The following is a 126,415-nucleotide window of genomic DNA, read 5'->3' on the forward strand; positions in this document are numbered from 1 at the left end:
TTAGATATCTTATGATACCTGGTGGCTTGATACTGGTGCTACAATTCATGTAACAAACTTATTGCAAGGGTTCATTAGTAAGAGGGTGCCAAACAAGGATGAGGTGTCAGTGTTCGTGGGTAATGGAGCTAGAGTTGCAATGGAGTTCATTGGAGTAGTTAGGCTTGAATTATTTTCTGGTTTTTTGCTAGATTTGGTTGACCTTCCATGAGAAGGAACTTAGTCTCAGTTAGTAAGCTTGTTAAATCAAAGTTTAAGTTTGATATTAATGAGATTGATTTTTCAATATTTCGAAGTTCCAACCTAATTGGTGATGGAGTATTGACTGGTGACATATTCAAACTTAACTGCAATATACCAATAAGTGTGGTGAACATAATTGGGCATAAATGAACACTGACAAATAACACCTCATCCAAGTTATGGCACAAGAGATTAGGGTATATTTCAAAAGGGAGAATGCAAAGATTAACTAGAGAACAAATTCTACCATCACTGAACTATGGTGATTTCAAAATTTGTGCCAGCTGCATTAAGGGAAAATTGACAAACAAGAAGAAAAAGGGTTCAACTAGAAGTACAAAGCTGTTAGAACTAATCCACAAAGACATTTGTGGACCTTTTCCAACACAAACACACGATGGCTACAAGTATTTCATTACATTCACAGATGACTTTTCTAGGTTTGGGTATGTATACTTGTTGACAGAGAAGTCTAGTGTCTTTGCTGCTTTCAAAATTTATAAGGCAGAAGTATAGAATCAATTAGATTGCAAGTCAAGGTATTAAGGTTTGATAGAGGTGGAGAGTATTATGGAAAGTTCAGTGAATCTGGAAAACAGCCTGGTCCTTTTGCATTGTTTCTACAAGAGCATGGAATTGTTGCTCAATACACCAATCCATGCACCCCTGAGCAAAATGGAGTTAGTGAAAGAAGAAATAGAACCTTGATCGAGATGGTGATAAGCATGATAAGTTATTCGAAACTGCCTACCTTTCTTTGGGGTGAAGCAATCAAAACTACAAACTACTTGCTAAATAGAGTCCCTAGCAAGTATGTCCCCAAGACACCATTCGAGTTATGGACTAATAAAAAACCAGTGCTAAATCATTTGAGAATTTGGGGATGCGCTGCAAAAGCAAGAACATATAGTCCAGTGGAGAAGAAACCGGACCCTAGAACAATCACATGCTTCTTTGTAGGATATCCAGAAAGAACCAAAGGTTACGGGCTTTATTGCCCCAATCATACTTCAAGATTCATTGAAACTGGGAGAGCCAAGTTCATTAAAGAAGCTAATGATGATGAGTGGGAGGAAAAATCTTGACTGGAATGAAGAGACCACATCAATGAAAGAAGAAAATCTAGGTGATGTTGTGACAGATGAAGTTGTTGTATCAATTCCAGTGCAAAGTGATCAAGTTATAAAACCAACAAAAGCTGTTCAACAAATGAAGTGATTGTAGAAGAACCTGTGTAGTTAAACACCACACCAGCTATTTAAAAAGAGAACCTTGAGCATGTGAGCATGAAAACCAAAAGATCTATCCGCACAAGAAAGCCTAAAATCTCAAATGATTTGCTTGTGTATTTGCAAGAAATTGAGTTCAGTAGCCAAGAAGAAGATCCATTAAGCTTCAAGAAGGCAGTTGAGAGTCCCAGTAATGCACATTGGCAAGAAACTATGCAATCAGAACTGGATTCCATGAATAAGAACAAAGTGTGGGAGTTAGTTGAGCTACCACAAAGAAGCAAACTAATAGACTGCAATTGGGTTTACAAGACTAAGAGACACTCCAACGGTGATATCAAAAGATACAAAGCTAGGCTTGTAGCTAAGGGATACACTCAGCAAGTAGGAGTTGATTACAATGAAACATTTTCTCTAGTCTCTACAAAAGACTCTTTTAGAGTGATCATGGCATAGTGGCTCATTTTGATCTACTCCTACATCAAATGGACTACATGAAGCAACCAGAGAACTTCATTCAAGAAGGGAGAGAGAATTTGGTTTGTAAATTTAACAAGTCTATTTATGGATTGAAACAGGCCTCGAGACAGTGGTATTTGAAGTTTGATGAGGTTGTTTCATCACATGGTTTCAAAGATAGCCCTAGTGATGAGTGTGTTTACATGAAAAGAAATGGCAACTGTTTTATTTTTCTCATTCTTTACATAGATGACATATTACTAGTATGTAATAATGCATCATTGCTAAGTGACACCATGACATTTCTGTCCAAGCGTTTTGAGATGAAGGATATGGGAGAGGCAACTTTTGTTCTTGGTATTCAGATCACAAGAGATCAAAGTGGATGACTGCTTAGTTTATCACAGATAGCATATATTGAAAATGTACTTAAGAGGTTCAATATGGAAGACTCGAATGGCCGTGATGTTCCCATGACAAAAGGAGAAAAGCTCAGTAAGGATCAGTGCCCTAAGACAAATTTTGAGAAGAAAGAAATGGCTAGCAAGCCTTATGCTTCTCTCGTTGAGAGTCTCATGTATGCACAGGTATGTACTAGACCTAATATTGCATATGCTATTAGCATATTAGGAAGGTTTCAGTCTAATCATGACATTGCACATTGGTTAGCTGCCAAGAAAGTTTTGAGGTACTTTTAGAGAACAAAGGAGTACCAACTAGTGTCTAAGAGGGATTTAAAACTCGAACTAGTAGGCTATAGTGACTCAAACTTTGTAAGCTGCCTTGATTCACTTAAGTTAACTTCAGGTTATATATTCACGTTGGCAAATAGGGCAGTGTCAGGGAAGAGTGTGAAACAAGATACTGTTGCCATTTCTACCATGCAAGCTGAGTTTGTAGCTTGTTATGAAGCTACATCACAAGCTATATGGCTGAGAAACTTCATCAGTAGCCTCAAGATCATGAATTCCATAGCAAAGCCTGTTCAAATTTGGTGTGATAACAAGGCTGATGTCTTCTATTCTAAGAATAATAAAAGGTCTCCTAGAACTAAGCACTTGAACACCACATATGCGTTGACAAGGAAGAAAGTAAAATCTGAAGAGATCAAGGTTGATTACATTAGCACTCATGAAATGCTTGTTGATCTACTCACTAAGGTATTATCAAATGCGGTTTTTTCACAAGCATACAGTCAATATAGGAGTGACTGCAACCCTAGATTTGTTGAACTAGTAGGAGTAGTGATAGTATGTAGTATAATTATGCATGCTAGTTATTATTGTGACTATGAGTAGTAAGTTTGGTTTTGTGTTTAGCTAGTTGCTGCTTTTGGTTGAATTGAATGTTTAATAAAATGATGTTGCTTCAGCAATTCATACATTGTTTAAATATAGTTCTAGTTCTTATTTTCTATTAGAAATAAAGGCTGTTGAAAGATCATAAGCAACTGATATGTATTACAGTGACACAATGTAGCAGCAAAAGGTTATTAGCTGCAATTAGTAGTGCCGAGAGATTGATTAGCATATGTACTGAGTTTTTCACGAAAATATATGCGAGCTATTCTCATAGCTTGAAAGCTTCATAGGAAACATTAAGCAGTCATAAATAAGGCTGATTAAGTGGACCTGGAAATGACGGAGTTGGTGCTTTCGACTCATGGTTATGTGGCTCACTTCTGTACCAAGTCTATGATTGATTACTTCATGTAAGTGAGGGTCTTATTCAGTGATTATAAGAGCACATGAACACTTATGTAAGTTCATAGTCTCTGATAGTTCTGAATAAGTAATCTTTACTTGACTAAAGTATGCAAGAAGCTTATTAGCTTAACTGAATCCATTGGCCAATAAAGAATCATACTTACAAATTCATTAAAGGTCTTTTTTGAATTAACTAATTGACCTAGTGGGAGAATGTTGGATGTTAGATTCTAATTCAATGGCTAATAGGTCAATATAGTTAATAAGGATTGATGTGGAATGTAAGTGTGATTAGGGTTTAGTTATAAGCTATAACTTGGACTCCAAGTTAAGGAATATAACCTGGTTATAATTGGAGAATAAAGGCTCTTGATACTATCCTATTTGGATTCATATTTGGTAGATTATATACTTGTACAATAAGGAATCCTAGTGTATGATTATGGGAATGTATGTTACGGTTGTAATAGTATAAATACCAAGGGAAAGTCCCTGCATACACCACCGATACATATACTTGGAGAACTCCCCATAGGTTTGAGTAATACAGTGGTGGTGAGTGTGCTAAAGACCAACCTTCGAAGTCCAAAGTGTTTGAGGAGAGCTTGCTGCAATTGTAGTCCTTGTTATGCTAGGAAGATGTCTTCTCAAGGTTAGTTCAATGGTGTTTTATTATACATGAATGTGTTAGGTTTAACACATTGCTCAAGACTTCTCTACACCCTCGCAAGTAGACAAGGAAATGCCATAATTGATGCTCTTTTAAACAAATGTTAATTTTACAACACAAAATACTTCAGTTCTCGCACTATGTTCTCAAACTATTTGTGATGCTCGTAAAAAAGTATACAAGTTTTAGATCCAATAACATTTGAATAAGTTTGTTCAAAAAAATAATATTTAAATAAATATTAAACATCTACTTAATACATACGACTTCTGTTGGTTTGGTTTGCTTATTATGCTGCATATAGAATAGCGTTGAAAGAAACTATCGCAATTCATTGTATTCAATTAGGAGTTTAAAAGATTTTAAATAAGTTTATAAATTCAAGGGTATTAAATCAAGATTTTAAATGAATCCATCTAGGAGATCATAAAACTCTAAAGAAATTTAGATGGATTCAATCAGGATTTTATAGTAGTGCATAAAACTCTATGTGTATTCAATTAGGAATTGATTTTAAAGTTTTTTAAAAAAAATTAAGAATTTTGATGGATTTAGAACGATATTATAGTGTATTTTAGGCTTTAAGAAATCAAGCCTCTCCTCCTAATATTTTGAATGAATTCCCATGGAGTCTATGAAACTCCATAGAACTCCGTTAAACTTCAAATATTTATAACTCTTTCAAAAACCTTTACACTCTCAATTCAATGCAAATTAAAAACATAACATAAATTCACAACAAAACAAATAAAGTAGCATTCTTTTGGTCATAACATGAAATCAAAGACTTATAAAGAATGACCTTCTATTATTTGAATGTGATAGCAAATAATCAATATCACTATCTTTACTTATTTACTACTTGGATCACTTGAATGTAAATTACTAAATAGTCCATATCACTAGCTTTACTTATTTACTACTTGGGTCACTTGAATATAAACTATAAATGGATAACATAAATCATACATATACTAAAACTCAGTTTTTCAGCACTGTTCATTAATAGTGAAAGGGCAAAAATGCCTTCGGCTCTGCTTTGTTAGCTCCACTGTTTGTTTGTTTGTTTTCTACAGTTATTTGTCCGTTTTGTCCATCAATGCCACGTGCTGGCCATCATTTATCTAGATGGTTCGATTTCGTCTCCTTCACTTTTACCTTTCAACTTTGTTTTCTTCATCTTGAATTTGTGGTCTCTTTCTTTTCATTTTGTTGTCGTCCTGTCAAATCCTTTGTTGTTTTGGTTACATAATAGTTGTGATTAAATTGGGATTTGGTTTGTTGAGGGATTTGGATCCAGCTCTCTATTTTCAGTCTTCGTTCAGAATTTGTGAACGTTTTGTCGAAACTGACGAAAACATTTGGTCCAAATTTATAGAGTTCGTGTTCAACATTTTATTCTCATCTTGTAATCGCTGGGACAAGAAGTTTAAGGTGAGTTTTTTTTCAATATATTTATCCTCATCTTGCAATTGCTGGGACAAGAAATTTAAGGTCTTCGTTTCTATTTTTCCTACCGATTTCCAAGTTGGACAAATTTTTTGTCAAATTGTTGGCCGATTTCCATGGACAACTTATCTCCTAACGCCCCTCTATAGGCTATTCATCAAGGACAGTTCACACCATTCTTTCATAGAACTACACCCATGGTTTGATTCTCCTTCCTGGAGATATGCAAGCAGTCTTTCCCTGATTCAACTACACCCTCCAATGTACCCCATTCTCACTTCATCCGAGATCATGGGCTAGTCCGACTGGATTTTGCCTCCATCCACGGATGTGTGCGAATTTTGTTCAAACAATTGGTGCTTTCATTAAGAGTGAATTCATATTCCCCCATCCAAATCACTTTATTGACATACGAATCTACTTCGGACAAAAAGTGATCAAACGAAGGAATTTTGGAGCAATTTTAATTTGAGTGGATTTGCAAGTCCTTCAAGATTGTGTTAAAATTCCAGAATTTAATACCAAGCCATTTGATCATGACAAAGAAAAGAAGGCCAACGCGCAACTTTTCCAAATTGACATTTATGGGCGTTTAACGTATTTTGGAGATCAATATTTAAAAAGAGACATTTTTTTTACCAAATCGAAGTTGATTTGATGGTAAAAGTCATATTCGTGAGTGACAATAAAACCAATGACAGCAGTCACAATTACTTCATGACGGATTGAAGAATCACGAACCCCAACTCCATATAATGTGAAGAAGAGTTTTATCGCAAGGCCCGGATTTTCGTAGAGGAACAAAAAAAAAGGGTTTCTAATACCTTTATTTATTTTACTCTCATATCTTATTATTTTAAAAAGTTTAAATTGCTTTACCATAAAATAGATAGCTCAACTTAACTATTTGTTATCGTTATTTCGAAGGGGATATGTGTTGATTGCACATCCTTTCTTCCTTTTAGATCTTATGGCATTGGACTAACTTAGTCCAACACTATTCAAGTGGAGCCAGTAATTCCAACGACACAACCTTTCTAAAATATTGTAATCTCAACACGAGGAGAAGTACACCGGGGGCAAGTCACCCCTACAACGCAACATAGCGATCATTCTACAACACAAAGAATTACAAAAATGACTTAGAGAAAAGCATGTCAACGCAAGGAAGCGAAGGTAAGTTTGGCCCCGTGTGAACTAACACCTCATCATAAGTTCGACTCATAGATCCTTCATCTAAAGTCTAAAGACAACTCAATTCAAGTCTATCAACACTCTGATTGGGGCAAGTGCTCTCACAAAAGCTATGGGGGGGGTAATAATTGTGCCTAAAACTCATTCTATATACTTGAATGATTTTCAACGAAAAACTGACTTCTTGGATGAAATTTGACACAAGGCTAATTAGAGACAAAAGCTAAGGTGCCTAAGATTGTTGTGTCAAAGTTTCAGAATTTTCTACAAAGCAAATATTTCCAGTTTTACAAAGTCAAGTCTAAAAATTCAAAGTGGTCAGTAGCTTGAGAGCCTCAAGCTATAATAAGCGCGGTATAATTTGCAAGTTACAGGCACACACATATGGTGCCCTGACCTAGAAGTTCAGTGCACTATCCGGCCTCCGAAAAGATTATACAATTGTGAGTTATAACATTCAAACCTGGGCTCTATGCCATTCGAGGGAATAGTCGAAAAGGCAATCTAGAAAACATCTGAGGGTGGCTTTGAACTCCGACCTTGAGTATAACTACTTCTGCCCCATACCAGCTTACTAAGCCAAGCACATTATGCAATATCATGTGTTAAACAGGTCCGAATGAGGCACCCAGACTAGAAAATCCTCAAGAGGAATTTTATTCCAAATGAACTCTGATATGAGGAGATGCCTTAGCCAAGCCAGCTAAGTGTAGTCTGATAAAAAACGCTCAGGTCCGACACATAGGGCCTGACAAAAGGATTCAAAAAGTGGTTCCGACCAACATGCAAACGACCAAGTCCTTAACAAACTTTCATTTAAGATTCACGAGGGATGGATCAGCAATTTAAACTGAGAAGGAAATTCATTTTTGGTTACATGTTACACTATTAAAGATTTCTGACCTAGAATTGGGGCAAGCTGAAAGAACAAACATAATCAATAAACAAGATAGCTCAAATATGTCAAACTGGCATTAAAATCTAGAGTCCATTTCGAGTAAGTTTGGATACTTTCTCATCCTTAATCTAATCAATGCATTACCGCAAGTTTGGGGCAAAAGGTTTTCCATGGGTTTACTATTTAATTACTGGTACCGGAGTAAGGTGGTACTCCAGAAATCGCGATGGAAATCTTTATAAACACCAAGTTTAGGAGGTGATTTTTTTTTTTCTAATCAACTTCACCAAGGATGGTTTTGATGAACTATGTCCTTGGCCCACAAGCTTACTTGTGTTTCGCCTTAGTACACTATACTTCAAAGTTAGCTTACTTTGGAAAGATTGATAAATTAAATTATATTCCACGATTAGGAAGCAAAGGATGAAAAGTTTCAAGTGTTTTACTCTAACAAGCTTAATGAATTGAGTAAAATAAACTTAGAAGAATATTCCCAAGGCATTTAAGTCTTTCAAGGAATATATACGCGCAATCCGCCTTGCATCTAGCATTTCAGCTATGCATCTGGAACTCTGACCAAGGGTTTACAATATGGTTTGAAACTCTGAAAGATTAAACCATTAGAAAGCAAGCGAGCAAGACTAGCTAGACTTGGCAGGCTTCGAATCAACAAGAAGTTCGAAAGTCATTCCAACGAAAATTCTGAAGAATATATTCTAGGATGATTCACTCATTGTCCTTGGTAACGCAGAGCACATTCTCAAAAGCATAGTTAAGGGCAATAGTGAGACCATAATTTTAGGGATTAGGCAATGAATGGTGCGAAGTTTCAAAGTTCTTCATTATTCTTGAATTTAGGGTATTCTATGTACCACAATGAATGATGTAAGACAGAACAAACAATGGCATGCGAGGATCTGAAACGATCATCCCCAGTTTTGGGTTTTCTATCCTGGACATGCATTTAATCATGTATATAATAAAAAAAGTACTTATCTCTTGGAGCGATACAATGGTTTAGACTAAGGTTGTTTACCCGTCGAATGGACCTTCAAGTTGTTTTCCACATTTGTCTTTGATGATGCCCTTGAGAGTTCTAGAGAATATCTAGGAATAGATACTGCATCCTCTTAGAAATGTGATTACTTATGAGGCATGCCAATTCTTAGATTGTAGGAACTCCAAGATTTATAGGAAACATGTTGATTCCTTACTGGATTAGGTTTCCATGTCTTGTGGGACAAGCATAGTTATTCTAGTAAAGGTGCTCGAACTTCACCTACTGCCCCAGAACAGGAAGATGGTGGCATTGTTGCTCTGTTTGGTCCTCTCCGCTCGTACCTGTTGAGTCCATGATCGGACTGCAAAGGTACTTCTTACTTGGATCCACCTTACTCCGAATGGTTTCAGAGTGAAGCAAAGTAATTCACAATTCAGAATCCTTCAAGTGTGGAAATCTGGATTCATAACTCCCAAGTGGTGTAGGAATCGTTCAAATTCATGAAATCTTTCTTCTACTCCATATGGTATGCCCCCTATCTTTTTCCATTACAAGCTAGCAGTGGAGGAGGATAAATGTGGAGTTATCGTGCAATTCTTTGCTGGTGACCATTGGTTTTAGCTCATCAAAGCAAACTTGAATTGGTTGAAACTCTTAGGTTAACCGTTGACTTAATCATGACTATGTGCATCTTGAACTCGTAGTGTGACATCCTACATCGCCTAGGGGAGTGATCCTTAAATGTATATTCCCATCCTTACATAGCATGAGGCCTTTTGGGAGCTCACTGGCTTCGGGTTCCGTAGGAACTCCGAAGTTAAGCGAGAATGAGGCTAGAGTAATCCCATGATGGGTGACCCACTGGGAAGTTACTCGTGAGTTCCCAAAAACAAAACCGTGAGGGAATGGTAAGCCCAAAGTGGACAATATCGATTGGTATCAGAGCCGAACCCTGGTCGTGGTGTGCCGACGAGGACATCGGGCCCCTAAGGGGGGTGGATTGTGACATCCTACATTGCCCAGGGGAGTAATCCTTAAATGTATATTCCCATCCCTACCTAGCGCGAGGCCTTTTGGGAGCTCACTGGCTTCGAGTTCCGTAGGAACTCTGAAGTTAAGCGAGCAGGGGGCTAGAGCAATCCCATGATGGGTGACCCACTGGGAAGTTGCTCGTGAGTTCCCATAAACAAAACCGTGAGGGAATGGTAAGCCCAAAGCGGACAATATCATGCTACGGTGGTGGAGTGGGCCCGGGATGTGACACGTAGGTCGTTGCGGCACATTGTACGTTGTTTGATATAAGATCAGAGGAAGAACTTTAGGAATCCCGCATAAAATTTAAGCATGCGCTATGAGTAGTAAAACGAAAATAACATCTTCACGTTACTCAAAACTGAGTTCTGAAAAATTCTACAAATAGCTGACTTTCATAACTTGGCGATAATGTATGGTATGAAACGAAACCCAATTTACTCTGAGAAAGTATAGTTTAATCAAGGAAGTTGTTTGTGTTGTTGCTTATGTTGTTTGTGTTGGCTTATTGTTCAGCTACTTTGTGTGCCAAAGTTGAACATGTTCTTTCTTCTAGAAAATTATGTAAAAATAAGATTATTGTAGCTTGACTTCTTATCTTTCCAGGAATAGGTGGCATGTCATGGAAAAAAATCGGGAAGGCCTTGAAATCTTCGTTTTCCAATAAATGCGAAGTTCTAACAGCAATACAGCTTAAACTAACTTCATACGTAAAATTGGAAAGATTGGCTTTGTAGAAAATTCTAAAACTTTGATACAATGATCTTGGGCACCTTAGCTTTTGTCTCCAACTTTCCTCATATCGAATTTTGCCTAGGACGTCAACTTTTCGTTGAAAATCATTCGAGTGCGCAAAAGAATTTTAGGCATGATTACATTGTCCCTAGAGCTTTGCGCAAACACTTTCCTCTGTCGGAGTGTTGATGGACTCAAACTTAGTTGCATATACACTTCAGACAAGAGATCTATATGTCAAACTTGCGATGAGGTGCTGGTCTGCACAGGGCCAAACCTGCCTTCGCTCCCTTGCATAGACACATTTCTCTCTTAGTTTTTTTTTTTGTAATTCTTTGTGTTGTAGTATGATCTCTATGTTGCGTTGTCAACCCGTCATGATTCATATTTGAGTTTGGAACCCTGATGGAACTCAAGACTTAGTTCCAAAGTTGAACTTTTTACACCTTGACTAGAAATGATTTGCCCTAAGTGTACTTATCCTCGTCCTAAGACTCTACCATTCTCGTAAGAGAGGTTGTGTCATTGTTGGGGTTACTAGCTCCACCAAAATAATGTTGGACTGAGTTTTGCTCACACCACATGATCTGAGAGGAAGAAGGGATGTGCAATTAGCATATATCCCTTCGAAAAAACGATAACAAATAGTTAGGTCGAGCTCTTTGTTTCATGGTAAAGTGATTTAACTTTTTGAGGTAATAAGATACTCGAACAAAATAGATAAAGGTGTTAGAAACCCTCCATTTTTGTGTTCCTCTGGGAAAATTCAGGCCTTGCAATAGAACTCTTCTTCACATCATATGGAGTTGGGGTTCGTGCTTCTTCAATTCATCATCACTGATAGGATTTTTACCATCAAATTAACTCTGATTTCATCCAAAAGTATCTCTTTTTAAAGCTTAAGATGTACTGAACAAATCCTCAGAAGGAATCTTCCTCGAAATATGCCATCTTGACATTCAAAATACTCAAAATCCCCAAAAAATCAATCTGGAAAAGCTAAGCGCTAGGCCTTTTTTTCTTTGCCACGGTCAAACGGCTTGCAAGTAAATTCTATAATTTTGATAAAATTTTCTTGAAAGACTAAAAAATCCACTCCAATTGAAATGACTCCAAAATTCCTTCGGTTGATCACTGTTTGGCCAAAGTAGAATCGCATGTTGATAGAATGATTTGACTGGGGGAACATGAATTCACTCTCAATGAAAACACCAATTGTTGGAACCAAATTCATGTGGCATCCATGGGCAGAGGCGAAATCCAGTTAGACTAGCCCATGATCTCCGATGAGGGGTGAATGGGGTTGATAGGAGGTATGGTTGAATTTGGAAAGGGTTGTCTACATATCTCCAGGAAGGAGAATGAAACTATGGATGTAATTCTATAAAAGAATAGCATGAACCTTCACACATTTTTTGCTAATTTTTATCTATTGATTATAGTCAATTTATTCAATTCGATGATCGAAAATTGAGAGAATATGTGAACAGCATCACCCGATTTCAACAAGAAGTGGCTTTGGCGACTTGTTAGTTCTCGAAATGGCATATATAGAAATTTAAGCAACATGGAGGGCAAAGATATAGTACTGGTTTAGTACTGAGGTGCTTTTATAAAAAGTGGGTATCAAAAAAAGCTAAACTTAAAAAATGTTTGGTAAACACTTAAAAACATCTTATATCACAGTTTTGGATGAAAAAAACTAAAAACGGGAAGCAGTAAAAATGAGCTTATTCTCACAGCACAGCAGAAATAATTTTTTTTTCAAAGCACAGCAATACCAAACCAGTCCATAGTTCTGTCATATTCTCTCTCTACCCATAGAGAGATTTTTCAGTATGATCGTCACACTAGATGGTACACCACGTGTCCCTATATAAATAGTGGGTTATGTGTGTTAAAAGGTTAATAACTTAAAAATTAAAATTTTCCATCACTTGCATAAAAACATGTGGTGTACTATCTGTGTTTCCATCACAACTAAACATTTGTCTCTGCCCATGAGCCTGTTCCCGCCTTTTTCTTTTCCCTCAAACCTAGAGTTTGTATTTTCTTCACGCTTGGGTTTTGACCGTTACTTTTTCTCCAACGTCTCTGTCTCTCTCCCTCATCAGTGATCAAACCTCCTGCTCTTATTCAATACCCAGGTAAGGCATTTCCACTGCAATCCAATCTACTGCTTAATTTTTTTATTGTTTACTTTATTTCTGTTTATTGCAGATTATTTCTTAAAAATCAGCCCAATTTATCTGGTTTTTTTCCTGAGTTTAATTTCTTCTTTGATATGGGAAGCTCTTTTCTTTTTTTTTTTTGCTCTTTTCTTTTTTTTTTTTCAGCACTAGATTTAAATATATATATATATATATATATATATATATATAACAATATGTAATGGGTTTTTCATTTTGCATTTGTATGCTCAATTCGCCTTGAATCTTCATCTTGTACAAATAAAAAATGTGAACTTTTCAGTTTTCCGGTTATTGAAATGGGTGCTCTGGTTTTCAGTCCATATGAGATTTAGGTGAGTATTTAATTTATTTATTCACTTTACTTGAAGCAGAAAAAAGAGTGATTGGGTTTCTCAGGTTTATGCAAGTATTAGCTATTTAATTTTCTATTTTGAAAATTTGAAATTTCTGTTCGTTCTTTTATTGAGCCAACAAAATCTAGCCTAAAAAATTCATAGGGTGAAAGAAGAAGGTAAAAAGGAAACGAGAAATGGGATGTTCTGCATCAAACCTAGATGATGAAGCAGCAGTTCAGCTTTGTAAAAATCGAAAGCGATTTATTAAACAGGCTCTTGAGCAAAGAGGGTGATTTGCCTCCGGACACAGCTTATATTCAGTCCTTAAAAAGAGTTTCAGCTGCTCTTCGTGATTATATCGAAGGAGATGAGCCTCGTGAGTTCTTATTAGATTCATTCATAACCCCACCTTTCACACCCGTTAAGAAAGCAAGTCCTGGTTTAATCTCAATTTCACCAAAATCCTTCTCGCCTGCACCAAATATCCAAACCGAACCCTGTCCATGCGTGAAAATATGTTATCTACGATCAGGAGGGAACCCAGCAGTTTCAGTAGAAGAGAGACCTGAATCGCCCGAAACAGGCAGAGTTGAAGCTTACTCTCCAATGCACCATTATGGGATGGACGGGCTTTTTGGAATGCAATCTTCACCGATGAATTCTTCGTCATTCTTCTCTTTTTCTCCTAACAATAGGCCAAACATCCCTCCACCTCAGCCTCAAAATTCTCAGTGGGATTTTTTCTGGAACCCATTTTCATCACTGGATTACTACGGTTATCCCACTCAAAATAGTCTTGATCAGAGAACCATGGATGATGAAGTTAGAGGACTAGGGCAGGTCAGAGAAGAAGAAGGGATCCCTGACTTGGAAGAAGTTGAAACCGAACAGGAGGAATGTGATCATGAGGAAAATGTACCACAAGAAAGGGATAAAGTTGATGTAAACTGCACAGAGAAAAAGTTAATGTTGAAGATGTTGATGAGGAGGAGGAGACAGATAGCGGAATTGAGATTGACCACGAAGCACAAATTCCATCACATAGTAGTGTGAGTATAGAGGTTTCACAATCTCAGACTGCTTGACAAGTTAAAACTAATAGCCAAGAAAGAGCTGTTGAGCTCCGGGAAGCTAAGGAAGAAACACCAGGCTTTACTGTATACATGAACAGAAGGCCAATGAGTATGGCAGAGGTTATCAAGGAATTAGATACTCAGTTCACAATTGTTTGCAATGCTGCCAATGAACTCTCAGATTTGCTTACTTGGTTTATGAATGCTTGTTAAGCAGTAGAAAATATTTTGGTTTTCGTATTTTCTTTGAACTTTCAGGTTATTATACAGTAAGTAATTTTTTGTTGCAGCCATGAAAATGTTGAAACCAGTAGCATTATTTCGCTCAGCTTCTTCTCGTTCAGCATTGTCCAGATTTTTAATGAATTCTTCACGCGCTAAAGATGAAGGTTATGGAAGCAGTAGTGATGTCTCAGAGGATCCCTGCATGTTTTGTGGTAGCCACCAATCAACATTGGACAGATTATATGCTTGGGGGAAGAAACTCTACGAGGAAGTCAAGGTATTACTTCTAAATAGCACCTACTTCTACTCAAAAATACTTTATCCGTCGAAGAGACTAATAAACAAAAAATCATGAAGAACTGATATGCACATGGTACGGATTGCATATGAAAAGAAACTGATGCAACTACGGAACCAAGATGTAAAAGGCGATGATCATTCCGCTGTAGAAAAAACAAGGGTAGCAATTAGAGATATGCATACTCGGATGAAGGTTTCAATACACACGGTTGAAGCTATTTCGAAGAGGATTGAAACCTTGAGGGATGAAGAATTGCAACCTCAACTCTCGGAATTGGTACAAGGGTATGCCATGGAGCTTTTATAAATAGTTTGCTCAAATATGTACCCCATGTTTCATGTAATTATTCTTCTGTATTAATCAATTGATTAAGTAAACCAGGTTAGCAAGGATTTGGAAAGTAATGGCACACTGTCATCGGTTGCAGAAATGAAGCCTAGATGAAGCCAAGCTTTTACTAGCAGGCACGCCGTCAAAATTGGAAGCTAAACGACAGTCTTCCATTTCAGCCGCTGATCCAAACTGGCTAGCACGTTCAGCAGCCAATCTTGAGAAAGATCTGAGGAACTGGAGAGCCTTGTTCCAGTCATGGATCACTTCTCAACGATACTATGTGCAAGCAATAACAGATTGGCTCCTCCGTTGCATGAGGGCCGATCCCGACACATCAAATTTTCCTTTGTCTGGCTCCAGTGGGACACCAGTGTTAGATGGACTAGATTTTTTTGCAGCTGGTATGGGGTCCCCCTACACTCAACAGCTTAGAGAGGATTCGCGCCGAGTTAGGGTAGGTTCAAGGAGATTCGGAGGTGGAACAGCAGAGGAGTTCAGCGGGGATATGGAAATTGTGGAGGCTGGTGAAGTTGAATAAGTAATGACTGCAGACAAGATGGCAGAAGTCGCGGTAAGAGTACTTTGTGCCGGAATGTCAGTTACAATGAGCTCACTGACAGTTTGCTTTCACGTCGGCTGAGGGATATGCTGAGCTTGTGAATCAATGGGACAGGGACAAGGCCAAGCCTGGAGCTGCTGCAATATTATGACTTTGTGATGTTCATATTTATGGGGTAGTTTAGTGACCGGTGTCAATATAATTATAAGAAATAATCTATAATATTTTGTCGCCGAAAAACAATACGAGGTCTTATTTTCGATTCTCTCCTCTACTATAAATCAATCATAAAAAGAAAATAATCAACAAAGGCTGTCAAACCTACTCAAACTCGGTCGCCCGTTGCTAGGGTTCAGCGAGGCACCAAAAGTTTAAAACCCTAATACGGGTGCTCGAACACCGACTAGAAGTCAAACAAATGCATCCTAGCAGCGCAATGGCCTGTGTCAAAATACGGGTTCCAGAATCCAGTGTATATGTAACTTCCACAGAATAAAAACGAAGCGCACGAGGGCGAAAAACCTGTAAGTATGAAATTGCATCACGGTTAAACCCTTCTCACCAATTCACATTGAATGAAATTTACAAAATTGTCAACAATGCTTCAAAAATCAAAATTCTAGGTTTCTAACTTGAACTTTCCAACAAATTATATCATGTATTTATAAAGGTGCTTATTTTTCCAAATTTCTCCACATCATACTACAAAATCGAAAGAACGGGATTACAGAAAATATCTCTTCGTCATCAGGCTGCTAATCCTGGCTGGTTTTTGTGTAAAAAATGCTGGTCATAAGAACACACCTATTCATAACCATCATCATCATCAACCTCGGCATCAGCCTCATCAACTCGGCTTAGAAGAGTGACGAAAAGTACAACTGAAACTAGCTGTGCTATTATAAAATATCTGGCCCTACTCTTAAAACTTTTCTCCTCCTTTGTCTTCTCCCTTTTGGGTTTGCTCTTGGGCTTAGAACCTGATAACAAAATAAAAGCATAAGAAATATTGCATTCGAGGAGCATTGCAAGCTAGGTGACCCTGATATAAACATCATAGATAGAACCAAAATGATTAAATAAAATTTCATTCGCATAAATGTCGTATATACAAAATGGTCAACATATATAACTTAACCTTTACCTCATACAACTGGAAAACTTACACATTGAACTTCACATGCAAAGAACTCTTGAAAAAAACTACAAACTACTCTTTACGATGATTTATATCACCCATGTCCCTATTAGTCAGCTCGTGTTAGTTATGTCAGAAAGCCGGAAGTATCACTTGATCTCAAATTACGAGCTGCAAAATGCAGCTTCCACTTCAACACAGGCCTAACATACAAATTGCACATATTCTAACTGTTAAAACACTCAAGTAAAATACTAAGTTTTCTAAAGCAAAATAAGGTGTCAGAAACTGCATGTGTGCAAGCCAAATCTACTCTCGAGTTTTAAGGATAACAACAGATTTCACTAAAGAACCAAAAATAGAGGAAACCGAACTGGTTTAATGAAGGCAATGAATCCCATTAAACTATAGAACTAAAAAGAATAAGATGCAGATATACAAGTCTTGAGTATAAAAGTATCTCACTCGAATTTGAAGGACCTCTTCTAGGAGCTGCTGATGAAGAGTTTGCATGAAAATTTGGAACTGAAGATGAAGAATCTGCTTCCATGAACTCCACCTTAAGCCTATCAGCATACTTAACAAGGTTTTCATGTTCTAAAAGCTTGCTCCGCAGTACCGATGTTTCCTAAAAACACAAAGTGTCAGTAATCTACTGTACTAGGGGCATAGATCATTTTCTGGCCAAAAATACAAGAAACTATATAATGCCACAAGGAAATCTGAAGGGCAAAGGGGAGATCAAGCATAATTCCAGTTGAGTGATGAACACAAAGGTACAAAATGGGAAGCTAATAAGAAAATCTGCGAAAGTGGTTCCTATACTTCACTAACTCAAAAGTTAAATCACGGGGTCAAATTTTGTGCAACAAACACTGGCATCTGAGAGAGTTCAGAACAAGTATCGTTCTTTAGTTGTTCAAATTTTTAACTTTGATAGAAATGTAGTCTTATGCCAACTGAAACTGGGTTTTGTGCACAAATCACTGACATCTCAGTGTAAGTTCAGATCAGTATCACTTCTTTTTGTTTTAATTTATCACTTTGGTGGAAACAGTAGTCTTCTGCAACTGGAACTGTCATTTATAACTGCAGCACCTCTTCCTAAGCACAAATTAAGTCAGAGTTCAAACCAGATGCAAAAGGGTATGTATCAAGCCAATTTTGATTGCTGAGAGCGCAAGTTGAAATCCAAGCTGCTCAGACCAAAATTTTAATCTCACTGGCCCATAAAAGAGCAATATTTTGTTGAAAAAGCTTTAAACATGCTTCTAAACAAAACTTCACCAAATAAAAAACAGGATTCTTTTTTCAAGAAGAAAAGGAGAAGAGAGTAGAAGAATTCTGCTTCCTATCGGAGTATGTTTATTCTTTGTACAGTCGATTACAATCCAGAAACCACCACGAAAAAGAGAAGTTCATAGAAGAAGTGACGGTGGAAGCTAGAAGCATAATCACTTCTATGGAAGTATAATGCTCTTAGAATTAACGCTAATAAGTTGAGCATTAGGATTTACACAAGGTTCTGTAAGCTCAGAGAAGTTTTAATGCTAAAAGTGGTTAATAAACTCGCAAAGAAAATGGTGCAGTCTTAATTTTCTAGGTCGGAGTACCATATTATAATTGGCAAGCACCTTCTATCTCTTTCATCTCTCATTCAAGCAAATAATTTTCTCTGAGTTCACGCAGAATAATAGTCTACAAGATAAGATCAAGATTCAAGTTGGAATCTCAACTTCTTAGTAGCTTCAAACTATGTAGTTGAGCTAATTCAACGTAAATGGTGTTTAATTGCTAATATAAACTTTTCTAATCTGTCTGCCTACAAATACAATGACTTACTGGTAATGCTTGAAGAATGATAAGTGCCTGCCCAAGAAAGACTGCATCCAAACTTGACGGCCTGCACAAAAGGAACAACACATGTAGATACACAATCAGCACGATAGTATCAGTTTGCCACTTTGCATGTAACAAAATATTAGTACTAAAGAAAGCAAGTTAAATAAAATCAAGCACCCCAGGATTTCAATGTAAAAGTAAAAAGGTACCTAGAATAGGATAGAAAATCACCTGTCTTCAAATAAAAATTTATGTTCCTCCAACCGACTTGACAGAGCTCCAAATGCAAGGCTAGCTCTCCTGTATGTCTGTCCATCAACTTTCCATATCAATAAAAGCCGCATAATTTATATAATAGTCAAGCAAGACAGCACTTGTTACTAAACACAAAGTAATATGATCAGTGAGAAGAAAGGAAGAACCTGTTCTTCTATTTTCTCAGCATTGTCATTAGTAATCCCAAGTTGCTGCTTTACAGTGTAAGATTTCTTATAATATAGAATCTTTCCAATTGGCCATGGGAGATCAGAATAATATATCTCTTTGGCAGAATTACCATCAGTTCCAACCCAAAGTTCATACGTAAGAGCATCAGAAACACAGGAGCTAATCATTGCCTTTGTAGATATCCATTCTGGTATTGAGTGAAATTCAGTGTCCAAATCAGCAATACGGTCTTCCATTAGTCTTTCGATAATGCCACCCTTCTCATTATTATAGGCCACATACTCGCCAGATTCAATATAAGGGATTTTATCTACACAAAAGCCACAAACAATACCATGGTTTTCATCTACTTCAAAGACATGCACACACTTACACGCCTACTCAAATGTAAATGTGAAACAATAGACCAACAGAAATGCGACCATAGTAACTAAAGCCATTATTATATCAATTCAAATATAATTAGCAGATGAAAAAACACACAGTTGTCTGTGCTAATAAAGGCACAAACACGGAGGCGGAGCTGTGGCACGATTGTCCAGTCAAACTAGATACACCTAACTATACAAAGAAGACCATTTAAATAGATACCAAACCCACAAATCCTATTTGTCTTTAGTAACATATCCCAACTGTACCGTTATAAATTTATACATAACAGAAACCATTCACAGAACCAACGATATATCCACAGTTCGAGAGGGACTTGCATGGCATGGGTACATAAATGCCATAGCAACCATGCCAATGATAGAATGTATGTGTAAGATTCTCTCCACATGTCATTGTATTATGGGCATAGAATGTTACGGTGGCGGTGTACTCATACCATGTAAGGTCTTCTTCCTTGACAATATATTACAAAACTAATTTGTATCATAAACTCTAAATTAGTAGCAGTTGGGAATTAAGAACACATTCAAGTAACAAATCCAAAACCAATATTCTATGAAACAGTCAACTCAATGCATATAAAATAAACCAAAATAATACCCAATCCAAAAATTTAGCAGCAAAGAAATTTCGGACCTCCTATACTGCCAAACCCTCATAAACCAACAATAAAATTCTGAAAAAAAAAATGAAAAATAAATTAAATATATACAGAGATGGAGAAAGATTTGATACCAGAGTCAGGGTAGGTGAGGTTGAAATCTAATCGGAAGGGAACGTTGGCAAGTTTGAGGTAGAAGTAGACGGGCAAGCATGAAGGGCAAGCAGTGGGCAAGCCGAAACAAGACTTCCTCGCGACGAGAGTGTAATCTTCCATAAAACTTGTAAAACCCAATTGGGGTTTTGCGTTTCCGAACTGAAATCCACAAGTAATTTAGGGTTTTTCTCAATGGCGGGTGTTGCAGTAGCTGAATAACTGCGAGAGAGAAAGAGTGAGGGTTTTGCCTGGGGTTTTGGAGGCAAATGGGTCCTGCAGCAAGAATGGGCCGTGTATCCGAGTCGAGGTCCAATTACCTAATGCCTGCCTAGGGCATTCAATATTTCTTTTAAGAATATATTTGTTGGTGTTGTAAAACTAACTATTTGTGGGAGACAGACGACTGGTTTGGGGTTGCTGGGTTTTTTTCAAAATTGTTTTCGCTGTGTTGTAAAAATAAACTGTAGATGTGTTTGGTATACTATAATGCAAAAAGTGCTTTTAGCAAAAAAAAAAAAAAAAAAGGGGATAGGATTGTTAATATGAAAGTTTTATTAATTGGTATTGTTCACTTACCTCCAATGAAAAAAAGGGCTTTTTTAAGAAGCATATGCAAAGCTGCTTCTACTTTCTACTATTTTGGACCCATGATTTAAAATAAATAAAAACACTTTTTTTCATTTACCAACATAATTAAGGCCCAAATTTTTTAAGAACCCGCTTTTAAAAAATTTTAAGCAACCCCAAACCAGCCTAGAGAGAATGAGATAAGGGTTTGAGAAATTAGTGTGTAATTTTTCATGTCTAATGCTTTATTTGTATTAATCATGATGGTTTTTTTCCTTACAAGAAATTCATATAGATGGATAAAAATAAATTAGAGATTTGCAGAGATGGAGAAAGATTTGATATCAGAGTCAAGTTAGCTGAGATTGAAATCTACTCGTAAGGAAACGTTGGAAAACTTGAAGTAAGATAGACAAGCAAGAAGGGGAAGTAGTGGGCAAGCTGAAACAAGACTTTATCGCGACGAGAGTGTAATCTTCCATAAAACCTGTAAAACCCACGTAAACAAGGAAATTCCTATGACCAATGATTACAAGAACACCTGTATAAAGTAAAGTTTGTATTCATGAAAATTTAGGGTTGCATTCTCTGAAATTCGTTCCTTATATTCGATCTCCGATGAGGTCTGTGTGTGGCTGGTCCAAGGGTCATAGAGACTTGATCTTGGTCAATGAACACCGCAAGAATTTGGATTGTGACGTGGGAGGAACCAGCACGTGTAGGCGATGCTTGGTGGTTCATAACAAAATTGGTGAAGGACTTTATAGTTTCTTCAAAGGTTTGGACTTGCTTTTTTCTCTCAAGTCATAGAGTTTGATTCAAGGGCGATGAACACTTGATCTTGAATTGGGTTAGAAGTTTCCTCAAGGGTAATCGAGGCTTGATTTTGAATAAATCAGGACCACAAGGAGTCACATTGTGACGTGGGAAGAACAGGCACGTGTAGACGGTGCTTGGTGGTTCATAACAAAATTGGTGAAGGACTTTATAGTTTCTTCAAAGGTTTGGACTTGCTTCTTTCTCTCAAGTCATAGAATTTGATTCAAAGGCGATGAACGCTTGACCTTGAATCGGGCTAGAAGTTTCTTCAAGGGTAATCGAGGCTTGATTTTGAACAAATCAGGACCACAAGGAGTTTGACGAGTAGTAGGGATCAACATGTGTTTGTTGTGCTTATTATCCTCCACGAGCTTAAAGAAGAACACGAGTATTTGGATGTTTGTGCATCTAAGAGATTTCTAGATGTTCGGGAGGGCTTTGGACTTGCTTCGTTTGTCTAAAGTCTCTGCTTATGAATGAGTGCCTAGTATTTATAGGCAAAGAATTGGGCTTGGTTTGGAAGACCAAATTTCAATCCCGTAATTTGTGGGATCAAATTTAAAATTTTGATTTAATTTAGACTAATTGATTTAATTTAGTCCTTAATTGAATCATAATCTTGGATTTAGGAAATTAAGGCCTCATTGATATAATTTGATCAAATTAGAGCTAATTTGTCCTTTTTGGACTTGATTTCATATGTTCGACGGAAGTCTCATATGTGGACATGTGTCTTTTTTTATTGCTCGATTTGTCATGTGCCACATGTATTTTGTAGGACCCATGAATTGGAATAGTCGTTTTTGACTAGTCAAGTGGTCAAACTTTGAATTATTAGCCGTTGAAGTTTTGATGTCTACAAATGCTCCCACTTTAAAGCGGGGTATAAACATGTGCGTGTCACAAGTAAAAAGTGTGGCTTGAAGTCACTTTTGTAATAGGTTGTCTTGCGCACATGCATGTTGCAATTGACATTTTCTTGGACATACTTGACCTTGGCAGAAGAAATTTCCTTTAATTGACATGTTGTTTCATGTATGATTTTAAGTGGACCCCACTTTTTTTTTTTGGTTGGGAACATTAACACGTGCCCTTTAAAGATTTGCACCAAATTAAGCTTCACAATGTTGGCTTTGATACAACCGGACTATCTCCCAATCATATATATTCACATGGTATAATCGCACATGGGAATGCATCTGTCAATCAAATCATAAAGTTGGACAAATTTGGTAATCTTATATGGTAAATGAGTTTGATATTCCATGCACATATTAGTAACTGATTTCTTAATTATGTAGCACTTCACATGCAAGCAATTGTTTTTGTTGCATTGGGTCAAAGAATTTTTACAATCAACTTAATTATTTTATACAATCTTTCCTCCAAGCCAAATGGGTAAAAGTATCCCATAATTGAGTTGATTATAAATTATTTTTCCGCATCCTTTATAAAGAGAGATTATGGTGAATTCTCCTTATGCACAAGCAATACTATTCATCTGAATGGCAATTAGTGTAGCCACTATTGCCTTGCATTTGCAAAGACAGTGAGAGATTTTAGCTTCTTGATTTTCTGCATCTCGTCCGCGAGTCTCATCACCACCTTCCAAACACATATTTGATGCCATAGATATACTTTGGTGTTAGCTTCATCAATGTTTACAAAGTTTCTATGAGCGTCGTTGATGTCTTCCTCTATGACCCTCATCAACGTTTACCGAACTCATGCTGTCATCATGGATTTCCTTCTTCCATAAGCGTCAACACTACTCACCGAGCACAATTCTATCAATGTCACATATGTTTGTCCCTTATAAGTTTCATCAACTATCAACAAATCATCCTTCCACTGATAATGTCATTTCCTCTATATGGTGTGCAAAGGCTAGTAAATACCAACATATCAATCAATAGAGATATCTTGCCTAATGCAGATGTGGAACTTCAGGTTTCAAAATTTCTACAAAGGTCTTATTTGCATCTAGTATATCGATGATTGTAAGTGTACTCAGAAACAACACTTTTTGGGTGTATTTCGACTAATGGACCAAAATACTGTCAGAACAATGCTCGATAGGTCATGAAATGGATGAGTTTTCCCAAGATCCATCATCTCATATTTCGTCTTCAGGTGTTAGGCAGTTTTCTCAAATTTTTCGAGAATCTTACTGAGATTCATGTCATCAACATGCACTGCAACTCTAGCAATTTCAGAATACTTCTTAGTTAACACGCAAAGGGCATAATTTACTCATATATCCCTGATTGATCAAGTAATCACTTAGAAGGGTGTACAACATGTACTCAGATTGTTTCAATCCGTAAAGTGACTCATATAAGTTGAGAAGGTGTTTTGGTCTAGAACTATTTGGATCAGTCCATGTAATTCTTTGAGAAATTACATGTAAACCTCTGTATCATGATCTTCATGGAAATATGCTATTACCACATTCATAAGCTGTAATGAATCATTAAGCGTTTGAGAGAAGTCTTGCAACATAAAATGTGCATTGCATCGCACTATTTCATTCATTCCATTACGCTTCTTTTCTCACTTCAAACACGAGAAGGTTACCTTGGCCGATGTAGGTACGATAGGTCCCAAACATACTTTGATAAGGAATCTAATTCAACATTAGTTGTCCCTTGACCAATCATTACTACTTTGTCACTATTACTGAACACAATTCCATAATGTTGTTTTTCATTTATGTTGGTAGCAACCATGTAAGTGAAATATCATCGATGATAATCTCATTCCAATTTTATCTCACCCAAACTAGTATATTGAACCAAGAACTTTAAGTCTCAAGATAATCTAGATTAATCTCATAAGATGAAATGGTTGAGACAATGATCGAGTAATGATTCATTTGTGACATTTTTTTTCTTCTAGGGAAGTGAATCCTATGAACTGTTTGATTAGTCAATTCTAGCCAAAGACAGATGATTGGCTAGCCGCCTTTTGTACCATATTGTCCATACAGGTGCGTCATGCGTTATCAGGGACGACAAACCATCCTTTAAAGGCGTACATCCATTCAGGGTGTGGCCCATTGGCTCCAAAATACGTATTGATCCATATTTATTAGGAGGGGATGCAAAGATGTTCCACTCTAGTAGCTTCATTCTTGACCATTGTGCTATCAGATATTCTTAAAACTCAACGACGTTCTTCCGCAATAGGGAGAATATAAGGCCTCTTTAATGGTAGTTTAGTACCATATATACAACAAAGAACAGTGTTAATACCCTTAATCAGGCTGGATAGACTTGAATTCGTTGTCAGAAGGGTGATTAGGTATAAAGTTAGTGTGCGTAGTAGCCTTTCATCCAGACAACCAACTTTCTCACATTTATACCTAATGACATGATAATTGAATTCGGTCACAAGTATATAAAAACATGATTCAATCAACTCATATTTGAGGACAATATCCATAACATTATCCAAAACTAAAACAATTCACCATACTTATATCCGGGAACTTAAGGAATTATTCACAAAGTTAACCAAATTTTGCTAGGGAGATTCAGCCATCATGGCCATTCCATGTCAAAATTTTTCTCTACCAAATGTGTTAGATAGAGCAAAATTAGTCTCACAAGTTGATTTCGGGAATGGTACTCCTCAACAACATTGGTAGGGACACAAATAGGTGCACGACCAATAATCTCTTCTATCAAATGGAAGTAGATTTTGCAGGGTTAAGGCTTGAGAATGTCTTTTATTTTTGAAGTTTTGGGTCTTAAGCGCCAAGCGATCACGCTTTACGAGCTTGATTCTACCATTATTTATGGGCTTGGATTTCTCACCCATGCCTCCACCCCTATGTGAATATCGGCTAATTGGGCTTCATGAAGCACTTAACATTTGCTTCCAGCTAGTGGGCACGCGCTTGATAAGATGTCATTAGGAAACTGTTGTGCTTTTAGTGAGTAATCAAATACGAGAATGATTTTGCATTAGTTTCAGGCAAAAGGTAAATTTCAGTAAGTCTTTTCTCAACTTTCCAAATAATACAAGTAATCAAGTTGGAAATGATGTGGTCAATCTCTTACAAACCAACATAAAACCACTATTGAAAAATACATGGGGATTCATAACATCATTTTATGTAAAAGACCCTGCAAATAAAAAAAGCTTATGCTTGGAATGAAAAAGTGCTTATGCTCAGAATGAAAAAGAAGCCAGTAAGTTGGAAAGCAAATACTATGTCCAAGGTAGATAGATTGACTTTGATTAAATCCAACCTCATGGGCATGCTAAATCACATTATGGCTCACCTTAAATGCCTCGAGATCCTTATCAAGACTATTAATAAAGAAAAAAGATTATTCCGCTCTCTCTCGAAAAAAAAAAAAAAAACAAACAAATTGAGTCCAGTAGATTTGGACAAAGTTTGTCAACCAAAGAGTGTTGGGTTTTGGGTATTAGGAAAAGTGAACACTTTAATAATGCTTTTCCCGCAAAGCTTGGTTGGAAAGTTCTTACTGATGATCATAACAGGTGGGTGCAAATTGCAAGGCAAAAATACTCAAGACAAGAAACCTTTTTTGAAACAAAGATTAAACAAAACACTTGTCTGCCCAAACTTGGTTGGAAAGCTCTTACTGATGATCATAGCTGGTTGGTGCAAATTGTAAGGAAAAAAAAATACTAAAGACAATGGAAACAAAAGTTAAACAAAACCATTCTACTGCATGAAAAGAAGTCCTCAACAATGCGAGAAGGGTTATTGAGGGTATGTGATGGACGGTGGGAAATGGTCAAAGTATATCTTTCTAGACCATAACTGGCTTTTTCCTTTTCCATCTTGTATAGGAAGACCAATTGAATAGTTTAGATTGAAATTTGAAAGTGAGTCATTTTATTTCTAATAAATGTTGGAACATGACTTTATTTTTACATTTTATGTGTGGATATTGTTAACAAAATTTGTAGTATCCCTCTGCTTATGATTGATAAGGATAACTCTATTTGCTAGGGTCTTAATGTTAGTGGGGTTTTCATAGTTAAGCCAACAACGTGGATACAAAATAGTATGACAAATAGTAACCCAAGGACGTCGCTTTTAAAGAAAATGTGGAAATTGAATATTCCGCACAAGGTTAAAGTTTTTAGCTGGCCTTTGATTCTTAATTGATTACAAATTGGAGAAAGATTACATAAACATATCAATACTATTTGTGCTAATTGCCCCATGTGTAATGTTGATGTTGAGAATCAGAATCATCTTTTCATTAATTGTTCTTTTGCTAAACAGGTTTAGAGCACTATTCCTGGATTAAATCCTACCGAAGCTAATAATCCCCCTGGTCTATTAGACTGGTTTAATACCCTTGGTAGCATTGATAATGATAATTTGTCCAATTTGAGTTTGGCTCTTCTAGTTTGCTAGCAAGTTTTGAGAGAAAGGAATCAAATAGTTTTACAAATGGAAAAGCAATGCCCAATAAGGTGTTTATGTTAGCTCCAAGCATGGGTGAAGATTATCTTAAAGCAAATAGTACTAGCAAGAAATCTGGGAAATTACAAAGAAACATTAAATGGAACCCTCCAGAAATGGGGATCCTCAAGATTAACTTTGATGGCTTTTTTGTGAACTCCAAGGCGACTGCTGTCTTTATCGACAAGGATGAAGAAGGTTCTCCAATTGTTGTTGGTGCTCGGTGCTTGGGGGCTTGGGGGGAATACAATTTTTATGGCTGAAGGAGTAGCTTTGAGAGTTGCATTTTGGATGGCTAAAAGCAGTGGCGGAGCCACATGGAGGCCAGGTTAGGCCTAGGCCTATCCTGAAATTTTACTAAGCCTTCTATTTTACCATACAAAAATTAATTCTTTTTTTGTTCTGTTTATATCAAACAAGGTCTATAAACCTTATAGGGTGAAGTGCTATTTAGTCCCTAACTATCACTTCAGTGAAAATTAGGTCCTTGAATTATTTTTTCGGTAAAATAAGTCCCTAAATTCATTTAAAAAAATGCTAATTTCATCCTTATTATTATGTTCAAAGCTATTTTATCCACTTTTTCATCAACTTGAGTGACTTGACATACTTTAGAGTGTAATACTGTTCTTTTCTCGCCTACAACCCTTAACATTTCATATAGGTTGCGAATCTAACATTTCATTTACCCTCCAAAGCTAACTCCATACACTATTCTTTATGTAAAATTATCAATATACCCTCCAATGTGTATCACATGCAACTAACGTGACTTAAATTGACGGAAATTTGAATATAGTAGCTTTGAATATAGTATCAGGGATGTAATTGGTAGATTTTTATAATTCAATGACTGATTTTTCTGAAAAAATAGTTTAAGGACCTAATTTTCACTTAGGTGATAATTTAGGAACTAAATTGGCAGTTCACCCAACCTTATAATTAGTCTTCTGTTTTACCATATAAAACATAATTTTAGTTTTGTTCAGTTCATATAACACAAAGTCTATGTAATTTAAAGGAAGATTCAATTATGTTGAAAGGAAAATCTCATGGTAATAGTTGAGTTATGAACTTAAAGCTCGTAAACAAGTTGTGTTCCTATGATATATTCATCTTAATACTAAATTTTAAAAAATCTAAAGCCCCATCACTCTTGTTTGATAAATTTTTCATGCCAATAAAAAAAACCCTTAAATATTTCTTCAATTGATTATATTGCTATATTTAGTTTAATTTCTTTTATATGTCTTAAAGGCCCATCCTGAGAGCGATTTCTGACTCAACCACTATCTAAAAGTAGAGTATTTAAGAGGGTTTGTAAGGGTGGATACTCAAAATTAGTGATTGATGCAGTCACGGGTACATGCAACGTTCTATGGCATTTAAAAACCGTTATTGACAGCATCAAATGGTTGGCAGCTTCCGTTGATGTCATTTATGGACTTATGGTTTTAGAGAGACAAATTTCCTAGCAAATACGATTACTAGTACGTGATTCCAGTTTAATATTTTTCATGTATGGGATAGATCGTTGCTTTCTTTAGCTAAAAAGCCTTCTTATTTGATTGTATGGGAATTAGATGTTGTTAGGACCCATCCCTGATTTTACAATATTTTAGTTCTAAAATAGTGAATTGATGAAAATGCCCCTAGAGGTGAGATTGTTGACTTTCGTTGACTGTTATGTTGTGACGCGTATGGGCTACTATTTTACCATATTCGTGTAGTACTTGCTACTACAAATGCGTGGGCGCAATCGGAATCGAAATTGGAGTTATGGTTAAAATCTTACGAAACACCGAATACCGAAGACAAATTGGTAATTTCATTTTGGAGAGATATTTTGTTTTGTGAGCCACGTGGGGCCCATACCCTACTTCTGCCTTGTCGCGTGTCCCCTCCCTCCAGAAATTTTGGATTCTCTCTCTATCTCTCTATCTCTCTATCCTCCCTCTTTAACCCTTTCATCTCTCTCATCTTTCTCCCTCTCTTCCCTTAAACTTTCTCTCATACTTCCTTCTCAATTTCCTTCGTAACCGAGCCTCAAGAGGTTGACTAATCACCAGATCACCACCTCAAGTTCCTTTCACCCTTCCCTGTCAACCCTGTAGCAACGCAGACGAGGCGGAGCCGCCATTTTCTTCGTGAGTTAACTTGGAACCTAATGAAACCGAGGTGAGCTTGACTTGAATAGGATTTATCTCTGTTTCTAGTGACATTTCTCATTATCTGGGTGGTTTTTTAGCTGAAAATCGAGGGTTTTAACCCTACTTGTGTCTGTCTTTCTTCTCCCCAGTTTTCAGGCGAAGGACCTGCGAGTTACAAGCATTTTTCGACCATTTTCCGACCATGGTGGGGAACCAAAATGGTATAATTCGAATCCTTACTCACCTAGCTTCATTTTGGTATGTAAGTGGCGAGTTTTGGTTGAGATTCGAAGCTAAATGGAGTCGACGAAGTTCCAAAATTCTCAAAAATCGATCATCTCTTCGTTGCGTCTAGTGGGTGCAACTCGCGAGCCCAAACGAGTTGACTTGACCTAGATAAAAAAAAAATCCAAAACTTGGATTTAAACGCAGGATTCGACTTGGCCCAATTCCAAAATGGATCTAGAATATTCCTAAAATATTCCTGGTGTTGACTTTTTCAAAATTTTCTCGAAAATCCTTATAAGCTAATTTCGATGGCTCGAGTTCCTTTTTGACATTCATTTAATGAAATTCTGAAGTTTTAACGTAGTTGACCGGCTTGATGTCTCAATTGACTTTTTGGTTGATTGTTGATTTTTCGTGGACTTTTTATGAAAATTGCTCGGGACCATTCTTAGCGTATTTCGACGTCCTGATTCCAAATCTGTACTTTGTTTCCTAAATTTAATTGTTTTAGTTAAGTTTTACTAATGGGTCCCGATATTATACTTAGGTGGGATTATTATCAGACTCTGGCTTTCCTAGCTCGAACGAATGTGACATCGCAAGTAATTGTGAGTGGGTCTTTGCTTTTAAATATTATATATTTATTTGGTTCCCACTTATATATTTGATAAAGAATTTTCTACATTCCGCCTAGATTAGATTAACGTTTATAAGAATTAGTACATAGACGTAATTTATGAAATTATGCTATGTCATACAGGACGCACATGTATGCATATTATTATGGATGCTTTAATTGTATTTATGGTCATGAATAGTATTTCATTGATTAGAATTATCAAATTATCGATCTACCGTTACATGATTATATTTACGTTATCTGTTCATCATGTGCTGCACTGGTGTTAGTACTCGCCGGGGCCAGGGCTAGTCTTCATGTGTATGTTCACATCACACCGTACGCTCACTTTGGATCCATTGTAGATGCCAGTCTTGTCCTAGATTGCTATAGGCAATTATGACTCGTATGTGACACGCTTAGCGCCAGTCTTCAAGTGATTGTAGTACTAAAGCGTAAATCATTATTCCACCAAGTCCTGTTCATTTCAGAATATATCTGCATGAGCTCGTGTGTCAGCATATGTTGATGAGCACCCGATATTATATGTTCGTTTACGCAAGATAGTGTGATTATTGGATGTTATATGTTTTATATGTGAAATATTGTAACTTACCGTATTTCTGCAAGAGCTTGTGTTAGAATATGTTTTATATGTTTTACATGTTTTATTGGATGTTCATGTCAGAATATCTCTGCATGAGCTTGTGTGTCAACATATGTTGTTGAACACTCGATATTATATGTTCATTTACGCGAGATAGTGTGATTATCGGATGTTATATATTTTATATGTGAAATACTGTGACTTACCATATTTCTGAAGTTTTACAATTTAAAGTAAGTGTTTTCACGCTATATGTAGAATATATATTTGGAAACTATACTCGTTTTATGATGAGGGGTTATAAGTTTTTGAAAAAGGTGTTACAAAGCTTTCTTTTTAGGCCCACTCACCCTTATTTTTCGTCCCTCCAGGTTTTAGTGGCAGAGTTTTTGTGTTGACGAGGATTCTTGGCAAATATTGGAATAGGAGATTACATTCGATAGTATAATTCTCATTCTACTTTTATTGTACTTTACTTATGCTCTAACATCACGTGTTAAATGGGTTCATTCTCGCTCACATGCACACTCTTGCACTTAGGCACTTTTAGGTTTAAATTTATTCACATTTTCCACCTCACTACACTTTATGGCTTCGTCAAGTTTCGAGTGTCGACCAACACGGCTCGATTCAGAGTCGAGGTGTACATTCCGGATCGAGGTGTGTCATTTGTGATCACGGTCATTATATTTAATGAATTGTCTTTTTCGATGAAAAAGTACATATATTCTTAATAATCTTTTTTAGTAAAGAGATACCATTAGGCCATCTCCAACCGAAGGTGCTATGCGTAGCCCTCGTCCAGATTATAATTATTTTTCAATAAACAGTGCCAGACCATATTTATATACTATCTCCAATCGAAGGGGCTATTTTTAGCCCCCTCAATAATTTATTATTTTAATTTTGTTCTTTAATTTTATTGGTTAATTGAATTAAACTACTATATTAAAATAAGGTTTTTGAACATATTTTGAGTGTCACTTGTCGCTAAATGAATAACCCTCTAGATTTCTTATCTTTATATAATCTCGATAATATTTTGGATGGGATTTTGAGTGACATGTGTCGCTAAAGTGCCACGTCAAGATGTAATTGGTTATGCAAATTTCAGATAGGATTCTTATCTACGTGACACTCCTTATCTTCAGCTTCCTATGACACACCCCGAACAAAATCAAGGCGTGCTGGCCGTCACGTGAAGGTGACGTAGCCATGTGCACGGTGCGGAAGCAATAATAATATAAGAAATGCGAATAATTAAAAACCAAACTAACTAGCGCACTAGATAAGTTAAGGTGCAAAACGAAATAAGTGTGAATTCACAATCAGGGCATAAGTAGCCTAAGTGCAGTCCAGCAGCACAAATACTAATTATACAACACCAAAGGTAATCCTACAATGGTGATAATCTGTCAGAGTTGCCATGGATTCTTTGCAAGCCACCAAAGGCACTTCTAACTAGAACCTGGAGGGGCGCAAAACAGAAAGTGTGAGTGGGAAAAAACAAAGTTTTTCAAAACCATTTCATTTATCAAAGATTGTAACCCCTCGCCGTAAAACCTGTATAATTTCCCAGAAAATAGAATACATATCTATACCACAACCATGCTCAGAATAGCAAAATTCACAAATATGCCATGTCGAATACCTCAGCAATAAAATATGTAAGTCAAGTGATATAAATCAATGCAAATGATCTGTCAGCCGAAGTCACCTAACGCGACCTCTACGACTGAATCTAGAGCTCATCCATCTAGCCAGAGTCACCTAACATGACCTGTATGGCTCAAATCCACATCTCAACAAATATACCTGCACATGAGTAGGAAACCTAAAGTGGTCTGTACGACAGGACTGGGTGTAAATAAATACGCTCAAGTGTTACAATCACGTGAAGACTGTGCGAATAATCGTGGGTCACCTATGAGTCGGAACCACCTATAGTGGTCTGTACGATAGGACTGTGCGCCTAACTTGGATCCAAGGTGAGCGTATGGTGCGGGAGGTGAACATCACATGAATGACTGTGCCCTAACTGTGGGCGGGAGCACTAACACCGGGGTGCAGGTTTATGAGCTTTCAACACATCTCACATAATCATCAATTCACATAAAGTCTACAACTCACCTGGTACTTACCTGAGCGTCCACCGTGTCAAATCACAATATGCACATATCATACAAATTTATAGTCTAAGCATAAATCAATAGGCATGGCATTTCAATTATAATTTCAGTTAAATCAATTTTCTGGGAAAAATCTCAAGTATGTAGGTATATACGAAAAACCAAAGCCCCACTCACTGGTATGTGGAAGGGTCGTAGCCCCCAAGCCTCGATTGACTGCGCTCGTCCTGAGGATATGTCTCACCTATATGCGAAACAACTATATAAACGTTAATTTAAAGCACATAAACGAAACTAGCTAATAACTTCTCATACAATGCTCAAATGGGGTGTTTGAATATACCACTATGATTTACACAACCTTAGGAACATCCCCATAATTTTAGAAAAAATTTTCGATCCCCCACGCCCCCCCACACGCGGCCACGTGCGTGGCACGCCTAACGGAAAAGTTAACGCCGTAAGGAATATTCCGTTAAAACTAACCTGATGTCGTTAGCTGCCATTAGGAATATTCCGTCAACTTTGACGGAATATTCTCTTTTCTTCTTCGCTGAACCACCGGCCGCCATCGCCGTCACTGGAAAGTGGAAAAATATTCAAAGATTCATATCTCACTCGATTTTCAACCAACATTCATGAAATTTTCACCAAAATGAAGCTTAGGATGAGAAGAACACATTCCTACCAATTTCAACCCCTAAAATCCTCGGAAACTTGCTAGAGAAACCTCGATAATCCAGCCAAAATTTCAAACTCGCCAACTCGACTTCTCAACGTCCAAAACACCTCGTTTTTCTTTTCCGAGCTTCGTGAGATGTTCTAAAGCTTCCTATAAGCTTAGAATCTTCCAAAAACTTCATATTTATGTGTGCATGAACAGTACCTCAAATCGGAGGTTATGGTTCTCAGGTTTTCCGACGGCTTCACGTCCTAAAAATGGTATAGATGAGATCGTATGGTTACAAGGAATACAAACATGACATCAAAAACCTCGATCCGTGAAGAAAAATGGTTGATGTGGGTGATGTCCGTACGACTTGTATAGAAATGCAAAAAAATTCGAGAGGGAGGAGAGAGAGTCAACATGAGTGAAAGAAAGGGTGTGAGTGTGTGGTCCAAATTTGGGCATCCAATCACAACAAACAAAACCACACAACCACACAAAACGTCCAAGGGCAATTTCATCTTTTCACACTTGCAATAAAAATAACTACCCCTTTAAGAAAATTTCGTCCCCGAAATTATACAACAACAACAAACAAACCACTAGTAATCATAAAATAGGCGTGGATACAAATCTCTCATCTGGTCCTCCCTAAGTAGCCTCTTCCACTGAGTGATTCCTCCACAAAACTTTCACTAAACGCACTGTCTTATTTCTTAGATTCTTATCTTTAGTCACTGGCTCCTCATCATAAGTCAAATCTGGATTAATTTCCAAAGGTTGAGGAGGTATCGCATGCGATGGATTTGAAACATAATGATGAAGCATGGAAACATGGAACACATCATGCACTTTAGACAACTTTGGAGGCAACTCAAGCCTGTAAGCAAGTTCACCGACTTTCTCGGTGATCATATATAGTCTGATGTACCTAGGACTTAGCTTACCTTTCCTTCCAAACCATACCACACCTCTCCACGATGAAAGCTTTAAAAATACCCAATCACCCACTTTATACACTCTGTCAGTGGCATGTTTATCTGCTAAGCTCTTCTATCTATCCAGGGCCGCTTTCAGGTTAGACTTAATCACCTGAATATTCTGAGTAGTCTCCTCCACTATCTCAAGGCCCTCTAAAACTCTCGCCTACCTCTGACCAACACAAAAGTGTACGACAAAACCTGCCATAAAGTGCTTCAAATGGTGTCATACCAATACTTGAATGAAAACTATTGTTATAGGCAAATTCCATCAAATCCAACCACTTATGCCAAGCGTCACCAAACTATAAAGCTGAAGATCTCAACATATCCTCTAATGTCTGAATAGTCCTATCTGATTGTCTATTTGTCTGAGGATGATATGTCGTACTGTAAAGTAATCTCAAACCAAGAGCTTCCTGGAATGCTACCCAGAACTTAGAAGTAAATCTAAGATCACGATATGCGACAATACTAACTGGAACTCCATGATACTTCACAATCTTCGATATAAATAATTCAGCTAATGAGCTTAAAGAATACTTTTCCCTTATTGGAATAAAATGTGTTGACTTAGTAAGCCGATCAACTATCACCCAAATGCTGTCATAACCATTATGTGTACGAGGAAGCTTGTACAAAAAGTCCATAGTAATGTTTTCCCATTTCCACTGTGGAATGGGAAGTGGCTGCATCAATCCAAATGGCTTTTATCTTTCAACTTTAACCTGCTGACAAATGGCATACCTACTCACATACTCAGCAATTTCTCTTTTCATACCTGGCCAATAATAAAATGATCGAATGGTATGATACATTTTAGTACCTCCAGGATGCATTACATAAGCCGAACAGTGTGCTTCATCCAAATTTTCTTTCTTTAATTCTTCATTATTTGGCATGTACATTCTGTTCTCCTGCATAAGCATGCCATCAGTCTCTCGAACTCTAAGATCTTTCTTTTTCCCCTCACTTCTTACTTCAATTAACTCCTAGATTTCTTCATCAATCAGCTGAGCCTCGAGCACACGATCAATTAAAATTGGTCTAACTTGGAAATTAGCAAGTAAAGCTTCTTCTCGAGCTTCCACCCCTAACTTCACTCCAATGGACCTCAAATCAGCGAGAAGAGGAATATGACAAGCATATAAAGCGTTAAGTCTAACTGGAGTCTTCCTACTAAGTGCATCAGCTACCACATTTGCACGACCAGGGTAATACTCAATCGTGCAATCATAATCACTTAGCAACTCAATCCACCTCCATTGCCAAAGATTAAGATCCTTTTGAGTAAAAAGATATTGAAGACTTTTATGATCCGTATAAATCTTACATTTTTCACCATAAAGATAATGTCTCCAAATCTTCAAAGCAAAGATAATGGCTGCTAATTCCAGATCATGAGTAGGGTAATTGATCTCATGAGGCTTTAATTGTCGTGAAGCATAAGCAATCACTCTACCATGCTGCATCAACACACATCCCAAACCATTCAAGGAAGCGTCACTATAGATCTCGAAATTACCGCTATCATCTGGAAGCACCAAAACAAGTGCATGAGTGACACAATACTTTAATTGATGGAAGCTCCGCTCACAATTATTATCCCACTCAAATTTAACATCCTTCCTAGTTAGCCTCGTCAGCTATAAAGCAATAACTGAAAAATCTTTAACAAACCGTCGATAATAACCTGCTAGACCACGGAAACTCTGTACCTCCATGACGGTTCGTGGTTGCTCCCAATTCTTAACGGCTGCTACCTTTTGAGGATCCACTAAAATACCTTGGGCGGATATAACATGTCCCAAAAATGCCACTTGATCTAACCAAAATTGGCATTTGCTAAACTTAGAATACGATTGGTGTTCCCTCAATCTCTTTAACACCAAAGTGAGATGTCAAACATACTCTGATTTAGACATAGAGTATACCAGAATATCGTCAATAAAGACAATGACAAACTTGTCTAAATATGGTTGGATACTTGATTCATTAAATCCATAAAAGCTGCAGGTGCATTAGTTGACCCGAATGGCATCACAAGAAACTCATAATGACCATATCGAGTCCTAAAAGCCGTTTTAGGAACATCCTCACTTTTGATCTTCAACTGGTAAAAACTAGACCTCAAATCAATCTTAGAAAATAAGCAGGCGCTTCGAAGCTGATCAAATAAATCATTTATACGCAGCAATGGATAACGATTTTTAATTGTTACCCGATTCAATTCCCTATAATCAATGCATAGCCTTAAAGTCCCGTCTTTTTTCCTCACAAATAACACTGGAGCTCCCCAGGGTGAAGTACTAGGCTGAATAAAACCTTTATCAACTAATTCCTGCAGTAGGAGCCATTCGATAAGGAGTCAAAGATATAGGATCCATACCTGGAAGCAAATCAATAGTGAATTCCACATCTCGGTCTGGCGGTAATCCAGTAAATCATTAGGGAATACTTCAGGAAAATGCCTGACTAGTTTCACATCCTCCACACTACTAGGAGCAACATCATTCAACACCACATGAGCTAAATATCCCTGACAACCTTTTGATAATAACCTTTTGCTCTCACAGCGGAAATAACGACATGCCTCACCCAACTATGCTCACCCACAAAAGTAACCACAGGTAATCCAGGACGATGGAAAGTAATTGTTTTTTTGTAGCAATCTATATTGGCACGATTATAATGCAACCAATCTGTGCCCAATATCACATCAAAATCAACAATATTTAACGGGATAAGGTTAGCTGGCATAACTATATCCTCCACCATCATTGGACATCTTGGATATATACAATCAACATAACATCTCTCCCCTCTAGGCATAGCAAACTCTAAATCATACCCTAGAGGTGTAGGATGAGGTTGCGTCACTTGAGAAAATGTATGAGAAATGACAGAATGTGTAGCACCATAATCAATTAATACTCTAGCAAAGTGACTAAGAATTTTTAACGTACCTATGATCAAGTCTGGATAATTCTACGCATCCTGCAGAGAGATATTGTTAACACGTCCCTGGGCTTATTGTCGTCCCCCACGACCTCTATTAGCTTGATTATTTCGCCCATGTACACCACTGCCCTAACTTGGCTGACCAGGTCGCCTCGAAGATCCTGCACCACTGGAAGCAATCTCTTATTGTTGGGGCTGTCCTCCCTGATACCACTGAGATCCACTAGCTGGAATAGGAGGATACGGCGTATAACCTCCTATTTACTGAGGATACCCACTCTGATTATAAGGATCTTGGGAATACGGATACTGCCTTGAAGCATAAAGAACGGCGTCACCCTGATAATGGTAAGCACCACTACGACCCATTTGACCATAACTACCAGACCTTGGAACTTGCTGGATCGGCGCTGGTGGTGGTAAGGAAGGCTGCTAAGGCCTCTGCTGATTCTGAGGACAATTTATAGCTCTATGTCCCATCTGCCCACAAGTAAAACATATTGCTGCCTTACCTACACTCTCCAAAATGTCTATTGTTACATCTGCGGCACAACAGAGCCCTTCCTTACTAGCATCTCTCAGTCTTTGGAATCTAGGACCCCCAGAAAATCTACCACCTCTTCCCTGACCAGTGGCACTAAAACCCTCACTCGAAGAACTGGAACTAGCTTCACTTCGCTTAAAGCTCAAAGTATTGCGAGGTCCTTGAGATGATTGACCTTTACCTTTATCATCTTTCTTTTGATTGCCGTCATTTTCTTCTTCCTCACTCTCACAAGGCATATTTTCTTAATCCTCAATCCTCAACAAAATCTCATAGAACTCCTGGTAAGAAGCACAAGGAGTAGTGGTTGCCATAAAACGCCACTTATTCTTAGTACCTAATCTGAAATGACGGAGCATCTCAACCGAATTAGCAGCGACATCCGGATGATAACAAGACAAGTCAGTGAATCTCCTATAATACTCATTCGCTATCATCTTCCTCTGTCTCAATTGAGTAAATTCTTGCTTCTTGCAATCAATATACTCAGGGGAAAAAACCTTTTCTGAAACAACTGTTTAAACATTTCCCAGTCAGCAATTTCCTCTGGGGTCAAATTATAAGCCTTATGTTCCCACCAGGATGCTGGTTCTTGACCTAAGAACCATGTAGTTGTCTCAACCCACCTTTCAAAAGGAAGATTCCTTTGGCTTTGCATCATTTGGAAAGTCTTTTCAAGATGCTCGAGCCACCGCTCTGGCCCTTCATGTCCTTCATGACCCCAAACTTATCCAACTTTAAGTTATACATAGTCTCTAAGGGAGTCTTCTGAGGAGGGCAAAGCGAAGACTGAATAGCATGAGCTATGGCTTCCCCCAACTTAGCTACATTGGGGAAACTAGGTTCAGCTGAACTATGTGGCTCTCTACGAGGCGGTATAGTTCTGATAGAAGACACCAAAATAATTAGAATATTCACCAAATATGCAGGACTGCCAAACCTAGGCTTTAATACCAAACTAACATACCCAGACTGAAATCAAGGCATGCTAGCCGTCACGTGAAGGTGACGTAGCCATGTGCACGGTGTGGAAGCAATAATAATATAAGAAATGCGAATAATTAAAAACCAAACTAACTAAAGCACAAGATAAGTTAAGGTGCAAGATGAAATAAGTGTGAATTCATAATAAGAGCATAAGTAGCCTAAGTGTAGTCCAGCAGGACGAATACTAATTATACAACACCAAAGGTAATCCTACAATGGTGATAATTTGTCAGAGTTGTCGTGGATTCCTCGCAAGCCACTAAAAGCACTCCTAACTAGAACATGGAAGGGCGCAAAACAAAAAGTGTGAGTGGGCAAAAACAAAGCTTTTCAAAACCATTTCATTTATCAAAGATTGTATAATTTCCCAGAAAATAGAATACATATATATACCACAACCATGCTTAGAATAGCAAAATTCATAAATATGCCACGAATATCTCAGCAATAAAATATGTAAGTCAGGTGATATAAATCAATGCAAATGATCTATCAGCCAGAGTCACCTAACGTGACCTGTACGGCTCAAATCCACATCTCAACAAATATACCTGCACATGAGTCGAAACTACCTAAAGTGGTTTGTACGACAAGACTGGGTGTAAATAAATACGCTTCAGTGTTACAATCACGTGAAGACGGTGCGAATAATCGCAGGTCACCTATGAGTCGGAACCACCTATAGTGGTCTGTACGATAGGATTGTGCACCTAACTTGGATCCAAGGTGAGCGTATGGTGCGGGAGGTGAACATCACATAAAGGACTGTGCCCTAACTGTGGGCGGGAGCACTAACACCGGGGTGCAGGTTTATGAGCTTTCAACACATCTCACATAATCATCAATTCACATAAAATCTACAACTCACCTGGTACTTACCTGAGCGTCCACCGTGTCAAATCACAATATGCACATATCATACAAATTTATAGTCTAAGCATAAATCAATAGGCATGGCATTTCAATTATAATTTCAGTTAAATCAATTTTCTGGGAAAAATCTCAAGTATGTAGGTATATACGGAAAACCAAAAGCCCACTCACTGGTATATGGAAGGGTTGTAGCCCCCAAGCCTCGATTGACTGCGCTCGCCCTGAGGATATGTCTCACCTATATGCGAAATAAGTTTATAAACGTTAATTTAAAGCATATAAACGAAACTAGCTAATAAATTCTCATACAATGCTCAAATGGGGTGTTTGAATATACCACTATGATCTACATAACCTTAGGAACATCCCCATAATTTTATAAAAATTTTCCGATCACCCACGTGCCGGCCAAGGCACGACCAGACACTCCCCCACACGCGACCACGTGCGTGGCACGCCTAATGGAAAAGTTAACGCCGTAAGGAATATTCTGTTAAAACTAAAGTGATGCCGTTAGCTGCCGTTAGGAATATTTCATCAACTTTGACGGAATATTCTCTTTTCTTCTCCTGTGAACCATCGACCGCCATCGCCGTCATTGGAAACTGGAAAAATATTCAAAGCTTCATATCTCACTCGATTTTCAACCAACATTCATGAAATTTTCACCAAAATGAAGCTTAGGATGAGAAGAACACATTCTTACAAATTTCAAGCCCTAAAATCCCTGGAAACTCGCCGGAGAACCCTTGATAATCCGACCAAAATTTCAAACTCGCCAACTTGACTTCCCGACGTCCAAAACACCTCGTTTTTCTTCTTCGAGCTTCGTGAGAGTGTTCTAAAGCTTCCTATAAGCTTAGAATCTTCCAAAAACTTCACATTTACGTGCGCATGAACAATACCTCAAATCGGAGGTTATGGTTCTCGAGTTTTCCGACAGCTTCACGTCCTAAAAATAGTATAGATGAGATCGTATGGTTACAAGGAATATGAATATGACATCAAAAACCTGGATCCGTGAAGAAAAATGGCTGATTTAGGTGATGTCCATATGACTTGTATGGAAATGCAGAAAAATCCGAAAGGGAGGAGAGAGAGAGTTAACGGGAGTGAAAGAGAGGGTGTGAGTGTGTGGTCCAAATTTGGGCATCCAATCACAACAAACAAAACCACACAACAACACAAAACGTCCAAGGGCAATTTCATCTTTTCACACCTGCGACAAAAATAATTCGGGACGGGTTGTCACATCCTATGTTAATAAGTTGGGTGAAGTGCTGATTTAATCACTGAACTATCACCTTAGTGAAAATTAGGTCCCTTAATTATTTTTTCGGTAAAATAAGTCTCTACATCATTAAAAATTGCTAATTTCATCCCTATTATTATTTTCAAAGCTCTTTTATCCAATTTTTCGTCAACTTAAGTCACTTGACACACTTTAGAGTATAATATTGTCATTTTTTGCGTATAAGCCTTTAACATTTCATATAAGTTGCGAATCTAATGTCTAATTTATCCTCCAAACACTTCTTTTTATGAAAAATTACCAATCTACCCTCCAATCTGTATCACCTGCATGTTCTAAAAGACGCTAGGTGCTAGTCGAGCGGTGGGCTAGGGCCTAACGCCTAGGCTGAGTCTAGGCAGACTAGGACGTTTAAGGTAATTTATTATATATAAAATAAATAAGTGCACACTTATAATTAGAAAATAATATATTTCGTATAAGAGTGAGGTTATAACATTATACTAAAAACCATATATAACTCATCTAAGAAATATAGAACTAAAAAGAATATATGTTACATGTGACATCCCACATCGCCTAGGGGAGTGATCCTTAAATGTATATTCTTATCCCTACCTAGCACGAGGCCTTTTGGGAGCTCACTGGCTTCGGGTTCCATTGGAACTCCGAAGTTAAGCGAGTAGTGCGCGAGAGCACTCCCATGATGGGTGACCCACTGGGAAGTTGCTCGTGAGTTCCCAAAAACAAAACCGTGAGGGAATGGTAAGCCCAAAGTGGACAATATCGTGCTATGGTGGTGGAGCGGGCCCGGGAAGTGATTCGTCCCGGGCCGAGATGTGACAAATTGGTATCAGAGCTTAACCCTGGTCGCGTGTGTGCCGACAAAGACGTCGGGCCCCTAAGGGGGGTGGATTGTGACATCCCACATCGCCCAGGGGAGTGATCCTAAAATGTATATTCTCATCCCTACCTAGTACGAGGCCTTTTGGGATCTCACTGGCTTCGGGTTCCGTTGGAACTCCGAAGTTAAGCGAGTAGCGCGCGAGAGCACTCCCATGATGGGTGACCCACTGGGAAGTTGCTTGTGAGTTCCCAAAAACAAAACCGTGAGGGAATGGTAAGCCCAAAGCAGACAATATCGTGCTACGGTGGTGGAGCGGGCCTAGTAAGTGATCCGCCCCGGGTCAGGATGTGACAAATTGGTATTAGAGTCTAACCCTGGTCGCGTACGTGCCGGCGAGGACGTCGGGCCCCTAAGGGGGGGTGGATTGTAACATCCCACATCGCCCAGGGGAGTGATCCTTAAATGTATATTCTCATCCCTACCTAGCACGAGGCCTTTTGGGAGCTCATTGGCTTCGGGTTCCATCGGAACTCCGAAGTTAAGCGAGTAGCAGGCGAGAGCACTCCCATGATGGGTGACCCACTGGGAAGTTGCTCGTGAGTTCCCAAAAATAAAACCGTGAGGAAATGGTAAGCCTAAAACGGACAATATCGTGCTACGGTGGTGGAGCGGGCCCGGGAAGTAAATATTATGACATTACATATATTTAATTACAAAATATAGTACGTACTAAATATTATGAGTTTTTGAATAATTTTTATTAACAGTTCTGTTTTATGTGGATTTTGTGGTATTAGGATTATAGGAATAATTTTATTTTTTAATTTTTTCTTGTAATTATAAAATAATAGGATTCTAGGAATTAAGGAATGCCACATAAACACCAAACAGGCTTATCGTTTGGTGTTTTTCCCCAAACATGCTTCACTTTACTAACTACCCAAACGACGTCGTCTCTTAGAAAAAAAATGAAGGAGTTCAGAGGCTTCTTCTTCCTCGCGAAGGTCTGTAACTCAGCCTGTTAATAGCGGTTTAGCTTTGATTTTTCTATTGTTGCAAAATTTAAACTAACTAAAATTAGTCCAACTTAGTTCCAAATGTTATGCTCGCAAGCGTACCAATCATTCGATAGTATAGAAAGCAAGCACTTAATATTGTCCCACAAAAATTAATCTAATTCTAAACAACTAACTTAAATCCAATTGCAACGTAGTGAAATTTAATAAAGATTAATAAACAATGATGGTTTTGAGAGTTGATACTAAAAGTAAAACAAAACAAATGAAAACAAGAACGTGTGATCACAATGTAAAAAGTGGTAGCCAAGAAAACAAGTTGTAATTCAATCGAGTAAAACACTAGAGCGTCTAACTCACCATAACCAATCCTACTTATTTCCTACAACAAATTATTAACAAGTACTCAATCTCATTGATAGTCAAATTTTCCTCATTCATGTAAAATCTATGGCATCTAAACTATTACGTATATTCTACTATGCAACCATCCATGGCATCTGGATTAGTTTAACATAGTGAAACTCATTACGATCAATGGAAATTTATATAAAGACTACACAAATCCTAGAGTATGGCATCTACTACTAGCTAATTTATGGTATCTATTTGCAAGAAGCTATCACTCAAGTTGAAAACATGGCATCTACACAACTTGCATCACATTTACTAAGTAAAAGTCAAGATGGTAGCTAATCACCAAGACTAAAACCAAGCATATAAGCACAGCAAACGATACTCAATGAAAATTGAAAACTTGAAAATAATTCAATTCAGAATTTAAGCATTCATAGTCATGGCTACATCGTAACCCTAGCTAAGGAAAATTAGTTCAGAAACATAATCGAAAATATTATTGAATTCATAAAATTAAAAGAAAACTAAGTTTTTTATTTTTTATTTTTTTTATTTCCTATTGGAAACAATTGAAAATACCGTAAGTGAATTCAAGGTTGATTATCTTTACTGCAGTTGAGGAAGATTAGACTTGTAGTTATTGGTATTGGAAAACAATATTATACTAGTTTTACTTTTGCATACATTTTTTTTAGTATTTTTTTTAGTTTTGCAGGAGGTGGAATGTAATATGGTGGTATGGGGATTGGAAGAGGTGCAGCAGGTGCTTGAACTTCACCTACCTCTTTAATCCTTAACATTTTTGGCCTTCCAGGTTACTTCTTGTACAGAGGGGACTAATTGCAAGCAAACCATTCTTCTTCCATTGATCCATGGATGGAACTGGATGAACAATGGGATCATATGATTTCAAGTAAGTCTCCTGCTTATAGCAATCATGGCATAGTAATACACATTTTCATCCATGTAAAAAATGCAGGAAATAATGTGAGCTCATGGGATTCGAGGTCCAACTTGATGTTTCCAATGCCTAGCTGCATTCTTCTAATAGTCATCCTTAGCATGACATACACCATAAATCCAAAATAAACTATGCTTTAAACCATGGAATAAATTATGCTCCAATTTTTTGGAGGCCTTCTCTGAACCCATTCCCAAGCTTTTTTATTTTGTTATTTCATCTTTTCCAAAATAAGCTCTACTTCAAACCGTGAAATACTAGTGGATGTAGCTAAGGCTCACAGTGTATTCTTTAATGCAAGTCCCGAGTGTGTGATGCCTTAAAGTTGTTGTATAGATATCTCCAACACATTATATGCTCAGTTGTTGGAAAGACACTCTGAATGGCAGAAATTCGTCCTTTATGTGTGTCACTGAATGGCCTGAAGGTTGATTAGTGTCGTCACCGAAGAGAAATATGATGGATGTGTTTGTTTTCCTATTGAGAAAGTTCAATTTTATTCTTCTTTGTGTTGTACAAAATGCTTATCTATGTTGTGTGTAAATTGTTGAAGAATTGAAATTTTCTACTCTAAAATTATGTACCTTAATGTTGCTTTTTGACTAGGTATTGCTATTGCATTAGTCTTGCAATTCCTAAAGACTAGCTCATCTTTTGTGAAACTTGAACCTATAGGTTAAGTCCTCCTACCTCTGTCATTCTAGTATACATACTCTCTTCATATGTTTTATTGATTATTCATCCTCAATTGAATATGTTTTCACTATCTTTCTACCTCTGTCATTGTAGTATACATACTCTCTCCATATGGTTTATTGATCATTCATCCTCAATTGAATATGTTTTCACTATCTTTCTTCCACTTATCCATCACTTGATGCATGAGATGTTTCAAAACCAATTGGACAGCTATTTGACTAACTTTTCTTTTGTATGTCATGCACGACTTGTGCAAAAGAAGAATGGAGAGTTGAGAGCTCAATGGGTTTGCAAAAGGAGAATGAAGATGTTATCCGTAATTGAAGGTTTTTTAGCTGCAAGTCAGGAGTAGACAAAATGCACAAGGTAGACTTTTTGGTTAGCACCGCAATATATCTAGAGGTGTCCAATTGCTGTTAAGTTGAGATGAGACACCATAAAGGTATTCGACTTGTTAGCGTCTAGGATGTTTATGTTATTTTTGAGACTTCACTTGGTGTATGTATTCAACTTATAAGATTAAATTCTTGACTAGTGAAAATGTGATTAACTGAAGTATTACATTACATTTTGTTATGAATTCTAATTCCAAATTATAAACAAGGATTATGTGGTAGTTGGTTCATCACATACTAGAAGCAAATAGGTATTGGATTTTGACATATGTGATGTACGCTACACCACATATCAAAGGAATAAGTGACGATTTCAGCGTCACTCACATATATGATATGTGACGAATTTATAGGTCACTGAATTTAGTGTTTTGTGATGCTTACTTCGTCACATATCTCCTTGAACCCGGTACTTTAATCAATTATAGGTGGCGAAGGCAGCGTTACATATACATAAAATAAGTGACAAGTGTGAAATTCATCACATATACTTTCGATGACACCTCATAGGTGACGCTGGTAGTGACGCTGGTAGTGACGCTGGAAATTCGTCACATATTATCAAATGTGATGCATTTTCACTTTATGTGACGAACTTTTGTCGTCACATAAGCCATGTTTTCTTGTAGTGAAAAGCTTGAGAACTTCATGAACAACTTCCTTCATAAGCGGGTTGAGTCTCCTTTAAGCCTCAATGGTAGGCTTTCTGTTTTCTTCAAGCAAAATTCTATGCATGCAAACTGTTGGGCTGATTCCTTTTATATCAGCTATAGTCCATCCCAGCACCATTTTATACTTTCTGAGTACCCGAAGTAATTTTTCCTCTCCAATTTGACTTAAACTTGCAGCAATTATGACAGGTAGGGTCTCGACAACCCCTAAATAAGCGTACTTCAGATTTTCTGGCAATTGCTTCAACTCTAACTTGGGTGGAACTTCAATAGATGGTTGAATTTTCTTCGAAGCTAGTCCCAAAGCCTAAAAAAACTATCTCCAATGCTGATTGTGTATAGGGGCAGAATGCAAAATTGCTAAAATAGCAACTACATCTTCGTTCGTTCCACCGTTCAATTCAAAATGCACCAAGCATACCTTCAAAGGATTATCCGGATGTTGCTCTATGGATGTTGCTCTATATATTTCATATTCACTAGCTCTTCCAATGCTTCGACTCGAAAGCATCTTTCAAAATCACTTGGATATTTCATAGCCTCAAAGACCTTGAACACCACTTCCTTGCCTTGAACTCTCAAAGTGAGAAGACCGTTTTGGACGTCGATAAGAGTTCCAGCGGTAGCCATAAATGGACGACCCAAAATGATTGGAATTTCTCGATCTTCCTCCATGTTAAGTACTAAGAAATCAGCTGGTAGAATGAATTGATCAACTTGAACGAGAACATCTGGATATGTAACCGAACAATCAGCGAGTTGTAATGATATTGAAGTTGACTTCATTTCACCAAGACCAAGCTGTTTAAAAATAGTAAATGGCATCAAATTAACACTGGCTCCTAAATCAAACAAAACTTTTTTAAAAGGAAAATTTACCAATTGTACAAGGAATAGTAAAACTCGCTGGATCGTTTAACTTCAGGGGCAACTTTTGTTGCAAAACAGCACTACACTCTTTTGACAACATCACTTTTTCGTGTTCCACAAACCTCTTCTTCTTGGTGAATACGTCCTTCAAGAATTTTGCATAACTCAGAATTTGTTTCACTGCATCAAGTAAAGGAATGTTAATATGTACCTTTTTAAATAAATCTAAAATTTCATATAAGTTCTTGTCTTTCTAAGCCATTTGCAAACACTAAGGATATGGAACTGGTGGCGAATAAACCTTTTCTTGTGCTAGCTTCTCATTTGCCAATGTGAGTGAATCATTCTCAAGTTCTTCAGGCTTCTTTTCTTTCTTTGCACCCTCAGTTTCTACGGTCTTGCAACTCCTTAATATGATAGCCTTAATGTGCTCTTGGTTCTTCGAATTCACTTCCAACTGGCTTGGAAATTTCTCGATCTCTCTTTCATTCAATGCACTAGCAATCTGACCAACTTGAACTTCCAGCTTGCCAATGGAAGCTTGCTGATTTTGGAGTGTTGTCTAAGTTGCTTGAATGAAGTTATTTGTGTTTATAGCAAGTTGAGTTATCAAGTCTTTCACTGGTGTCTTCTTTTCTTGTGGCTAGAAATTCATAGGAGGCGGCTTAGCTAGAGGATTCATAACATTCATATTGTTATTCCATTGAAGATTTGGATGAAAACGCTAACCTGAATTGTAAGTGTTCGAATATGGGTTATTCTGCTGATGAGACAAATTGTTCACTTGATTTGCTTGCTCTTGTATATACTTTGGAAATGAACCAATGTTCGGGCACTCAATACTTGCATGTATACCTGCACATATGTCACAAACCACATCAAAAGACTTCACAGATTTAACGGTCATCAAATTATCAAACTTTTTGTTTAAGTTAGAAATCTGTGTAGCCATGGTGTCAATGGATGGTCCTCTTTCCACTCCCCACTATTGAGAATGAGTAGTTAATGTCTTGAAGAGTGCAGATGCCTTGGCAACTGTCTTTGTCATTAGAGCTCCTCCACTAGCGGCATTAATCATTCTTTTGTTTTCGGGAGTCAATCCTTCATAAAATGATTGTAGCTGCAACCATTCTGGTAAGCCATGATGCACTTCATCAATAATTCTCGGAACCTTTCCCAACTGTCATAAAAAGCTTCATAATCAAATTGGGCAAAAGTCATGATTTCATTCCACAACTTAGAAGTCTTCGAAGGAGGAAAGAATCTTTGAAGGAATTGATTTGCCAACTCATCCCAAGTTGTTATAGAATTTAGCAGGCAGAGAGTTAAACCAAGACTTTCCCTTGTTCTTGAGTGAAAAAGGAAACAACTGCAATCTGATAGCATCGTTAGTTGCCTCATGGATCTTCAAAGTTTCACATATCTCGACAAAGTCACTAATATGGAAATTTGGATCTTCAGTAGTAAGACCATAAAATGATGGCAACATCTGGATGAACGACGGCTTCAACTTAAATTGATTAGTCGTAATTTCTAGGCGCACAATACAAGACAATGTGGCTCCAACAGTAGCAGCCGAATAATCCATAAGGGCACGATTTTCATTTGGGTCTTGAAGTGCCATTCTTTCAATTGGTTCTTGCTTCTTTTGCTTCCTTAGTAGGTGTCGAAACATTCAATCAATTTCGGGATTGTATGGCACAACCTCAAGACTTCGAGAACGACAACCATGCATGAACTTTCACAAGAACACCTGAAAACGAAAGAAAACAAAAATTAAAATAAAACAAAAACACGTAGTAATCAAAATAAGAAAGAGATAGAAATAAATTTCAATCTTGGGTTACAGCGCCAAAAACTTGTTGTGAAATTTAAACTAACCGAAATTAGTCTAACTTAGTTCCAAATTCTATACTCACGAGCTTACGAATCGTTCGATAGTTAGAAAGCAAGCACTTAATATCGTCCCACAAAAATTAATCTAATTCTAAACAACTAACTTAAATCCAATTGCAACATAGTGAAATTTAACAAAGATTAATAAATAATGATGGTTTTGAGAGTTGATACTAAAAGTAAAACAAAACAAATGAAAACAAGAACGTGTGATCACAATGTAAAAAGTGGCAGCCAAGAAAACAAGTTGTAATTCAATCGAGTAAAACACTAGAGCGTCCGACTCACCATAACCAATCCTAGTTATTTCCTGCAACGAATTATTAACAAGTACTCAATCTCATTGATAGTAAAATTTCCCTAAATCATGTAATATCTATGGCATCTAGACTATTACGTATATTCCACTATGCAACCATCCATGGCATCTGGATTAGTTTAACATAGTGAAACTCATTACGATCAGTGGAAATTTATATAAAAACTACATAAATCCTAGAGTATGGCATCTGCTACTAGGTAATTTATGGTATCTATTTGCAAGAAGCTATCACTCCAGTTGAAAACATGGCATCTGCACAACTTGCATCACATTTACTAAGTAAAAGTCAAGATATTAGCTAATCACCAAGACTAAAACAAGCATATAAGCACAACAAATGATACTCAATGAAAATTGAAAACTTGAAAATAATTCAATTCAGAATTTAAGCATTCATAGTCATGGCTACATTGTAGCCCTAGCTGAGGAAAATTAGATCCAAAACATAATAAAAAATATTATTGAATTCATAAAATTAAAAGAAAACTAAGGTTTGAAAAAATCTCTTTCTTTTCCACTGCCTTCTTTCATCTGTCTCTGCTTCCAGAAAATTGATCAGTTTTCTTTCGTTTTGTTTTTGCTCTTCTGTTTTCATTTCCCTTTTTAGTAACCAACGACGGCTTAAAAGCCCATTTATTGAAAACATTAGAAGATAAGAAACGAAAGAAACCTTTTAACTCCTTGCCAGACACTTCGTGCGTTTAGACACCCTTATCAAAGCTTGAAAGAATGGAATGCCTAAATCACACTTATGCTAATCTACTTGCTGCAACGAGGCCTCCATATTGTCCTTTTCTACCCTACTAGATTCCAGCTAGAAATTTCATCTCTAAAGTGATATATCAACCAAATTTGAAAGTACCCAAATATCCATTGCAATTGATGAAAATTAAGATAAAAATGTCTAATTCATGCTTCCAACGCAAACCAACAAATTGGAGAGTGGAATAGAAATATGGATTTTAATCCTTCTTCAATTTTGATAAGCTGTGCGCCTGCTTGCTCCTGGAAATTGGAGGAGAGAAGCAATCCTTTCTTTTATGTCGATGCAAATATAAGGATAAGGGCATCCTTTGTTTTGTTGAAGCGGTCACGTGATGGTCATCCCTTAGTGTGCAATAGGCAACCTGCATAAAAATTAATATAGGAAATGAGTTTACACGGGAACCCAACTAGGATCAAGTCAAAGTTGACAAACAAATGGTAAATACAAATAGTTGTCTAAACACCATTTTCCCAAACATGATTAGACACCACCAGACTAATATGAAAACCACAGAAAAATAGCATAATTTTCCATATCATTAATCTAATCTTAAAAACAACAAAACATGTCATTTCTTTCATTTAAGTCCAAAATTGCATCTAAGAAATTGTAGTTTTCGGAGTACAATAAGTGATAAAATATGTGCTCAACATCTACTTTTGGTTGATTTTGACTTTCATTAAGCTTGAAATCCGACCCTATTAGTCGATATCTAAACCACTGGTGTACATCATTTCGAGAGTTACAGTAAGCAAAGCAAGCCGTTGCAGGTTGTTCGATGGCAAGTTGATGCTTCTGCTAAATGTCTATGCCGTTCACACTGCCTAAACTGCCGCCTAGAGCCACCCATAGTCGCCTAAAGCGCCTAGCAACTACCTAAATCCTCCTCAATTTTCTGAATGTTTTGGCCTAAATCGGATCAGAACAGCACAGCCGAGCGCCTAGGTCAATTTTTAGAAAACTGATCACATGCAAGTAACGTGACTTAAATTGACGGAAAATTGAATATAGTAGCTTTGAATCTAATAGTAGGGATGTAATTGGCAGATTTTTATGATTCAAGGATTGATTTTTCTGAAAAAAAAAATAGTTTATGGACCTAATTTTCACTCAAATGATAATTCAGGGACTAAATTGGCACTTCACCATAATAAATAGGCTGGATATTGGGGTAAGATTTGTTCACCTTCATCTTTTCCCTCATCACTATGTCTTGTCATTGTCTAAAATTTGTCGTTTCAATTTAAGTTTGCAATGAATTTCAACTTTGGATCCTCTTCACATTCCAACTAGGCGTCTTCATCCAATTATGAATTGTGAGAAATGTTGTAGAAATGGCTTAGGTATTTATAGGAAAAAAATTAGAATTTTTTTTTAATTTTGTCTTTAAAAAAAAAATCCAACGGCTAATGACGTCATGTTATCATTGATGTGCCGGCTGGGCCCAACTGAACGAGCTGGCTGGCTGGCTATGCTTGCCCAACCCGCTAGCCATATGGCTAGATTTTGGCAGGTGGGTCCCCAGGCTTTTTGGCCCAGACCTCCATTAGAGATGCGTTTTGTGTCAAAAAAGGCTATCCTTTAGCTTATGGCCTTATGGCTGGCTCGGTTGGAGATGGTCTTAGTGCGCTAAGGTCATCTCCAACCGAAAGGGTTATGTTTAGCCCTTGTTCAGATTATAGCCTTGCAAGAAATTATTTTTAAATGAACAGTGTGGGCCATATTTATGTACCATCTCCAACCGAATGGGGCTATTTTTTAGCCCCCTTAATAATTTATTATTTTAAGTTTGTTCTTTAATTTTATTAGTTAATTGACTTAAATTACCATATTAAAATAAAGTTTTCGGACATATTTTGAGAGCCACTTGAAGATGTGGCCATTTGAAAATTATTAAAAAAAAAATTAAAGGAAAGATTGTTGGAAGAGGTAAGAGAGAGATCTGTATGAAAAAAGTGTATGAGATGAATAGAATGTGAAGAATTGAAATAAAATAAGGAAATGTGAAAATGATGTGAGAAATGATGTAGAAATGTCTTAAGTATTTATAGGAAAAAAATTAAAATTTTTAATTTTTTTTTAATTTCGTCTTAGAAAAAAAAATTACAGCTGGGCCCACTGAATGGGCTGGCCATAGGCTAGATTTTGGCCCAACCCTCCATTGGAGATGAGTTTTGTGTCAAAAATGGCCATGTTTTGGCCTATAGCCTTTTGGCTGGCCTGGTTGGCAATGGCTTAAATAGTTAGCTATTAGGGGGGGAGAAGTATGTATGGATCGAACCCATACTAGGGAAGTACATAGACATAATTACTTTCCCATTGCTGTAAAGTGCCATCTGCTCTTCTCTATAATCTTTAGATCATATCCGAAAGTGAGTGACTGTTTATTATTTGGTTAGAAAACATTTATAAATGGCATGAGCCGGAAAATGAAACTATCCCATAAGAAATATAAAGTGGGAAGAAATGTGATCATTTCTATTCATGTATCTATACCTAAAAATAAAGAGATCTCCTTAAAACCTTTTTCAACTCTTGGGTTAAAATCTAAATTTTTTAAGAAATAGAAAATTTAGGTTTTAATCCAGAAACAAATTTTATCCTCTAACCCTTTTGGGTTAAATTTTTAGCCTGAGATTATGAAAGAATGAATTTAGATTTTTTTTTTCTTAAAGTAACTTTAAAAAAAAAAAATTATGTAGACTATCCCAATTTAATTTTATGAACATTTTATCCTAAAAATATTTAGATTCCAATAAATATTGAAAAATCACTAAACGACACTATGAAACTCATGAAACACTACAAAAGAATATGAAACACATAAAACATTTTTTTTAATTACTTTAGCATTGGATTTATGTGACAGCCCGTCCCGGACTTTTCGTACCGTAGGGGTGAAATGACAGTTTTGCCCCTAATGGATAATTGTTGTTTGTGTGGTTGTTTTGGATTTTTGGTTGGTTGCATCCCAGCCACACATCCATCATCATCCTCATCCCTCTCTCCTATTCTCCCTATCTGTCCCAAGCTCTCTCTCTTTCTCTCTCCCATTTCTATTTTCTTGTACGGACGACAACCAAAACCCTTGAAACCTTCACTGATCAAGGAAACAAATTACATATTCGTGCTCGTGAGGTCCTTAGGAGTTCAACCATACTCATTTCAGGTAAGGATACCTTCGTTTTCATGTCGAACTCGAGATCTCCGATTTTGGTCACTGTTCATACACACGTTAATTCTTGTGTTTTTTGGAATTTCAAGCTTGTAGGAAGCTTGGTAAGGTCCTTAGGAGGCTTGGGGTGGTTCGTTTGAAGGTTTTGGACGTCGGGATCGTGAGTTACAAGTTTGGCCGGAGTTGGTGGTGTTTTCCCGGCGAGATTCCGTGGGTTTTAGTGCTTGAAAGTGGTATGGATTTGTTCCTCTTGTTGTAAGCTTCATTTTGTACCAATTTTGTGAAATTTGGTTGAAAAACGAAGAAGATAAAAAGTTTTGAAAATTTCCTAGTTTTCCGGCGCCGGCGACGGCGCCAAAGTTTGGCCAGAGAAGATGACGGAATATTCCATCAGTTTGGACTGAATATTCCTAACGGCGTTAACGGCATCTATTAGATTTAACGGAATATTCTTGACGGCGTTAACTGACGCCGTCAGTGTGCCAGGCACGTGCCTGCACATGGGCGGTGCGTGCGGCGTCGAAAAATTATTTTAAAAGTATGGGGATGTTCCTGAGGTTGAGTAGATCACATTGGTGTATTCATACACCCCATTTGAGCATTGTATGAGAAGTTATTTCGTAATGTTGGTTATGTGCTTTAAAATTAACGTTTTTATAGTTGTTTCGCATATAGGTGAGACCTATCCCGAGGATGAGCGCGGTCACTCGAGGCAAGGGGGTTACGACCCTTCTACATACCAGTGAGTGGGCTTTTGGTTTTCCGTATATACCTATATACTTATGTTTTTCCCAGAAAGTGAAATGAAACATTTATACGTTATATGCCATGCATTATGTTTGCCGTTTGTGTATGCATTATTAGTTGCATATATATATATATATATATATATGTGTGTGTGTGTGTTGATGTTGTGGACACACAGGTAAGTGCCAGGTAAGTTATGGTTTATGCTTATGTTCAGTAGTGATTTGAGATACATTGAGAGCTCATAACCTGCACCCTCAGTGTTAGTGCTCCCGCCCAGAGTTGGGCACAGTCCTTCACGTGATGTTGACCTCTCGCACCACACGCTCATCTTGGATCCAAGTTAGGTGCACAGTCCTGTTGTACAGACCACTTTAGGTGGTTCCGACTCGTAGTTGACCCGCGATTATTCGCCCAGCCTTCACGTGATCGTAGCACTTGAGCGTACTTATTATACACCCAGTCCTGTCATACAGACCACTTTAGGTGGTTCCGACTTGTGTGCAGGTATAGTTAGTGAGATGGAGATTTGAGCTCTAGATTCAGCCATACAGGTCACGTTAGGTGACTCCGGCTGACAGATTACATGGCATTGTTTGGCATTACCTGAGTACTCGCATTTTATTTCGAGGCATTTGACATGGTATATTTCCGAGCATGATTTATATATATGTATATATTCTATTTTTCTAGGAAATATACAGGTTTTACGGCGAGGGGTTAGAACTTTGTTAATGAAATGGTTTTTGAAAAGCTTTGTTTTTGCCCACTCATGTTTTCTGTTTTGCGCCCCTCCAGATTCTAGTTTGGCTAGCGCTTTTGGTGGCTCCCCAGAGAATTTTCCCAGCATATCTGATAGATTATCACCAGTGCAGGACCACCTTTGGGTGTGTTTATGTAGTGTTGTTTCTCCCAGACTGCATTAGATCTTCTGTGCTTTGAACTTTGTTTTTCACAATTTCGCTTGCACATGTATGTTATTACTTTGTGTATAGCTGATTTTTATTTATTCGTACTTTTATTATTATTATTTTATTAGCTTCCGCACTGTGCACATGGTTACGTCACTTCCACGTGACGCCCAACATGCCTTGATCTCGGTCGAGGTGTGTCAATTTAAATTTGAACTATTAAATCTTTCTCTTTTTTTTTTTTTACCGTTGGATCTGATTATATTAAATTTTAACCTTTGAATTAAATGAATTTATAAATATAAAACTAAAATGATACACATATATGTGGCCCAACCCCATTAACCCAGGGGAAATTTTGGCCTAAATTTGCTCGAGAAATGAGTTTTGGGTTAAAACTCATATTTGTCTCAAGGATTGGAACTAGTTGGAGTAAGTTTATAAAGTAAAATTTGAGTTTTACTCCGAGGGTTAGAGTAGGTCTAATAGAGAAAGTTGTTTATTTTGTACTTGTTCGTGTATTTGTACACATAAAAAATATTTAAACAAGAATTAGTAGCTCATCTTTTGAATTTTCTATGAAAATACGTTAGCTAAATGTAATAGTTATAATAATAATAATCTAGACTTAACTTGTACATATTCGATTATGCAAGACGTTACTTCATTAGAAAACGCAAAGACTATTATTTTTCCCCTTTTTCCCGCTGAGATACGTAAGGTAGCATATACAAAACAAGACGCTACGTAATCAGAATACATCTTTGTTTGTCCCATTTACCAAGTCAGCCAAAAACTCTAACGCTTATAGGCCCACCAATACTTGTAGTGTTTTCTCTTTCTTTTTAGGTTTTTTGTCTTTAAAATTAGCATAATTCTTCCCGTTGGTTTCTTTGAAATCAATATAAATGGTCACTAAAATTGTTCACCGTTAATCATTTTGATTATTCTATGAAAAATTTCCGTTCAAATTGAAGAGACCTTCAAGTGGAAGGGCTGATTTGACAATAATACCCTCAATTTAATGGAGATTTTTTTACAGAATGACTAAAATGATTTAGATGGACAATCCCAGAACCACTTTTATTGAATTTAAATCACAGAGAATAAAGTGAGGAGTTACGTTAATTTCAAAAACTATTTTAGTTAAAAAATCTTCTTTTTTGTTTATTGCTTTAAAGTTTGCTTCAATGAAATCATATTTGAAAGAAATTTTAGGGAAATACTATGCAAGGTCTTGAATGTCCTTAACAAAGAGTTTATAATCTCCGAGGACTTGGTAGTTTCACTTTAGTTACCTCTATACTGCACAATAGGAGATATATATATATATATATATATCTCCTATATTACGTAATAAAAATACTAAATTGAAATACAAAATAAAAAAATCTTGGATAACTATAAATTTTATACAAAAACATTTTAATGGAAAAAAAATCTTCATTTGTCGACTTTTCATACTATATTGCTAGTTTTTTTAGATGAAAATAAAAATATTGCTAGTTTTTTAAGATGAAAAATAAAAGATTACAAGGAAAAGCTCCTAGGGCAATTAAGACTAACAAAGTACTATATCGATAATGATCTTGCCTCTTTTGGTTGGAAACAATACCAAACGACAGTAACACCGGAAAAATGACCCTTAATAGCATTTATGAGGATTGTGACATTCCTTTATGGTATTCGAGTGAGGACTTTAAAATTCCAAGACATTAAGGCAAAATTGAAAACGAAATGGATCACATAAAGTTAGATAAGTTGTTAAACTAACCATTGAGAGAGAGATAGAGTGGCTGGCTAAAGAGGAGAGAAAGAAAGAAGGGCGGGAGGAATTATATATGTAATTTCTCATGCCTAGTGTCTTTATTTATACTAATTATGATGAGTTTTACTTGTCCTACAAGTAATACAAAATGTACAAGAAAAATCTTTTTAATGCTGTAGAATTCGATCTTTTTAATGCTGTAGAATTCATACTTCTAGCTTACACAATCACACAAGTTACCAACCACTATTTACAACAAAATAAGAGGAATTGAAAAATACACCCTATGTTTATTACAAAGTTATGTAATAGCGATTTATAAATGACTCATTCCAAGTAGTCATTTGTAAATCTCTCTATCATGTTATTTGTACTTTTATCAACCTTTTTGTGATCAATTGTTCACCACTGAAAGAGTAATGCTATGTACACCAACATTTTAGACCAAATTTACAAATCATGTTATCAATACTTAAATGATAATCTAATCATCAGCAACTATACCATATTTTTATTACAAAATGCAGATACGAGAAAAATGGAAAAAATTAGCACTCGAAAAAGAAACAAAAATAAAAATGTTTTGAAATGGGAATTAGCAAAAGCTTATCTGTTATTTCTATTGGCTTTAAAGCAAGGGAACTTTAATAAAAAAAAAACTCCTAATAGTATTCATTTTAGTTTTTATTTTGTTATTATCATTAGAATTCAAAGTTCTCAAACGTAACATTAAACAAAGAGGGCTTTAAATAGGAAATACCCGCTGAAACGAGCCAAAACCACCGTCATTTTTCAGTAGACCCATCAGATAGGAATAGTAGGGGGCCAATCCATATCCCTCTTTCTCTTTCCACCCCCCGAAGAGAATCTAGGGTTTGTCTGCAACAGTGAATCTTTTCCTTTCCCGTCTGCTGCTGGTATATCTGGTAAGGGAATCTCTAACGTTTCACTCAAAACTTTCCTGTCACAGAGAACGTCCACCTAGGGTTTTCAAAACTCTCTCTCTCTCTCTCTCTTCCTACTGAAGTCTCCAATTCTCTGGTATTGTTTTCTGACCATTTTTCTGAATTTGAATGCTTGGATTCTACTGGGTTTTTTCTACTCTTCCGTTTCTCTGTGTTTGAATGGTTGCTGCTGTAAAGTTTGTGTTTTTATGGTTTTGGCTGGGTAATTTGCTGCTGGGACTTTGATCTTTTGATGATATTAATAGGAGTTTTGCTTTTGATCATGTATGTTTTGTTTTGGATTAGTATGATAAGTAATTGACTTTTGCTTTTGGTTGGATAGAAATTTGGGGGAAAATAAGAGAGTTTTGAGTTTTGTGATATAGGTTGTTTTGGGTTCTTCTGAAAACTTAGGAACTTCATTAGTTGGTTGAGTTCAAATCTTTGTTTTGAGGTTTCAAAATTGACTGTTTTTGCTTTTCGTAACTTTTCATTGGCAAAGGGTTGAACTTTCATGTTATCTACTGGTCTAAGCACTCACTTGCAATGAAGTTTCAGAATTATTATTGTTTAGATGATAATTGGAAGTGAAAAATAAAAAATATAAAGGGTGTACTACTTTTGAGCATATAGTCTATTTGTCTAGCACAATTTGAGCAAAGGTGGATATAAAGACCGATGAGCCGTTGATACTATTGAGAATTTGTTAGCACCTCTGCTTCTGTAGTACAACATATTTTCTTGGACATTTTAGTTCACGTATTCCAGAAATAGTTATTAGTTTATAAAAAAGTAATTTACTTCCTGGCATGAAGTTATTAACTATTTAAGGAGGTAAATAATAAATATTAGTGATTTCTTTTTCACTAAACATATGCTGATCAAGGACTAGGGTCTCCTTGTCACATTTATAGTTCTTTCCATTGGGGATTTGTATCGTCTATTGCAATATTCCCCCATATTCTGACTTAAGTGCCATTATATCTTGGTTTTCCAGAGGAGTATGTGAGGTTGCTTATACTATCATATTACAGAGGGGCTTATATTTTCTGATAGCATGGCGACTGAAAGTCCAATAAGAATGTCAGAAACTAGTGGAAAATGGGCTCCTCGCAAGAAGACTGCAAAACTTGCACCTTCATCTGCTAATATGGCAGCAGAGGAGTTGAAATTGCTTCTTAGGGGCCATAAGTTTCAAAGCAGCGGACAGGATGTTTCCCCCAATCGAAGTGGGAGTGCACCCCCAAGTATGGAGGGTTCGTTTTTGGCCATCGATAACCTGTTATCCCAGCAGGACTCTAGCATGAATGGAAGCTTGGCGACTCTAGGTAGTGTTATTGAAAGGTGTGAGACTGAGGAACAATTACGGGCTGATCCAGCTTATTTGGCATATTACTGTGCCAATGTCAATTTGAATCCTAGACTTCCTCGTCCACTCATTTCATGGGAGAATCGACGTCTGGCACACAATATTGGTAGTTTCAGCCAGAGTCGGGGACCTGTAGATGGGAGTGGCAATTTTCTGTTGCATATGTCTCAAGGATCACTTCCTACACACAAGGAAGAATCTGAGGATGATCAGTCTACCCAACTCTTTTCTAATGATTGGGTAGATCGGACAAGTGAAGCTTGGTTGGGAGAGGGTGCTGCGTCATTGGTAGGCCAACACCAAAATGCGGGTGATTTAATACAGGTTCATACTCGATACCTTGACATTTTACTCAACAAGGTGTATATAATCCTATCTATGATACCTTTGGAATTTCATTCTTGTTTATTTGTCGTTGGGTTTTAATGTTTGAAATTTCTCTCTTAAAATAGCTTCTATTGGTCAAATGAAATAATTTTTTTTTACCGATATTTTGAATCCCAGAAAAAATTACTGTTGGAAAAACTCAGGAGGAGTTGCCGATAAAGTAGTCACCAGTTGTTTTTAGCTTTTGCTTTCCTTACAATATCGTAGTTGTAAATGTAAATCATCTTTTTATTTCCAGGAAGATTTTGGTGGCTCTTTGCCACCTGTCCCTAATCACTCTCATACATTAGGCAAGGAAGTACCTGAGGAATTCAATGATCACAGTACCGATTCCAGTTCCATTCATGACCCTGCTATTAATGTGACAACTACCATTAAGCCCAGTGTGGATGCAGAAACTGCTGATGCTCCAGCGCTTTCACTAAATGACGAATCCTCGCCCGCCTCTGAAATTTCCAGGAGCACAACTGTTAATGATGCAAGTGTTGCGGTCATTGAATCTGAAATGAAGGCTCTTAACATATCGGACTTGATAGAGAATCAAAAGAAACAAGAACAATGGGAGCGCAGTTGCCAGAATCATTTCTTGCAGCAGCATCAGCAACAAAACAATTTTTTTCAAGTTCAAAGTGGCAAGTCACAAATAACCTCTCAAGGAACTGACAGTACATATGTTAGCATGGATCAGTATCTTCATAATACATCCAAGTATGCAGCGGATGTACAACCAGTTCATCAGACATCTGGGTTCACACCTCCACTATATGCAACTGCAGCCTACATGAATTCAGCTAATCCATATTACTCAAATATTCAAGGACCGGGCTTTCTCCCTCCACCATATCTTAGTGGATATACTTTGAATCCCACTGCTTTTTCTCCATATATTGGTGGATACCATCCTCCGGGTGCTGTTCCTGTGGTTGTTGATGGAACTGTGGGTCCAAGCTTTAATGCTCGAACATCTGGGGTTGCAACTGGGGGCATCCTCTCACCTGGTGCTGATATGCAACATTCAAGCAAGTTCTATGGTCAACTTGGATATCCGCTTCAAACTTCTATTTCTGAACCTATGTACATGCAATACCACCAGCAGCCTTTTGTGGACTTGTATGGTGTTCCAAGACAATTTGATCCATTGGCATCAAGAGGTGGTGTTGACTCAAAGAAAGTGTCCAGTCACGGTTCTTATTTGGATGAACAAAAAAGCCAACATCAGAGAATTGGAAACATGGGGAATTTGAACCCACAAAGAGGAGGGTCAATGACTCCTAACTATCTTGGAAGTGCACCAAATGTTGGTATTTTGATGCAGTATCCAACCCCTCCCCTTACTAGTCCAGTTTCGCCAGTACCCCTCATAGGTTCAGGTATAAATACTGGCTTGTATCCTGCATGGCCAAGGCACAGGGGTTTTGAGAGTTATGACGACCCCAAGATTTATAATTTCCTTGAAGAGTTGAAATCTGGCAAAGGCCGCAGATTTGAGCTATCTGATATCACAGGACATATTGTTGAATTCAGGTACTTTCTTTGTGCTTAGTTGGTTATTTCATTATTAATTGTTAGCAATGAGTAAGTCATCATGAATTTTTCAACTCCAGTGCTGATCAACATGGGAGTCGATTTATTCAGCAGAAGTTGGAAAACTGTAGTGTTGAAGAGAAGGCTTCTGTATTCAAAGAAGTTCTCTCACATGCTTCTAAACTAATGACTGATGTTTTTGGTAACTATGTGATTCAGAAGGTATGTTTCTAAGTTTTTTCTTTTCTCTCTATATATATCCTTCTAAAGAAATGTCAGGGTTCATGCCATTTTATTAATTTCCACTTCCTTTGTTATTTCAGTTTTTTGAGTATGGAACCCCTCAGCAGAGAAAGGAACTTGCCAATCAACTTTCAGGTCAAATTTTGCCTTTAAGTTTGCAGATGTATGGCTGTCGTGTAATCCAAAAGGTATGAAAGTGTGATAAGTTGTTGCTGAATTGTGTGCTAATCAACTTCATGTGGCACATTCATGTTTGATGATTTGCAATTTTATAATACAACTCATCTTTTCCTTTATTTATTTTAGTGGGTTCAGGCAGTCTAGAACAGTTTTAAAAGTGTCTAAATGGATTGAATTGACTGGTAGCTTATCTTGACTTGTCTGGAAGTTATGCTAAATTTTAGCTCCATATTCATATAGACGTATTTGAAGGTGCTGAATAGGTTTTTGATATCAAGTGCTATTACCAGTGGTGATTAAAATTACAAAACTGATTGCAGATATTTGGGGGTGTAATTGCTTATCTTTCTGATATTTTTAGTTTATATTGTTTTTTTATCTTTTCCAACATCAAATATTTATTTATCAATATTGCTATTTTGCAACTGCAGTATTATGGCATTTGCCTTCATTGTATTGTATTGTGTTTTATAGGAACTTTTTATTGTAATTATTGGCGCATGAGAGAGTTGCTGCACTTTGTTCTTGTCTCTGACTTGTAATTCTTTCTCCTTGCATCTTTTTTAATTTTTCTGAGACGGGGTTGAGGACTGTAGATGCTTTTATTCTTTTTAGAATAGTTTACCCATTGACCAGCTGCTAACAATATATTCATAATGAAATGGTCTGTATCTTTTTTTTTTTTTTTTTTTTTTTCGTTTAAAAGCAATTGGTATTGGCCGAACAAAAATGTGTAATTGCAACTGGAAGCTGTGTGTAGTACATAATTGCCCCAGCTTAGTGTTCTTTGGTCCAATAATGTTATGCCTATGTCATTTATTGTTTATGGCCGGTGCAGGCACTTGAGGTTATTGAACTTGAACAGAAAGTGCAGCTTGTACATGAGCTGGATGGGCATGTTATGAGATGTGTTCGTGATCAAAATGGAAACCATGTCATACAAAAGTGCATTGAGAGCATTCCAACAGAAAAAATTAGGTTTATAATCTCTGCTTTCCGTGGTCAAGTTACAACACTTTCTGTCCATCCTTATGGCTGTCGTGTTATACAGGTATCAATAAACTTATGGGGTTGGAACACTTTTCTTCCCTCTTTGCCACTCTTCCTTCAGTTATCATACAAAGAATTCACCTGTTTCCTTGTTTTTGGTTTGTTGTAGAGAGTTCTGGAACATTGTACAGATGAGCTGCAATGCCAGTTCATAGTTGATGAGATCTTGGAGTCTGTTGCTGGTCTTGCCCAGGACCAGTATGGCAACTATGTCACACAGGTTTGTATTGGACTCTGTAGTTTAAGTATTAATTACTATCTATTATGACAGTTGGTCTCACATTGAAGAACTAATATGCCTCGCTAAAGATTTAATTAATGCATAATGTAAACTCAATCTATGTCTTAGTGGTTATACTTAATACAGAGGTATCACGTATAGGGAGCACAGGAACATGTATTTCATGATAAGATTTGCCCTCCTATAGGAAGAGGATGGCCATAGGTTACTAGCACTTCAAGTTCTCTTCAGTGTTTGGCTCAAGCAGTAAACGGTGTGGCTAATTGATGACGGAAATTTCTTTGACAGAGGTGGAGAAACAGGCATCCAGTAGTGAGAATAACTCATATGGCATAATTTTTTTTAGAAGGGCATGACTCCAGAAGTTGACTAGCTAGTGTTTTGTAACAGAAGAGGGCTTGTAGTTCAGTGTGTCACTGTGTCTACACCAGAAATTGCCTTCCACACACATACTTACACTGTTTGACGCACACATGTTTCACGGTAGAATGACACGAGAAAGGTGTTTTAAAAACCCCCTCTCTGATGCCTATTTGGTTCTCCTACCCTCATGATTCTGTAGGTCTACAATGTACATGTTTAGCTTTTTTTCCTTCTTAATAGTTGAAAGCTGACACGTATATTCCGTGTTCTATAAGTGCAACACTTTTTGCCAACTAAATTTCTGGATGTACTTTATGCTTCCTAGTTACAACTACATATTTCATTGTCTGTATACTACATGTGATTGATCTGCATCATTTGTTTTGCTAATGAATTTTGATGCTTGACAGCATGTATTGGAGAGGGGAAAACCTAATGAAAGAAGGAAAATTATTAACAAGTTGTCGGGTCATTTCGTACCTCTGAGCCAGCACAAGTTTGCTTCAAATGTTGTTGAGAAATGTTTGGAATATGGTGGTGCTGCAGAACGAGAACTATTAATTAGGGAGATCGTTGGGCATAATGAAGGAAATGATAATTTGTTGGTATGGAGAATTCTTCATTGGCCCTCTAGTCCTAGTGGAAAAATACATTACTTGTGTTCTTTATGTTTATATGCACACACGTACACGAACACACACATATGCCAATTTTTATTTTACAAAGCAGTACAAGTGCATTTGAAGCTCGTATTTGTCTTGCTTAATCTCCATTTTTTTTTTTTTTTTGTCTTAGGTAATGATGAAGGACCAATATGCAAATTATGTGGTGCAGAAGACCCTTGAAATCTGTAATGATAGTCAACGGGTGTTATTAATTAATCGTATAAGGGCTCATACAAACGCATTGAAGAAGTACACTTATGGGAAGCACATCGTAGCACGGTTTGAGCAGCTATTTGGAGAAGGTGTGTACTCTTAAACTTTGTATCACTCTTGGTATACCGTATAATGTTTACTGCTTCATCGATTAAATGTGGAGTATGCATGCTGAACCTCATATTAACACGGGGAGGTGGAAATGACCAAAATGTGGTTGAAGTAGCCTCTACTTCATTTGAAATCTCGCTTTTATGTTCTAATTTGTTATAAAATGGAAAATTCGTTTGGCGCCCTTCGTCCATTGCAAATTGAGAAGGGTATTTTATGAAGTATTGGGTTTTTGAACTGTTTAATTGATCATGTGGTAAAGAAATGGATAATCGGAAGAGGAAATGACAGGGTAATACATTTTTAGTGCCTCCTAGTGGCATACAGTTTCGAACATTGCAAAGACAATCTCACAAGTATATTTGTCATTTGACCATACTCCTTGTTTTTCTTTGGCCTGCAGAAAATCTATCAGGATCGTGATGGGAACGAAGGCAAAATATCGAAGAAAGTACCTTCAGTGAATCTGTGGTTTGTCAATGCATACAGGGAATGTGTATCCCATGGAAATTGAAGAGAATAGCATGAGATTGGTGTACTGTGGCACCCTGTTCATGGGAGCTGTGGCTTGGCCGTGCAGCCAAGTTGTCATGTGGCTTCATGTGCAATTCGACCATCAGTAAGAGAGGGTTGATGTTTCGTTGGTAGGTAAGTCGGTTGGGTTGGTAGTTGCTAGTAAATATATGTTTTATGGTGAAGAAGTATATACTTACGTACTCGTAGGACGATTTGATTGCCGTACAAGTCAGTGATTGTAGTTATTGGTAGGAAAAACCTTGATGCTGTAAATCTATTTAGCACATTATTTGTTGCAAATGTGTGGTTTTTGTGATAAATTGTAGGCGTGTGTGTGTATTTTTTTTTTTTTTTTTTTTTTTTATGACCGTAGAAAAATTGCAACACAGTCCCCTCTAAATAAACGTCTCGCTGGTTCAAACTACATGTTTAAGGCTCAATCTGCCGAGCCTTGTAGCATGAGTTTGTAAATAAGCAGGTATTAAAGTGGTAGGTTGTATGGAGATGTAACTCAAGGAGGAGAAATTCTTTATCACCTTATGCCGAGGTCACATTAAGCACGCCCCTAGTCTTTGGGTTAGTAGGGCGTATGCTCACCTCTCTCCCTCTTGAGCTAACTCGATGTCTGATGGCTTTCAAATGTGAGGTTTTAAGATGATATTCATGCCTAGTTGTGAAGGCTAATGTTGAGGAGATTAAATTTCTAAATTAAATTTTATTAGCCGAATGATAAAGATGTTGATGATTGGATTATTAACTTGCTTATTTTCTGTTGGTAACATCATTTGATTTGTCAATTTGGTTTAAAGTTTTGGTGTTCCTAGCATTATCCAATTGTGAATATGTGACACCGCTGGTTTGAGGGGTCTATGCTTGCCATCCAAAGGCGAAAGTAATAATCTTATGCCACCTTGACATGTGATACTAGATTTACTTAAGCCTTTAAGTAGGATGTAGTTAATCCAATCTTATGTTTGGACTCAAAATTAAAGGATTGATAAGAGAACTGACACACTCTGCTCGGGTGGCCTCCCAGCTAAGGGTGGAAATGTGCTGATCGACACTAAATTGACAATAACAAGATACTATCAACCTAATAACGAAGTTATAACTAAGGAAATTGATAGTATTTCGTCACCTTTACGATGGGGTTTTATTGTCAATTTACCCTTAGCTGGAAAGTTATTTCGGTCATGGTGTGTCATTTTGAAGCTTATTAGATACTGGTCATGTGCATTTTTATGAGAGAACTAATCCTTAAAAAGAGGGATAGTTTTTCTTTCTAATATAATGATTATTTGCACTAATGGGCAGACAATTTGGGTTTAAGCCACACAAGATGTCAGGGGTGGATCCATTCATGGATGCGGAAGAGTCCTCCAACGACGGCTTAACAATTTGGGCAGGTGGTGGAAGAGAGAAGATCATCATAGCTGTGCAAATGTTGTGCAACAGAAGCTTTGAACCAAGAAGAAATATTTAATTTCAAACGAAAAGGAACATGGGGAAGACCATTATGATTATGTTATTCTTAGACCTTGATTCCAACGAAGAAGAAAGACTTTCTCTCTTCATTTTCCATGTAACCAACCTCTTTTTTTTTTTTTTTTTTTTTTGTTCTTTTTTCTTTTTTCATTTTAATTGTTGGCCAATTATTTTGTCACTTGGCATTTTAATTAAAAAAGTATAGTGTATTAATTAATAAATACTATTTAGAATATATGTTTGACATCGTCATTTTCTTTGTTTTTTCAAATTCACTATAAATTCATACGATCCCTGAAAAATATTTTGTAAAGTACTGAAAACACGTAATCACTTGAACCTTCATCTCATATAATCAAATCCACTAAAATACTAAAGCAAAAATTCTGATATTTTTCTATGTTATTGTATATGTTAAATAATAAACCTATTTGAAATAATAAACCCAACTTCTTAATAGAAGTATAGTTTTTTTTTTTTTTTTTCAAGAGTAAATAGATACATATTTATATAATATATAATGAATTTACTTAACTTAAACCCGCCTAGTCCACCTAGGCCTGGTCTATGCACATAGGTGCTAGATCCCAACCCACCGTCTGACTAACACTTAGCATACCATGGTTAGGATCACCAATATTAAAATTCTGCATTTGCCATTGCGAGATGCCATCAATAATTTGCGCTAAACTTGCCTTTCTCAGAAGTCAAACCTAAACCTGCCTAGAAAGTTTGGAGTATAGAATAAGATTTTTGGAGTGCCAATAACAATTCCCTTTTATTTTTGTTGTCAAATGATAGATTTTGATAGAGTGAGTGTTAGATTAGTTATCGACGAGGTTTGAACCCACGTCGTTATGCAAAAGCTTGACACCTCTCCACTACTATAGTAAAAGACCACTTGCATGTAACCTTATTTTATTATGACATATCTTTCTTGTCATGATTGAATACATCATTGAAACAATCATGCGAGAGGTCTACTAAGTCAATTGCGTAACGAGTTGGGGAGAGAGACGTAAGAGCAGAGCAGCATGTGAGATTCTCATCCACCTTGTCACTCAGTTAGACCTGACATTCGTGTCGTGTTTCTCGTGTTCGTGTCGTTTTCGTGTCATACCCGATAGCTTAACGGGTCGTGTCATGTAATACCTGTTAAAGTAAACGAGTAATATGACCCGACCCGAAATCAACCCATTAATATTATCAGGTAATATGACCCGACCCGTTACCCGTTAAGAAAATTATATTTTAAATCAATAAAAATGACAAGAAAAACATAATTTGACCCAAAAAAATGTAAAACATAATACTAAATTAGTATATACATACTAAATTTCGGAGTTGACCCCTTAATGAAAGTTGTAAAGCTTTTCATTACGTGTGATTACATTTTTCACACTTATTATTATTAATTTTTCACTCAAATAAATAACATTGTTCATGAGATTTTTAAAAATCTACACTTATTTATACTTTCATCAAATATAACATAAGATTTTATGGTATCCACTAGTGTAAATATTTTAAATTGAAGATCGAATTCATTCATTGTATTCATATAGGGTCAATGAGTGTAGCTGTAAAAAATCATCAAAATCGGAGTTAAAATAACCGTTAAATCGTAATTTTTCGTTTATAACCGTCGAAAAGTTTTGTCGCATTACTTGATCTCTGAATGTTTGTTTTTTTGCAATTTTTGGCGTATGCGATCTCGAAGCATATATAAACAAGTTTGACGGTTGGATCGTTGAAATTAGTTTCGTATGATGCGTATCCCATCAAAACGATAGATTCACTAACACTTAAGAGTTTATTTATACTTTCATCGAGTATAACATAAGATTTTGTGGTATCCACTAGTGTAAATATTTTAAATTGAAGATCGAATTCATTCATTGTATTCATTTAGGGTCAAGGAGTGTAGCTGTAAAAAATCATCAAAATCGGAGTTACAATAACCGTTAAATCGTGATTTTTCGTTTATAACCATCGAAAAGTTTTGTCTCATTACTTGATCTCTGAATGTTTGTTTTTTTCAATTTTTGGCGTATGCAATATCGAAGCATATATAAACAAGTTTGACGGTTGGATCATTAAAATTAGTTTCGTAGGATGCGTATCACATCAAAACGATAGATTCACTAACACTTAAGAGTTTATTTATACTTTCATCAAGTATAACATAAGATTTTGTGGTATCTACTAGTGTAAATATTTTAAATTAAAGATCAAATTCATTCATTGTATTTGTTTAGGGTCAAAGAGTGTAGCTGTAAAAAAATCATCAAAATTGGAGTTAAAATAACCGTTAAATCGTGATTTTTCATGTATAACCGTCGAAAAGTTTTGTTTTATTAATTGATTTCTGAATTTTTTTTTTTTGCAATTTTTGGCGTATGCGATGTTGAAGCATATATAAACAAGTTTGATGGTTGGATCGTTGAAATTAGTTTCGTAGGATGCGTATCACATCAAAATGATAGATTCACTAACACTTAAGAGTTTATTTATACTTTCATTAAGTATAACATAAGATTTTGTGGTATCCACTAGTGTAAATATTTTAAATTGAAGATCGAATTCATTCATTGTATTTATTTAGGGTCAAGGAGTGTAGCTATAAAAAATCATCAAAATCGGAGTTATAATAACCGTTAAATCGTGATTTTTTGTTTATAATCGTCGAAAAGTTTTATCTCATTACTTGATCTGTGAATATTTGTTTTTTGCAATTTTTGGCGTATGCGATCTCGAAGCATATATAAACAAGTTTGACGGTTGGATCATTGAAATTAGTTTCGTAGGATGCGTATTACATCAAAATGATAGATTCACTAACACTTAAGAATTTATTTATACTTTCATCAAGTATAACATAAGATTTTGTGGTATCCACTAGTGTAAATATTTTAAATTGAAGATCGAATTCATTCATTGTATTTGTTTAGGTTCAAGGAGTGTAGCTGTAAAAAATCATCAAAATCGGAGTTAAATTAACCGTTAAATCGTGATTTTTTGTTTATAACCATTGAAAAGTATTGTCTTATTACTTGAACTCTGAATGTTTGTTTTTTGCAATTTTTGGCGTATGCGATCTTGAAGCATATATAAACAAGTTTGACGGTTGGATCGTTGAAATTAGTTTCTAAGATGCGTATCCCATCAAAATAATAGATTTACTAACACTTAAGAGTTTATTTATACTTTCATCAAGTATAACATAAGATTTGTGGTATCCACTAGTGTAAATATTTTAAATTGAAGATCGAATTCATTCATTGTATTTATATAAGGTCAAGGAGTGTAGCTGTAAAAAATCATCAAAATCAAAGTTAAAATAACCGTTAAATCGTGATTTTTCGTTTATAACCGTCGAAAAGTTTTGTCTCGTTACTCGATCTCTGAATGTTTGTTTTTTGCAATTTTTGGTGTATACGATCTCGAAGCATGTATAAACAAATTTGACGGTTGGATCATTGAAATTAGTTTCATAGGATGCGTATCCTATCAAAACGATACATTAACTAACACTTAAGAGTTTATTTATACTTTCATTAAGTATAACATAAGATTTGTGGTATCCACTAGTGTAAATATTTTAAATTGAAGATCAAATTCATTCATTGTATTCATATAAGATCAAGGAGTGTAGCTGTAAAAAGTTATCAAAATCAGAGTTAAAATAACCGTTAAATTGTGATTTTCGTTTATAACCGTTGAAAAGTTTTGTCTCATTACTTGATCTCTGAATGTTTGTTTTTTGCAATTTTTGGAGTATGCGATCTCGAAGCATGTATAAACAAGTTTGACGATTGGATTGTTGAAATTAGTTTTGTAGGATACTGTAGACATCGAAATTTCAGTAAAAAAAAAATATGTTCACCAATGCATTAAAGTTTTGACGTGTCAAGGCATACATGGCATACGCCACGTGTTGTACAAATTGTACACATGGCGTGTGACTCAACAAAATAGGAAGAAATACCCTTGAAGGATTAAACAAGTTTTTCTTCTCATTTTGGGGAATGACAAGGCAAGTACATTTCAATCCATTGAGGATCAAAACAAGTTTTTCTTCTCATGTTGGGCAATGACAAGGCAAGCACACTTCAATCCATTACGGATTAAAGCAAGTTTTTCTCATTTGGGCAATGACAAAGCATACACATTTCAAGTTTAAAATGGTGTTAAGTGGGAAATTAGGCCATAAGTTACACCACTTCAAGTTTAAAATGGTATTAAGTGGGAAATTAGGCCATAAGTTACACCACTTCAATTTCAATATTGCATTAAGTGGGAAAATTAGGCAATGGTGCTTGGAAATGAAAAAAATATTTTGTGGTGGTGATTCATTCTCAAAGCCTATAAATAGGCTTCTCCATCAAGGTACATCAACCAATTCACAAATACATTTCTCCACACATCAAAACCTTGAAGCCTTAGAGTTCTAAAGCTCTCAAGAAAATCCCGAAGGATCAAGAAAGCACTCTTCGTTCTTCGTCAAATCCTCCTTCAAGATCAAGCCCCAACGGCCCTTGAAGAACTTCCACCAACTCAAGATCAAGCCCCGACGGCCCTTGAAGAAAGTGTTCATCCGTTCATCCTAAGCTCAAGCCCCAACGGCCCTTTGGATCAACAACCTCAACAAATCCACACATTCAATCGTTCTTCAAGATTAAGCCCAAAAGCCCTTGAAGATCCGCTTATCCATCAACCTTCAAGATCAAGCCCAAAAGCCCTTGAAGAAATCCACACAACCATTATTCAAGATCAAGCCCCGACGGCCCTTGAAGAAAGTGTTCATCCGTTCATCAACTGTTCATCCTTAGATCAAGCCCCGACGGCCCTTTGGATCAACAACTCATCCACAAACCTACACCCTACGAAGATAGAATCAGAGGACCAAATTTGAGAGAGATCGTAACCCCAAAATCATCAAACAAAAAAATATTATTTTGTACACGTTATTCTTGTTTCTTGTTTCAAGGAACTTTCGTGTTCACAAATTTGGCACGCCCAGTGGGACCTCTCTACCTCTCATCTCTATCCTCAAATCATCGAAAAAACGCAAATGGCATCAAGAAAGGATCAAGTTGTTCCTGCAATCAAAGCAAAGAACAAGAACATCATCGCCGCAAGTGGTGGTATTTCGGGCATCACAACCCGAAGTAAAACAAGAGCTCTTTTTGCCGCGGCTTCCGCCCCTGCATTAACTCTGTCAAAGGAACAAGAGCACCTGAGGTACGAGCCTGTGATCACCCTAGCCTCGCTAAGGGCATCAAGGGGAGAAAGCCCGAGGAAATACTCAGAGTCCCTACTCTCCGACGCTGATTCGAGCGGCAGTACAACCATGCAAGTCATGACCACTGGAGCAACTTCAATCGAGGAGCAGCTAACTCAGATGAATGAAGCAATCGCAAAGCTCACATGGACTGTGGAAGAGAAGGACTTGCAGATTGCCGCACTTGTCAGCCAACTAGATGCGCTGCCCGACGTGAAAGTCGACCCAAATGTTGGCCTATTAAAGAAAGAAGTCGACGAAGAAGAGGAGCCACCAGCGGAGAAAGTTGAAGAGAAGCCAAAGCTAGACCAAGCAACGGCATTCATGGGATCTCTCTCTATCCAGCAGCTACAGGAGTTGATCGCAAGCACTATCAAGACACAGTACGAAGGAAGCTCGCATGACTCCGTACTGTACTCAAAGCCTTACTCCAAGAAGATTAATGCTTTGAAAATGCCAAGGGGTTATTAGCCCCCAAAGTTCATGCAGTTCGATGGAAAAGGCAACCCGAAGCAACATGTCCCCCATTTCATTGAAACTTGCAACAATGCTGTGACAGAGGGAGACTACCTCGTCAAACAGTTCGTGCGTTCGCTGAAAAGTAACGCTTTTGACTGGTACACTGACCTCGAACCTGAGTCTATCAACAGTTGGGACCAGCTAGAAAGGGAATTCCTCAACCGTTTCTACAGCACTCGTCGTACTGTAAGCATGCTAGAGCTGACCAGTACGAAACAGTGGAGAGATGAACCTGTCATCGACTACATAAATAGATGGCGCTCCTTAAGTCTGGATTGCAAAGATCGGCTTTCTGAAACCTCTGCCATTGAGATGTGCGTTCAAGGCATGCACTGGGGGTTACATTACATCCTCCAAGGCATAAAACCAAGAACATTCGAAGAGCTAGCAACTCGTTCCCACGACATGGAGCTGAGTATCGCTAATCACGGGAAAAATGAGCCGATTACTAACTTCAATAAGGATAAAGTATTCGCCCCAAATATAGACAAGACTGGGAAGAAACCCGCTAAGGAAGCTTTCACCGTCAACACTACCCCCATCAAGACCTCCTCAGCACCCATCAAGACCTCCTCAGCGCCCATCAAGATCTCCTCCAAGAAGAAAGGGAAGGAGATAAAGACAAGTGAGCCTTATCGCACCCAAGACAGATACAAGAGCACTTTGAGAGAGTTGGAACAGAAAATGTACCCTTTTCCTGACTCTGACATGGCTGCCGTGTTAGATGACTTGCTGGAAAAAAAGGTGATTGAGCTACCCAAATGCAAGCGTCATGAAGAAATGAATCGCACAAACAATCCTAGGTACTGCAAGTACCATCGTATCGTGAGCCATCCTGTTGGCAAGTGCTTTGTTCTTAAAGAACTCATCATGAAGCTAGCACAACAAGGGCAAATTGAGCTCGACCTTGAGGACACGGCCGCAACGCATACCACTACAATTGCGTTTGGATCGTTTAATCCTGTGCCTCTCCAAACGACACCTGACCGTTCCCGTGAATGCTCAAGTTGCACGGCACCTCCTACACAACCATCACTGGAGAGAAGCGACCAAGATGCACATGCTGATGATGAAGAATGATGGATATTGGTAACCTACAAAAAGACAAGGAAACCAAGACCACGAGTCATACAGCCAAAGGTGGAACAAAGAAGAAATCACCACGGCCGCAACAATGCGAAGCCTAAAAGAAACATAAAGCATGATAAGACAACATATGCTGGGGAACCTATGGAGCAGGAGCCACGCATTCCCGTTTCCTTGCGTGAATACTTCCCGAATGACTTTTTCCAACAGTGCACTACTGTGGCCTGTCACATGGTTGAAGTAGAAATAGAAAAGCCCTCAAAAGGCAAAGCTATCGCCACTGAGGTAGAAAAGACCCTCACACCCGAAGAAGGTCTACCAACACACTTTAGCATCGAGGAAGCGCTACCATTGCCAAAAAAGATACGAAGAGCACTAGCAGCAGTCCTGGCAGGTCCCGGCGACCACGAAGTACGAGAAAGTAACGACGATGGCTCGAAGCTTCAGCCACATGAATGTGCCACATGTTGTGCCACCCATGACACAATTAACTTCACTGACGAAGACCTACTGCTGGGACCAAAGCCTCACAACCGTCCTCTCTTCGTCTCAGGGTACGTAAGGGAATACAAAGTCAACCGCATGCTTGTGGATGGTGGGTCGGCCATAAACATCATGCCAAAATCAACAATGACCATAATCGGCATCAAGGTGAATGAACTATCCCTGAGCCGTCTGCTGATCCAGGGTTTTAACCAAGGAGGACAAAGAGCGATGGGCACGATCCGAGTAGAGATGACCATTGGTGAGCTCAAATCAAGCACGATATTCCACGTGATTGATGCAAGAACTTCCTACAGCTTGCTCTTAGGAAGACCTTGGATCCACGCAAATGGGGTAGTGCCGTCCACCCTTCACCAATGCCTAAAATTTTACCGAGAATGAGTGAAGGTGATCCAAGGTGACACTAAGCCATTCACCGAAGCCGAATCACACTTTGCAGACGCCAAGTTCTACATGGACGAAGACATGGTACCCGAAGCTCTTCTGGAAGAGATCAAATCCACGGGCAAAGCAGCACCTAAAAAGCAGGAGTGGCAAGCCATGCCTAAAAAGCAAAAAGAGCAGGCCGTGCCATCTTCAAGCAAAGACGGTGACGAGTTTGCTAAACCTGCAACAACCAAAGGGAGTAGGATGCCGTCAGAAGGACCGAACGCACCCATATTCCGGTATATCCCGATGTCAAGAAGAAAGAATGGTCAATCTCCATTCGAAACTGGAACAAGAAAAGCCGACACACAGTGGCACACGGATAATGTGAAGTTGCTCAAGATGAATGCAGTTTTGCCTCTGACACAGCTAGGGGGTGCTAAGGCCGCAAGACTACCACAAGGCTTCATAAAAACTCTACCAAAGAAGGTGGAATCAAGCTTTCTTCCAACCAAGATGACCGAGGAAGGTTTCGACCCAAACGCCTACAAACTCATGTCAAAGGCCGGGTACGACTTCGCTTCTTCTGAGGCGGCTGGAAAGAAGGTTTCAAACACTGTCAATGACAAAGAACGTAACCTCACCAAAACTCAAAAGAAGTTGAAGGAGCATGGTTACGGAGTTGACAACAACAAAGCCGGACTTGGCTTCACACCAAATGCACCCGTGAAAATTTCAAGCAAAGTGAAGAAAGCTAGCGCTCAACACATCAGCGTGAGCATTGAACAAGACCAAAAAGAGCCTAAACCCGCCCCTCGGACGTCGATCTTCGATAAGATGAGCCATTCAAGCTCCAGAATTTCAGTGCTTAATCGCATTGGTAATCAAGACCGAACCTCTGTCTTCAAGAGGCTTAACGCGCCAACATCCCAAAGCTCTGTTTTTAAAAGGTTGTTAAAGCCTAAGAAACAAAGCAACACAACTATCTATCCTCTGCGACGATCAGCTTCGGAAAGATTTGAAAATAATGAGAAGCCTTTTGGAAAGAGGAAGACAACACCAAAGGAAGAAAGGTTCGATGGGTTAGCAGAAAAAGGCGACGTTCGAAGCTTGATTCCTTCAAGGATGAAGCGCCAAGCAATCCTAGAGGTCGACACAAAAGGACCACTGAAGGTAAGGAGGCGCATCATCATCCACACTGGCAAATCTTCATGCCAACAAACCCAAGAGAACGGCACTGAAGATGAAATCCCTAAGAAAGATGTCACTTCTGACTTTTTCGACTCAAAGTCTTCACCTCGACTGTTGGGGGCATGCTCCAAGTCAAGTGAAATTGAAGGATGGACTCATGTCACTCCGAAGAAACTGCACGAGAAACATATGTCTTCTCTATAAGTGCACCAATCGGAAAGGGGGCAAAACAGCTACCGTCAACCTTCAAAGCTACATGAAAATGTTGAGGATGATGAAATTACAACACAAAGATCGCTCATGCGGGATCTTTTCTTCCTCGAAGACGTCTTCAATTACTCGATCAAGGCTCCTTGCTATGAAGATTGTGAGGAATGCAGTTCGAAGATCGCTTCGACGAAATTGGACAAGCAGCAACCATCTTGTCCACAAGTTTACCAGTCGAAAATAGGGCAAAACAGCTCTTGTCAACCTCCAGAACAATGTGAAAGTGTTGGAGATAATGAAATTTCGACACAAAGATCGTCCATCCCCATCACAATGTGCGACCTCTTCCCAGAAGACTTCTTCAATTACTCGGTCAAGGCTCATTCCTATGAAGATTGCGAGGAACGCCTCTCCCAGAACACCAGACAATCCTTATGCCGACAAGCTCGAGAAGACAGCACTGAAGAGGAGATCCAAGATGTTTTCCACATCACGGTTCAAGAAGGTGAAGAAGACGAAATCCCCGAGGAAGATGTCACTGCTGCACCACCACAGCTCGAAGATGGGGGCCAAGCCACGGTCGATGATCTCAAGGAACTCAACTTAGGTACAGGCAAGGAACCAAAACCTATCTTCGTAAGTGCATTATTAAGTACAGATGAGATAGAGGAGTATTATCAGCTGTTGTTAGAGTACAAAGACGTCTTTGCCTGGACCTACAAAGAAATGCCCGGCCTGGACCCTATCATTGCTGTTCATCATCTTGCGGTCAGGCCTGGAACACGACCGATAAAGCAAACTCAAAGACGCTATCGATCTGAGCTTATCCCACAAATCGAGGTCGAGATCGACAAGCTAATGAAGCAGGCTTTATTCGAGAAGTGCAATACCCCAAATGGATCTCCAACATCGTCATTGTCCTTAAGAAATCAGGACAAATACGTGTTTGCGTAGACTTCCGGGACCTCAACGATGCTTGCCCAAAGGACGACTTCCCCTTGCCAATCATTGAAATCATGGTAGATGCAACCACTGGCCATGAGGCATTATCATTCATGGATGGCTCTTCTGGGTACAATCAAATTCGCATGGCCCTCGAAGATGAGGAACTAACAGCCTTTCGTACTCCAAAAGGTATCTACTGCTACAAGGTGATGCCCTTTGGTCTAAAGAACGCTGGAGCTACGTATCAACGCGCAATGCAGAAAATCTTCAATGACATGCTACACAAAAACGTAGAATGTTACGTAGATGATGTGGTGGTTAAGACGAAGAAAAGATCAGACCACTTGAAGGATCTGCGAATAGTGTTCGAAAGGTTGCGAAAATACAACCTCAAGATGAACCCGTTAAAATGTGCGTTTGGCGTCACCTCTGGAAAATTCCTCGGCTTCATCGTCAAGCACCGTGGTATTGAAGTAGACCAATCAAAGATCAAGGCCATTCAAAGCATGCCCGAGCCAAGAAACCTGCACGAGCTGAAAAGTCTACAAGGACGGCTAGCCTTCATCAGACGCTTCATCTCCAACCTCGCAGGGCGTTGTCAACCGTTTAGTCGCCTTATGAAGAAAGATGTTCCATTCGTATGGGACAAAGCATGCCATAATGCTTTTGAAAGCATAAAGAAATATTTGTCAAGTCCACCTGTCCTGGGGGCACCTGTGCCCGGGAAACCACTCATATTGTATATTGCTGCTCAGGAAAGTTCAATCGGAGCACTCTTGGCGCAAAAGAATGAATCCCAAAAAGAATGAGCACTTTACTACCTCAGTCGAACTCTCACCGGCGCTGAGTTGAACTATTCCCCAATAGAAAAGATGTGCCTCGCTTTGGTGTTTGCCATTCAGAAACTCAGACATTACATGCATGCTTACACCATCCACTTGGTTGCTAAAGCCGACCCTGTCAAATACGTTATGACTAAGCCAGTCTTGACAGGGCGACTCGCTAAATGGGCTTTGCTTCTTAATCAATATGAGATCATCTACGTCCCAGCTAAAGCCGTCAAGGGACAAGCGCTAGCAGACTTCCTTGCCGATCATCCAATCCCGGCTGATTGGAAAATCTCAGACGACTTGCCTGACGAGGAGGTGTTCTACATCGACATCTTCCCAACATGGATGATGTTCTTCGACGGATCCGCACGAGCAGACGGAGCGGGGGCAGGAGTAGTATTCATGTCGCCACAAAGGCAAATACTACCTTACTCCTTCCAACTGAATGAGCTATGCTCCAACAATGTTGCTGAGTACCAAGCATTGATCATCGGGCTCTAAATGGCGATCAACATGGAAATCACAGCTCTTGAGGTATATGGCGATTCCAAGCTCATAATCAATCAACTCTTAACTGAATATGAGGTGAGGAAAGATGATCTCGTCCCATACTTCCGGCTAGCGACCCAACTGCTACAAAAGTTCGAAGCTGTGACACTGGAACATGTGCCAAGAAAGGAAAATCAAATGGCAGACGCTCTCGCCAATCTAGCCTCGAGTATGACACTAGGAAAAGATGAAGTTGCAGACGTACCAGTTTGCCAAAGATGGGTGATTCCGCTCGTTAATGAAATGTCACTAGATGATACAAATGTCATCTCAGTACTTCCAGTTGATGCTGAAGAGTGGAGACAGCCGCTGATCGACTACTTAGAGCACGGAAAGCTTCCAGATGATCTCAGACACCGTTCCGAAATACGTCGACGAGCACCTCGCTTCCTTTACTACAAAGGAACACTCTATCGACGCTCTTTTGAAGGAGTGCTCCTGAGATGCCTAGGTGAGGAAGAAGTTAATCTAGCCATGGAAGAAGCACATTCAGGTGTGTGTGGGGCACATCAGTCTGGACCAAAGCTACATTTCCGGCTTAAAAGAATGGGTTACTACTGGCCGAGCATGGTGAAGGACTGCCTGGAACACGCCAAAAGGTGCCAAGCCTGCCAATTCCACGCCAACTTCATACATCAACCGCCTGAACCATTACACCCTACAGTTGCTTCATGGCCGTTCGACGCATGGGGATTGGACGTTGTAGGACCAATTACGCCAAAGTCATCTGCAGGGGAAGCTTACATCCTAGCTGCAACAGATTACTTCTCCAAGTGGGCTGAAGCCATCCCTTTAAGGGAAGTAAAAAAGGAAACTGTTGTTCGTTTCATCAAGGAGCATATCATCCACCGATATGGGGTGCCTCGCTACATTATCACTGACAACGGAAAGCAGTTCTCCAACCGACTCGTGGACGAGCTTTGCGACAAATACAAGTTCAAGCAACACAAGTCTTCCATGTATCATGCTCCGGCCAACGGCCTCGCGGAAGCATTCAACAAGACGCTGTGCAACCTCCTGAAAAAGGTAATCGGCCGAACAAAGAGAGATTGGCATGAAAGAATAAGTGAAGCACTTTGGGCATATAGGACTACACATGGGACTCCTACCCAAGCTACACCTTATTCTCTCGTATATGGCGTAGAAGCTGTTCTACCGCTCGAAAGTCAAATTCCCTCACTAAGGATGGCTATACAAGAAGGCTTGACTGATGAAGAAAATGCAAAGTTGCGCCTTCAGGAGTTGGAAGCGCTGGATGAGAGAAGGCTCGAAGCTCAACAACACTTGGAATGCTACCAAGCACGGTTATCCAAGGCATTCAACAAGAAAGTCCGCCCAAGGTCTTTCCAAGCCGGAGATCTCGTGCTGGCATTGCGTAGGCCTATCATTACAACTCATAAGACAAAAAGCAAGTTCACATCAAAGTGGGATGGACCCTACGTAATACAAGAGATCTACACCAATGGCGCCTACTTAATCATGGCAGAAGACGGGTTGAAGATCGGCCCCATCAACGGCAGATTTTTGAAGCGCTACTACCCCTAAAGCAAACGGCACCAAACGCTCCTGGCCCGCAAGAGCATAAACTGTGTACGGCAAAATCATCAAAAAAAAAACCATCACTCATTTGAACTACGTCATGACTTGATCTCTCCTCAACCAAGGGTACGTAGGCAACTTGAAACTTCAAAACTTCAAGTACATCATCAAAATAAAAAAAAAAATAAAAAAAAAGGGAAAAAACACATCTTGGTGATGTATATGTTTTATCTGTATTTAGCACAATACACTGAATAAAATAAAGCATGTACATTGATCTCCGAGAAATTACAAGTGTGTACAAAAAAAAAAAAAAAAAAAAAAAAGATGAAGCTTTCACAAAGGATGTGTACGTAAAGCCCCACTACGTGGCAACACTCTCGGAGCAGGAGGCATCGGAGCAGAAGGCATTGGAGCAAGAGGCATCGGAGATAGAGCATTCGAGGCCTCAATACTTGGCGGAAAGTTGGATGACCCAGGAAAAAGGTGCCTCTGGAAGAAAGACGCAAGCCTTTGACGGTCACTTTGCATTCGACCTTGAGATTCTTGCATCTCATCAAGCTTCCTCTTCATGCCCGACGAATAGTTATTTGCAAGCACATGCAAACTTTTATTCTCGTACTTAAGCTGTTTAATCTCCTGCTTAAGATCTTCCACCTCTGCCATCAATGATTCCACTTGACGAGACCAAGCAAGCAGGCGTTGGCCCATGTTGGACATAGAGCTCGCACACTGAACACTGAGAGCGAGGGACTCTTGAACGGCCAACTCATCGGACCGTCCTGAAAGCAGCCTACTATCTGTTGGTGTGAGGAGTTTCCTAGCAACTATTGTAGCTGTTGTTGCATTCTGCATCACTGAGTCTTCACCTGTAAGAGGACCGTTAGAAGATAAGAAAGACGGGTACCATACATTACCTTGACGCGGCGCAACCGGATCACTGCTAAGACTCAATTCTAAGCTAAGGTTCGATGGGTTAGCCATTTTTCAAAGGTGTTAAAAGAGATGGGTGGATGGAGTTAAAACTCAAAAGGCCGGAGATGATTTTCAGGAATGAGCAACCTTCAAAGTGTGCATGTTAGAGGTGATCAATACCTCTATAAAAAGGAAGAGGCGTTGGTTCAGAAATCGAAGGGCCGCTTATTCAAAAGTGAAGAGACATCGCTCTGCAAATCTCAAAAGCTGGGTTTTCCGGCGTAAGTTGGCGACGCTTTCTCAACTTTTCAGAACACGGGTGCCACTTTGTCAAAAGATCACGTGGAGGTCATCATCGCAGCTACACATCTTTAGCCGACAAGCGCGAAGTTCGGTGGCGCTTTCTCTGCTTTTCAGAAAACGCGTGCAGCTTTGTCAAAAGAGGCGCTCGTTCAGAAATCGAAGAGGCGTTGTTCAGAAATCAAAGAGGCGTATTCAAAGATCGAAGAGTCGTCACTATTTCAAAAAGCCGGATTTGCGGGATCAAAAACGTTTGTCGACAAGGGTAAAAGAACAGTACCACCACTTGCTATTGGGAAATCCCTATATATGTCGACCTTCATCTTTTATGGCAAGGCAGACCTGCAAAGAAAAAAAAAAAAATGCCCAACTCTTCCTCACCTTCGAGAGTACACTCCCAGCAAAACATCTCAAAATGCTCAGTTTTCTTCCTCTCCGGGAATGCCCTTGCAAACAAATGACACCAAGGCAAAAGTATCTCATATCAACAAGGGCGAAAGCAAAGGTATCTCATATCATGCTTTTCCCCTATCTTTTCCTTTGCCCTTGTTCTCACCTGCCAAGACAAGGACAGAGAAAGCAATATGTCGGAACCTCCACTCAAACTTGCGCTGCCACCAAGAAGTGATGGTCCATTCAAATGCAAGGTTTGCATTCAACTCCTGCATCAGGAACAAATACTACAAGAGAAGATGCTAAACCTGCATAAGGAAATACCACTTCTGCAAAGGGGAGCAAGTAAGGCAAGTGAAAATGATACATTGAAGCATGTGGAGACAAGCTACAACTGCATATGCTGAGCAATCCTCTAACCCTCTTCAATACGAATTGGAGAGATTGAACAAAGAAACAGAAAAAAGGAGTAAGCTCAGACCTTCGGAGGTGACCAAAAGAATCCTGCTGCCCAGTTCAAGAGTAGCATAAAGGAAAATCAACGAGTGGAGGAGACCAAAAGAATCCTGCACCCAGTTCAAGAGTAAGCCTGCGGAAAATCAACGATTGAAGGAAACCAGAAAATCTTCCAGTCGAACTCAAGATCAAGCCTCAATGGCCCTTGAAGAAATTTCCAGCCCAATTCAAGATCAAGCCTCGACGGCCCTTGGGTTGACATCTACATTAAGGGACTTCAAAACGCATCTTCTACACGTGTCAAGCACATGTCTACGACGCGCCTTGAAGTGGGGGCATTTGTAGACATCGAAATTTCAGTAAAAAAAAAATATGTTCACCAATGCATTAAAGTTTTGACGTGTCAAGGCATACATGGCATACGCCACGTGTTGTACAAATTGTACACATGGCGTGTGACTCAACAAAATAGGAAGAAATACCCTTGAAGGATTAAACAAGTTTTTCTTCTCATTTTGGGCAATGACAAGGCAAGTACATTTCAATCCATTGAGGATCAAAACAAGTTTTTCTTCTCATGTTGGGCAATGACAAGGCAAGCACACTTCAATCCATTACGGATTAAAGCAAGTTTTTCTCATTTGGGCAATGACAAAGCATACACATTTCAAGTTTAAAATGGTGTTAAGTGGGAAATTAGGCCATAAGTTACACCACTTCAAGTTTAAAATGGTATTAAGTGGGAAATTAGGCCATAAGTTACACCACTTCAAGTTTAAAATGGTATTAAGTGGGAAATTAGGCCATAAGTTACACCACTTCAATTTCAATATTGCATTAAGTGGGAAAATTAGGCAATGGTGCTTGGAAATGAAAAAAATATTTTGTGGTGGTGATTCATTCTCAAAGCCTATAAATAGGCTTCTCCATCAAGGTATCAAGCATCAACCAATTCACAAATACATTTCTCCACACACCAAAACCTTGAAGCCTTAGAGTTCTAAAGCTCTTAAGAAAATCCCGAAGGATCAAGAAAGCACTCTTCGTTCTTCGTCAAATCCTCCTTCAAGATCAAGCCCCAACGGCCCTTGAAGAACTTCCACCAACTCAAGATCAAGCCCCGACGGCCCTTGAAGAAAGTGTTCATCCGTTCATCCTAAGCTCAAGCCCCAACGGCCCTTTGGATCAACAACCTCAACAAATCCACACATCCAATCGTTCTTCAAGATTAAGCCCAAAAGCCCTTGAAGATCCGCTTATCCATCAACCTTCAAGATCAAGCCCAAAAGCCCTTGAAGAAATCCACACAACCATTATTCAAGATCAAGCCCCGACGGCCCTTGAAGAAAGTGTTCATCCGTTCATCAACTGTTCATCCTTAGATCAAGCCCCGACGGCCCTTTGGATCAACAACTCATCCACAAACCTACACCCTACGAAGATAGAATCAGAGGACCAAATTTGAGAGAGATCGTAACCCCAAAATCATCAAACAAAAAATATTATTTTGTACACGTTATTCTTGTTTCTTGTTTCAAGGAACTTTCGTGTTCACAGATACGTATACCGTCAAAACGATATATTTACTAACACTTAAGAGTTTATTCATACTTTCATCATTTTGATGGGATACGCATTGATGTTATACTTAATGAAAGTATAAATAAACTTTAAGCGTTAGTGAATCTTATCGTTTTGATGACTTGGAATAAATATATTAATTATTTATATATTTTAAGTGTTAATTAGACTATGTTTCAATTAGTATGGGATGATATTTAATAATAAAATTACATTTATGTTTTTTATTACGTATTTTATTTTTATTCAAGTTAAAATGTTATAAGTGATAAAAAAAAAAAAAAAAAAGCTGGTTATTTTTTTTTCTTTGGGTTAAACATTAGACAGGAGATGGATGGATATAGGTTGCAAAATTTCCCAAACATTAGGTGGGAAATGGATGAAACTCTTGAAATATTAGGCGGGAAATTAATTATTATAATTTTTTTATGTTTTTGGTATTTTTAAATTACTTCATATTTTTATTTTTAATGTGTTTTATGATTTTTAATCTCAATCTTTGCCTATAATATACTATAAAAATAAATAAATAAATAAAACTTAAAATTTAAAATTTATATGGAATAATAATAGAATAATAATTAATAAACAATATTTACATATTCATTATATCTATTGCATTTTATAGTAAGTTTTTTTTAGTAGTTTAAAAAATTAAAATCATCAAAATAGCATTTTTCTTATCGTGTCGAAACAGGTTACTCGCGTGTCACTCTCGTGTAAACCTGTTAAGGACCCGTTATTAACGGGTTATTATCGTGTGACCCGATAATGACCCGATTAGTTATCGTGTTGACCCGAAACTCATTATTTTCGTGTCGTTTACGTGTCGTGTTAACGGATCGTGTCATAAATTGTCATGTCTACGCTCAGTACGTAAACCGAAGATGGGCTTAACAGTTGGCACCATTAGAGACGTAAACCGAAGCCCATGGAGCCCAAAACTTGTAAAACCCACGAAGGAAAACCTGCGGGTGCTAGGGTTTAAGCTCTCCTCTCTCTCTCTCTCTCTGTCACTCTGTCTCTCTCTCTTGGCTTTCATCTCTCCCCCTGTCGCTCCTGCATTTCGTTGGGTTCTCGCTTGACGCACAAGAGAAAAACAACCATGTCTCGGCCGGAGCTGCAAGCTCCACCTGAGATTTTCTACAATGAAGACGAAGCTCGCAAGTACACCCGCAATTCCCGAATCATGGAAATTCAGTCGGAGCTCTCCCACCGAGCCCTCGAGCTTCTCGCTCTCCCCGACGATGGCGTCCCCAGGCTGCTCCTCGACATTGGTAATATTTCAAAACCCAACTCCCCCATCTTTCAATTCAATTTTCCGTAAAAAATCCCAAAGGGGTTTGATTTTATTCACCGAAATGGTGAAACAGCTGAGTGAGTGATTGAGGTTTTCACTGCAGGTTGTGGGTCGGGGCTCAGTGGAGACACATTGTCGGAGAGTGGGCATCAGTGGATTGGTTTGGATATTTCCCAGTCGATGCTTGGTATGTGTTTTTATTTTTGGGGTTTTGTGTATCGTTTTTGATTTGGTTTTCAGCTTCTTGATTGCTTCCATGGTTTGATCTAAATCGGAATTTCATTTCTTTGATGATTGGAGATGTGGCATTGGAGAATGAGGTTGAGGGTGACCTTCTGCTCGGGGACATGGGTCAGGTATCACTCTTAATGCCTCATGGTTCAGTTTTTTGGCACGTCCCTTGTTATTTTTTTTATCGTATTTGCGATTCTGCATTGTCATCCAAAAGACAAAGAAAGGAGAAAAAATATGTATACAAATATGATATTGTTCAACCTGAATCTGTTTTTATTATCAGCGTATGTAATCATTGGATTTTGTTTCAGGGCTTAGGACTTCGTTCAGGAGTTATTGATGGAGCGATAAGCATCTCAGCCGTTCAGGTTGACTTTTGTTTTCACTCACTAATACTTGCAATGATGGATAATGGACTTAGCTGGATTTTTTTTTGCCTATCTTAGCTTGTGTCCCTTGTTTTGTCAGTTTTTTTTTTTTTTTTTTTGTATTTATACCCCAATAGTGAAGAGCTCAAAATTCAATTATTTCCGCTCTATCTCATATCTTTTCTGAAATAATTACTATGTTGTAACTGATTTGTTCTTTTATTTTCATAACCCCTGAGATTACTTCACGTGTGCATTCCTTATGTTTTTTATACTGTTTACTAAATGAATCTTACTCCCGTTTTACTTTACTGTGTTTGAAATGCAGTGGTTGTGCAATGCTGATAAGTCCTCACATAATCCACGATTACGATTGAAGTATGTTGTGTTTCTTGGTGGTTTTTATTTTCTCATCATAATTTTGTCAGTATATGCTTGAAATGCTGTGAGATATGTGCCATGATCTTCTTATTCTTGGTCTTTTTACAACATTAAGCATAGGATGAGCCTGCAATCCCTTTTCAATTGCAGTATGAATGAGTTGTCTTGAATCCTTTGCAGGGCTTTCTTTGGATCATTGTACAGATGCTTAGCAAGGGGTGCAAGAGCAGCGTTTCAACTTTATCCTGAAAACCTGGACCAGCGCGAGTTGATTTTGAGTTCTGCTATGCATGCTGGATTTGCAGGGGGTGTTGTTGTTGATTATCCCAACAGGTATGCAAGAAACCAATTATGCAATCTTGTGTCATAGGCTGTTAGCTCTCTCTTTTATGGTACAACGCTTTATACATTTTCTTGTGTACGTGCATCATTTTATCTTTCAGTAAACCTTTTTTTCTCCCTTTCAATCTAACAGTTTCTTCACACGAATGAGTGCGGAAAAAAATGGAATGTGTTGGTGTAACTTACCCAACATATCAAACTGTTGTGTTGGTGTAACTAACCCAACATATCCCAACATATCAAACTGTTGTGGTAGGGTCAGGGAACTAGAACGAAATATAGGGCAAAATGTCAGATTCCGACTTCACAGAGTTTTTAATATCCAAATTCTTCAAGTAGTATGTTCCTCTAACTTAAGGAATAATCTTGTTACAGTTCCAAGAAACGAAAAGAATACCTTGTCCTCACTTGTGGTCCACCATCTATTAGCACTTCTACTCCCAAGGGAAAAGGTGAAGATGGCGAGGGTTCCTCTGACGATGAGAGTAGTGAAGATGAAGAAAATCAGACAGTAAGTCTTCACGGATGCATTTACCATTACTATATACTTGTTTTTTTTGATCAACTACCATTGCCTTTTTTGTTTAACCTTTCTACTATTCTAATTTGTTATATTTTTTCTAAAAAAAACGATATTATCCAAACTAAGGGGGTGGGGGAGTGTGCTAAGCCTCACAATGGACCAGACATAATAATATGGTTCAAATTCGCTTTTGGCGAGAATCGAACCTAAGGTCTCTCACTTACAAGTGAAGGGGAATGCCACTAGACTGTAGTACTAAGTAGCTGATTTGTTATATTTTATTTGTGGGAAGCAGGTTTCAAACTCAGACAGGCACAGGCCGAGGAAAAAGCAGAAGACAAATAAGAAAGGCAAGGGAAGAGAATGGATACTAAAGAAGAAGGAACAAATGAGAAAAAAAGGAAATGTTGTTCCCCCAGACACAAAATACACAGCTCGGAAACGGAAGACTCGATTTTGATCTTGCACGAGGCCTATATTGTGTCATTTGTGAGTGATGGCCTTAATGTTTTCTTTACACAGTTTTATACAGGCGTCTACGAAGGCATTACATTCCCTTTAGTGCTCGAAAATACTGGCTTTTAAAGCAGTTTTTATACAGATCTCGCCGGGCAACGGATTGATATCTCATTCACTCTTGTAACCTTAACTAGTTTGAGAAAAGTGACTTTATTCTGTTCTATGAGGTATTTGTTTATTTGTTTGTCCGCTGAACTTGTAAGGATTAGTTAATTTCTCCTCGTAACTTTAATTCTGGCCAATTTCCCTTCTCAAACTCTCATGATTAGTCAATTTCCGCCTTGTTGGATTTTCAGACTTCTCATCCAATCTTCCGTTTAGTATGCCACCACATGCCATCCACATGATCACCCTTCAAGGGCAAAAATGTTTCTTAATTAAAAACTGCTAATTTCATCCCTTCTCTTAGATTGAATGCTATTTCAAAATCAATCATTAGTCGATTGAAGTTATATACGACTCCAAAGATCAACAAATTTAAGTCATATGACTTGTTGGGAACTTCAGGATCAAGAGTTGTGGTCTCATTTAGTCCATGGAATTCGTCAGTGACTTCATGACGTTTCGTGCCTCATCCTTCGCAGCATATTTTCACATTCATGCAAACTTACGACCGCCACCAAACAATATGCAAGCCACGGCCAACGGGTGAAAATAAATCGAAAAATGCAGAAACAAAGCCAAACAGAGGATACGACTTTCAACAGAACCACAAACCATTTAAAGAGTGCATAACAAAAATTTCTTCAGCTCACATAATTTCTCATCCAAACAATTCACAAACATCCAACCCTACATGCACTTTAAACAAGAAAAGAAAAGAAAAACCGGTAAAGATTACGAGATAATATATGACTCGGTAACAAGTGATTTATGACTAGATTAATCAAAAAGAGAGAATCCCATGTCATCGTCGCTCTCCTCCTTCTCTTCCTTCTTCTCCTCAGCCGGGGGAGCCTCTGCAGCAGCCGCTGCACCACCTCCAGGAGCAGCAGCAGCAGCTCCACCTCCAATGAAGGCGCCACCGCCACCGCCACCACCAATGATCACCTGAACCGATTAAGTTTAAACATAGGAATTCAGCACCCCAACGCTTGGTTTTCAACGTTTTCTCAACATAAGCTACCACGGAAAACAAATTATATCTTCCAAAGGGGTTTGACGTTGTAACTGACCTTACAGGAAAATAAAAAGGCTACAGATGCGTGGATGAACAATCGAGCAAAAACACAATTCTGACTATCTTGAAGCAAAACCCCTAACACGGGTTCTGGAGCATATTTCACATGTGAAACAAGTCCTACAAATCCGCATAGTAACAAATGCATCCCCAAACAATTTGAGCCAACACAATGCTGACTAATTTGAAACAAAGAACCAAACACTAGGGTTCTGGTTCTGGAGCCTATTTTCCACTAATAACCTGCATTTTCTTCAATCATTATTTTTTTATTTTTTCCAACATTCGATTGAAATTCAAGGAAAGCATAATAAAACCAATTAAAAGATAAAGATCAACAAACAATACATAACAAACCAAATCAAATCTCGGATTTCAATTTGCCATCTCATATGGAAACCCTAAGAAAAAAACAGGACTGAAGAATCAAAGGCAAAGGAGCAATAAGGGACAGAAAGGGACCTGGAAAACGGCAGAGGTGGGAGTGACAGGTGAGTACGAGGTCTGGACGCCGCCGGAGGACTCGGAAGAGAGAGCGGACTGGACGAGCTTCCTCTGGAGCTCGAATGTGGAGGGAGCGGAGGCCTCAAGGTCTCCATTCTGCTGTTTGGCGGACCACTCTCCCCCGGAGGTCCTCAACACGAAGGTGAACACTCCCATGGCGAATCGAAAACCCTAACACCAATGCAGCTTTCTGTATACAAGAGTTTGGCGCTTTGAGACCGCACTTTATGCTGCGTTTTACCTCTATATGTAGAATACGATGCCAAAACCCTAGCAGCCGCTTAATAATTTACAAAGACAAGTTTGCCCCTGTCATCTTCCACAATTCAATTTCTTTTTTTTTTTTTTTTTTGTTTTCTTTATAACAAAGGATCTCGAAACTGACGTTTCAAGTTTTGTATTAGGGCTCAAACATATTGAAAAACAGTATTGGCATCCTCGTCAATAAGACTCTAACACAAAGTGTCATAGATGTTAAGAGGGTTAGGGGTGGAATTATAGCAATCAAGGTTGTGATTGGACAAGAACTTATTAATGTGATTAGCGAGTAAGGATTGCAAAATTATACTGGAAGAGAGCTTGGCTAACCAACATCAACTGTTGGGATGGATGTACATATCAAAAGAGAGAAAAGGATGAACAAGACCTTGAAGTGTTCAAGAACTAGATGGTGGAATCTAAAAGAAGAAATAGCAAGTCACTTTCAAAGAGAAACTACTAGCTGAATGCGTTTGAGATATAGAGGGGAACGCTAGCCAAATGTGGGATTCCATAGCTAGTTGTATCTGAAAAGTTGCAAAAGGTGTATTAGGAGAGTCCAAGGGTTTCACTCCACACCAAAAGGAATCTTGGTGGTGGAAGGAGGAGGTATAGGAAAACGTTAAGGCTAAGAAGGAATTGTAATGTCTTATACAAGGATAAAATTGATTAAAACTATGAGAGGTATAAAATAGCGAAGATGGAGGCAATGAAAGTCGTCGGTCCCCACTATATACCGATTAAAGTGTAGAAGGTCTTGGGAGAATTAAGTATAACATGACTCACAAACCTTTTCAACACGATTTAAAAGCGAAGAATATGTCAAATGAGTGGCAAAAAAGCACTTTGGCACCTATCTATAAGAATAAGGGCGACATACAAATTGCATGAACTATATGGGTATTAAGTTAATGAGTCATACAATAAAGCTTTGGGAAGAGAGTAATTGAGCATAAACTGAAGCAAGAGACATAAGTCTTAGACAATCAATTTGGGTTCATGCCAAGGCGCTCGAGTATGGAGGCAATATATCTCTTACGAAGATTGATGGAACAATACACAGATATGTGAAAGGATTTGCACATGATCTTTATATATTTGGAAAAAGTGTATGATAGGGTTACCAAGAGAAATTCTTTGGAGGATTCTAGAGAAGAAATGAGTACGAGTAGCATATATCCAAGCAATAAAGGATATGTATGATGGAGTAGGGACTGCAGTAAGAACTCATGAAAGACAAACTGAAAATTTTTCCCAATACCATTGGGTTACACTAAGGCTCAGATCTAAGTCCCTACCTTTTTGTATTGGTAATGAACGAGTTAACGAGACATATTCAGGATGATATCACTTGATTTATGCTTTTTGCAGATGATATAGTGTTAGAAGATGAAACACAAGAGGAGTAAATCCAAAGCTTAACTTTTGGCAGGAAATGTTGGAATCCAAATTTCTTCTCCTAAGTAGGACCAAAATGGAGCACATGGAGTGCATATTTAATGGGAATTGGGGGGAGAGGGGGGGGGCTACATTAGTTAGGGGTGAAGATTGGAGATCATGAAGTACCAAAGAGTAAACGCTTTTGCTATCTTAGATCTATCTTGCAAAAGAACAGAGAACTAGATGGAAATCTTAACGATAAAATACAAGCTGAATGGATGAAATGGAAGAGTGCATCGGGTGTTATGTTGTATAAGTGTATTTGAATACATATAGAATTTAGAGAAATGCTAAGGAGACTCCTAAAGTAGAACTCTCTATGAACTCTCTGCCACCTCACATTTTAGGTTATCTGATAATCCTATCCGACTTGGGAATGAGATAATTTGAGAACACCATTTGAATTCTTCCGCTATAGGAGCAGACTCTACTGGTCTCAAATATGGAGATTGAGAGTGATTCCCAAGTTTTTATTTTCGACTTGTGCAATCAGTCAACCACCTCCGTGTCGCGTTTCATCTCTCCGTTCGGATATCAAGAGAATGTTAGAATGCTTTCGGGTGCAGAAAAGTCCTCGTCCGTTCAAAGAGGTTAACTTGGCGACGCATGTATTGAACAATCAAAGCATTCTTCAATTATCAAAATATTACCAGACAATTGAAAAACAAATTCCGAAGTTCTCAATTGCTCATTGTCAAACAATGATCCCTAGTACAACCTACTACACATATCAACCTGCCTTAAAGCTTTAAAACCCGAGTCAAGGAAAAAAAAAAGTTCAAACCTTCCGGAGCAATGGCCATGGTTTATAGCTTGGGTCTTGAAAACCAGCATAGTTATCTTTCTCCGAGCAAGAGTTACTTACCAAATTTGAAGTCACCGATGTCTCGTCTCATGTTCTGCATTTCTAAAGTCTTCAGGAGAAAGAAAACATTTTCATTTTCGATGTCAACATTCTCTTCACTGAAGCCAATCCCACAATTCTCTCGAGCTCAAATGCAATAAGCGAAAAACAAAAATACACACACATATCAAGTTTTTCAGTATTCATTGGCCCGATAATCAAACAAACAAACAAAATACAGAATCTAATTCATATTCGCGACATCAGGCTGTGTAAAACGACAACAGGAGATTCACACAATTCTGATGTTAGGCAGTTTCTTTATTCAATTGATGAGAACCGTGCCAGTTTCTAATATAAAGGATCCTAAGTTGTTAAACATTCAAAACTTCTAGCAAAGTTAATAACCACCCTATCTCATCCTCGTAATCAAAGAACGATCTAGCACACTTATAAGAGAACAAAACATTACCCAAAGGAGATCAAATTGAGAAAAGAGCACCGTGCATGCCATGTCATTGGACCCATCAAGCATATTAACAATCTGCAATTCAATAAAAAGAGCCTTTTGGTTTACGAAAAGAAGATTATGACTGTATCTCAAAATGAATCATATAAAGTATCAAAGACAAGACACTTCCATTATTATTATTTTTAAATTTGGTAGCTCTTCAATTGCTTCTTAAAGAGAATGACAATTTGTATCGAGCTCACCTCAGGGTAAAATTCCTTACTCTCAGGCAGAGAATACATGATTAAATTCTGAACGCCATGGATCTACTCACCACAAAATAATTGTATGTCAGCAAAGAGGCTCAAAATACCGATTTTAAACCTCCACAAAATAATTTCCAAATTAAGCAAACAATATCCAAAATGGAAGGGCACAAAATACATCAGCATTTGGACAAGAAAAGCATGCTCAAAGCAGTTTAAAGAACCTTATATCTGTGGTGAAAGTGTGATCTCTCAGTATAAAGCATTATCTTCCGCTTTCCTTCAAAGAACCGAACCCATGCATGAGAAATATCACTTTGTCCTGCATATCTGAGGAAACACAAAATATCTGAGAATTTTCCACTCAGTAAATTTATGACCACACAATCATAACAACATAAATAGGACAGGTTGTTACTCATGAAGTAAACAGAAGGATGCACTCTGTGACTTCAAAAAATTTCGAACTTGAACATATTCAAAGTAAGAACTGATAAATATCATAATCCCGCCCTGAACAAAAGTTTCCAAGTAAAGATATCATGAAAAATTCCAAGGATCATTCAAGGACACTTCAAACAAAAATTTATTAATAATTGCAATTTTAAAAATATTAGGCTTCAAATAATTACCTCAACAGAATCTTTTATCTTTGGGAAGATCTGAAAACAGAAAAAACACTAAACATCTCAAAATGTGAGTAAAAAGATGAAAAAAAAAAAATCAAGCTAAACTAAAACAGTCAAGAACAGAGTGTGTATTTCAAATTCTTAAAACGCAGCAAGTTCAATGACATGAGTAGGGTTTGGGTTAAGATTGGAATATTTTTTCTTTCGAAAAAACTGAATTTATATCAGCAACTTTTCATATTCTCTTCCAACTTCAAGTGCAAGTTGTTTTAGCTAGTACAAACATTGCCCCAATCTTCCTAAAAGTTTTGGCACAAAAGTATTTGTTTCCATAGATTTGAAAACAAAAACTTCAGGAACTATAACTTCAAAATTAAAACTTATGTTTCAAAAAAAAATTAAGGGGTTGTTTGCCATCCTTCTTCGAACTTTTTGTTATCGATACTAATGGTGTTAACTAATTTAGCTACATTCATCATTTTTTAAAACAAAAAATTGGATCCAAGAAGGATACCAAACAGGCCCTAAAGAATTCTTCTTCAAGATGGTTCTATGAAATTAATAACAAAGTATCTAGCCACAATTTATAGAGACCTTCTTTAATAAGTCGAACTATAGCAATTCAGAAATCAAATTATAATTGTTTAATAACAACCAACTATAAAGTCTCTTGCAATTAAGGATACTCCTGGAAAACAGAACAAACCTTTGTAGTAAAATATTCAAAACGAGCATCCTCAAAATGTTCTATTGAGTCTGCATCAAACCGCTGATAAATCTGGAAGGTTGAAAAGTAAAAAAGTGAATTAGCTGATGAAGTTATTTCCAGATCTGAAACATAGTTAAGGAATCAATCTAATTCCTTACACTTTAAGAAGAAACTGAGTACAGTGATACATATATTATTATTTTTTTTCTAGGTAGCCACTTATTCATAATAAATATTCAAAGCACACCAGGAAACAAAAAGAACAATTCAGAGTCTCAATGTTGTGTGACCCATATTCCCGACAGGTTCGCAATCAATGAAGTCAAAACATAAATCAATAAAGACCATATCCACTGATTCCATGTTTTCATTCAAATCCACCTTAACCGCACAAAAAGGCCAATTATCAGCAACAAGAATCAAGGAGCAGGACAGAAAATATAATAGGAACTGCACAATACAAAATATAATAGGGGAATGAAGTGTACATAAGCATACAATCTGATTTAAAAAAAGATGCCAAAATGGGAAGACATACAAACATAAAAGCTAGTGGTGATTAACATCAAGCTTAACACGGCATACAGTAATAATGTTAATGTATAATAAAAATGCAAAAGCCAAATGAACAAGATATTTCATGTAAATGCACCTCAAGCACATTGATGGCTCAACAGCAGATTGAGAACCGGTTCCCAGGTCCTGTTCTGCATCCGAATCATGAGTCTCTTGGTCACCCGAGTCAGAGGGCTCCTGGTCATCCTCATTTTCAGAATCTTCACTATGCTCCTCAATTCCCGCCATTTCAGGGTCTTCATCATCAACTCCTACGCAAGTATAGAGCATGAATTAAAAAATATGAAGTGCAGAAAGATCAATTTGACTCTGCTTATGAAGAATTAAGACTACATCTTAATCCAATATCACATAGGAGATAAAAACAAAAGTAAGCATTCATGTCACTACAGTAGTGTATGCCTTCCATAACAATATTGATATATGACTATATGAAACTCAACTATGGGCTTTTGGTTACTTATTCAAAATATAAAGAATGAAAAAGGTTGTGGGATCCAGGAGGCCAGTATCGTTACGATGGAAAATGCACAAGTATTGTCTGGAAAACAATTAGGAGGGCAGCGACAACAAAATTGTTTTCTAATATTTGAATATAAAACATAAACGTTCTACCTTCTTCATCATCATCCGCATCCTCTGAGTCATGCTAATTCAGTTCATGGGTAGGGAATCAAACAAAAACTTACCTAGGTTCTTGCCTGATTGTTTTCCCATGCTGAGAAGAAAAAGAACACTGGAAATTTCGCGCCAGAAGCAAATGCACAGACTTGGCTTCGGTTAAAGCTACCGGAGGAGGATGAGAGCTTGTTGGAGTTGAAACCTGAGGTCGTTTAATTTATAGTCAAACAGAATGCCAAAGCATGAGGCAGAACATAGCAAACAAATTTTAATTCAATAAAAACGAAAAAGAAATTGAGTTTTCTCCACCATTTTTTCCTATCACCTACAACTTTGCACCATCAGTCTCTGATAAAATTAAGTTTTGACAAATTTATAGAATTCTTGTTCCATGACCAAATTCAAATCAGAAAAGGGAAAATTCGGAGTTTGGGAGCTTACGGTGTGCCTCGCGGTGGCTGAAACTATGCTCGCGATGGTGAAGGTGGGCTCGTGCAACCGCGTTGGGAGGAGACCTGCGGGCTTAGCGTGAAAGTGAGAGGGGAAATCGAGGTTTTTGGGGTTTAAGGATTTTTAGGGTTTAGGGTTTAAGATGAGCAGAGGTGTGAAATTAGTTATTGGGTTGTTAATGGTCCCATTAAGACCCATTTAGTTTGATTGCAGATTAAATGGGTCTTAGAGTGTACCCATTAAGAGCCTCATGAGTTGATTTGTCACCCTTAAAGGTTTGTACATATATCTGCATTTCACGTTTACAGGTTGTACATGCATGTGCATTTGACGTTTAAATTTCTTATGCATTATGATTAGTGATGTTGACCCGTCAGAATTGCTCACTGTTTTTACAAGAGTTGGGCACCCAATTTAAGGCAGTATATGTCGATGACATGAATCTAGTTGGAACTGCTAAAAAGCTCAACAAAATTACTGAATATCTGAAAAGCTAATTTGCAATGGAAGGCCTTGGAAATACAAAATATTGTCTTGGCTTGCAGATCGAGCATTGTGCTAGTGGGATTTTGGTCCATCAATTGGCTTACACTGAAAAGGTCTTAAAGTGATTTGGCATGTATAAAGCTTATCCACTCAACACGTCAATGGTCATTCAGTCTCTTGACATTAAGAATATCTATTTCGTCTAAAAGAAGATGATGTAATAGGCATCCAAGGAGGAATGTTATAATTATAGATGCTATGTGAGTCTTCCCTATTTATTGAAGATTGTTGTAATTATGAATGCCATGTGAGTCTTCGCCTATTTATCGAAGATTGTTACATAGGGCCATTTAGCTACAAAATTTTCGCTCATGTCTATGCAAGGTTGTATATGTTTAGTCGGTGAACTTTCCGATATAAATGTTAACTTTGAGACCCCAAACGCCGATTGAAAACTTAGCTTCAGTTCCCTCTTGTGAACAACAAAAGCGCAAACAATAATGAAAGAAATTATATAAGTCTCCTTCACCCTTTTTTCTTTTGTATTCATCTCCCATATCGAAAACAAGTAAAGAAAACAAGACAGTGTGATACTTTAATCTCGTTCCACCTCAACCTCTAGCAAAGGTTTCCCTCTAACTTTCGCATCCATCTCCCATATCAAAAACAAATAAAGATACAATGTGATACTCTGATCTCTTTTCACTTTAACCTCTAGCAAAGGTTCCCCCCTCTGTTTCGCCTATTTATAACAAATTCAACTGTTAAAATATCCGGTCCAAATTTCATAACCGGTCCACCATTGATACTGGACTAATTTCCATGCAATGCAACATTAAGGACGAGTCGGGTCTTAACAGCTTGCAATAATTATATGACTTGAAACAGTTTCTTCTTTCGACTCTTGGTACAATCATACAAGTCAATATTTTGGAAAGATGATTCAACACAACGGAACGAGGAAGTGGTGCGCGTGATGCTGCGTATGATTCGGCCGGGGGGAGCAACTTTAGAGAAAATACTACATCTACTACTGAAGCACTTGCTTTACGTGAGACGTTTGCAAACGTTAAAGGTTTTAGGAATGTCAATGTCGAAGGTGACTCCAAGCTCATTATTGATTCTGTTTTCAACTAGTGCAGAACACCTTGGCGATTGAAGACTACTCTCGAGGATATTAGATTACTTGCAAAATCCTTTTCTTCTATATTTTGGACTCATATTTTTTCAAGAGGCGAATTTTCCAGCTAATGTCGTTACTAGCATAGCACACTTAATTCATGATACTTAAATATGGGAAAGGTCCTTACCCGCTATTGCTAGAAGTGCTTTACTCTGATTGTACTGAAAATAATTGTACTTGAGGTTTCTCCCTTTGAATAAATTTCTTTGCAATCAATAAAAAATTCTTACAAATCACAAACTTCAAATCTACAAAGAAAGAAACGAAATAAATTCTGCAGAATACTAAGCTGGGGATGGCAGAGCTCATTGGTTTCAATGACAACCGGCGTTCCTTTGTCATGGCAGTAGTTGCTGCCACTTGTGCCGCGGCATTCGTTTGTCGGTTTGAGGGTTACATAAGTCTCATTGATTGTTTTGAGCATGAGTTGATCTGAGACTTACGTAAAGAACATTACTTATTTCACTTATTTAATTTCTTAAAGGTGATGACAGAGAGGTAAAACAAAAAGCTGGATGCCGAAATTGTTCAAACAGATGCTTTTGAGAATTTTCGGGATCCAACTATTTATAAACGCTACTAAACTTTCAACCCCGAATGAATAGAAACTACACCTCCAACAAGGTTCTCATATTCAACCTGCTGGAATCCTGCATCCGCAATCATCGAAGCAAACTTCTCCTGCGTACATAAGATGAATTGCAAGGGAATATAAGAAAATTTACAAGAAAGAACTACGAGCAGGACAAATCAAAATGCTGATAATACTAAAATAGAGTATTCAAGTATGGAATCTGAAAACAAAACCTGCGGGGGGAAACGACGGATACTCTCTACCAAGTACTGGTAAGATTTTCTATCCCCTGCAACGAGCTCTCCCAGGGCTGGAATGACTGAGAATGAGTAAAAATCATAGCTGCACAAGGAAATGAGGAAACCTTAATTACATGACTAAAAGAAATACACATGAAAGAAAGCAATCCATCCAATGGCAACATAGTAAAACATTTATAAGTAATCTAGTGTGTGAGTGACAGAGTCACGTGGCTTTGTGCTAAAATTCAAATGTGGCGCTGTGTGATTGCCCCACATGCACCGTTGCCCGCCATAACAATCTTTGCCAATGACTCAAATTTCTTTAGTAAAAGATTTTCCTCTAAGCTGGAGTGCACAGTAACACTTGTGTGCAAGTCATTTGACACTACACGCTCATGCCAGTGTGCAGCTAGAAGCGGTATGGTGCTTATGACAACAGAAAAATCCAATTAAAGTCAAATTCAATGGAACATTTGTCTTTCGTTGTTTTTTTCCTGGGATAAGGAACTTCAACATAACATTTGGAGCAAGCAGCAGGATTAACGTTAAACTTTCGTAACAAAAGGACAAGATACAAAAATAAATTTTAAAAAATTGTACAACAAATATCTATGCCGCAGACCATGAATCTATAATATTACACGTACAAACATGATGATGTCCGTGATAACTCAAAAGAGTTTCCCTCGTAGGTTAGAAATTGCAAATTTAACCAACTAAAAGTGTCAAATACTTACAATTCTTTGAATACAGGAATGTCTACATGGCTCAGTTCAAGGCACAGGAACCTTCCTCCACGCTTTAGCACTCTATAAACAAAATCATAAAGAGAAAACATGATGAGTGTAACAATTTGACAAACTACTTTAATGCCTCTTCCCGCAAAAATACACAACAGCCTATTAATAATCAAAATGACCAGCATAACTTAACATTGGCACAAAAGCTTATATCATGAAGGCAGAGAAGTTTTTAGATGGATTGAGCTGTAGAAATGCCCTTGAAGAACATTGTTTCACAGATTTTCCTATATTTATTAGTGGCATCAGTAGAAGTCACTTATATACCTCTGGTTTCATTTTGGTCAAGTTATATACTGACAGTTTCATCTTACCGTTAATCCCCTAAGTCAGATATCACCTTTTTAGGTTCAAAGTTGGTTCTTTAGAACTGCATGTGCACATAAATAGCATTATCTGTCACGAGCTTCGGCCCCACACTAATAAAAAATTATTCAGGTTTTTATCTGGTTCTTTCTACCTACTGTAGCTCTAGATATTGGTTCATCGTGTGTGTAGTTTTAGCGCATCCACATAATTGTTTAGAAGGGAACACATCCATATACAAAAGGTAATGGAAACAATTCACATATTTCTATTATTCTATAAGGAAAAGCAGGGAATAGAGTCGGAAAAATGTTTGCAAGTGTGCCATGTTGCCTATAACATCCGACAAAGACAGTAAGGAGGAAATTGGGTATGTCTCACAATCCTCTCCTCCGCCTTAAAAGCTTCCGCATGAGACTAACTAATTTGAGAAAACCAAAATAGACAATTTAACTACTCAAGCTGTATTCTAGCGCTATCAACGCAAAAACAAAAATGAAAAATACTACAGGTGAAGTGCTTAAAATTAATTGAAATAAGTTACTTATTCAACAGTTGATACACGGAGTGATAGCCGTTGAATTCTTCATATATAAGGAGTGATAGCCTATTTGGAGAGATCATTTATCAATTTTCCATCATGATAATTTGCCCTGCATTATTATTAACTGTTAGCATTTGTTAACCAGTACAGAGGTTTGACCACCTTACCGATAGGCTTCGGACAGCACTTTCTCTATGTGTGTAACATTCCTAATTCCAAATGCAATTGTGTAACCATCCATTGTATTATCTCCAAAAGACAAGGCTTCTGCATCTCCCTCCACCCATAGAAGGGATTTGTCTTCTCCAGTACCTGTAAATTTCAATACACGATTGTATATTTATAAACAAAACTAGAATTTGTTTGTCCAATATCTAAGGAGAATGCCTAATGCAACCTAAGTCAAAGTCACAGCATTATCTGACCTCTCTCCAACGCCCGCTTTTTACCAACATTCAACATGTTAGGGTTTATGTCACATACATAAATCTTAGTTTCTTCTTGTAAATCATCTTCGAGAACATCTTGCATAGCTCTACGTCTGATGCTGTTTACTGAGTCTAGTATTCTGAAGGCAACATCACCTGATAACATAAAAGTACCAGTAAGATTGACATACACAATTAGAAGAATTGATTTCTGTATGGTTTCAGACAAGGAAACAAACTGTCCTATGAAATTATGTTATTTATTTTATTTTTCCATCTGGCAGATTCACTCCAACATGAGGAGGTAACATACCTACAAGATCACCTTCCACTCCATAATATATGATGGGGATCATGGGATGGTGTCATTTGCACCCAACGGCAATTTTAGTCCATTTTCGCCTTAGGAAATTTTGCCTAACTTCTTATTCTCAAATTACAAAAATAATTCTTGTGCATAATGATTCTCCTTTTTATTTTGTTGGCTAACTTCTTCCTAGCCCACTCCATATGGGGATTTCAGGTCTCTTCCCAACCCAAACTGGATCTCATACTTTATGATAGGCATGTAACTTTCTATTAAAATGTCCAACGCTGAGTCCAGGTAACCAACAGTATACAAAAGTTGGATGGTATAAAAATTCAAACTGGGTTACCTACTTGGACCTCCTCCTTTCGCAAGGAGATAAGTGCACATATCAGCCTAAATCGGGGTTTCTCTAAAACAATTTGGCAAAACTTACACTTGAAATGATTTGAATCCAGATAAGATGGGTAATATTGATACCACCTGTTACTTCTTAAAAAAATACCACTTATTATTATCTCATGTGACAATAAATCTACGAGGTATATACATGTGTCCTAAAGTCTTATGGTCCACATATTTGACAAATTTACGGTAGTAAATGCATGTCACGAGCTTTACCTGTCCCACCAGCCACATCAAGATGCTTCATTCCAGGGAAAGGATTCAGTTTGGAAACTAATCTGAAAAGAGATCGGGCATTATATAGAGCAGTGAAAAAAGTCAAGGTGCTAACAATACGCTTGTCTATAAAAGAAAATAAACAGGGGGGAAAAAATAATGCATTAAAGTAAACCTTCAATAGGTTTACCTATCCTTCCATAATCTGTGTAATCCTGCACTCATCACATCATTCATTAGATCATAGTTCGAGGCAACATTGCTGAAGACATTACCAACCATTCGACTTTTTTCCTCTTCCCTTACTTCTTTAAATCCTGCACAAGAAACACTTAACGACTATAATTTATCAGCCAAATGAACCAAGCTAATGATTTGTATAAAACCATCCGTGATACACCAAAATATTCAACGTTTCTAACTGGTTCAGCATTCATATTCTGTACACATCACACTAACCACAACGTCCTATTTAACAATAAAATTAATACACAATGAAATCTACACGTTCATGCACACACAAAGTGAGAGTAAGCGGAAAGAAGGACTAACCAAAGCTTGTAGCATGTGAATGCAATAGAGCAGCAGGAGAAAACCTGTGTAATAGTTTACTCCCTAACTTCCTCGTCACTGTTCTCAAGGCCATAACTGTATCTCTGTAAATAAATATTTGTAAATAACGATCATACAATGTCAAAATTGAATACTTGCAAGTATTTTTATAAGGAAGAAAGTGAGCACAAAATATTCAAACAGAAATTGAAACTGGGTATGAATTGTTGTGAAGGTGCATATATGAATCTCATGGATCATTGTCATGCGCATCATCCATTAACACACTCATATTATCATCCTCATGTAAATCCATGTAAAAACGAAGCTAAATCGATATCAAAACTTATTCATAGATAATGAAAACGTGTAACCATGTCCAAGAATTCATTTTCGTTATCGTTATATTAAACCAACTAATGATACAATATAAGTAGCAAATATATTAAAGAAGCTTAAAAATTGGGTAAGCACTAACAAGGACAGGACTACATAAAATAAAATAAAAACAAAGTGTGGTTTTACACGACTTCATTTTTCCGTTCATTCCTAATGTAGTTTGTAAAATCTTCGGCACACAAACCACTGAACGAATCAAGCCAACAATAACCTAACTTGGCGATGATACAAAGAATATGAAAAGACTAATAAAGTAGAAGACATTGTATCATGAAAAATCAAACTAAAGACTGAAAATTATCATAAGCATTAACAAACAATTGTTTTCCTTCGTTTTCTCAGGAATCAAACAGAAAAGATAAAAACTTTTATGCTTATCCTCAAAGATACAAAATATTCCCAATTGGAAAAAGGGAAAAAAGAGCACAAAAACAGGCAAAGGACAATATAAAAAATCAAAAGACTGAATCAATATCTGATTAATCTGGGTATTTGCTTTCTTTCAAAAATTAGAAAACTGAATTTTTGAGAGAAAGAGAGAGAACTGATCGACTGAGAAACAGAGAAAGCGAGAGAACTGATCGACTGAATTTTTGTGGTCATGGGTTTGAGCCCCATGGTGGGCGTTTTAGATCTTTTTTTTTTTCAAACAAAACTTTTTCTAGTTTTATTTTTAGCCATGCTTTCCGGAACTGATTTTAATCTTACTTTACCCTATGTAAATAAAAAATCATCATTTTACCCTGAAACAAATACGATCCGCAATTCCTAGTCCGAATAGGTGAAATGCACACTTCCTCCTATAAAATTTCACATTGCTAACAGTTAATTAATAATCTTAGGGGTGTTAAATTCATGGTGTCTAGCTGGATCAATGTATTAAAAGGCGGAGGCGTAGGCGAGGCGTTCCATGGATAGCCCCGCCTAGGTGTGAGGCGAAGCCTAATGGGACCTAAATAACTTAAAATATATTGCATATATAATTATATATATAGTATAATACTTTGTAAAACAAATATAATTATAACTAAGCCAAAGATAATATCTTCTTCTTCATTACTAAGTGTAGTTGTACTTAGAAATTATGTCATATAGTCTTAAAATGTTGTAATTATTTATTTTATTGTACGCAATTATAGTGAACTTCAAGAGAAATTAGGTTGAGTGGCCACAATTATAGGGAGTTTGAAATGAAATAAAGACAAAATGTCGCAATTATAGGCAATTCAAAAGGAAATAAAGGCTAAGTGGAGCTATTATAAGGAATTTAAGATGAAATAAAGATTGAGTGGAGCAATTATTATAGGGAATTTAAAGGAAATAATGGCTGAGTGGAGTAGTTACATGAAATTTCAAGAGAAATAAATCTTGGCTAATCAAAATGCTAGGTGGAAGAATCTGAATGGGCGATAATTAACAAAAAAAAAAAAAAAAAAGAGTTGTTAGACTTTGCGACTAGGATTTGGAGAGAGAAACTTTCTCCTTCTTCTTCCCTGAAACCAGAACGGCACACAGAGGAATGGCAGAAACAGAGGAACGGCAGAAATAGACCTGGATTTGGAAGGAAAAAACGCCCAACTGAACACCTGGGCGCGCCTCAGCAACGCTGCCTTGGCGCGTCCCAACGCCGCCTTACGCCTACCTCCACAAAACAAAGGCGAAAACCCAGCAGCCCCACCTCCAAGGGCACCTAGGCGCGCCCCGATGCTAGTTTTTTAAAACACTCTGAACCAAACCTATCTAAATCAGGACAGTTTTGTAGTGCTGTATCATAATTCATGTTCAAATAGCCAAGACCTCTAGTCCTTGGCACTGACCCATGTCGTGCCTTACCAAACCTTAAACAGTCCTGTTTTCTTGAGTCTTGTTTTTTTGTTTAGAACTACTTACATTACGTTATTCTTTTCTATAATTGAGAGCTAAACTTGTCTTCTTTAAAGAAATGAAAAGGGGAGAAAAAAGGATAGAGATACATCAAATTCACATGAGTGTCATCCGTCCTCCTTTCTAAAATTTTAATTTACATGCATTTCAGATTTTATCAATAGAATCAATCAGCTAAGTAGGCGCATCTTACAAACCACATTTCATCTGCATCAAACTGACATTGTTCTTTTATTGACGATATTATTTCCTTCTCACAAAGAACATAAACAGAACAGATAAATTCAGTACTTTTTCAATTTTTCTTAATCAAAACAATACGGGGCTGAAGATCAATACCTCAGCAAGCAGCAACAACTCAGCAGCAGCAGAAACTTCAAAACCCCTAAATTGAAACAGAAATTAGTACATTTCCTTCTCAGAACAACCCTCTAAAACAGAACTAATAACCCCTAAATTGGATTCAGAATAACCCTAAATTTTCAAACCCTAGATTCGGTTTGAAAACCTCACATTCAACATCTATAACGCACATGCAAACACAAAGTGAAGTTTAAAACTCCAATTTAGAAAAAAAAAATAAAAATCCTAAATTCGAGTCATAAAACCCTAACTTCAGGAAACCCTCAATTCAAAATTCCAAACAATAACATAGATATTAGAAAGATACACAGAATAATTACCTTTGATTCAGCTTCCAACTCTCTTATATAGCCTTCAGAGTTCCAGGTTTGGGTTTTTTAATTTCGAATTTTGGGATTTGTAGCCAGGGAAAGAGAGAATTGTTGGCCAGCGAAAGAGGGATTCTGGTTCAGCGAAGGATTTAGGCGTCGCAGTGGTTCAGGAGCTCAAGGAGAAGGATCGGGGAGGCCGTAGACGGCGAGAGTCAAGAGAGCGCAGGGAGTAACAGAGTGAGGTGTTAAAAACTGAGGAGAGATCCTACGGCTAAGATTTAATCTGACTAAATAGATATATAAAAGTAAAACTACAAAGTAAATGGAATTAGATCCTACGGCTAAGATTTAATCTGACTAAATAGATATATAAAAGTAAAACTACAAAGTAAATGGAATTAGATCCTCTCCTGAGCCCGAGGATCCTTCTGACCAAAGATCTTAGACCGTTGGATGAAAGATCATCTCCTGAGGATCCTCCTGACCAAGGATCTTGGACCATTGGCCAAGGAGAGGATCTGACCAAGGATCTTGGACCGTTGGATGAAAATCCAACGGTTATAATTATTATAACTTTAAAGGACCCCTCTATTTGTAGTTTCATCCAACGGTTCAAGGTCCTTGGTAAGGAGGATCCTCTCCTTGGGCTTAGGAGAGGATCCAATTCCAAAGTAAATATATTTTACCACTTCAACTATTGGTCACCTAATAAACTCATACATCAGTTTTTGTATATTACAATGTTATACATCAATTTACAAATTCGTTGCAAGTCATATCTCTGTTAATCAATCCGTCAAATTTTACTACTAAGGATGTGGCAAATATTGACCCATATTTTCTAACATGACAATCAATTGTACCATGTAGCTACAAAGTATATTATAAAATAACCATCAAAATAAAATAAATGTTAAAAAAATAAAAAATATGAAAAAATGAATTATCATCCCATTAGTTGACAGTGCACTTAGGAGTGAGTTCAACAAACTAAAAATTGTAAAAGAAACCTTTGAAGTTGACGAAATCGAACCGAACAAAAAAAAAAAAAACTAACTAAATTATAAAATTCGAACCAACCAAAATCTTTTGGTGAAATTTCATTGGTTTAAGAACGAACAAATCAAATTATTTTAAAACAATGTCGTTTTACAAGTTTTCTTATAAGATTACTAACACAAGGCTCGTGCATAAGCCCAAGATAATAAACCTTTTCATTTAATTTTTATAAAATCCCAAATCTAAATACTAACACATCTATCCTCTATTAGGGGTGCAACTTGGGTTGGGCCAACCCGAACCCGTCCATGTTCAAACCGACTTTAAACCCGAACAAGCAGGTTTTTTTAAGTTATAACCCACCCGAACCCAATATGATTTCAACCCATCCATTGATTAGGTTGGGTTGGGTAAGGTTGATCATTTGTCCAACCCGACCCAACCCGATTAGGTTGAGCTATGCAACATGCTTCTCAATGACCTTTGCACCCTTGTGGAGGATTCACTAGTGACTTTTAATGGATTATGATAGAAAAATGCATGGAGTTGCAGAAAAGCAATTGTTTTTCTGGCAGCCACACTTTGATTTATCTACAGGAGCTTTCGAAGGACAAGACTTGAGTTGGGTACTAGCTTTGGACAATGAAGTGTTCCTCTTTTTTTTTTTTCTTTTGGTACTAGCTTTGGTATTTCTTGTATTTTAATTCAAACTTTGCATGAACCCGATTAAAACTTGAAAAAGTTGGGCAACTCGAAACCAACCCAAGTAAACCCGAATCCGAATGAACTCGATTACAACACAACCCGAACCCAAACCTGAATTGTAAAAGTTGGGTTAGGGTTGGGTTGACCTTCTAACCTGCCCAACTCGCCCGAGTTGCACCTCTATCCTCTATAGCTCATCGATTCTCTCATTCCTCTAAACCTTGGTGCATTATGTTTCTCTCCATTTTTAGAGAGGCTAACTTTGTGGCTGATGCGTTTGCACGTCTGGGCCTTTCTATTTCTGGTAGTCATATTTAGGAGTATTGTATCCCAAGCTTTGCTTCTTCTATGCTTATCTTTGATTTTACTGGAAATAGTTGTATTCGTGGTTTCTCTCTTTAATAAATTTTTCTTGCATAAAAAAAATCTTTATCTCCATCTTTATTTCCTATTTTCTCTCTCATCTCCTTCTCATCAGTTTGTTGCCTCCACCAACCCGGCCCACCACTCTCCTTCTCTTCTCTTGCTCTAATTCTAAGTCTGAATCGAAACAAAAATCCCTAATTAAAACATATGTAACATGATAAATTTCCGTTGAAAATTTAGGAGCAAGACACCTCAAAATTCGAGTTTGGTGCAACGCCAGTACTTGCATTTTCCATTGTACCTAATTGTGCTTTCGGCCTTCATACGAATATAGTGAGGGATAAGCCTAAACTGCCCATCATTTTAGGTAATTTCTTGATCATAAAACTCTTGTCTGACAGTTTGTGCGAGCTTGAAGTTGCAGATTCGCCACGAAGTTACAACCTTGGCTTTTTTTTCTTCTTCTTTTCAATAGCAAAAGCCATAAAGTTGCAAAAAACCGAAGTGTGTGAAACCGAACCCACCCTAAGTGTATTAACATTCAAATTTATAAAAGAAAAAAAAATCTAAAAAACTAAATGAAAAATTAAAAAAATATGGTGAAGGTGTTATAGTTTATGATTTGTGTGGTTTTAGAGGTATCAGAGCACGAAATAATCGAGCAAAAAATCAATGAGATGATGGTCTCTCCTCATAGAGCATGAAGAAATGGAGATGTGAGAAACTTGGAGACGTTACTCCTTGGATTGGATTCAGCTATAATTGAATTGATGCTTACAGAAAGAAAATGAAATGGAGGGTGAGATATAGCTGTTGAAAGTGCACTCATTCATCCACCTCACACACTCTCACGTGCATAACACATGCTCACCTATAAGTGAGTTGTTATGACATGTGGCGCACATCTAGCCTATTAGCTTTGTTTTAATCTTAGCCTTACATTACAAACTAAGAACAAACACTTGAATTTGAAAGGAAATGAGAAACTTGGATCAAAGGCAGCTGCATAAGCTTAAACATCAACACTCCCTCCTAAGCTAGCAGCTAATTTGACTCCCAACATCTTTCTGAAGTAGTTGAATTTCTCCTTTGGTAATGCCTTGGTCAAAATATTAGTCATTTGTTCTTCAAATTTGTAGTAAACAAGTTCAATATCATTCTCCTGAATTGCTTTTCTAATGAAGTGAAATTTTCTGCTGATATGTCTTGTTTTCTAGTGAAACACTGGATTCTTGGCCATATCTATTACTGAAGTGTTATCACACATTAGTAATGTAGGTTCAACTTGTTCTCCCAAAAGTCTTCTAAAACAAACCTCAACCACTTGGCTTAAGATGTAGCTTATGCTGCACTCACATACTTAGCCTCTACAATGGATAATGCCACTGTGTTTTGCTTGATTGAGGCCTAAGAAAACAGACCTGAGCCAAGATTAAAGGCTTACCTTGATGTACTTCTCATGTCATCCTCTTTGCTAGCTCAATCACTATCATAATAACCAATAAAGAAGTGCTGATATTCTCTTTACATATTCAATGCCAAAATCCAAAGTATCTTGAATGTATCTCAGCACCCTTTTTGCTGTTCCCATATGTTTTTTAGTTGGATCATGCATGAATCTTGCCAAAAGACTAGAACCAAACATAATGTTTGGTCTAGTGGCAGTGAGATACAACAAACTTTCAACCAATTTCTTGTATTCAGACTCATCAGTAGCCTCACTTCCATCATTCTTGCTTAGTCTTTCATTTTCTGCAAGTGGTGTTCCCACAGACTTATAATCCTTTAGACCAAATTTTTCCAGCTACTTCATTGCATATTTCTTCTAATGACTGACGATGCTTTTCTTTGTTTGTACAACTCCCATACCAAGGAAATGATGAAGCAATCCCCAAGTCTGTCATCTCATAATGTCGCATCATGTCACTTTTGAACTCCTCAAGTATTGTGACACTACTTCCAGTTTACACAATGTCATCAACATATAGAGAAACAATGAGAATCCCTGAGTTTTCAACTTTGGTATATAAGGTGGCTTCATTGGAACTCTTTTGAAAACCAGCCTTAGTGAAATGCCTTGCTTAAGGCCATATAATGCCTTGTTTAACTTGTACACCTTATCCTCTTTGCCTTGTATGACAAAACCTTGAGGTTAATCAACATAAACCTCATTCTTGAGTACACCATTGAGAAAAGCAAACTTTACATCCAATTGAAATAGATGCCATTCCTTTTTGAGCTGTAAGAGCTATCAAGGTTATTATGGAATCAAGCCTAGCAACTGGTGTAAATGTCTCATTGAAGCCAATTCCTGGCTTCTGTTAATAACTTTTTGCAACTAGTCTAGCTTTGTTCTTTTGTACTGTTCCATCAAGATTCAGTTTAGCCTTGTATATCCATTTCACACCTATCACAGGTTTACTAGATTGTCTATCTACCAGCATCCATGTATTGTTCTTTTCAATCATGTCTAGTTTAATCTGCATAGCTTTCTTCCAAGACACATCCATAGTTGATTCTTCATAATTCTCAAGTTCCACAATGCAAACATTACACTGAGCTAGCACTTCATCCAATGCTCTCCACTTATTTGGAGTAAAATCATAGCTCTGTGACAGGCTCAAGTCTACCTGTGAAATTGGACCATCAATGTTTGAATTCAAATCTTCCTGTGGAGTTTCAGAAGTGATCTCAGGGAGTACAATCTTTTCTTGATCCCCTGAACCTTGAGTTGGTTTAACTTCTTCAATATCAACAGTAATTGGTACATTGACATACTTCTCAAAACTTGCATTCCAATCCCAGCTAGCATTTTCATCAAATACTACATCTCTGGATAAGATAATTCATTTAGTGATATGATCAAATACTCTATATCCTTTTTCACTAGTACCATACCCCACAAAGATACATTTGTAACTGTTAAACTCAAGATAGTGGACGAAGATGATGGGTGGGACTAAGATAGAGCGAAGATGACAGATTGACTTGGTAGGATGAATGGACTCGAATTTAGCAAGTGTACCAATTGTTCTTGGTTGATGCGCCCGGCGAATCAGTTTGAATTAACTTCAATCCTTATATAACAATAAATACAATTCAATTAATTGTTGGAATTGCGGTGTCACTAACGGTAGAGCCGATAAAGATGTCGTTGATGAAATTGTCGAGGAGACGGACATGCATATGGGGTTGGAGTTGAGGAGGTTGTTGTGGTGAAAGAAACTTCCCAAACTAAGAATTGACTAATTTTATTTTATTTTTTGAATTTATTTTATAATTTATTTTTTTATCTGCGAAGCATTATAGATTGTCATGTCAGCAAAATATGGTATTGCAATTGCCAAGTTATCACTTAACGACCAATTTGATGGATTGACTAATAGAGGTCTAACATTGCAACGAATTCATAAATTAATGTATGACATTGCAATGTTGAAAAGATAAGGTATGAGCAGTGGCTGATTCAAGATTTCAACTTTAGGGGTCTAGTGGTAAATACAAGTTTTAGAAAGAAACAGAGTGGGAAGTGGACAAAAAAAAAAATCATTTATCCATTGCATTTCGCCGAACACTTAATGAGCTTGTTGTCGTCAGCCAAACCATGTTGGGCATATGCCAACAGATATCGACATATGTCGAAGGAATATGATGAGTGATATAAAGATGATTTGTTGAGTGTTGTCGATGCAATCTGTCGAGATATACCTAGCATGCATTACATTAAACATTTAGCAAATACAAAAGGGAGCCGCACCAAATGTTTGGATGGTCATCGGAAAACCTACACATGTATATTTTCTGGACTCTGTGGTCCTGAGACCTGATCTCTATTTTCAGCTCCTGAGTATGAGTTTGTTTTGTGATCCAAAATTAAAGTGATGAAATGTAATTCACACAAGCTTGTATTTAATAAGTATTAGGTAAAATATAAAAAAAAATAATAATAAAATACACACATAAATATTAGGTTTTAGGTTTTTTTTTTCTCTAGATGGCGGTTAGGGTTTTGACGATTATTACTTTATCTTTTTCCATACACAAATTGACAAGTGCATCTTTCACTTTTCCTCATGAGCAAATTAAGTACGATATATAGTCAAAATCACAATAAACAAGATGGTGTTTCCCGTTATCAGATTTTTGCACATATTGCGCATTATCTTCACAAAAATATATACTGGTTGTGGTTGTGGTTGTGGTGTAAGGATTTGTTCAATCAGAATTTGTAGTCAGAGAGTAGTTAGCTCCAGGTTGTATATAATTTTGCCCTTGGGACACAAAGCAGAGATTCTAACATGAAATCAATACATGGAATATGGAACTCGTAGCTAGGGAAAAATCTCCAAGATTCTCCTCAAATACAGTAGGGATTGAGTTGGTTGACTCACAACCTATTCATCTGTTAGCTATTTTACCGACCTTGGTTTCACTACCAGTTTGTAGTTTCATTGGTATTTTTATAATTACGAGTTTGAATTTGAAATTTTAAAAACAAATATAGCCTTTAAGTTTGTATTTTGAGATTTGTAGTTTTTATGGAAACAAAATGATTCCATTAAACAAACTCAGTTATATGATTCGTGAAAGATGACATCTTGAATAAGGCCAAGTGTAACCTATTTACACTAGCGAAAGTGCAAACTTAGCAAGTTTATGGTGCTCCATCATAATTTATAGGAACAAACTGAAAACTATTATCGTGCATTTGGATTACCAATTATTTATCATCATCCACCAGCAATCCAGGGCTCGAGCAATCCCTAATTTTGTTGTTCAACGTTGCAAGTGATAAAAGTGAACCACTCCCAAAAACTACCCTTTTCAAACCATGATCGCACGCCAATTGTAGCCCAGCGCTTATGGTTAACAGCTCAGCACGATCCCTCATTCTTAGCTCCAGCAGCAACAAATTGCCATGCCCAGATATTGTTCATTTTATTTATTAGTTTCCTTTCGAGGTGATTTGCTACCGACCGTTGGGGTGGAGTCATTTAAGTGTTTTGTGACAAAAAAAGAACATAGAAGAAATTTTTCGAATTCTTTTTTTGTTCCCTGGTATTCTTTGGCGGCTGAATAGTAGCATATAATGGTCAGGTCAAGCGGCACAAAAAATTAATCAGAATCCACCCGTCAGAAACATGGGAAGGGGGTGACGGATGTTGGATATTTATCAACAATCAATGACAAATTTATATATATGCTAATAAATAATAAATGCGAACAGATAGATTAACAGAATATGCATTTCTAAAATCAGTTTAAGTTTGAAGCTGTGTGGCTTCATCACCCTGAATTTATAAATATTGTCAAGGAAAGCTAGAGCTGTAATTTCACTGGTAACCCAAATGATTGGTTTAGAATGTGTGCTAACACGTTCAAGCATAGGATTAAGATTTGGAGTAAAAGGAACTTTGGAAATATTCTTAACCAAATTAAAATCTCTCAGGAGGAACTTAAGAATATCCAAGATCTTTGCATGAATCATCCGGACAACATAAGCTACATTGATAAAGAACAACAGCTAAAGGAGAACTTACTAAAACTTTATAGTGAGGAAGAACTTCTGTGGGCTCAAAGAGCTAAGGAAAACATGCTCAAACTTGGGGATTAAAACACAAAATATTTTCATACTAAGGCTACCATAAGAAAGAAAAGAAATGAAATTTGTAAAATTAAAGATGACCAGGGTATTTGGTGGGAAAGAGGTAAAGGAATGGAGGAGGTTTTCATTCAAAAATTTAAGCAGAGATTCTCGGCTGGAAACCAAATAAATGAGAGTAACTCAAATGATTTTCTCAATGTTATCCAACAAGTAGTTACAAATGACCAGATTATGGCCCTAATGTTACTTGTGATAGAGCAGGAAATTCTCGACACAGTTAATAATATTGGTGGCCTTAAAGCCTCTGGGCCTGATGATCTTCATGCTATTTTCTTCCAAAAATGTTGGAGTACAGTAAAAAATTCTGTTATAAGTTTGGTTAAAGATTTCTTTGTTAATGGTTCTAGCCTAAGGCTAATTAACCATACTAGCATTGCACTTATTCCCAAGATTGACCACCCAAAGTTAGTGGATAATTTTCGTCCAATTAGCCTTTGTAATGTGATTTACAAAATAATCACAAAAATTATAGTCAATAGACTGAAACCTATTCTTAATCAATTCATTTCTCATAATCAAGGTGCTTTGGCACCTGGTAGGTCAAGTCATGACAATATCCTTATTGCTCATGAACTCTTTTGTAGTTTCAAGAACAAAAAGGTAAATTGGGTCAAATGGCTGTTAAGCTTGATCTTGAGAAGGCTTATGGCTTTTTAGATTGGAAATTCATGCAAATGACTCTTATTAAATTTGGTTTCAGCCAGGACTAGATCAGTAGAATTATGGATTGCATCTCATCTTGTTCTTTCTCTATTTTAAGACGGAATGCCTAAGGGCTATTTTTATCCAACTAGAGGAATTAGGCAAGGTGACCTGCTCTCACCATATATTTTTATCATTTGCATGGAGCCCCTGATAAGGCATTTTAATAACTTAGCTAAGACTTCAAGTAATCATATTGCTATTCTTTCATCCCCCTTGGATACAGAGTTGCTAACTTAATGTTTGCGGATGATTGCCTTATTTTTAGCAGAGCCTCCTCGATTGCAGAGTGAAAGATTGCGTCCCTCGCTCTTTTTGAGGAGGTCTTAGGTCAAAAAATTGATTTTCATAAATCCTCGCTTTACTTCTCAAACAACACCCTTGTAAACTTAAGAAATAATATTGTTAACATTCTGCAAATTCAACATAAAACTACAATTAGTAAATATCTAGGTATTCATAATATTATATGTTGGAACGACCCAGTAAATGCAAAAGAACTTATACTTAGAATTCAAAATAAACTTGCAGGCTGGAAGCCAACTCCTTATCTAGGGCTGGAAGACTTACTCTTATTAAGTCTAGTCTAGCCAACATGCCCAATCATATAATGGCTTGTTTTAAATGCCCCACAAAAATTATTCAGACAATTGATAGGGAGAGTAGAAAATTCCTCTGGAATAAAAATTATAATTTCTCTCCTGTAGCATGGGATGATGTTTGTACCCCTTTGGCAGAAGGTGGCCTTGGTATCAAAAAAGCTGAAAAGTTCAATCTTGCTTTCTTAGCTAAGCTTGTGTGGAGAATTATTAATGATAAAGAAAGCTGGTGGGTAAATATTGTTAAAGAAAAATATTTAAGACATGATTCTATTTGGAATGTGAAGTGTAGGCAAAATCACCTAGCATCTTGGAAAGGTATTCTAGCATCAAGACATACTGTTAAAATGGGAATGAGATGGACTGTGGGAAATGGTCAAAACATAGCGTTTTGGTCCCATAACTGGGTTCTTCCTTTCCTATTATCCAATATCATTGCCACTCAAAATCAACATCTTATTGATTGGAACCTTAACGTTAATGATGTAATGCTATATAAAATTTGGAATATTGACCTCTGTTGATGCACAAAATCAGTGAAGACTTTGGAATAACGTAAAGTGTCAATTTTGTGACCCTCACTCGATTGCTCCGGTCACTAGTGAGGATAAATATGTAAAGAGATAGAGATAGGGAAGTAAACACAAGATGTATGTGGTTCACCTTAAGTTTGGCTCCATTAATAGTGAAGGGTTTACACAAATACATAGGTTCAAGCACAATCATCGTTAATGAGTTCTAATGACTAATTTAAGTACAATCATGACATTTGGGATTCATTGTAGGAGAATGATCTCCTTTTATAGTTGAGGAGAGTCTCCAGCTTCTATCCGCGGTCGATGTGGGACTTTATGAGCTTTAGTCTAACATTGACATGTGTCGCACTGTGATTGGCCTCTTGGTTGGAGGAAAACTCTTGTGCTTTGGTAGGGGGCCTTAGCATGAACCCCTTAGTAGGTCCTTGAAGGTATGACATTGACTGGTGCTTGGTAGTTTCAGGATTAGTCAAGTATGGTACAAACAGTGCTCTCTTAAGTTCCTGAGTGAGGAAAGCTTCTTGGTTGGGGACTTGAAAAATCCAAGTCATTGAGTAATCATGAAACTTCTGAGTACCGAAATGTAGTAGCATATAGTAGGAGTCCCCCAAGTTTCCAAGCGAAGAGGATAGGCGAAGAAGGTGGCTTGATATTCTTGAGTCATTAGAAAAAGACTTCAAAAATTCGCTCCTTTTTTTTTTTTTTTTTTTTTTGAATGTAGCCCAAGTATATGTATTTTTTCTTAAGCCCAATTCCTTCTTTCTTTTTGGTGAGAAAAAAAAATATGGTTGAAACCTTTTCCTCTGTGTACATAGCTTGAATGGTTGAAACTTTTTCCTTTGGATACATAGCTTGAGTGGTTGAAGCTTTGTAGGTGAAGTTTTTTGGTTGAAACTTTGTAGGTGAAGGTTGTTCCTTTGGACACATAGCTTGAGTGGTTGAAGCTTTGTAGGTGAAGCTTTTTGGTTGAACTTTGTAGGTGAGGCTTTTTGGTTGAAGCTTTGTAGGTGAAGCTTTTTTGTTGAAACTTTGTAGGTGAAGCTTTTTGGTTGAAGCTTTGTAGGTGAAACTTTTTGGTTGAAGCTTTATAGGTGAAGCCTTTTTTGAACCATATAAATAGATTTTGCTTCCACACACTTGAGTGTGGAAGGCTTTTTGAATTTTTTGTAGTTAGGCAAAGTGTGAAGCTTCCTTCTTTCAAGGTGAGAGAGGCTTCCTCCCTCAAAGTGTGTGAAGGCTTTTTCCTTTCAAGGGTGTGGGAAGCTCTTTCCCTTCAAGGGTGTGGGAAGCTTTCTCCCTTAGGTGTGGGAAGCTCTCTCCATTCAAGGGTGTGGAAAGCTCTCTCCCTTCAAGGGTGTGGGAAGCTTCCTTCCCTCAAAATGTGGGAAGCTCTCTCCCTTCAAGTGTGTGGGAAGCTCTCTCCATTCAAGGTGTGGGAAGCTCCCTCCCTCAAGGGTGTGGGAAGTATTTTAAAGGACTCCATAAATTGAATTTGTTTCCACTCTTGAGAAAGAGTGTAGAAGGCAATCTACATGTTGTAGTTATCTCTTATGTGTTGAAACTTTGTTGGCCTTCACCACATGTCATAATTAATTAGTTGCTTAATTAATAATTAACAATTAATTAATTTCGGATTTTTTTTTCTTTTTGCATAATTTTTTTTGGCAGATTTTTTTTTTTTTTTTTTTTTTTGAACTAGGGACTAGGAAATGTGGGAGAGACCACATATATTGTTTTTGCTTCCACACTCTTGAGCAAGAGTGTGGAAGGAAATCTACATGTTGTAGTAGTTGAAAGTTTGTTGAACCATATATACCCTAAATTCCTCACGCTAGTTTACGATTACACGGGTCAAGATTTTGCTTGCACACTCTTGAGCAACAGTGTGGAAGACTTTGTTGAGTTTGTATATGCCTTTTCTGAGTTGTAAGGCTTGAAAATTTTCAACTGCTTATGCATGCTAAGAATCCATAGGTGTAGGATGTACTATTCTTTCCTAGTTGGTGAAAAGAAGGCGAGTTCTTGCATAATCCGTTTGGTGAGAAGAATGGTGAGTTGCCGAGGCAAAAAATGTTTATTAAAGCACTAGTTGTATCTTTCACCACCTAGTTGGTGATACAAAGGTGAGTTCCTTCATCACCTCGTTGGTAAGAAGGGTGGCAAGTTCCGAATCTCAACATTGTTTATTAGAGTACTAGTTGTGCTCTTGATCACTTGGTTGGTGATATGAAGGTGAGTTCCTTCATCACCTAGTTGGTAAGAAAAGTGGCAAGTTATCGAATCTCAACATTGTTTATTAGAGTACTGGTTGTGCTTTTCATCACCTGGTTGGTGGCACGAAGGGGGGTTCCTTCATAACTTGGTTGATAAGAAGAGTGGCAAGTTGCTGAAACTCAAAATTGTTTCTTCGAGTACTGGTTGTACTTTTCATCACCTAGTTGGTGATACAAAGATGAGTGCCTTCATCACTTGGTTGGTGAAAAGAGTGGCAAGTTGTTGAAGGATATTAGATTATGGGTTGTACTCTTCATCACTTGGTTGGTGATACGAAGGTGAGTTCCTTTATCACCTGGTTGGTGAGAATAAGGACAAGTTACCGAGGCACATTGTAGCAAATGCTCAAATGCTAGGAATGTAAAAGACTTAAACGAAGTTGCCTGAATTCCCTCTTCTTTAAATATTTGCCGAATGGCTTGTGTTATAAAGGATCTCAAACGGTTGAAGGTCAAAACATTTGTAATGCGTATGCCTTCTTGTAAAAGTATTTCCTTCAGCACCTAGTCCCTCATTTTGAAAGAGTGAGGCTTAACCCCATGGTCATAATAGTTGAAGGTACGTTCACCCCTGGTTGTCTTGATACGAACCTTTATCCCCCTTGTTGTAATGAGCTTTTTGAAGTAAAAATCCTTTCTCTTGCCAATAGACGAATCCATTTGGTGACTAAGCGGGTAGCTAAGTGAGGCAGGAAAGGATGCAATGGGTCAGAACACAACCATTGTTGCTAAGGCCTTGGCCGCTAGGGATGCTCTTCAGATGGCCAAATTTTGAGGTTTAAAGAAGGTCAATTGAAGGGGACTCAAAGATTGTCATTGAGGCAATCTTGGGAAAGTGTAGCATTCCTTGGCGTATTAGAGCTATCATTGAAGACATTAAATGGCTGGCCTCTTCTTTTGAATCTCTCTCCTGGAATCATATTTTTAGGGAAGCTAATTTTGTAGCTGATGCCATTAGCTCTTGTGGGCATGGTTTAGAGAATTTTCATGTTTGGGTGGGATGTGCTCCTCTATTTGACTTTAAGGGCCTTGGGTGTTCCCGGGGTTTTTCCCTCTTGTAATATTGTTTTGGTTTCTCCCAAAAAAAACAAAAAAAGAATTAATATTTAAATAGGCAAAACTGAAGATCAAGGCTTGCATACCGCAATGTCCTTGAAACAAAAATTTCGTCCCTTCTCAGTGCTTGTAGTTCTATGGACGTCTGCCTCACTAGGATTCAACGATCTAAGTTAGAATTCCAACACCGGAAAACTAACTTCTTGGCGAATTTCGTTGTGGTTCTCTTAGTAAGAAGGTTTAGGATTGTAGAAGAAGAATTTGATATTTCTGTAATCTAAATGCCATGTAGATGGATGTATATATAGTAAGTTTATACCTGTTCGCAACAGGTATGAGAATAAGGTGCGTCTGTTGGAAGACATCTTTCTCAGAGGGGTGCTTTGCTCTGCGTTCTTTCATCACTTCAGACTTTATCTGAAAAGTGAAGTCTGTTGATAAAAAATAATTAATTAATTAAATTCAAAAGCCCAACCCCAAGGTTGAGCCTAATTTCACTCTCCATGGTCCATCACTTCAATTACTATCTATAAGGGACAAAGCCTTATAAAGTGGGGGAACCTTTTGATAGTGACTAATGCGAGACAATGAAATTTTTACTCAAAATTTCCAACAATAGGGATCCAATGCATATAGCTCAGATATTGTTCTTTCTCGATAAGACTGAAATGTCTCCAAGTAACAGCTATATACAAGTCCACAATGAGAAACGGTGGCCATGACTAACCACAAATAACAGCGAAAAGTCTAATATATATGAGAGGACTTCAAAATGCTTCTCTACTAATATAAACAGTCATTTTATCATACCACAAGTTTAAACACATTCAAAGCTAATATATATACAATATTTATTCCTTTTAATTATGATGTATTTATCATATGTGTTGTATGCACCATATTTTTTTCGATTGGGTGATACGAGAGCACTTGCAGCCGTTTGAAACTAGGTTGAAAGACTCCGGATTCTAAAGCACTTTATGCAACACTTTTATTTCCAATCTAGGATATTCTTGACGCTTATATTTCGTTTTCGATCCTTTTTTTTCAGGTAAGGGTTCGTGGCCAGAGCTTGTGTGAGTGAAGGGGAAGATTGCAAAAGAAACAATTGAGAAAGAGAATCCTATTGTGATTGCTAAGATTGTAAATTGAAGGAGAAGCATATGTGATTACCAACTATGACTGCTATAGGGTTTGGGTATGGGTTGACAAAGATGATGGACTTGTCACCAAGCCTCCCATAATTGGCTGAAGTATTGTTCTTTTCTAATTGAATGTTAAATTAAGGAGCTTCTGTTAATATCCATGCTGGTGCAACACAATTGTATACGATATTTATATGTAATGAGAAAGGAACTTTATTAATTGAAGTGGTTTTTTCTTGTTCATTTTCTAATGAAGGGTGTTTGTCAATTTCGTCTGTTTTCATCTTTAGCATGAGGAGAAGAAATATTGGCTCTTTATTATACGAAGCATGGCGGAAAGGGATTCAAAGGGTATTTGTTACAATCTGTAATTGTTGCTCTTTTCAGTGTCATAGTAAATCTTCTTTTATAAATGGCATTAATTAAATTCTTGCACAATTCGGGGATCGACAACCAGTGAAGACTAACGATGAGATTAATTTGTTTTACAATATTTTAGGATTTTGTATATGAGTAAGAAATTGGAAATATAAATCTGATAAGCTATTGGAGAGGATAATCTAAAGAAAGATGATATTGTAGAATAATGTTTTCTGTGTATCGACAAGAAAATTGTACATAGGTTTATATTTACAATCAATGAAGAATCACTCCTCTAGTTTTTGGATCTTATCCCTCACAAAATGTTAGTATATCTCTACATGTCGTGTCCTTTCATCAAATACCGGGGTAGCCGAAATATATAGGGCTGCTTGATTATCACAATACAACACAGATGGAGTGTGTCACCTACATGCAAGAGCGAAGCCACAGAGGTGTAAGGAGGTCCAGCCGCAACTTCAGTTGCCAGAATTCGTTCCTAAAACCTAGATTTCCACCCCTTTGCTCTAGTGCTACGCTTTGATTCTCTGCAGTAGCACTGTTGCGTTTTCGTTTTTGTGTTTAAACCCAGGGCAAAACGACGACATTTTGGATCTAGGAAAAAAAAATTAGGGTAAATGACAAAAAACTACCTCAACTATTGGTCTCACGACACTATCATACCTCATCTTTTAAAATTGACAATGTCATACCTCATCTTTAGAATTTGGTCCAATGTTATACCTTCCGTTACTTGGCCGTGAATTTTTCTGTTAAATGTTAACGTGGCTTGATTCGGGATCCACTTTCTATTAAAAAAATATTAAAAACTAAAAAAAATTATTTAATATTTTAAATATTAAAATAATACAAAAAAGTAAAACAAAAAAAAAAACCCTTAGTTCATCCCTTCCCCCTCTCTCTCTCTCTCTTCTCCCCCTTCATCTTCTTCCCCCTACCTGCTTAATCTTCAAAAACAAAAAATAAAAATTCGAAAACCCATCAACCCCCCCCCCCCCAAAAAAAGATCTCAAGATCCCATCACCCCACCAATCCCCACCCCCCTCCCAAAACCCCGATCCTTCCCACACCTGCAACCCAAATCCACCACCCCCCAACCTGCAGAAGAAAAGAGAAGGAAAAAAAAAAAAGGAAGAAAAGAGAAAAGGAAACCCAGTTCGTCCCTCCCCCCCCCCCCCCCAACAAAAAAAAAAGAAAAGCTAACCTGCAACCCAGAAAGAAGAAGAAGAAGAAGGAAACCTAGTTCGTCCGTCCCCCCCCCCCAACCCAACTTGCAAAAGAAGAAGAAGAAGAAGAAGAAGAAGAAGAGAGAGAGAGACAGAGAGAAAAAAAGAAAAAGAAAAAGAAGGAAACCTAGTTCGTCCCTCCCCTCTCAAATCCAACCTACAACCCAGAAAGAAGAAGAAGAAAGGAAAAAAAAAAAAAAAAAGGAAGAAGAAGAAAAAGGAAACCCAGTTTGTCCGTCCCCCCCCCCCCCTAACCCAACCTGCAGAAGAAGAAGAAGAAGAAGAAGAAGAAAAAGAGTGTGAGAGAGAGAAAAAGAAAAAGAAAAAAAAAAAAAGGAAACCCAGTTCATCCCTTCCCGCCGCCCCCCCCCCCCCAAAAAAAAAGCCAACCTGCAACCCAGAAAGAAGAAGAAAGGGAAAAAAAAAAAAAAAGAAAAAAAAGGGAACCCAGTTCGTCCATCCCTCCCCCCCTCCCCTAAAAACCTGCAGAAGAAGAAGAAGAAGAAGAGAAGAGAGAGAAAAGAAAAAGAAATAATTTTTTTTTCACTTTTCTTTATTATTTTAATATTTAAAAAATATTAATTTTTTTTTAGTTTTTAATAATATTTTATTAATTATTTAATAGAAAGTGGGCCCTGAATCAAGTCATGTCATCATTTAACTGAAAAATACACAGCCAAGTAACGGAAGGGATAACATTGGACCAAATTCTAAAGATGAGGTATGACATTGTCAATTTTAAAAGATGAGGTATGATAGTGTCGTGAGACTAATAGTTGATGTAGTTTTTTGTAATTTATCTAAAAATTTAAATAAAATGATGCATTTCATTCAAGGAAAAAAAACAATAAAATAATAGCTAGGAACCACTCATCCCCATTATGCACAAACCCCACGAATGTAATATATTTCTAGCAAGCAAGCTTCTATCCACCAAATCTATTGTTGTGTACCAGCAGAGAACAAGGTGGGATTTTTTGGTCGGGGAGATTAAACCATGGCGTCAAATGGTGAATTAGATTTCGGGTGAAACGGTTGGAAATTGAAACGCCAGAATAGGACAAGGTGTATGAAAGCTTTGAAGGAAGAGAGTGAGAGGGAGGGGGTTTTGGGGAGAGACTGAAGTTAAAGAAGTCGAAATCTAGGAGGGAGCTAGTGGCCACATGGAGGATTTTGGTGTGTACAAGTACAAGTGCGCGCGCGAGCGAGTGAGGGAGAGGAGGAGATTTTCGGTATATTAGGCACAAATTTGGTAAGAGGAGGATGGGTTGTCTTTAACTAGACTGGGTTGGATTTGGTTTGGTTTACCTCAACCCAAGTTGGTCTATATTTGGTCTCTTGATATTATAAGAGAGAGATTCAACATTAGGTGTAAGGAGATGAGCTCATTGTTCTAACTAATTGGTTTAAGTCGTATCTACTACCAAACGATTCAGGTGCGATGGATCGAATGTTCACAGAAATGTATTTCCAATGTTCATATTTGTGTAGTTGGCATACCTTCTTTCATCCCTCTCGATATAAGGACCTGGAATTGTTCTTGAAATAATTGTAACTTGTTTGTATTGGTAAATTATGAACGACATTGATATAGTCTACTATTTAAAAGGATTTAGTTGTCCACATTTATTTGGGACCTTTTACATTTTTAAATCTCGCCCCTCCCTCAACAATTCTTGTCTTCACCACGACCTACATATGTCAAAAAATGTCTTGCAACCAAGTTAGTTCGCAGCAAGTAGCCACCATGGAATGGTATTCAGCTTCTGCGGAAGACAAAAGAAACATTTCTTGCTTTTTACTCTTCCATGATAGCATGCACTCCCAAGAAAAACACGATACCCCGTAGTAGATCTTCGAGTTATTGGACAACTTGTCCAATTGAGGTCTCAATAAGCATTCAACTGTAAAGAATTTTGTGATGAGAATAAAATGCCTTGGCCTTGAGTACTCTTAAGAAATCGAAGAACACGTAGAACTACATCATAATGGGGCTTGCATAGTTGTTGCATAAATCGACTTAGGGGCTTGCATAGTTGTTGCATAAATCGACTTAGAGTGTGCATAGAAAAGGTGATGTGATGCCTAATGATGGTGAAATAAATTCTATTTCCTACTAATCGTCGATACTTTGAAGGATAAAGAAGGAAATCACCCTCATCTAGTAATAACTTCAAATTCTGCTCCATGGGATATTCGGTAGGTCTCACACCCAACTCACAAATATCTTTGAGAATGTCTATCAAATATTTTCACTGGGAAATAAAGATAACCTTTTTGGAAAGGGAAATTTCTATTCCCAAGAATTATTTTAAATCATCCAGATCTTCAATGAAGAAACGTGAATTTAAAAAAGTTTTCAGCTTCTTGATGCCAACTGGATCATGACTGGTAATCAAAATATCATTGACATAAATGAGGAGAGCCATGAAGGATTTACCATTTTTATTTGTGAAGAGGGAATAGTTTGACTTGGATTTAGTATATCTAGTCGAATGGCCTCAAAAAACTTGAACAACCATTGACAAGATGCTTGTTTATGTCATATAAACACTTATTCAGGTGACACACCATGTGCTCCTCTTGTCCCCCTTTCGCTTAAGACTAGGTGGCGGCACCATATAAATTTCCTCGCAAAGATCGCCATGGAAGAAAGCATTATTAAAGTCCAACTAATGAAGGGACAATTTTTTTGAATCAATGAGCCCTAAAAGGCACTGAAATGTGACCAACTTTGCAATGAGGGAAAAAAGTATCATGATAATAGACCCCTTCAAGCTGAGTGTAACCTTTGGTCATCAAACAAGTTTTGTAGCGCTCGATAGCGTTATCAGAATGGTGCTTTATTTTTGTAAACCCACTTGTATCCAATGGGCTTCTTGTCGGGGGTAGAAAAGTGAGTCCAAGTACGGTTCGCTTCCAAAGCTTGAAGTTCACAGGCCATGACCTCTTGCCATTTAGGGTTCTCGATAGTTTTTGCATAAGCACATGCTATTGGTGCATATATTGTTAAGTCTTTATCTCAGACGGCCACACACAAATTTGAAGTCCAAACCGTTAAACCCAGACATAGGGATCGTCATTTTACTTCTGAAACTCAAAATTCATTCAACTTTACTATCTGAAATTCGATTTTGATTCCCCTCTACCCCATAAAACTCAAACTTTTTTCTAGTTTTATTTTTAGCCATGCTTTCCAAAACTGATTTTAATCTTACTTTATCCTATGTAAATAAAAAAGGGTAAATTACATTTTCATACACCAGGTTTGTGGCCTATTTCAATTCCTTACAACATCTTCAAAACATTTCACTTTCATACCTTAAGTACTATTTTATTTCAAAATAATACCTCCGTTACATTTTCCGTCCATTGATTTGTTAAGCATTGACGTGACTACCATATTTGTGCCACGTGATTGTCAAATGTGTGTCACGTGGCAAAAAATAATTTTTTAATTTTTTTTTAAAACCTAAATCTTCTTTAAAATAAAAAAAAATAAAAAAAAACCAAAAACAAACGCAACCCCCACTTTATCCCCCCACCCGAGAAGAACAAGAAGAAGAAGTAGGAGGGAAAAAAAAAACCATCTTCATCCTCCACGTCCTCCTTCGCACCCACCCGCGCACCCACCCTCGCACCTCCTCTACACACCCCACTCCTTAAATCCACACTCATTGGGAAGACGGGATCTGGATTGCAGGGAAAGGGAGATGGATTTTTTTTTTTTTTCTGGTTCCCCTTCTTTTCTGGGTTGCAGATGGGATGAGTTTTTTTTTTTTTTTTTTTTTTTTGTTCCCCTTCTTTTCTAGGTTGCTGATGGGAAGATGAATTTTCTGGGTTGCTGATGGGATGGGGTTTTATTTTATTTTATTTTTTTTGTTCCCCTTCTTTTTTGGGTTACAGATGGGAAACATGGGGGGAAGGTGATGAAGAGATGAAGACTAAAGGGGTTGGGGCTTCGACATCGAGGGGGGGTTCTGGGTTTTGTAAGTTTTTTTTTTTTTTGTTATTCCTAGTTGAAGATTCAAATGGGGTTTCGGCCAGACTTGGGGTGGGGTGATGGGATCTGTGTTTCCTAGGTTTTTATTTTTATTTTTATTTTATTTTTTCCCTTCTTCCTTCTTGTTCTTCTTGTTGTTGCAGGTTGAGGGATGTGGGGGGGGGGGGGGGTGGTTGCGGGGAGATGGGATGGGTTTCAATTTTTTTTTTTTTTTTTTTTTTGAGAAAAGTCAGGTTAAAAAAAATTTTAAAAATTATTTTTTTGTGCCACGTCAGCACTTAATGGATCCGTGGATGGAAAATGTAACGGATGTATTATTTTGAAATAAAATAGTACTTAAGGTATGAAAGTGAACTTCTTTGAAGATGTAAGGAATTAAAATAGATCCCAAACCTGAGGTATGAAAATGTAATTTATCCAATAAAAAATGGTCATTTTACTCCTGAAACTCAAAATTCCCTTGACTTTGCTACCTGGAATTCGATTTTGATTCCCCTCTACCCCATAAAACTGAAAGTTCACTCCATGTTATCTTAATTCTATTAACCCCATTATGTGGGTTTGATTTGGGTACTAGGCTAATGAGTTTTATTTATTTTTTTTCATCTCTGCAACTCAATCAAAGTAACCCAAAAACAATTCAAATTCTTAATTTATTCTTTCTGATTGTTGATGTTAACACATAATAGAGATTTAGAATCAAATACATTAGCACATGTAGCTTAATCTTGTAGGGTGGTGGACCTCACATTTGTTCTAGGGGAGACGTTTAGGGCTTGTTTGGTATTTTATTCAAAAAATTTCATCATTCCTTAAATCATTTCTTGAAAATAATTTTTTTTAAACTAAAATATTTGTTTGGTAAGAGATTTAAAAATTTTAAATCTTAAAACTTAAACTAGATAAAGAGATTCAAAGACAGGGAGTTGCAAGAGAGGGAGGAAGAGGATTAGTGAGGAAAGAAAATAATAGATGACTAGAGGAAAGAGAAGGAGAGAGAGGATTGGAAGAGAGAGAGGAAGATGAGAAAGAGTAAAGATTTTTTCAATGTATCCGGAATACAGAATGGTATGCCACATGTCTCTGTACAAGCGATGAGATTCTTGTGTTAAAATATTAATAACATAAAAAATAAATTTTCCCACAATTTATATAATAACACGTGGTATATCAATTGTATTATAGGCACAAGGAAAAGTTTCTCAAGACAAAGGAAGAACAGAGAGAATGAAGAGAGTGGATTAAAGAAGAGACATAGAAGAAAATCACCCTAATCTAGTAATAACTTCAAATTCTGCTCCATGGGAAATTCGGTAGGTCTCACACCCAACTCACAAATATCTTTGAGAATGTCTATCAAATATTTTCACTGGGAAATAAATAACCTTTTTGGAACAGGAAATTTCTATTCTCAAGAATTATTTTGAATCGTCCAAATCTTCAATGAAGAAACGTGAATTTAAAAACGTTTTGAGCTTCCTGATACCAACCGGATCATGACCAGTAATCAAAATATCATCGACATAAATGAGGAGCGCCATGAAGGATTTGCCATTTTTATTGGTGAAGAGGGAATAGTTTTACTTGGATTTAGTATATCTAGTAGAATGGCCTCAGAAAACTTGAACAACCATTGACGAGATGCTTGTTTATGTCATATAAAGACTTATTCAGGTGACACACCATGTGCTCCCCCTGTCCCCCTGTCGCTTAAGACCAGGAGTAGGCCTGGCAATTTTTGACACGACCCGATAACCCGACACGACACGACACGAAATTAACAGGTGTTTGGGTCGACACGATAACGAATCGGGTCGTTATCGGGTAATGTGACATCCCACATCGCCCAGGGAAATGATCCTTAAATGTATATTCTCATCCCTACCTAGCACGAGGCCTTTTGGGAGCTCACTGGCTTCGGGTTCCATGGGAACTCCGAAGTTAAGCGAGTAGCGTACGAGAGCACTCCCAGGATGGGTGACCCATCGGGAAGTTCTCGTGTGAGTTCCCAGAAACAAAACCGTGAGGGCGTGGTCGGGGCCCAAAGCGGACAATATCGTGCTATGGTGGTGGAGCGGGCCCAGGAAGTGGTCCGCCCCGGGCCGAGATGTGACAGTTTGGTAGCATAGCCTATCCTTGGCCGGAAATGTGCCGACGAGGACGTCGGGCCCCTAAGGGGAGTGGATTGTGACATCCCACATCGCCCAGGGAAGTGATCCTTAAATGTATATTCCCATCCCTACCTAGCACGAGGCCTTTTGGGAGCTCACTGGCTTCGGGTTCCATGGGAACTTCGAAGTTAAGCGAGTAGCGCACGAGAGCACTCCCAGGATGGGTGACCCATCGGGAAGTTCTCGTGTGAGTTCCCAGAAACAAAACCGTGAGGGCGTGGTCGAGGCCCAAAGCGGACAATATCGTGCTATGGTGGTGGAGCGGGCCCGGGAAGTGGTCCCACCCGGACCGGGATGTGACAGGTAACCTGATAAGCACCTGTTAAGATAACGGGTTGATTCAGGTATACACGTGGGTAACACGATACACGATAAGCATAATATTATTTTTATAATTTTATAACCCTAAAAAAATACTGTAATAATTATATACATTAATTTTACAATTTTATACCCCTAAAAATTATAATATATATATATATATATATATTAAATTAACTATAAAGTTTATAATAATTATAATAATTATATATACTATAATAATTATACCCCCAAAATATTAACTATCTATAATAATTATATATATATTAAATTTTATAAAAACTATAATAATTATTAATTAATAATTTAATATGCATGATGCATTGCATGATTTGCATCCATTGATGTGATTTCTTTCCATTCAATTTCTTGCCGTTGCCGCCCTTTCTGGAAAAAAAAAATGGAGGGAAAATGAAAATGAAACAAAAAAGTGAGGGAATTAGGGAAAGATGTTGGAGGGAAAAGTGAAAATGATAAGAAAAAGTTGAAAAGGAAACAAAAAAGAGAGGGAAAAATGAAAATTAATAGAAGTGGTGAGAAATATTTTTTTTTTTTTTAAATTATTAACTTTTTATCACACACATGACATATCTCACTATTTTTATAATGACACACGTGATGTATGTACTATTCTGTGTACCAGTCAATTATAATTTATACGTACAAAATAAATAGATTTAAATCTACTTAATAAATATATATATACACACACACACGGAACTTGATTGACGACATACGAATTCTCCAAAACTAATTTCAACGATCCCAACCGTCAAACTTGTTTGTATATGCTTTGAGATCACATCAACAAAAAATCGTAAAAAATAAACATTCAGAGATCAAGTAACGGGACAAAGCTTTTCGACGGTTATAAACGAAAAATCACGACTTAACGGTTATTTTAACTTCGATTTTGATGATTTTTTATAGCTACACTCCTTGACCCTATATGAATACAATGAATGAATTCGATCTTCAATTTAAAATATTTACACAAGTGGATACCACAAAATCTTATGTTATACTTGATGAAAATATAAATAAACTCTAAGAAGTGTTAGTTAATCTATTGTTTTTATGGGATACAAATTCTCTTAAACTAATTTCAATGATCCAAACCGTCAAACTTGTTTGTATATGCTTGGAGATCACATCAGCAAAAAATCACAAAAAACAAACATTCAGAGATCAAGTAACAGGACAAAGTTTTCAACGGTTATAAACGAAAAATCACGATTTAATGGTTATTTTAACTCCGATTTTGATGATT

The 126,415-nt window shown here is 37.6% G+C and overlaps 6 protein-coding genes, 1 long non-coding RNA gene and 2 pseudogenes across 16 annotated transcripts; 4 read left to right on the forward strand and 5 right to left on the reverse strand.

Annotated features, from left to right (window-relative positions):
* Window positions 1–13,336: 13,336 nt before the first annotated feature.
* LOC137736034 (nitrate regulatory gene2 protein-like) lies at window positions 13,337–16,064 on the forward strand (annotated as a pseudogene).
* An 82-nt stretch (window positions 16,065–16,146) lies between these two features.
* Window positions 16,147–20,535, reverse strand: LOC137737988 (mitochondrial outer membrane import complex protein METAXIN-like). The gene is made up of 6 exons (XM_068477580.2): window positions 20,189–20,535; window positions 19,036–19,370; window positions 18,845–18,921; window positions 18,614–18,674; window positions 17,237–17,399; window positions 16,147–16,613 (listed from the first exon to the last, which is right to left on the reverse strand). The coding sequence occupies exons 1-6, from the start codon at window positions 20,328–20,330 to the stop codon at window positions 16,438–16,440; spliced, it is 954 nt and encodes a 317-aa protein (XP_068333681.2). The 5' UTR covers window positions 20,331–20,535; the 3' UTR covers window positions 16,147–16,437.
* A 15,862-nt stretch (window positions 20,536–36,397) lies between these two features.
* On the reverse strand, window positions 36,398–40,383 carry LOC148691786 (uncharacterized; annotated as a pseudogene).
* A 3,680-nt stretch (window positions 40,384–44,063) lies between these two features.
* On the forward strand, window positions 44,064–45,480 carry LOC148691787 (uncharacterized). Its single transcript, XR_015955353.1, has 2 exons — window positions 44,064–44,178; window positions 45,188–45,480. It is a non-coding gene; the product is annotated as an uncharacterized LOC148691787 (long non-coding RNA).
* Window positions 45,481–57,177: 11,697 nt separating this feature from the next.
* Window positions 57,178–64,572, forward strand: LOC137736829 (pumilio homolog 6, chloroplastic). 4 transcript variants are annotated; one of them, XM_068476111.2, is made up of 10 exons: window positions 57,178–57,372; window positions 58,388–59,083; window positions 59,385–60,670; window positions 60,751–60,892; window positions 60,994–61,101; window positions 61,932–62,144; window positions 62,253–62,363; window positions 63,158–63,352; window positions 63,543–63,714; window positions 64,140–64,572. In XM_068476111.2, exons 2-10 carry the CDS (start codon window positions 58,448–58,450, stop codon window positions 64,157–64,159), a joined length of 2,883 nt encoding a protein of 960 aa, XP_068332212.2. In that variant the 5' UTR covers window positions 57,178–57,372; window positions 58,388–58,447; the 3' UTR covers window positions 64,160–64,572. The 4 variants fall into 4 exon arrangements, with proteins under 4 accessions (XP_068332212.2, XP_068332211.2, XP_068332213.2 ...); XM_068476110.2 differs by having other exon boundaries at window positions 57,222–57,487; XM_068476112.2 differs by having other exon boundaries at window positions 57,228–57,372; window positions 58,425–59,083.
* An 18,767-nt stretch (window positions 64,573–83,339) lies between these two features.
* Window positions 83,340–86,325, forward strand: RID2 (S-adenosyl-L-methionine-dependent methyltransferases superfamily protein). The gene is made up of 8 exons (XM_068477566.2): window positions 83,340–83,679; window positions 83,806–83,889; window positions 84,003–84,058; window positions 84,248–84,304; window positions 84,633–84,682; window positions 84,866–85,018; window positions 85,403–85,538; window positions 85,846–86,325. The coding sequence occupies exons 1-8, from the start codon at window positions 83,508–83,510 to the stop codon at window positions 86,008–86,010; spliced, it is 873 nt and encodes a 290-aa protein (XP_068333667.2). The 5' UTR covers window positions 83,340–83,507; the 3' UTR covers window positions 86,011–86,325.
* Window positions 86,326–86,788: 463 nt separating this feature from the next.
* Window positions 86,789–88,499, reverse strand: LOC137737601 (60S acidic ribosomal protein family). The gene is made up of 2 exons (XM_068477136.2): window positions 87,712–88,499; window positions 86,789–87,119 (listed from the first exon to the last, which is right to left on the reverse strand). Exons 1-2 carry the CDS (start codon window positions 87,907–87,909, stop codon window positions 86,952–86,954), a joined length of 366 nt encoding a protein of 121 aa, XP_068333237.2. The 5' UTR covers window positions 87,910–88,499; the 3' UTR covers window positions 86,789–86,951.
* A 1,609-nt stretch (window positions 88,500–90,108) lies between these two features.
* On the reverse strand, window positions 90,109–94,169 carry LOC137736037 (protein NUCLEOLAR FACTOR 1-like). Of its 7 annotated transcripts, none has more exons than XM_088682659.1 (10): window positions 93,989–94,169; window positions 93,616–93,749; window positions 93,003–93,177; window positions 92,348–92,419; window positions 91,645–91,674; window positions 91,431–91,525; window positions 91,237–91,342; window positions 91,010–91,072; window positions 90,768–90,839; window positions 90,109–90,442 (listed from the first exon to the last, which is right to left on the reverse strand). In XM_088682659.1, the coding sequence occupies exons 6-10, from the start codon at window positions 91,514–91,516 to the stop codon at window positions 90,368–90,370; spliced, it is 402 nt and encodes a 133-aa protein (XP_088538785.1). In that variant the 5' UTR covers window positions 91,517–91,525; window positions 91,645–91,674; window positions 92,348–92,419; window positions 93,003–93,177; window positions 93,616–93,749; window positions 93,989–94,169; the 3' UTR covers window positions 90,109–90,367. The 7 variants fall into 7 exon arrangements, 5 of the variants coding, with proteins under 5 accessions (XP_088538785.1, XP_088538786.1, XP_088538783.1 ...); XM_088682660.1 differs by having other exon boundaries at window positions 90,109–90,365; window positions 93,542–93,749; XM_088682657.1 differs by having other exon boundaries at window positions 93,542–93,749.
* Window positions 94,170–95,849: 1,680 nt separating this feature from the next.
* Window positions 95,850–103,270, reverse strand: LOC137737353 (S-adenosyl-L-methionine-dependent methyltransferases superfamily protein). Its single transcript, XM_068476804.2, has 10 exons — window positions 103,007–103,270; window positions 102,663–102,708; window positions 100,041–100,144; window positions 99,679–99,805; window positions 99,489–99,550; window positions 98,558–98,716; window positions 98,300–98,444; window positions 97,220–97,291; window positions 96,474–96,582; window positions 95,850–96,347 (listed from the first exon to the last, which is right to left on the reverse strand). The coding sequence occupies exons 3-10, from the start codon at window positions 100,132–100,134 to the stop codon at window positions 96,246–96,248; spliced, it is 870 nt and encodes a 289-aa protein (XP_068332905.2). The 5' UTR covers window positions 100,135–100,144; window positions 102,663–102,708; window positions 103,007–103,270; the 3' UTR covers window positions 95,850–96,245.
* Between the last annotated feature and the right edge of the window lie 23,145 nt (window positions 103,271–126,415).

Source organism: Pyrus communis, chromosome 13 (assembly GCF_041283825.1).
Source record: "Pyrus communis isolate YQ-2024b chromosome 13, ASM4128382v1, whole genome shotgun sequence".
In the NCBI taxonomy this organism is placed as follows: Eukaryota; Viridiplantae; Streptophyta; class Magnoliopsida; order Rosales; family Rosaceae; genus Pyrus; species Pyrus communis.

Bases quoted from the DNA above. Each gene is read 5' to 3' on its own strand.
- LOC137737601 (XM_068477136.2), bottom strand. From the start codon at position 87,909: ATGGGAGTGTTCACCTTCGTGTTGAGGACCTCCGGGGGAGAGTGGTCC. The intron at 87,120-87,711 runs GTCCCTTTCTGT...TAATCGGTTCAG, and splicing joins CCACCTCTGCCGTTTTCCAG to GTGATCATTGGTGGTGGCGG.
- LOC137736037 (XM_088682659.1), bottom strand. From the start codon at position 91,516: ATGATATTTATCAGTTCTTACTTTGAATATGTTCAAGTTCGAAATTTT. The intron at 91,073-91,236 runs GTTCTTTAAACT...TGTGGTGAGTAG, and splicing joins ACTTTCACCACAGATATAAG to ATCCATGGCGTTCAGAATTT. The intron at 90,840-91,009 runs GTGAGCTCGATA...ATTGAATTGCAG, and splicing joins GTAAGGAATTTTACCCTGAG to ATTGTTAATATGCTTGATGG.
- LOC137737988 (XM_068477580.2), bottom strand. From the start codon at position 20,330: ATGGAAGATTACACTCTCGTCGCGAGGAAGTCTTGTTTCGGCTTGCCC. The intron at 19,371-20,188 runs GTATCAAATCTT...GCTTTTGTGTAG, and splicing joins CCTCACCTACCCTGACTCTG to ATAAAATCCCTTATATTGAA. The intron at 18,675-18,844 runs GTGATTTTCTAT...CCTTTTGTGCAG, and splicing joins AAATTTTTATTTGAAGACAG to GCCGTCAAGTTTGGATGCAG.
- RID2 (XM_068477566.2), top strand. From the start codon at position 83,508: ATGTCTCGGCCGGAGCTGCAAGCTCCACCTGAGATTTTCTACAATGAA. The intron at 84,059-84,247 runs GTATCACTCTTA...ATTTTGTTTCAG, and splicing joins TGCTCGGGGACATGGGTCAG to GGCTTAGGACTTCGTTCAGG. The intron at 85,019-85,402 runs GTATGCAAGAAA...ATCTTGTTACAG, and splicing joins GTTGTTGATTATCCCAACAG to TTCCAAGAAACGAAAAGAAT.
- LOC137737353 (XM_068476804.2), bottom strand. From the start codon at position 100,134: ATGGCCTTGAGAACAGTGACGAGGAAGTTAGGGAGTAAACTATTACAC. The intron at 98,717-99,488 runs GTAAAGCTCGTG...TTATGTTATCAG, and splicing joins TGATGTGGCTGGTGGGACAG to GTGATGTTGCCTTCAGAATA. The intron at 98,445-98,557 runs GTCAGATAATGC...TGAAATTTACAG, and splicing joins AAAGCGGGCGTTGGAGAGAG to GTACTGGAGAAGACAAATCC.
- LOC137736829 (XM_068476111.2), top strand. From the start codon at position 58,448: ATGGCGACTGAAAGTCCAATAAGAATGTCAGAAACTAGTGGAAAATGG. The intron at 60,893-60,993 runs GTATGTTTCTAA...TTGTTATTTCAG, and splicing joins GTAACTATGTGATTCAGAAG to TTTTTTGAGTATGGAACCCC. The intron at 62,145-62,252 runs GTATCAATAAAC...GGTTTGTTGTAG, and splicing joins ATGGCTGTCGTGTTATACAG to AGAGTTCTGGAACATTGTAC.